A 133,932-nucleotide genomic window follows, 5' to 3' on the forward strand; every position below is an offset into this window, starting at 1 on the left:
GTGTCAAATAATACCCCATTGTATGGATATACCTCACTTTGTTTACCTGTTCATCAGTTGATGGAAATTTGGATTGTTTCTACTTTTTTTTAAGTTTATTTATTTTAAGAGAGAGAGAGAGAAAGCACAAGTGGGGAAGGGCAGAGACAGAGAGAAGGAGAGAGAGAGAATCCCCTCTGCCAGGATGCAGCCCGATGCAGGGCTTGAACTCACAAACTGTAAGATCATGACTGGAGCTGAAATCAAGAGTTGGACACTTGACCAACTGAGCCACCCAGGCCCCTGCCACTTTTTTTTTAAATTGAGTACATTTAACATACAGTGTTATATTAGTTTCAGGTGTATAATATAATGATTCAGCAATTCTATACATAATTCAGTGTCCACAGTAAGTGTACTCTTAATCCCCTTTATCTATTTCACCCACTTTTTGATTGTCATGCATAATGTTGCTATGAACATTCACGTACACATTTCTGAGTGGACATATGTTTTCAATTCTTATGGGTATATACCTAGAAGTGAAATTGCTGAGTCCTATTTGAGTAACTAACTGCCAGACTTTATCCAAAGCAGCTGCACCATATTACATTCCCACTAGGCGGGTAGGAGGGTTCCCATTTCTCTGCATCCTCACCAATACTTATTCTCTACCTTTTTTGTTTTTATTTTTTTAATTTTTTTGGTAACGTTTATTTATTTTTGAGACAGAGAGAGAAAGAGCATGAATGGGGGAGGGGCAGAGAGAGAGGGAGACACAGAATCAGAAGCAGGCTGCAGGCTCCAAGCCATCAGCCCAGAGCCCGATGGGGGGCTGGAACTCACGGACCGCGAGATCGTGACCTGAGTCAAAGTCGGACGTTTAACCAACTGAGCCACCCAGGCGCCCCAACCTTTTTTTAAATTATAGTTGTCCTACTGGGTGTGGAGGGGTATCTCATTAATTAGGGGTTTTTATTTGCATTTCTCTAATGACTAATGATGTTAAGCATCTTTTTATGTGCTTATTGGCCATTTGTATATCTTCTTTAGAGAAATGTCTATTCAGATCCTTTGCTCATTTTTAATTAGGTTATTTCTCTTATAATATTGAATTGTAATATTTCCTTATATATTCCAGATACAAACCATTTATCAGATACGTGACTTGGAAAAAATATTCTCCCATTCTGTACACTGTCTTTTGCCTTTTTTTTTTGAAGATTTTATTTTTTTAATTTTTATTATTATTAAAAAAATTTTTTTAATGTTTATTTATTTTTGAGACAGAGAGAGACAGAGCACAAGCAGGGGAAGGGCAGAGAGAGAGGGAGACACAGAATCTGAAACAGGCTCCAGGCTCTGAGCTGTCAGCACAAAGCCCCATGTGGGGCTCAAACCCACAAACTGTGAGATCATGACCTGAGCCGAAGTCGGATGCTCAACTGACTGAGCCACCTAGGTACCCCTTTTTAATTTTTAAAAAAGGTTTATTTATTTATTTTGAGAGAGAGTGAGAGACAGCATGAATGGGGGAGGAGCAGAGAGACAGAGGGAGATGGAGAATTCCAAGCAGGCTCTACACTGTCAGCACAGAGCCTGACGTGGGGCTCGAACTCAAGAACTGTGAAATCATGACCTGAGCCGAAATCAAGAGTCGGGTGCTCAACGACTGAGCCATCCAGGTGCCCCAAAGATTTTATTTTTAAGCAATCTCCACACTCAGCATGGGGATCAAGAGTCACATGCTCCACTGACTGAGACAACAAAGTACCCAGTTTTTTGCTTTTTGATGATGTCCTTTGAAACACAAAAGTTTTTAATTTTGATGAAGCCCAATTTATTTTTTCTTTGTTTGCTTATGCTTTTGGTGTCATACCTAAGAAAGCTTTCCCAAATGTAAGGTCACAAAGATATATGCCTATATTTTCTTCTAGGTGTTTTACAGTTTTAACTCTTACATTTAGATCTTTGGTCCATTTTGAATTAATTTTTGTGTATGGTGTGAGTTAGGAATCCAACTTCATTCTTTCACGTGTAGATATCTAGTTGTCCCATTAATGTTTGTTGAAAAGACTATTCTTTCCCTATTTGGTTTTCTTGGCATCCTTGTTAAAAATGAATATATCAAAAATATAAGGGTTTATTTCTGGACTTTCAATTCTATTCCATTGATCTGTATGTCTATCCTTATGCCAGTACCACACGATATTGCTTAGATTTGTCATAAATTTTGAAGTCAGAAAATGTGAGTCCTCCGACTTTGTTCCTCTATTCCAAGATTTTTCTGGATCTTCTGAGTCCCTTGAATTCCCGTATGAATTTTAGGATCAGGTTGTCAATATCTGCAAAGAATCCACCTGGGATTTCTATAGGAATTGCACTGAATCGGGAAGTATTGCCATCCTAATAATATTATTGCCATCGGGAAGAATTGGGAAGTATTGCCATCCTAATAATATTACTCTCCCAACCCATTAATAGAGGATGTCTTTCCACTTATTTCACTTTTCTTTCATTTTTTTCAACAATGTTCTTTGTAGTTTTCAGAGTATACATTTTACACTTCTTTTGTTAAATTTATTCCTAAGTATTTTATTATATTTGATACTATTGTGGGGGTTTTTTGTTGTGCTTTTTAAAGTTTATTTATTTATTTTGAGAGAGAGAGACAGAGAGAGAACCAGCGGGGGAGGGGCAGTGAGAGAGGGGGACAAAGGATCTGAGCAGGCTTTGCGCTGACAGCAGAGAGCCCAATGCAGGGCTTGAACTCACGAACCATGAGACCATGACCTGAGCTGAAGTCGGCCACTTAACGGACTGAGCCACCCAGGCACCCCTATTTTTGATACTATTGTAAGTTGAGTTCTCTTAATTTCACTTTCAGACTGTTCATTGCTAATGTATAAAAATAAAATCGATTTTTTGGTCTTGTATCCTACAGCCTTGCTGAACTCACATTCTTTTTTTTTTTAAGATTTTTAAGATTTTAAAGATTTTTTAAATATTTTAAGATTTTTTTAAAAAAGATTTTAAGTAATCTCTACACCCAACATTGGGCTCTAACTCACAACCCCAACACCAAGGGAACTCACGTTTTAATGATTTTTTTTTTTAGTGGATTCCTAAGGAGTGTCTATATATGAGATCATGTCATCTGTGAATAGAAATAGTTTTACTTCTTCCTTTCCAATCTAGATGCCTTTTATTTAATTTTCTTGCCTAATTGCACTGGCTAGACTTCCAGTACAATGTCTAATAGAAGTAGTGAGAGAGGACATCCTTGTCTTCTTCCTGATCTTAAGGAGAAAGCATTCCATCTTTCACTGTTAAGTGTGATCTTTACTGTAGGTTTTCTGTAGATTCCCTTTATTAGATTGCAGAAGTTCCCTTAGTCCTAGTTTGTTTAATGTTTTTATCATGAAGAGGTGTTGGATTCTATCAAATGCTTTTTCTGTATCTATTGAGATGATCATATGGTTTTTTGGTTTTATCCTAGTGATAAGGAGCATTACATTAATTGACTTTTGAATGTTAAGCTGATCAAGCATTCCAGAGATAAATCCCACTCAGCCATGGTATATAATCCTTTTTATATGTTTCTGGGTTCAGTTTGCTCATAATTTGTTGATGATTTTTGTGTCCATATTCATATTGGTCTATATGTTTTCTTTTCTTTGATGTCTTTGTCTGGTTTTGGTATCAGGGCAATACTAGCCTCATAGAATGAGTTGGGAAGCATTCTCTCCTACTCTATTTTTTGGAAGAGAGTCTGTAAAGAATTGGTATTAATTATTCTTTAATGTTGGTAGAATTCATCAGTGAAGACAAATGGGCTGGGCTTTTCTTTATGTATTGTTTGTTTTGTAATTCAATCTCCAATTATAGATCTATTCAGATTTTATATATTTTTTTCTTGAGTCAGTTTCCATGGTTTGTGTGTTTCTAGGAATCTATTTCATACAAGTTATCTAAGTTATTGGCATGTAATTGTTTATAGTATTCCCTTATAATCCCTCCCCCTCAACTATTTTTGGAAAGGCCAGTAGTAATACCTCTCTTTCATTCCTGATTTTAGTTAATTTGAGTCTTTTTTTTTTTAACTCAGTCTAGCTAAAGGTTTGTCAATTTTGTTGATCTTTTCAAATAAATAAATTTTGATTTAAGATTTTAGTTTTATTGATTTTCTCTACTTTTTTCCTATCCCCTATCTCATTAATTTTCACTCTAATCTTCATCATTCCCTTTCTTCTTCCTGCTTTAGGCTTAGTTTGCTCTTCTTTTACCAGTGTCTTAAGGTGGAAGATTGACTACTGATTTGAAGTCTTTCTCCTTTTGTAAAGTAGGCATTAACAACTATAAATTTCCCTTGCTGAGTACTGCTTTTGGTGCATCTCCTAAGTTCTGGTATGTTGTTCATTTTCATTCATCTCAAAATACATTTTAATTTCATTTATGATTTCTTTTTTGACCCAGGATTATTTATGACTGTGTGGTTTAATTTCTACATATTTGTGAATTTCCCCATTTTTTTCTATTGTTGATTCCTAATTTCATTTTATTAAAGTTGAAGAACATGCTTTGTATGATTTCAATCTTTTTAACTTAATTGAGATTTTTTTTTTATGGCCTAACATATCCTGCAGAATGTTCCAAGTGCACCTAAGAAGAATATACATTCTGCAGTTGGTGGGTGGAATATTCTATAGATGTTTGTTGGGTCTAGTTAGTTTATACCATTGTCCACATCTTGTATTTCTTTCTTTTTTTTTTAATGTTTATTTATTTTTGAGAGAGAGACTGAGCATGAACAAGGGAGGGGCAGAGAGAGGAGGAGACACAGAATCCAAAGCAGGGTCCAGGCTCTGAGCTGTCAGCACCGAGCCTGAGGTGGGGCTTGAACTCACGAACCATGAGATCATAACCTGAGCCAAAGTCGGACGCATAACCAACTGAGCCACCCAGGCACCCCAACACATCTTCTATTTCTTTGTTGATCTTTTGCCTAGTAGTTCTCCCCATTATTGAAAGAGAGGTACTGAAATCTCCTACTATTTTATTGAATTTTCTGTTTCTCCCTTTGATTCTGCCAGTTTTACTTCATGTATTTTGGGTCTCTATTGTTAGTTGCATATATGTTTATAATTGTTATATCTTTCTGATGGATTAATCCTTTTATCATTATAAAATGACCCTTTTATCTCTAATAACATTTTGTATTTTCTTCTTTTAAAGTGTATTTATTTTGAGAGAGAGAAAGCATAAGCAAGACAGAGCGACACAGAGAGAGGAACAGAGAATCCCAAGTAAGCTCCGTGCTATTAGCATGGAGCCTGACACAGGGCTCAATCTCTCGAACCATGAGATCATGACCTGAGCTGAAGCCAAGAGTTGGACGCTCAACTGCCTGAGCCACCCAGGTGCCCCAATTTTTTCTTTTAAAATCCCTTTTGTCTGATGTTAGTATGGTTACTTTATCTTTTACTATGGTTACTATCTCTTTTACTATTTTCATGCTATTTCCCTTTTACTTGAAGCCTTGGGCTTTGAGTGATCCTAAGTGGACTCTGTCCACAGATGATTGGACTAAGGACTGGCTAACAGAGAATCTGAGTCTAAAAATAGCCAAATTAATGAGATTCTCACTGCTTAGGGAGGTGAAAATGAGAGAGAAAAGGATGACACGAGAGAGGCTATGTGGGCCATGAGAGACAGAAGAGACAGTAACCAGCCCCCAGCCCAACCTCAGACTCTGATTTCCAATTCCAGCCCACATATATCCTTACAATATGCCCGCACCCTTTTTTCCCCTAAAATTTCAGAGTTAGCCCCATTTCTTACAAACAAAATACCAAACTACCCTAACAAGTACTGAATTTTATTCCAGGAGTAGAGCTGCAAACAACAGAATTTCAGAAGAGATATAGAACTTTCTGTAATAATTGAGTGGAGAAAAAGGAAGGGATGATCTCAACATCCCTGCAAGGGAAGTTAGAAGTCCATCGATTGATAAAACAGTTACTAAAGTCTTGGTATTCAGATGCTACACCCATTGAAAGTAAAGCTTTGGTGGACTTTATTGCCATTCCTTTAGAGCACATAAAATCACCTGAAGTACTTTTAAAAGCCTGGGTGTCTGGATTGCATCCCCAGAGATTCTGGTTTAATTTTTCTGGGGCAGGCCTAGGGCATCAGGATTTTTCAGATCTCCCTAGTTGATCCTAAAGTACATCAACATTTGAGAACCACTGCTTGCTAGACATTCTAAAGGAATAAGGAGTATAAAGGCTGTAGGATTAAATGGACATTTTTTTACAGCATTAGGTGATTTGCATCAAGAAAGGAACAAATAGGGGTGCCTGGGTGGCTCTCGTCGGTTGAGCTTCTGACTTTGGCTCAGGTCATGATCTCGCAGTTTGTGAGTTCGAGCCCCATGTCGGGCTCTGTGCTGACAGCTCAGAGCCTAGAGCCTGCTTTGGATTCTGTGTCTCCTTCCCTCTCTGCCCATCCCCCACTTGTGCTCTCTCTGTGTCTCTCAAAAATAAAAATAAATAAATGTATTAAAAAATTTAAAAAAAAAAGAAAGAAACAAATATTAGTCTCAGAACACCTGAGTACATAACAACATTCAAGGCCAGTTTGTGGCCCTGCAACAAGAAATATCTTTTACTATGAGCCAGTGGTTGGAAACCGCTGAAAATTAGATCCCTAAAGTGAATATTGATTATCTTCTATTTCTTGAGTGGTGGGTTTACCAGTGTTCATTTATTTTTACACACAATAGTTAATATGTGTAATATGTATTCTTTGTATGCCTTCAAATATGTTACCACAAAAATTTTCTGCCAAATATTTTACAATAAAAAGGGATACAGTAAATCGCCAAATTACTGCATTTGTTAAGTTCACAACTGTGCTGGGTTTCTATGGTTAAAATCAAGCTCTTGATTATCAAAGACCAAAATCTTGGCAGTTGGAATAGCAATATCTTGAGAGGATGGAGCTCCCCAGTCTCCTGGGCCCCTCCAGATAATTTCTACTGCATTCATGATTACCAAGCAAATGTGATGAGTCACCTCATAATGAGGAACATCTGGTCATAGGAGTTTGGAAATACCATGAAACCAAGGATGGTGTGCAAAATCTGAGCAGGGAAAAGAGGAATTATAGGCAAAAAGAATTGCAGGAATTTTCTAAGGAGCTGTTGCAAGAGTGACTGTGTGGACTTGAAGCCTGTGGGTTCATAATCAAGGAAGATGGAATAAATAAAGGAGGGTAGACTGTTACTTTATTTCCTTCTTCCTTTATTTCTCTCTGTCTCTGTCTCCGTTCCTTCCCTCACCCCCATTTTCCTTCTCTTCCTGCATACATTTTGGCTGATTATACTTTGTCAAGCTGACACTGAAGAGGCTAATGGTTCTTGGCACATCGTAGATGAATAAATACCAAAGACTGAAGGAGAAAGGAATGACAGTGTGTTACCACTGCTGTGGCTGCTTCCCCAACCTACACCTCATCTTCTTCAGAAAAATTCACTACTGATGAAAAACTAAGTAACAAAATCTCTTTTGGGGATGACAGATGGGGAATGTGAGCAAGGGGCAGGCCACGGTAATAGTTGCTCCAGCCAGGAACAGGAAGAAAGGCTTTTAACAAAAATGAAATTACTGATAACACTGGGAAAGGAAGAAACTAGGTGGTTAGACCCAAGGGGAGGCAGGTCTTAAAGTAAAGCGGGTGGACCATCCAGTCTCTGTTCTTTGCTAAAGCCAACCTGACATTCTGCCAATGGCCATACAGGTTGTTGAAATACTGAAATGCTTTCTTATCAGTTGGTAAATTGCTACCTAGAGTCCCCTGATGCCTCACCCCCATCTACCTGACTCCAGGCCACCAAACCTCCCTCTTATCCAGCAACTAAAGGGTTAACATCCAGCACAGCTGTTGGCCTCCAGGAATCTGACTTAGTGCTAAAGTCTTCTAATTGACTGGTGACCATGTGGTAACCAGCTGCTAAATATTTTGAATATCACCCCTAACCGTGGCCACAAAAAAGCAAAAGCCAAGGAGGTGTGGTAATTCGGTGCAAGAAATGGCCTAACACACTGAGTTGAGGTTTTGGCTTCTGCTTAAAGTGTTGGCAGGAACAGAACAGATAGGCAGGCCTGGGTTCTACTCGGTTTGTACAGCAAAATAATCCTTAGTTCAATGAACAAAGATGTAACTCAAGCCAGCATGCCACAGAGTCACAGGCCCTCTGGCCATAAAACCATCCCTGAGTCAGTTATTGCCCCAGATCTCCTTAAAGAGGAGGATGGAAGCCTTGCAGGAAGGCTGCTTTGAAATCATTCAGTTCTCCAGATTGGTTCCTAGCAAAGATTAACAGGCCTTGAAAAATAATGGAGGGTTACCTCAAGCTTCATTAGGTATATTGATATATGATAAAAGTATTCTTTCTGTTTCTGTTTACCCACACCATCCGGCAGCTGGCAGGTGTACCAGCATATCTTCACAGGGACCTAGTCCACTTGATCTAGGGTGACCAGCTCTCCAGTGGGCATGTGATGGTCTGAAAATCCCAGGAAACCACTGGTCAACAGGGATGGTTGATCACACTAATTTACTCCTCCATGAATGTCACCTTAAGTTACTACATTGATGATATCATCCTGATTGGCCTTGAACATTAGGAAGTAGCATGAATCTTTTGGTATCCTGCTGAGACATGAAGGCAATGGGGGTGTGAGGTAAAACCCAAAGAAATACGAGGACCTGCCATATTAGTGAAGTTCTTAGGAGACCACTGGAATAAAGTACAGTGGAATATCTCCTTTGAAGTGAAGGGAAGGGGGAGGAAATAAAGAGCAAGTTGCTACATTTTATACCCTTTCAACTAATAAGGAGTTTTGAAAGCAGCACATACCTCTATTCTAACACGACTTTTTCTACTGCAAGAAACATTCACTCAGTGGAGTTCAAGTAAGGGAAATAGTTGAGACAGACCAACTATCCTCGATCTGAGGCTATAGTGGGGTCAGGCTTAGAGCAGTTTCAAACTCAAGGAAGTTCTGGATCCAGAAAAACTCCAGGAATAGGAATTTATGGATTTACTTCTATCCCAGATGGTTTATGTGGCTTACCCACTATCTACCACCCCAGTTAGTGCTGGTCTCCTTCCATCTGATTCCATATTTCTCATCTGAAAACCCCAAGAAAGAGAATCTAATTTCCTTTTCTTTTTTTAAAAATGTTTTTATTTTTAATAAAGTTTGACATGTACATAATTTAAAAAGTTAAATACTTCCAAAGGCTTGTTAGAAAAAAATAGGGGCACTTGGGTGGCTGAGTCAGTTGAGCATCCCACTCTTGATTTCAGCTCAGGTCATGTTCCCAGTGTTGTGGAATCGAGCCCCTCATCGGGCTCTGTGCTGAACATGGAGCCTGCTGGAGGTTCTCTCTCTTTCTCTCTCTGCCCCTCTCCCCCACTCCTTCTCTCTCTCTCGCTCTCTCTCTCAAATTAAAAAAAAAAGGAAAAAAAAAAGAAGACCTCTTTTAATCCTTCTCTATTTCTAGCTCCTCAGAAGTAAGCACTTTTTTAGTTGTTACGGATGATTATTTTGGTATCTGGTATTTAGCTCCATATTTCCAAATAATTGGTTATATTTTGAATTACTGATATTTTTCAGTTTTCCCATGATCTATTAACTTAGCACTGGGCACAGTAAGATCTAGCTTTCATTTCCTAGTCACACACACACACACACTTCCCCTGTCACTATCCTCTGAATATACATTTGTTATGTAGTTAGATATTTAGAGTTATATTTTCATAGCTATGTAAATCTATTCACGATTGAGCCATATGTTATAATGTTATTATTTTTCCATTTGTTTTCCTTGGAGTTAATAATTGCCTTGTCTTTTTTGTTTGCATAGTTTTCTAGGTATTTATTCTTAACGGAACCCCTGATGTATAAATGTCTTTTCATTATTTTCAAACATATGGAGAAGACTGTCACAGAAATAAAGGTGTGTTGCTGTGCCTGACAGGTGAAGGGAAATTATTAAGTCTTCTATCAGTTTCATTGTCCTAAAGAAATCCTTCCTACAACCTTCTGACCTTCTTCACTCTGGTCTGGCTGCTGTGTAGGCCTCCGCACAGCTGTTGTCTTGCAATCTCCCTTCACCAGCACCCTTGGGATTCCCTTTACCTTTCTGGTGTTGGATATCTTCATTCATGGATCCCAAGTCTTCCTCCTTCTTGCTTAATCCCTTCACTTCAGTAGTATACTCTACCAGTAACTTCTGAGAAAGAGTGCTCAGTAAACATTCAAGACTGTGTAGCAGAAACTGCGACTCATTCCACCCATGTCTGTTTTCTATTTTTCCATAGTAATAGAGGTTTTAGCTGGGCACAAGATCATCCAAAATAGAGTCTATATTTTTACATTTTCTAGCTTCCCTTGCAGCTAGGAATAGCCATGTGACCAAATTCTGACCAAAGGGATGTAAGCAGAAGTGTTATTTGGCAGCTTCTGAGAAAGTTCCTGAAGAAATAGAGGACAAATGTTCCTTGTTCCTTCTTCATCTTCCCTTCCTCCATCTGGAGGATGCAACCATCCTGGACCATGAGGCTGAGAGCCATACCCTGGGCATGGCAGAGTGGGGACTGGAATGAAACTGGGTTGCATGGAACAAAGCCACTCTAGTGACCTGTATTTTTATGTGAAAGAGAAAAAAAATTGTAACTATTGTTTAGGTTTTCTGTCACTTGCATCTAAACTGACATTAATGAAAATATATTTATTCTAGAGTAATTCATAATTGTATGTTGGCTGTGTATGAAATTGCAGGTTGGAAATCATTTTCCTACAGAATTCTAATGCCTTCTAGCTTCCAGAGTTTCTATTATAAGTTCTAATTTGGATCATTTGACCATTAGAAACTTATATGGTTTTTTTTTTTTTATCTCTTCAATTCTAAAGTTCACAAGGATGTGCCTCGGTGAGGTTCTTAGTTGTTCTTAATTATGCTGGGACACTTGATAGGTCCTTTATGTCTAGAAACTCATGCCCTTACATTCTGGGAAATTTTCTAAAAAATTTTCAGTGATACTCTTCCTTCCATTTTTTTCTCTTCCCTCTTTCTGTAAGATCTATTATTCATATACTGGATCTCTTGGGACTGTTCCTTTCATTATTTCATATTTTCTTCCCATCTAATTTTGAACTACTTTTTAGGAGATTTCATGAACTTTACCTCTTCTGAGGTTTTCATATTTTGCTTTCCAAGGGTTTCTCACCACACCATGGGTCATATTTTCCCACTTCTTTGCATCTATGTTTTTTTTTATTGGAGGCCAGACTCTGTGAATTTTACATTTGGGTGCTGGATTTCTTTGTGGTCCTTTAAATATCTTGGACCTGCCTGTTGGGATGTAACTAAGCTGTTTGGAGATAGTTTGTGACTTTTGTTACCGAGGACAAAAGCAGCATTTAGTCTAGGGCTACTCTAGCTCTCCTGATAGGCAATACCCTTTGGAGTATTCTCAATGTCTTGTGTATTATGAGATTTCTCCATTCTGGCTGTTAGGAATGTGAACTATTGACAGACTTGTGCAATCTCCAGAAATCATTTTGCTTGTTCCTTTCAGGTAGTTCATTATTCAGTCTTGAGTAGTTTCTTCATATACATATGATGATAAGTAGTCAGCTCAAGAGTTGGGATTAGTGCTCTAAAGATCTTAGGGGCTCTTTCTCTGTCTCTGCAGCTCTCCCTGCAATATTTTGTCCTGTAAACTCGAGCTCTCTTGGTCTCAGTTCTATCTTCTCAATTCTAGGTGGTCTCTGCGTGGATTGTCCTCTTTGCACTGCAGACTGGGAATTCTCTCCAGGCAGCATGCTGGAGCAATGGTAGGACTCACCTCATTCTTTTCCCTCTTCTCAGAGATCACTGTCCTGTGCCTACCCATTTGCCCAATGTCTGAAAATGACTGTTTTGTATATTTCGCTCATTTTTAAATTGTTTAACATAGGAGGGTGAGTGCAGTCCCTGCTATTCCATCAGAGGCAGAAGTCTCCTTGCGTGTCTCTTCACATCAGACAGTTTTAAAGGCCACAGGCCATGGTATAATTTGCCTGTCTTAGGATCATGGGTCTTCTTACCCTCCAATCAGTTGTGACCAGGGACCATTCTACTGCTACAGTGGGTTACCCACTCAGTGTGGACTAGGGGAAGACTGGTTGATTTCCTTCAAAGAATCTGTGGGCATGGAAGGGTCCATGTCCAACATGCGTAGAACAACCCTACTGAGGAGTCCTTCTTTGGCTCACTTAATTGTTAGCCTGAAAAAACGTCCATTTGAGTGAGAAGAAGAAGAAAAAGGAAGTTTTGAAATTAGGCTGCAGAGCAGGATGCCCTTGTGGCCTTGCCAACCCAGTGGTGCTGGAGGTGTCTAGTTGACCAAACCACTGGCATGCCCTACAGAGAGTCACAGTGGGGGGCCCGTGGGGTTTTGAAGCAAGACCACATTTCAACATACAACTATGCTCTTGTCAGGAAACATCCCCTAGCTTGTTGCTTCTGAAATCTGGTATAAATATCTGGGATGAAAAGTTACTATGAAACCTGAACTCTACCTCACATCAAAAATGGGCAATCCAGAAGCTTTCCGCTATTCAGTAAATTTCAAATCCTGAATGCCTAAGTTACTTGAGTATGTTGTTTCTGTCTTTGTACCCTTCCCCCTTCCCCAGTCAAGCATTCTTTTACTTGCCCCATTGTTCCTCATCCTCAACATTAGCCCATGGGAGGGAGCCCACCTATGATTAATTAAGCAAGGGTAAATGATTCTGGCCAGATCTACAGATGGTTCTATGTGGTATATGGTACCACCCAGAAGGAGACGCAGAATTGTTATACAAAAAGCCCATGGAAAGTCCCATTTTGAAGATGGCAGCATAAAAGCAGCATTTCCCCTTTACCTTCTTGCAACAATCCAAGAGCAATGGGGAGAATTAGAAATGCAGGTGGAAACACCGCCAAAAGCAGTGGAGTTCTAGCAGAGGTGCATGTGGAAGGAAAGGTGGCAAGTCACTGCTATTCCAGATCTCAAAAAGAGCCAGCAATACATTTCTCGAAAGGTGAAGCGGCAAACCATGGAGCAAAAAAGCCACCTCAGAGTGTGTCTCAGGTGTCTGGGATGGTGAACTGAGCAAGCAGAGGGGCAGAAGCTTCCTGGACCTAGTTTAGCTCTGAGAAGCAGAAGTGAGGTGAATGACAATCAGGCAAGCCATTGCATGGGGAAGTCTCTGTCTGGGGTAGCAAAGTAAAGGAAGGACTTTGCACTATGAAAACCTCTACAAGAAAGTAAGGAGTTGGATGACTTCGATGACATAATTAATATGGTAGATCTCATTATGAAACACATCCAGTTTCAATACCCAATGAGAAAATTCACAGAAGTTAGCTATATATTAGGTTTCAAAGAAAGTTTCATTAAGTCACAAAAAATAGAACTAATATGTGCATCATTCTCTGATCACTATGTAATATAACTACACATTAATATTAAAACTAAGGGGGTTGCTTGAGTGGTCCAGTTGGTTGAGCGTCTGACTCTTGATTTCAGCTCAGGTCATGATCCTGGGGTTGTGAGATCAAGCCCCAAGTCAGGCCCTACGGAACCTGCTTAAGATTCTCTCTCTCTCCTTCTGCTCCTCTCCCTGCCTCATGCACACTCTCTCCCTCTCTCTAAAATTTAATTAATTAATTAATTAATTAAACTAAAGGGGGAAAATGTCCCTATCACCTGAATATTTTTTTTATTATTCCCTTTTAAAAGAAACTCATGAGCCAATAAAGAAATACAAGAGGCGCCTGGATGGCTCAGTTGGTTGAGTGTCCAACTTTGGCTCAAGTCACGATCTCAGTTTGTGAGTTCGAGTCTACATCAGGCTCTGTGTTGATAGCTCTGAGCCTGGAGCCTGCTTCAGATTCTGTGTCTCCCTCTCTCTCTGTCCCTCCCCTGCTCATGCTCTTTCTCAAAAATAAATAAACATTAAAAAAATTTTTTTTAAAGAAATACAAATAAGAATACAAAATACTTTAAAATAATAGGGGTACCTGGGTGGTTCGGTCGGTTAAGTGACCAACCTTGGCTCAGGTCGTATCACAGTTCATGGGTTCGAGCCCTGTGTCTGGCTCTGCACTGACAGCTCAGAGCCTGGAGCCTGCTTCAGATTTTATGTCTCCTCTCTCTCCGCTTGTGCTCTCTCTCTCTAAAATAAATAAACATTTTAAAAATTAAAAAAAAATAAGTACAACATATCAGCATTTGTGAGGTACAAGTAAAACAGTACTCATGAAATATTTTTGTCTCTAATAAAAAATTACAATAAGTAAGCATATAACTCAAGAAATTAGATAAAGAATAACAAAATAAACCAAAGGGGGTAGAAGAGATAAATTAATAGAAACAATCAGAAATTAAGTTAGAAAATGAAACACAGCCAAATTACTAGATTAAATGGGAAAAGACGGATGCTTTTTTTTTTTTTATTTTTTTTTAACGTTTATTTATTTTTGAGACAGAGAGAGAGCATGAATTGGGGAGGGTCAGAGAGAGGGAGACAGAGAATCTGAAACAGGCTCCAGGCTCTGAGCTGTCAGCACAGAGCCCGACGCGGGGCTCGAACTCACGGACTGCGAGATCATGACCTGAGCCGAAGTCGGCCGCTTAACCGACTGAGCCACCCAGGTGCCCCTCTTTTTTTTTTTTTTAAGATTTTTTTTAAGTAATCGCTACACCCAATGTGGGGCTCAGACCCACAACCCTGAGATCAAGAGTTGCACGCTGTACCAACTAACCCAGCCAGACGCCCCTGGATGCTTCTTCAATATGATAAAATACAATTTATGTTAGCCAAAAAGTCAACATCAAGACGTATGGAGAAATAAAGATATACTCCCATTAAAGTAAATAATTTTAAGATGTTAGCTGGTGTATATGTCTCCATGGGGCCTTGCCTCTCCTCTGCCTGCTGGACCGGATGTGTTCCCTCCTCACTCTGCAGGCATCAGTGAGCATCCTCATGAATTCTGCTTATGGGCCACCTGTTAGCCCCCAGCCTTTCCCATAGTACATCAAAAGACACAGGTGATATTTTGTTAAGACCCCTTTATAAGGTTCCTATGCCTTGTCCTAGTTCACGCCAATTAAAACTCTAATTAGTAAATGAGAAGTACCACCAGACCACAGGCAGACAGTCATAGCCAGAGAAACTACCACTTGGTTGTAGAGTTCCTTCTGATATTTCTCTCCTTATAGTAGAAGAAAAGATGTCTACTAGTATCTAACTAGTTCTAGATGTTCAAACAACTTAATTAGACAAAAGAAAGTAATTGGGGACAAAAAAAAAAAAAACAAACCAGGAGAAGCTAAAACTATCCTTATTTGAAGTTAACGTGATCTCTATCTGGAAAAATGAAGAAAATTAACTGGAAAAAAAGTATTATAAACAGTAAGTTAAGGGGCACCTGGGTGGCTCAGTCAGTTAAGCGTCCGACTTCGGCTCAGGTCATGATCTCGCAATCTGTGAGTTCAAGCCCCACGTCGGGCTCTGTGCTGACAGCTCAGAGCCTGGAGCCTGTTTCAGATTCTGTGTCTCCCTCTCTCTCTCTGACCCTCCCCTGCTCATGCTCTGTCCCTCTCTGTCTCAAAAATAAATAAATGTTTAAAAAAAATAAATAAACAGTAAGTTAATTCAGTAGGAAGCTGGACATAGTCCTGAAGCCCTAATGGACCACCAGACTTCTTGGGCACCTGTCAGGAATGTCGTGGCAGGTCAACTCTATCGGGTCCCTTCTTTCACAGAGGGTGTGGTGAATTATACACTCTGGAAGGAACATTTATTCTGTATTTGGGTTTTCTTTCCCCACAGGTCATGCCTCTGTTTTGCCACTCTTGGAATTGCTGACTTTACAGAACACAGACAAAACTGTTTCCAACCAAGGAGCTCACTTCCCAGGGACAGGAATGAGACAGTTGGCAAGCCATGGGCCGTTATCATATTTCCCATCCACCAGAAGCAGCTGGCCTTACGGAACAATGAAATGGTGTTCTGAAAACAGATCTGGCAGTATCCAAGAGACTGCACCTGTGAGGCTGGGACACTTTCTGGTAGAAAGTGACATGTGATCTCAAACAGTGACTGAAATGCAGTGTCAGTTCTCCCTCAGCCAATACAGAGGGCTGGGGTGGGGGGTGGAGGGTGACAGCTCTTAGTATTTTCTCTTTAAAAAGATAATGGTATGCTTCCCATACCCCAAACCACTCATGCTCTGTGGGTGTAACTGTCCAAGATGAGGTGCTGTCATCAGGGAACTCAGTAAGGGTTCCACCTGGCCTTTTGGAATTCCTCCTCCCGCTAGGGCAATTGCAGCAAAGGGTGTTCCTGTACTAGCTGTGCGACCCTGATTATAAAGGGGAAGTAGGGTTGTTAGTCCCTGATAGGGCCAGGGAGGGGCAGAGGTGGTTGCCTCCTTTCGCTGGGCATCGCCACACCCAGAGGCACAAATTAACAGAAAACCATCAAAATCCATATTAATGTACCAATTTTCCTCCCCCACTATTGTACATATCAGGGTTTGGTGGTAGCTAAGTCTATCAATTCGTCCCAGGTTTCAGAACAGTAAGAAATAACTTTTGGCTACCGAGAAATAGAGGAGGAATGGGCAGCACTTTGAGACAGTGAACTCTGAAACTTAGAAGGAACAGCTAAAGTGGCCTGAGATGTCACATCTGTCTTATCTGAAGGTGACTTGACGTTGCCTCCTTTTGGGGTCACTGAAGTACTTTGTGGCTGTGATAACAAACTACACATTGGGGTGCCCAGGGCATAGTTCCGGGCCCGCTTCTGTCTATATGCTGTACCTAAGCAAACGCATCCAATTCTGTGGCTTTAAACAACTCCTATATACTGATGACTCCTTCACCTACATTTCCAGCTCTGGCCTCACTTGCAAATCCAGACTATATATCTATCTGCCTATTTGATCAGCTCTTTGGAGGCCTCACAAGGATCTCAAACCAACATGTCCAAGGCAAAGCTACCAATTTCTGTCTATCAGCATCCCCTAACCTGCTCCTGCTACAGCCTCCCTTTTTTCAATAAATGACACCGTAAGCCAACCAGTTGCTCAAAACAAAAATCTAGAGCTGCTTTGCCCAATATGGTAGCCTCTAACTACATGTGGCTATTTAAATTTAAATTAATTAAAATTAAATTAAATTAAAATGTCATGTTTGCAGTTTTACTAGTCACATTTTAAGTGCTTGATAGCCAGTAGCTGCCATATTGGACAATCAGATACAGAGCATTTCCACCAGCACAGAGAGTTCTGTTGGACAATGCTTCTCTAGCGAGGTTGCCAGGGATTCCTCTTTCCCTTACCTCCACATGTAATCCACGAACAAATCCTATGGATTTTACCTCCAAAACATTCCCAGAACCAACCCATTTCTCTCCAACTCACTCCTGCCGCCCTGGTCTATGCCATCTATGCCACCATCACCTGGACTGCTGAACTCACTTCTTAATTGCCCTAATTCCAACCTTCCCCACCTATAACCATTTCCCCTATTGTAAACAGAATGATTTTTTTTCTCAGAACTGAAAATCAGATCCTGGCTTGCTCCTGCTACAATTCTTCCAATGATTTCTGTGGCAGAGACTGTAGTTTATGTAGTTTATCTTTATGTCCTTTCTTTCTTTCTGCCTCAATAATGGAACTTCTGAAATTTAGGTGAGCACATAGAAGCCCAAAATAAAGAACATATTTTCCAGAGTTCCTCCTTGCACTTAGGTGTGGTCATGTGACCAAGTTCTGACCAGTGAGAGCCAATGAAGTTGTGTGCAGTCTCCTGGCATGTCTTTATTTTTTTTTATTTTTTTTATTTTTTTTCAACGTTTATTTATTTTTGGGACAGAGAGAGAGAGACAGAGCATGAACGGGGGAGGGGCAGAGGGAGAGGGAGACACAGAATCGGAAACAGGCTCCAGGCTCTGAGCCATTAGCCCAGAGCCTGACGCGGGGCTTGAACTCACGGACGGCGAGATCGTGACCTGGCTGAAGTCGGACGCTTAACCGACTGCGCCACCCAGGCGCCCCTGGCATGTCTTTAAAAACACATGTAGCAGGTATGATGGCTGAAGCTGGAACAGATCCTAAGGTGAACTTGGGAGTGGAGGTAATGCCCTGTGAGCAACAAGATAGAAGAAGCCTGGGTCCCTGTCATGGTGGAGCAACCCACCAGCCCTGAAATGCCTACCTAGATTTCTACATGAGAAAGAAATAAACTTCACTTTGTTTAAGTCCCAGTTATTTGAGGTTTTCTGTCATAGGACCTAATTCTAACTAATACAGCTTCCCATCATACTTAGAAGAATATTCAAACTCCTTACCAAAGCCTGGAAGGTTCCACACGATCAGTTCTCACTCCGGTACAATCCCCTCCATTCTTCCCTCAGTCATCATGCTCCAGTCACTCTGGTTTTCTTTTTTGCTGCTTCAAAACACTGACTTTCTTCCTGCCTTAGGGGCTTTGCACCTGTTTCCCTCCGTTTGGGTTGCTCCTCCTCAGATCTTCTCACGGCTAACTCCTTTCAGTTATTCGGGTCTCAGCTTAAATATCACTGAGGGACATCATTAGAGATGGTTCCCGTAGCTAATCTAAAATACCCAGTGAGTCACTCTCCTTTGCAATACCTTATTTTAATTCTCTGCATAGAACTTATCACTAACTGATGAAGAATTTCAGTTTGTTGTCTGCCTCCCCCTCCTAGCAGGTAAGCTCCATGAGGATAGGAATTTTAATGGATTGGTTTACTGCTGGACTTCCCACTGTCTAGCACAATGACTGAAATCTATATTAGACACTCAATACGTGTTTGTCAAATACTATTCCACGGATAGTGTGCTGGTAAAAGCAGGGTTTCTAAAGCCAGACGACTCAGATCAGAATCCTGGCTGGGCCATGCAACAGTTGTGTGACCTACGGGAAGTTGTATAATGAAATCTCTGTAAAACGAGATTTCCTATGGCATAAGGTAGGAGTGAATGAAATGGCACTTATAAAGCAAGCACTCTCTCTCCTTCTCCCTCCCTCCCTCCGAGAGCTCCCTTCTTTTCCTCCTCCCCTCGGCCCCTCATACGCCATTCCTGGTCCCTTATATGCCACTTCATTCTGCTTTTCGTACCTCTCTGCACAGTCTAGCGGAGGCTATGCCTTTGAAATTTGGCGGGAATTAACGTCATCAGTCGGGAGGACCAGGGCTGCGCACGCGCGAGACACCTACTCTTTCTCGCGCGCTAACTTTGCCGCCGCGGCAGCCAATCAGAGTTAACGTCAGAGCCAGAGTTCCGAGGACTCACCAATCGAATCTGGGAGGCGGGCCGCCGTGGAGGCAGTGGCGAGAGGGGGCGGGGACGGGGAGAGGGCACGCACGGTTCTAGGGGCAGGGTTTCTGAGGGCCAATGGGAAAGGCCTGAGGGCGAAGGCGGTGGGGCGTGGCGTTGGCGGCTCCCGCAACCCAAGGCCGTCCAATGTCGGGCCAATCAGAGTGAGGAGGTGGGGGGAGAACAACCAATCAGCGTGCAGAACAGGCAAGGCAAGGGGTTGAGGAGTCTCGCGCGGACGTCGCCGGCTCCGTAGTTTCTGTCAGGGGAGCCAAGCGTGCGGAGGAGGCTGAGGAGGCGGGAAGGCGGCTGTGGTTGAAGGGACGATTGCTGACTTGCGGGGAGGAGGTCCGAGGGTGCAGGCAACCATGGTGATGGCGGCGAAGAAGGGTCCAGGCCCGGGTGGCGGGGTCAGCGGGGGAAAGGCGGAAGCGGAGGCGGCCTCGGAGGTGTGGTGTCGCCGGGTGCGGGAACTGGGCGGCTGCAGCCAGGCCGGGAACCGCCACTGCTTCGAGTGCGCCCAGCGCGGGGTCACCTACGTGGATATCACCGTGGGCAGCTTCGTCTGCACCACCTGCTCAGGCCTCCTGTGAGTGGACTGGCGCGGAGGGTGGGGAGGGGGCAGGACCGGGAAGGGACAGCGGAGAGTCGGCGTTGGGGACAGCGGGGATCTGGGGCGAAGGGACAGGGCCAGAGCTGAGGTAGTGGCGGCGGGGAGGCCTGGAGATGCGCCTGATGTGCTGAGAGGGTTCCCCGCTGCAGAGGTGTCATGGGGAAGGGAAATTGGCAGGGGAGACAAGACACGATTGGAGTCGCGTTGCAGGAGAAAGGAAGGACACCGAAGAAGAAGGGAGAAACTCCCTAAGGGAGGAGAGGCGAACCGAAAGTGGGAAGAGTTGAAGGGAAGGTGGTTAGATATTTAAAGGGCCAGAGAATGACACCCACCTTTCAAGGGAACTTTGGGGGGGGGGGGGCAAGTAGGAAAGAAGTAGAGTGAACTGGGCCCTAGATAAAGCATACTTTTCTATTAGCTTGTGCCCATCCTGGAGTGTGAGATGGAAAAACCAATTTAAAATAGATAAAGTTAGCCCAGTTGACAGCATAGACATAGTGACTAGGTAAGGAACCATGTTCCAGTGTTCAGGTGCAGGCCCTAATGTCGCAGGGTTTGGGGATGTTACCCAGAGGTAGATTTCTTACAAATTTTAAGAGATGGGAGCTGCTGGGTTGCCCTGTTAGAGAGCTTAATTTTTCCAGAGGTTTGGGTATCTGGATGAGCCATCCTTAAGTGTCATAGTTTACACCTTTAAGCTTCTGGTTGCCATGGCTTGATCCTGGTAGTAGCATCTGGCATCTTTGTAGATTGGGGGAGTTTTGTTGTATAATCTGCAGTGCTACACTTGGCACTGGCACTCGATTTGGTCATGCCTGAGCTAATTTAGAGCCACAGTTCTAGGCCAGAATTCTGCTTATAGAGTAGGGTTCTTTTTCCCCTTAGGGAATTATTTGGTTAGATGCCTGGTTAGCATTCGATACCAATGCTGTATCTCTCTTTTTCTGTGAGTTTATTAAGGGATTTATTTTGACTTGTTTAGTATTGTTTTAATTGCATTGGTTTGTTTGGTCGGTTGGTTTCAGATTTAACAAGGGGTGCTTTCCTTGTTTCTAATACCATTAGGAGCCAAGGAGCGGGCAGTATTGTTCTTACATGACAGATGGGAGAACAGAAGCAAAGAGAGGTTTAGTAATTTATCCAATGCCATATGGGGGTTGCTGTTCTCAGCATTTCTTGTTGTATATTAGTTATGATCATGGCAGACCAGAAATGAAGATCCAGGTCTCCTAAGATACAGTGTACGATTATTTCTGTTTCGTTTTTACCTCCTTTGCCAAACTTCTATGTTCTGATCAACCTCACTTGTGTGTTATAACTTTGGTCTTAGTGAACGTCATTATGGCCCTTGGGACAATGATTAGAACGCAAAGAGGAATGTGTCAAAAGATAGAGACTTAAGTGAAGCAAAAGGATAGACTTGAGTCTGGGACGAATAGTCTGAGGAGAGAAGGAGCAACGTTTAGGAATGTTTATAGCAGAAAGAGAAAGAACAGATTCTTCAAGATCCTGTTATGAAAAGGAAAATCTGATTATAGAGTCTGGAAGCAGGGGGATAAAATTGATGGTATATCAGAGTCTAGGTCCTGGGAAGAAAATGTTTGGAAATAGTGTTAATTCATTCCCAGAGCTAGCTGCGCAGCACAAAAGATAAATCACTGACTAAATGGGAGGGCTGACACCATTATCATTATTTTATAGATCTTGGTTTAAAGTCTCCCATAGATAACGTTTCACTTCTATAATGAGTATTCCCTCAATCAGGACAGAAGGAGGGTCAAGGGATCTGGCACACATTAAAAACCTGATTTTCTTTTGCTGGAACGGTTCTCTTTAAATATCAGTGCACAAATTGCAAAATTTTACTACTTTTCCCCTGTGCTCATTATTGTTGGTTTTTAGTGGAGGATCAAGAGGCTGGGCCAATAAATGAGGCTGAACTGAAGGTATGTCAAGATTGTAAGGAGAGAGATATCAGAAGAAACTTCTTCAAGAAAGCTGTAGTTTCCCTGGCTGTGACTGTCTGCCAGGGTTCTGATGGTGCTTCTCATTTGCTGATTGGAGTTCTAATTAGCATGAACTAAGTAGGGCAAGGCATAGAAACCTGATAAAAGGGTCTTCACAAAGTGTTACATGTGCCCTCTGATGGACCTTGGGAGGGGCTGGGTGCTGGCAGGTGAGCCGGAAATAGAATGAGTGAGGGACGCTTACTGCTGGCTGCAGAGTGAAGAGGGGACACACACAGTTCAGCAGGCAGCGGAGGGGCATGGCTCCCCAGTGACACATATACCAGTTGACATCTTAAATCCACATGGTTGCCCACAGATTAGGATTTTGTGGTACTGGGAAGTGAAAAATGTGGAGGTGGCACATTCATTCAGTCAGTCTGGCAACACATTTATTGAGTGCCTGTTAAGACCCGGACACAGTTTTAGGCACTGGAGATACGGCAGTGCACAAAATTGACAAAGTACAATCTTCATGTAGCTTACATCATAGTGGAGACTGTGGACTCGAAATCAATCATTAAATATATATTTGCAGGTAGTAATAAGTGCTGTGAAGTAGCATGGGCTGGAGAGTGATGGGAGCTCGTGTTGAGCTATGATGATGAAAAGAGTATATTCTTTGTTAAAAATGACAAGGGTATTGGGGGCAGGGAATTCAAATACCACACTTAGAACCACAGCCAGAGAAAGGAGACAGGGAGACTGGCTTTATTTTGAAAGCCAGCTTTCTGCTGAGTATGTTACAAATATTCCACCTCTTAGAGCAATGGAATATTCTGGGGGCAGTGTGCACAATCACCCGAATTCCCAGCTGGCTACACGTGCTGAGGTAGCAAAGTTGACTGTTCCAGCCAAAGTTGAATTTCCCAGGATCTGGAGAAATTTTCGATTTTAATACTGGTGGGTGGGTATGCCTATGGCTTCATTGCTACATGTGTGAGCTCTTTCTCGTTTTCTTTTTTAATGAGAACTATTTTCTCAGCTCTAGCAGAAAACTACAGCGTTGGTGTGAGGGACTGAGAGAGAAGCTGCTAGTTTTTGCTGTTTCTAAATTTATGTACATGCTGCCACAATTGTAGGTCCCAAATTTGACCTAGTTTTATTCATTTGGTTTTCATCCAATACCTAGTTTCCTTAACCTAGATATAGATTTCATGTCCCCAACATATACATACACTTGTTTGTTTAGTTGTGTCTAACTCTCCTACTAGAGAATGATGCTAGATTGCTGCTAAAAAGTGCTTTTTCCAAAGCAGTGCCTTAAATGTGTTTTCTTGTTCTGGTTTGACTGGATGCCTCAATGGATAAAGCACTTTTCTTTAGAAAGAAAATAGATCTTGAGTCCTGAAATGTCTTTGACATCAGGGATGGGCACTACCTTTGACACCCAATTTTTTCAACAGAATATGTGGCACACTTCCCTAACCGGGCTGTTTGGGTCCATTCTTTTTAATCCATTGACCTTCTGGTCTCAGTAATAGATACTTGTCTCCTCTACTTCTGCACAACTTTATTCCAGTAATGGGATTAACTCAGGATTCAGGTGGACAAAGCTCTAGGCTGGGTGCCAGGAGATGTGCTTGACAGCTCTTTACTTGTGACAGGTTCCTAACCTCCTTGTGCCTTAGTTTCCCCACCTGGCTTGCTAGTAGTGATTCCTAGTTGAAGCAGGTTTTTTTAATGTTTATTCATTTATTTTGAGAGAGAGAGAGAGCACGAGTGGGGAGGGGCAGAGAGAGAGAGAGGGAGAGAGAGAATCCCAAGCAGTCTCCATGCTGTCAGCACAGAGCCCAACGTGGGGCTCAAACTCACGAACTGTGAGACGATGGCCTAAGCCACAATCGAGAGCTGGACACTTAACCAACAGAACCACCCAGGTGCCCTCCTAGTTGAAGAACTTTTATCTCCATGGAAGAAAAGGCGTAGTGTGGTGTTAAATAATTCAGTACTTTTCCATCCATCTGGGTTAGAGAGGTAGATGTGTTCATTGCCCCTGTGTTAGTCCCATCCCTTCACCCCTCCCACCTCACCTTCCATCCAAAGACATAAGAAGAAGAGGGAACAATGTAAAAGGATTGAGAATAGGCCTGAAGAAGAAAGCAGAGGATTCTGTGTGCTCTACACGAGTGGACAGCTGTTTATCATTGTCACTAAGGAAGAACTACAGGAAATGGCTTGAGGCAGGGATTTTAGATTAGGAAGAAGTTTCCTAAAATTAGTGAAATTGAGCCTGGAGAAGGGAAATAGGGGAGCCTTCCTATTAGGGACTAGTAAGAATCTCTAATAGGGACTCTTTTGGGTGATGTTTGGGTCCAAGAACTGCAGTGGTTTCACTGAACCCTGCTCAGAGGCAGAGGACTGGAATCCCAGAAGCAAGAAACCCCCTCTGGGGTGTTTGAATTTGAACATGAAATATTCAGAAGTCAGGAGCTCCCAAGTCCAAATCTGGTACAAATGAAAGAACTTGGGTGCTGGGTGGAACTGTTTTTTTCCATTGTTGACCTGACAGAACCTTCTTATCTGAGCAGCTGAGCAGGTTCAAGACTTTCATGAAGCAAGACAGAAGTAAAATATGGGCCATTGTGAGGGTGATGCTCACAGAAAAACAAAAGGTGTGGTATTTGTAGAAACAGTAGTATGCTTGATAGAATCAAAGGGAAGGGAGAGAGAGGCAAGGAAAAAGAATTGGGCGGGCTTTCAGGTCCTTGCAAGTCACTTCACTGCCAGTAATTCAGAGCACTTCAAATGCTGGTCAGGTGCCCTGTGAAAGAGAAACTGAAGTTAAAGAAGGCGTCATGACAGGGCTGAGGCTTGAGTCCTAGTAATGTACTTGCTCTCAGTTGGAAAAACATGCCCTATTCTGGGCAAATAAGTTTATCTCTGTGTTTCCCCAGCACCTCCTGGTTAGAAATAACAGAACGGATTTGCTGCGATAACCGAAGGGCAGTGCCTCCTTCCAGCTCTCACTTCTTTTGGGGAGAACCTGAGAGTCATGCTGGGGAGACCGGGTGCAAGTTGGAGAGCTGGGTCTGTTTGATTCCAGGCCAGTGACTCAGATATGGCCCACTGCATGACCCTGCTATGACCCCAGGGAGACCCAGTACCCCTAGACCATTCGATTGCAACTACTGGGAGGAGAGGGGCTCTTGTTTCTAAATTGCTTCTGTCAGCCAGCGATGGCCTCTGTCTGATTCAGAAACAAATGCTCTGACTCATAGGCCATGTAACTAGGTCCTCTTTCTTCCTGGGCTGCAGAGTGTTGCGTTGTAGAGAATTTTCCCTGCCCCCAAACTGTGGCTCTAGTTATACATAATCCAGTCTACAGACATCAAGGTCAGAGCAGTGCTTTTTGTACTGTGCTATGGAAACATCCTGTTCCTTCAGATTCATTTGGCCCAAAGCACCTAAATCACTTATTTTCTCTGCTTTCCCTTCATCCTATCTTCTACCCCCCAGCGACACCCCCCCCCCAAAAAAAAACCCTCCAGTCCAAGCTCAGCCATAGGAAGTTCTGTTGTTCTAATCATCCCCTCTAGACTGATGAGTGAGTCAAGTCCCTCCCCTTCCCCCTACAAGGAAGCACACCTCCCTGTTTACACTTTGCTAACAGTTCCTGGTTGTCCTTTCAGGAAATGTCAATGACCTTTTTGTGATAGGCTTAGAATCTGTTTTTCTAGAGCAAACGTAATATATTTTACTTTTCCCGTGATCATTTCTCTTCCTTCCCCCACTGCTGCATCCTGGTGCCACATTCTCCCTGATCAGGCTGTGTGTGTGCCTGAATGGCACCCAACTGTGTTGAGACGTATCTTTGTCCAGGCTCCTTGGGGCCTTGTAAGCAAGGTCCTGGTGATCAAGGATTAGGTCCTATGTGATATATATGATATATAGTGATAAACAACTGTCTATTGTATCTCCCAAAGTGCTTACCATAATGCCTTGTATTTTGGCAAAGCAAATATTTGTTAGTGGGAGGTGGAGCTGGGATCATAAGGATGGAGAGATCCGCTCTAGCTAGACCTCAGAGCAGTCTGGCATTCTGAGAGGGAAGGCCTAGCTAGGGATTAAGGTTAGCAAGGGTAAGGGAAAGGATATAAAAGGCTGTCTGGACTCAAAACAAAACAAGGCCATTATAAGAGAGGCTTTGGGAGAGAAAACTGGAATATCTCTGAAATGTGATTAGAAGAGAATCTTCAGGGCAGATCAAGTTTAAGAGCTGTTGTTTGACGTGTAGTTACAAAGCCTTGCTTTTGGATTTCACTGCTCTAATCTTTCCTTGGGGCATCAGTCCTCTTTGATACTGTCTTTTAAAGGAGTATTTTGAGACCCTTTACTTAAAAGCCTAGCGGCAGAATTGCTGAAACTGCCTTCGATTGTAGCCTTCAGTGTCCTGTCCTTTGTTAGAATCCCATAATCAGTAATTTATCATACAAAGGGGCTGCACCCTTCACTGTTCACTCTGTACTGTGTCACCTCTCCCCTGTTCCCGCCCCACTGCCATCGCGTACACTAACACGTGTACTGCCATTCTTCTAGACTTGCAAGGACGTATTTAATCTGTGTGTGCATGCATAAGCATGAACGTGTGTTCTCCCCACTTTTCTCTAGGATTTCCATTTGGTAAATTGTGTTATCTCTTACTTCCCTCTTTGCTTTCCTGATGGCATCAACCAGGACCCTATGCTACAGTTACTTTTGTTTTCCCATCTTGATTTACCGATTTTTCCCAGGAGACCAAAAGTCTGAAGAGACCTCATCAGTTGAGACTGTCTTTCCTGCATGTGCCTGGGCTCTTTCACATCGTGGTCCTAGGGTCTGATTTATTTGTTTTGGCTTGGCTGGTTTTGTTTTCATCTGATGAGTGCCGTTGGTCTAGACCAGAGTAAAACTTAAGGGAAAGGGGAACCTGGCTTAGCGCCAAGTTTCTCTTGTTAGAACACTCCAGAGGGCAGCTGAGTGGGGGCAAGGAAGCCTTCTTGTCTACTGCAATCTCCACAGGGCTTCCGTGGGCAGAACTAGACTTTTCAGAGAGTTAACAGAACACACAGAGCTAAACACAAAAGCATCACTACAGGATATATGTTCCCGACTCATGCCAATCTCCTATCTCATGGTTGAACCTGACTTCCTCCTGCTTCATTGAAAGATCTAGGGGGCGCCTGGTGGCTCAACCAGTTAAGTGCCTGACTTCCGCTCAGGTCATGATCTCACAGTTCACAAGTTTGAGCCCGGAGCCCCATGCCCCGCATTGGGCTCTGCACTGGCAGCTCAGAGCCTGGAGCCTGCTTCAGATTCTGTGCCCCCCCCCCCTTTCATTCTCTGTCTCTCAAAAATAAATGAAGGCATTAAAAAATTTTTAAAAAGAAAGAAAGATCAATTGATCGATCTAGAACCCAGAGTCTGGACTGTTTCTTTTCCCAGAGATCTCTTCCTGAAAGAGAGGGACACTGTTCATCTCTACCAACACACTTTCTGTCTAGACAAAGAGGAGGGGCAGCCAGGTCTAAAACAGTGGTAAAACAGGAAATGGGAAGTGGGCACATCTCAGAGTTCCCAGAAGTACCCCCAGCCTGCAGGTTGAACACAGAACCTTGTCAAAGTAGAGAAGGCTTCTGGATGGACGGACTCTGCCTTACTCTCCAGAATGAGTAGGATCACAACACATTCTGGACTCTGTCGTCCCTGTCTCTGATTAAAAACCTCCCAAACGTTCTTGCTTCCCATCTTTCCTTGAATTAGGAACTAGCTTCAGTCGGGAAATTCTACCTGAGCTTAATTTATGTGTTGTTTTATCCTTTCTCCCTCCCCCTCCTCCCATAAACAGAACTGCAGGCTAACTGCATTGTACTTCTCTTTCTGTTTCTCTCCCACAGGAGAGGCCTGAACCCCCCTCACCGAGTCAAGTCCATCTCCATGACAACTTTCACTGAGCCTGAAGTAGTATTCCTGCAATCCCGTGGAAATGAGGTGAGCTACCACTGACGGAACAGTTACTGGTGTAGTTGCCCCATTGGCCGGGGTGAACTTTGCGTCCAGATTATAGAAAAACCCTACAGCTTTCTTTTTTGGCCGAGTTTCTTTTATTTTTTAGCCTAAAATGTGTCTTACCTTATGTATATTTATATATTCATGGAGTCTTAGTTATACAAATTGTGATTTGTCTAGGCCCTTGTTAGAGGAATCAGGGAAAGGAGCAAAATCTGTGTGGGGGTGACCCCTGGGTACTCAGAAGGAAAACTGTCCCTTGACATTTAGAGCTCCACACTGATGAGCATTCAGAGTTGCCTGGGCCAGCCCCTCTGAGTAAGATCTCCTAGAGCCAGCTGTCCTGACCTGAGCCTCAGCACCCTGGGTTTAAGTTCATGTCATGTACTTGAAAGTGAGTTAAACCCCTTCCCCAGCTAAATCTGCTGGTCAGAAGATGCTGTCTTTGGTGTTAACAGTACTCCTAGCTTGCGGGTGATTGGTTTACTTGGGGTGCAAACAAGGGAAGTCCTCTGGAGGGTGTTCTGGAAGCCACAGCTCTGAAAGTTATCCCTGACCCCACCCCCATCCAGATTTAGTGCTCCATAATTCTCAGGGCCCTCTATTTTCTTTTATAAGATGTGTCATACTATGTAATGATAAATCTATTTTTATTTATCTAAGGCAGGACCTCCCCATTAGATGGTCAACTCTGTGAGGACAGGGATCATGTCTGCTTTGTAGGTATACCCAGATCCTCACCCTGTGTCCGTGCTCAATAAATATGTATTGATGAATACATTGGAAGTGGTATCATTCCCATTTCATGCTTTCTGCCTCAACTCCTCTGTCACCTGACTCCGTTCCTTTAGGTATGCAGGAAGATTTGGCTGGGTCTTTTTGATGCTCGGACGTCATTAATACCAGACTCCAGGGATCCTCAGAAGGTGAAGGAGTTTCTCCAGGAAAAATATGAGAAGAAGAGATGGTAAGGAGGAGGAAAGAGATTGCTATATAGAGACACATGTCCAAGACATTCTTTGTTTGACAGGCTAGTTTCCAGACTTGAATTGGGGCTTCTCTCGAGAGGCCAGGCTTGGGTTGAGTGTGTTCCACCCAGATTCAGTTAGGGCCCAATTCTGACTTCAAAGAAATAAAGCTACCTAAAAAGACAACTTGTTACCGGTCACTAACTTTGAAGATTTGATGCCCCTCTTTTGGGGAGACATTAGACTGCTTGGAGGGGGTTCTGGACCTGAGGGGGTGTGGGTCAGATTTATAGCTCAGCTGGGGCCATAGATGCAGAGAGGCGGCTGGAAGCATGTCCGAGAGTTTTGTGCTTTTACCCCATCGTTTCATCCATGATTTATCTGTGTGTTCTGTTTTCCTGGTGACAAAAACAGCGTCTCTCTTCTCCCTTGCCTTTTCTCTCCCCAGGTGGCACTTCCTATTGTCTGATCTCAGTCCTGTGTGCATGTTGGGGGGTAACTATAGGGTGGAGAAGAGAACACAGACAGCAAGGGGATTGTTGTGGACATAACAGCATTTTGGAGTCCCTCCTGGGGTGTCCTCTGGCTATAGAACATACTTCCAGAGTAAAAGACCACATGCATTGGAGTGGAGGGGATTTTATCAGAAGTCGCAGGAGCTGGCAGGATAGATTGTGAGCACTTAGAAGATGAGGTGGCAGAAACTTTTCTGTGGGACTAAGGAGGAGAACCTGCAGAAACACCTAGGAAATAAAAAGGAAGTTGGAAAATAGGATTGCCTGTCCAGCAGCATTATTGAGGGGTTATCACTTGAAACCCAGATGGTTTGATGTCAGAAAGAGAAAGCAGAGAGGAGAGAAAAACAGGCACAAGTCAGAAAAGAATGAGCACCTGATGGTAAAGAGGACTCTCAAGATGGGCAAAATGTGCTGAGTTACAAAATTCAGTCAAAAAAGAGAATTAGTGGGAAAAGGAAAAGGGACTTGGACTTCTGTCACCTGTGCTTCCCGGGTGCCTAAGCTGAGCATGGCCCATGATGTCACCTGACTATTCTTTCTCAAAGGTATGTCCCCCCAGACCAAGTCAAGGGGCCCGCTTATACCAAAGGCAGTGCCTCCACCCCCATCCAGGGCTCCGTCCCAGAAGGGAAGCCCCTGCGGACTCTTCTAGGGGATCCCGTGCCATCTCTCTCTGCTGCTGCCTCCACCTCTAGCCAGGTAACTCTCAGATCTTCCCTCCGAGACTGGTTGGGGTTTTGGGAACCAGGGCTATTGGTTTCCTTAATCCAATCCCCTGGACTTAGCAGACAGCAGTATAGGAGATGTGAGTTGGCTCTCAGCCCTGCCGTTACCCATGTCTTAGACTCCCCTTGGACTCCTATGTTTTGGAAGAAAGAACCCAACAGGAAGTGATATTTAGGGAAGTCAGAGTAACGGCTTCAAACCTGACCATTGCTCCAGGGTAACACAGAAGGGGCCGGGACACTGCCTGAGCACCTGGGAAAGATGAGGCAGTAACAGGTCCAGGGGGACCATTGGCCACATCCCTGTATATCTCAGACTTGCCTTCACTGACAGGCTCTAAAATGTATGGCTCTGGGAACTGGTATACTGAGAAGACAGAGGAGTTAGGCATGTGAGGGGCTAAGGCAGCTTCTGCCCAGGAAAGTCTCTCAGTTGAGGGCAGTTTCTCCCTCTCTTCTCTCTCCACTTGCCTATCTGGGGGCAGCCTAGGGAGTCATGCGGGGGCCGGGTCATGTCTGGTCCAAGTGCTCTATGTCATGCCTTCTCCTCTCAAGTCTGTCAGTCAGTCTCAGCCTCGGACGTCCCAGCCCCGGAGCTCCCAGCCACCTGCCCACTCCTCAGTCAAGAAAGCCAGTACTGACCTGCTGGCTGACATAGGTGGAGACCCCTTTGCTGCTCCCCAGGTGGCACCAGCTTTTGCTGCATTCCCAGCCTTTGGGGGTAAGTGGGACTTGGGACAAGAACATTCTTGCAATATATGCACACAGGACACGAGGAATTCACACCCTTGCGGTGACCAGATTTCACCTGGCTCTAGCTCACTTCACACAAATGAATGTGATGGGAATTGTGGAGCCTCAAGGCCGGGAGGGTTGGGGCCAAATGAGTATGGCTGGGATTATGTTTGCAAGTTTGACCAGAAAACGTTACAGCTGGGGACTCTTAGCACTTCCTTTTAGAGCACTGGAAATAGCCTTTTTATTACTTTCTTTCTCTGTTAAAATGGGGGCTGAGGGATTATCTTGTTTTCCATTTCCCCTGCCCTCTTCCCAAAGATCAGCAGTAGCCAACAGAGTGTTGAATAAAGCGGTGTCTAGTTTCCATTTTTCCTTTCAAGCCCCTTCCCCCACCAGAACTAATTTTTTTTTCACATGATTAAGCCTGAATGAGGCCTTGACAAAAATGTTAATGCCTCATGGAGTAAGGATAAAAGATGGCGGGGAGTGAACCTGGAGACCTTTGAGATCCCCTCTGTTCAGCCCCTGCCATCTCTCCCTGAAGAGGACCCTGTAGAAAGGCAGATGGCCCATCAGTGGCCTTTGGCCTTTGGAATTAGTGTATATTATATCGATTATATGTACATTTTATATATGCAGCCTTTATATCCCCTCCACCTGTAGGCCAGACACCTTCCCACGGAGGCTTTGCCAACTTTGATGCCTTTGGCAGTAGCCCTGCCTCTTCTGCATTTGGAAGCATTCCTCCAGCTGGCCAAGGCCCGTTCCAGGCCCAGCCAACACCCACAGGTAAACTTTGCTTTGCTCTCTCCAGATCCCCTTCTCTCTTCCAACTGCATTCAGTTTTCCACATCCATGTATCGCCCTTCATTCACATCTGCACCAACCTAGAGAACTAGGCAAAGGAGACAGGATGAAGAGGAGAAGCCCCGGGAAAGGAAGAGAGGGGTCTAATGAGATTCTTGCCAGGAAGAAGGGCGCTTCTCCATTTTGTCATGTAAGGAAAGCAGCTGAATTGCAGCAGGAATCGTGCAGGGTGTGTATAGGAGTTGTGCAGGGTGTGCATAGGAGGTCAGAACCAGGAAGCTCGGGAGTCGCAGTCCTCAAAAAGTCAAGAGTGGATGTGACCTTTCCTGTAGCATGCTCTGAAGGCTCATGTTGTACACTGCCCAAAAGGTAAGGGCTGGGTCAAAGTGCAAGCTGGTCTCCAGAAATTCACCCATCCCTGTTAAAGCAGAAGCCTGTAAACTGTGTTGTGTTGTTTAGCAGTTGAAAGAGACCCTAAAGGCAGCTGCCCTAAAGCATCTGGTTCCTCCCTAAGTCCCCAGACATTAAGTCTTCATAGCCTTGGGGCTGGCCCATTACCTTTGCACATCCTGGACACAGGGGAGGGCAGCCAGAGTGCTGTAAAGACTCAATATCTAGGGAAAGCCAGTGACTGATGCTCTCTCTTTCTCCCTTCCCCCCACCTACCCGCCCTTCCCCCTTCTCTACCCTCACTGCCAGCCAGTCGGATGCTAACTGGAAGTTACAGCTTTGGTGAGTTATTCTTCCCAACTCACAGCCCACCCAAGGTAGAAGCCTATCTCAGGTCCTCTGGAGCCGAGAGCTTTGAGGTCTGGAAGGACCCCTTCCAATTTAGCCATTTTACAGATGAAGCAGTTCAGTAATTTCCCTGCTGTGCAGCCCACAGCGTGGCAGAGCTCGGCCCAGAGCCCAGATTTTTCGACTCTCACTCTGCCCACATCCTTCCCACTATGCCACCACGAATTGTCTGGTTGCTTTTGTTTATTTTATTTTATTTTATTTTATTTTATTTTATTTTATTTATTTTATTTTTTGAATGGGACAAGGAGAGACAGTTTATATTGATAAAAGTTAAAATTCACAAAGACATTCTCACATTACGAACTTAAAGTACCTGACCAGGGTAGCCTTGAAAGTAATAAAGCAAAAACCGTTAGACACAGTGAAAATATAACAAAGCAACAGAGAGGGGGCCTACAGCAGACTCACAAGATTTTAATAGATAAAGTAGATAGACAAATAAGGAAGAAAATAGGCCATTTGAGTAACACTTGAACAAGTTTGACCTAATAAATATAAGTAGAACTTTGTAATCAAAAGATAGAATTTCCAAACACAGAATCATTTTATACTTTGACCATGGACTAGGAGACACCACATAAATTTCTTTTTTTATTTTTATTTTTTTTTTTTGAGAGAGAGAGAAGGCACGAGGAGGGGAGGGGCAGAGAGAGGAGAGAGAGAGAATCCCAAGCAGGCTCTGTGCCATCAACACTAAGCCTGATGCGGGGCTCGAACTTATGAACTGTGAGATCATGACCTGAGCTGAAACCAAGGGTTGGGCGTTTAACCGACTGAGCCACCCAGGCACCCCAACACCACATAAATTTCTAACAAATAGAAATTGTATAGGTCACATTCTATACGATAAAAGGTGTCCTAAAACAACATATCCTGTAACAATGCTTCATGTCCTTTAAGGCATGAAACAAGGAAAAGACAATTACAATATGGAAAACAGACAAAAAGCTAACAACTATCATGTGTTTTTTAAAACTCCTATCAATAAGGAAGAATAGGATAACGAGCAAGGGAAACAAACAGAAAAAACCTGGGGGCATGAAAATGTTCCCAACCTGACTAATCAGAAAAAAATGCAAATCAGGGTAAGATAATAATTTTGCACATTATATCCACAAAAATTTTAAAGATTGATAACGGTGGGTACCATGTGGGAATATTGGCCCTTTAATCTGCTCTCAGTAAGAATGTAAGTTGGTACAAGAATATTCAGAGTAACAAGAGGGAAGTGTTCCTGGGAATGAGAGCTCAAAAGGAAACAGCCTGTACAAGGTGGTTATAAAATTGGTCCGTTCAGAAATGCATTCCTGTCACAGTCAGTTGCTTTAAAAAGAGAGCTTAAAGGGTCAGCCTTTAAAAAAGGAAAGAAAGAAGGTGCCAGCCTCTTAGTCCCCCCCGGCTGCACCTGAGATGAACTTTTGTCCAATGTCTGGTCATCTCAAAAAACAGACGGTCTGCAGCCAGCCAGAGCCAACCAGCCTCTCCGAGGCTCCTGCCCTTGCTAGGAGCATCCCCACATCATCTCCATGAGGAAGGCAAGATCTCCATTTTGCAACTGAGGAAACCGGCTCAAATTGGCCCGTGACTTGGCCAGAACCGAATGGCTGATGGGTGGCAGATCCCATTCACCGTGATCACACCATGATCACGAGGATGGTTCTGTGAATGTGATATAAAGAACTATGGGGTATGAAGTAGGGAGAATTGGGTGAGTGGTGGGTGTCTTTTCTGACAAGCCTGGTTGTATTTTTATATTTCTGAGGGGGAGTATGGAGAAGGGAGGTTTCTAAAACTGCAGTTGCCCCTGAAACTGCTGGAAGGCATGTATACCAATCCAGCTGCAAGGAGTGAGGCTCTGGAGGTGTAGAAGAAGCAAACCAGAGCTCAGGTATTCCTAAGTCGGCCTCCTTTCTGAGAATGGGCCGAAAGTGCAGCATCGTGGCCGCCTGAGCAAGGGCCGGCTCTGCCCTCTAGTGTCCGCAAGGAGGCACAGCTCGGCCTTGGGACAGAAAGACAGCGCCTCCTTCAGCCTGGGAGCTCCCTGGCAGGAAGGCCCCAGAGCAGGACTGAAGAGTCTGACCTAAGTGCTCACTCAGAAATTCCACGTACCCTGAGTCATAGCCTGGGAAAGGCCCAGGCGGCCCTGAGAATCAGAAGATTCAACCCTAGCCTGCTGGCCTCCCAGCCTTCCTGACGGTCGTGGAGTGCAGAGGACTGACACAAAGTGTTCTCAGTGGCGTGATAGCCTAGCACTTGTTCCTGTAGAAAGCCCAGGGGTTGAAGAAGAGAGTGGCCGAAGCGAGCACTGGCACTCAGGAAGCAGCCCATCCTTGGAACCTCGCAGCCGGCAGGCCCTGGGCACCTGCTTTCCCTGCTGGACTCAGCTTCTCTGATCAGAGCCGGAGATGCCCAGCGCAGGGAAGGTCCCCTTCACAAAGGGCTTTGGGAAGATACAGCCCTACCCTTTAGGGAAGGAGGAGCATGATAGCTCTGGGGGCCTCAGAAAAAAGCCCCAAACTTAGGAGAAACCAGGCTGAAGCTTGAGGGGGGCAGGGACAACACAGATTTGAGAATCAGCCTGGCTTTGCCGTTCCTCCCTTGCCTTATGACTTTATCTTTTCCTTTCCCTCTCATCTCTGGGGGGAAAAAGTTTCTCCCCTTGTTGAAGGTTACCCTTGCGTCCTTCCCTGTCTCTACTGAGTTTTTGCCATCAGCTTTCTTATCTGAATCTCATCTCTGCTCTTTCCACTCTGCCACCATATTTCCCTTTCCGCACAAACATGCACCAAGTTGCCAACCTACAAATGTTTCTGCAGCCTCATCCAGGCTCGGCTGCTGTCTCCCCTGCTCTCCACAGCCATATCTCTGCGAAGAGGAGCCTGTAGCCTTCACTTACCCATTTTTTTGTTGTCCTATTTTCTCTTTCTCTCTCTTTTTTTACACACCTTATGATATAATATGCATACGGTTCTGCACCTTGATTTATTTATTTTTTTTTTTTCATTTTTTTTCTATTTATTTTTGGGACAGAGAGAGACAGAGCATGAACGGGGGAGGGGCAGAGAGAGAGGGAGACACAGAATCGGAAACAGGCTCCAGGCTCTGAGCCATCAGCCCAGAGCCCGACGCGGGGCTCGAACTCACGGACCGCGAGATTGTGACCTGGCTGAAGTCGGACGCTTAACCGACTGCGCCACCCAGGCGCCCCTTGATTTATTTTTTTTAACTGAACAGTACTGCTAGATTCTTTTTTTATCAGTACACGTTTCTTTTTTTTTTTTTTTTTAAGTTTATTTATTTTTGAGACAGAGAGAGACAGAGCATGAACAGGGGAGGGGCAGAGAGAGAGGGAGACACAGAATCCGAAACAGGCTGCAGGCTCTGAGCGGTCAGCACAGAGCCCGACGCGGGGCTCGAACTCATGGGCCGTGAGATCATGACCTGAGCCGAAGTCGGACGCTTAACCGACCAAGCCACCCAGGCGCCCCAGTACACGTTTCTTTATGGCAGCACAATAGTCCTGCTTATGTATATACCATAATTTATTTTAATTAGTCCCATTTTGGTGAATATTTAGGATGAATGATGACTGTTTAGTCTTTTGCTATTAAACAGTGCTGCAGTTAATAACCCCGCATGTGTCATGTTTTGCACATTTGCAACTTCTCTATCTGTAAGAAAAGTCCTGGCAATGGAATTGGTCTAGTGGGGAACACAGCTGATACAGAAGTAAACAAAAATATGTCACTGCAGAGATATCAAGTGCTGTGAAGGCAAAGAATGAGGTGTTATGAGAGGAAAACCAGGCTGTAATTCAGACTGAGGTCAGGGAAGGCCTGTCTGGTTCCTTTAAGCCGGAAGAGTGAGTGGGACCACGGGTGGGGCCTTTGTTTAAGGCAGACGCAGAGTACGTGGGAAGGCTGGAGCTGAGAGTAGGGCGGAGGGAGGGGGGGCTCTTGTTCACTTGTATTTATAATCTGAACCAGCCATCACGTTTCCTTTGAGACCCTGTCTTGTTTCTGTTGACCCTGGAAATAGTTTCTTATATCAGAGGCTATGATAATACGTCACATCTGTATTATGCTTTGCAGACCTCAGAACACTTTCACTCACCACAGGGGGTCTTCACAGCCACCCTATGAGAAGGCAAGAAAAAATGGGCTCAGGAAAATAAGATGGTTTGCTAAGGTCACAGCAGTAGCAGGGGGTAGGGCCCCAACTAGACTCCGTTTCTCCTCACTCTGCCCATCACACAGTCATTCAGCAAACAATTCCTGAGCACTGTCACGTGGCAGACACCATGGAAGTTTGTTTCCTTTGGTACTAGTCTTCCAGCACTCAGAAAAAGCAAGCCTTTTCCATCTGCAGCCTCATGTTACCATCACAGCAGCCCAGAGTGGTTGACAGGATCCCACCATACAGCCGAGACAGGCACACAAATAAAGAGGCTTTCTCCAAATGACAGGGCCCCAGGCCTCTTCCCAAGAGATGAGATTGCTCAGGATTTCTTGGACTTGCTCCTCAGGCTGTTTTGTAAGCCTCCCATGTGATGCTTTTTCTTTTTAGATGTGATGACCAGAGAGGGCAGGGGAACTTCCAGTCAGCCCTGCTCAGTGAACCCCAGCCCTGATCGAAGCTCCTGGCCTAGGGTGGCCTCCCGAGAGGGGGCGGCTCTGGTGGGAGTGGGAGCCCTTGATAATAGCTGGAGATCTGTGTTCGGCACTGGTCTCCACATTCCAGGAGCCAGCAGCTCCGAGTGTCTGGGCCTTTCTGCCCTTCACAGCTCCTCCCCCATCCCCTCTACCTGCCCCTTCATTCCTGTGATTGATCCATAAATGGAAATGCTGGTTTGAGGAAAGGACAGACTTGTCCACATCTTGAGGGAAAAAATGGGAACCTTAAGTCAAACTGGAGCAGCAGGGACAATGACCTGACACACACAAGAGCCGTTTTCTCTCAGCAGTGGCAGCTTTGACCGCCAGGGAGATTGAGAAAGGCTGAGTAGCATGTGGCCTAGAATTCTCAGTGGGAGTCAGGGCCCTCTGAACCAGATGATCCAGGGGGAAATGGCTCAGAGAACCCAACCCCTCATGCCATCACTCTGCTGCTTACCCCCTGCTCCCCCACCTCCGTCTCGTCTGCCCCTTCCATCCTGCCTCACCGAGCACTCCCTGTTCTATTTCCTGTGATTGCCCAGGGAGCAGCCACGTGACTCCATTTGGTGCCTCTCCTCTGGCACCTGCCAGTCAGCCCAACAGCCTCGCAGATATGGGCAGCCTCCTGGGGCCCGGAGTGCCAGCTGGAGGTGTCCCTAGCAGGTAGGTCCAGACCTCACAGAGTCTTAGGGAGAGCCTTGCTTTTCCCAGCCTGCTTTGCTCCTCCCGTTGGGCAGGACAGGGCTTGCCATCTCCCGGTCCCTTGCCCAGCTTCTGTCCTTGGTCCTGGGTGCCCTGCATGCTGACTTGTCTCCCCATGTCACAGCATCTTCGGGGTGGCCGGCCAGGTCCCCACGCTCCAGTCGGCCACAGCTGGTGGAAGCAGCGGCACAGGGCTTGCCCTTGGAGGTGAGTCTTGCCTGAGGGGACCCAGAAAAGGGATCCAAGGCCGAGAGGAAACAGGGAGGAGGGTGGAGAGAGAGCACACCAGATTTAGATGAGTGCTGTCATCTCAGTAGTAACCAAATGAGAAGAGTGACCCTCTCTTTCTCCCATCTCTACCCCATGCCACCCTGAGCAGCCTCCACCAACCCTTTCACAGCGCCTGCTGCTCACCCCCAGCTGCCTCCCACCAACCCGTTCCAGCCCGATGGCCTGGCCGCAGGTAAGCCCCAGGACTGTGCTGGCCCTGGCTCTCCTGGGCTTGGATTCCTCTCTCCCTTCTCTCTCTCTCTCTCTGTCTCTGTCTCTCTGTCTCTGTCTGTCTCTCTCTCTCACACACACACACACACACGCGTGTGCGCGCACACACGCACCCCACTGTTGGGAGGAGTGGAGCAGCCTCATTAGGCAGCTATGGTAGTCCTGAAAGTCCCCCTCTTGCCCTTCACCAGGCCAGACCCCATGTAATTTCCAGGCCACCTAGTGGGCAAAGAGCAGAAGCACCCAAGTCCCAGAATATATTTCAGAAAACAGAATCCTCCTTACCTGAGCTAGTTCTGAAGGTTTAATGACGGATGTGGCAGCCACTCTCCTTTCCTGCCCCTGGGCAGTGTCCCGCCACCCCCCCCAGCCTCTCTCCCTCCTGTGTCCCACCTGCAGCCTTGCCCCTGGACCCGGCTCCTGTCAGCTAGTGCATCCCGCATTCCTCCCCAGCCTCAGCTTTTCTCTCTTCCAAGGCCTGCTCACCCCACCACCTGCCTTTTGTTGTTGTCATAGCTGTTCTCAAAATCCTTGAGGCCAGGAAGACAGACTGATAACGGCTAGCAAGCTGCCCACTGCTGAGTGCTTTACACCCGTTATTTGCTTTCCACAGCAGCCCTAGGAGAGAGGAGGACTCCAGTTTTATAGTTGAGAGAACTGAGGCACACAGAGGGTTAATCATTTGCTTTAGTTGATGCAGTTTGACAGGTAGCAGAAAGCTGCCCCTGGTTCTGTGCCCCACCTGTGCCCTCCATGCCACAAGCTGTGGGTACAGGAAGAAGGCAGGTTTTGCCAGGTTGCATGGAAGTGGAAGGTTTCAGTCAGAGTACTTCTGCGGGGTACCTCTGGTTAAGGAATAACTATATCCCATGGCCCCAATATGGAGAGATTTAGGAAGAAGTGTTCTCCAGCCTGCCTTCCAGAACTTCGCATGAACTTCATGTCCCTCGTTCCACAGGGCCCAGCTTTGGGATGAGCAGTGCTGGGCCTGGCTTCCCCCAGACAGTGCCACCCACCAGGGCCTTTGTCAGCACCTTCCCACCACCGCTGTTCCCCCCACAGACCTCGATGACTCAGCAACAGAATGGTAAGGGATTCAGACCATACCCTCCTCTCTTGCCCCCATTCCCCACCCCCAGGGGTGGGGTTGGGGGGGGTGGCAATGAATATTAGGGATATTTGGGAGCCAGACATCTGAGCTAGTTCCCTTTTGGACCATTAGGGGGACCAGAGAAGCACAGACCTTCCTGTGTCCTCTGACTGCTCTGTACCCTTATTCCCTGCCTTTAGAAAGGCCCAGTCTTTTTTTTTTTTTTTTTTTTTAATGTTTATTTTTGAGAGAGAGAGAGAGCACAGGCAGGGGAGAGGCAGAGAGAGAGGGAGAGAGAGAGAATCCTAAGCAGGATCCTGTCAGTGTAAAACCCAGTGCGGGGCTTGAACTCACGAACTATGAGACCACGACACAAGCCGAAGTTGCATGCTCAACCGACTGAGCCACCCAGGTGCCCCTAGAAAGCCCCAGTTCTGCTGCCACTGTGTGATGTAAAGGTGCCCACCCAGCAGGGAGGCCGGATGCGCCTGGTCAGCACCCACATGAGGGGCAGGGTTTATGGCAGCCTAGTTTTTACTCTTGCTTCCCAGGCTCTTCCTTCAGTGACTTAGGATCAGCCAAACTGGGGCAGAGGCAATTCAGCCAGCCATCTGGGACATCCACCAACCCCTTCATGGTGAGTGCCAGCACGGCCTCAGTGTAGAGTATGGCCTCTCTCTGAGGGCCGGGGACAGAACCCTTCTGGAACAGAGCAGTGTGGGATGGAAACCCTGCCTTGGCCAGGCAGGCGAGTGGGTTAGTCAGTGGGCTCACACCCCCTCACGTCCAACTCGCCTCCACTCACTGACTTGCCCACAACCCTCACCACAGTAATTCTGGGGAGAAAGGAATCCTGGGCTGCATCTTTTCTGTGGCCTCCGGCTTTTCTCCCCTAATCCTCTAATTTGTGGTTGTTGTTTCTTTCCAGACTGGATCCTCATCAAGCCCGTTTGCCTCCAAACCTCCAACCACCAACCCATTTTTGTAGCACTCTGTCCTGGGGGGGGGCCTCCTCCCTGCCCTCTGGGGCCCCTTTACTCCCAGGAGCTCTGGTGACCATTTGCCTGTGGCATTTTTGTGGGTCTGAGACCAGAATGGGCCTTGTTTTGTAGGGAAGGGGTCTTGGGGATGGTGGAAGTGCTAATGCTTTGCTTGGGGCTTGCAGATAAAAGGGCAGCTGCCCATCAGGTGCCCCCAGGGCTTCCTCCCATCCTCCCTCCAGCCCCAATCCAGGCAGGAGGCCCAAGAAAAGAGAAGTCAGGGCTTAGCCTAGAGGAGCGATGGCGTTTGATTTCTCAAATTATTAATTATGATGACAATAATCCTCCTGTCTTGCCCTCAGCATACATAGTGGTCCCTTCACTCCCAACCCCGTGGGCGAAGGAAGCTGTGGGCACAGACTGACCAACATACCCCTATGAGAGCAAGCCTTCCCCCGTGTCCACAACATCCGTGCTGGTCTCCTTGTGGACAGAAGCACAGTGGGAAAAGTAGGGTCAAGGTGGAGATGAGGCGTGGTGTTGACCTGGGATGGTGATCAGACAGGCTGAGAAAGCTGTGGGCGGGGGTGGAGGTGGGTGGGGGGGCAGCTCAGCCTCTTCTCCCCACCCCCACGGGGCAAGGAGGCCCTCCATGTTTTTGCTTTCCTGGCTCCCTCCCTCATCCTGGTATTCAGGATAAATAGTTTTACCTACATACTTAGACATGCCCAATTCCTGTCAAGCACTTTAGTTAGCTGTGGTGTCATGTTTGGATACCAGTGTTTTATATTTATACATAGAGAATTTTCTAATATAGTCTATTATACACACACAGACACACACACACACACACACACACACACACACACACACCGCCATTCTGCTCCCAGACAGCTCTTTTACATGGGGAATGGAATGAATCCCCATCTGTGCCTCGACCAGCAGAGCCGGAGCTCCAGAGGGTGGTGGGGAGGGTAGTCACAAGTCCTGACCACCCCAGAGCCTGGGCTTTTCCAGGGAAAGGCTTTGTGCAATTGGCTGGGTTTTTTCCTTTCTTTTTCCCATGTGCCTCCCCCACCCCACCACAAAATTCTCTGCACCAAAGCTGTTGCAGGCAATGTTGGAAAAGAACTGCATTTGAAAGAAAAAGGAAATGGCTCTAGCTGTCTTGCTTTGGGTCAGTTTGAGGGGCCCCAACGTGGCTGCTGGGTCAGTGAAGATGATGGCTGCTGTTGGCCAGGGACTAGAATTCCTTTCTGGACATGGCTGGAGTCCCCGTGTGCAGTGGGAGTTAGGTGGCTGCAGGGAGGGGGTGATGGGGGTGGGGGGGTGCCAGTGGACAGAGGAGGAAGTGCCAGCATGGAGACAGTCTCATCCGAGTAGACCCGGTAGACCAGTGGACTACTCCCAGGTCGGTGCATCCTCAGCCCCTCTCCAGACTGTTTTCACCTGAGGATGTTATGTCAACAGCCATGGTGTCTCTGCTGTTTGTGTGGTGACAAGGTAGCCAGCGTGGGTTAAACACCTCATGTGGCAGAGGAGAGGCCCAGCACTCAGCCTTGCTGTCAAGAGAGGTTCCTCCCTTTTCCACATTGCACAGGGACTCTGGCCCTGCAGCTGTTCATTCTTGGGATTCACTGGATCTTTCTACCCAATGTCCTTTAACAGCAGAACAGCAAGGAGAGATGGAGACTGTGTTATCACTTTATTTACTTTGAGGACTTTTCTGGAAATATTTCCAGCTGCTGCTATTCACCCAGCCAGGCATGGCCTCCCCACCTTTGCAAGGCTCAGAACCCATCCTGTCTTGGGTCTGTGTTCCCACTCTCCCAGCCCCTTCTCTCCTTCCATTGCCTGGTGGCTCTCCCAGCGTGGACCACCATCCCTTTTCCCTGGGTTTTTCATGTTCTGTCCCCTTCTCCCAGTGTTTTTCTCTGTCCCCCTTGATTACCCCTCTGTCCCTGTCCTTGTTTCCCATTTTCTCTGCTTAGAACCAGGAAGGGAGGAAGCTGGTCTGTTGCATGGTAGGAGGAGGAGCCTTTTCTTATTTTTCCCCAGCCACCCCCAACCCCCTTTCCTAACCGAAAGCACTGAGGTTTGGAGGTGACATTGAAAGGGCCTGTGCTGTTTCAGTCACACTCCTATAGTTTCTCAAGGGTCTCCTTACTGCCTGGTGCCTGGGCCCCAGGACCTCCCTGCAGTCCCCCTCCCCACATCCCGGGCACTCTGTCCAACATGGACTCCAGCCAGCTCACTGGCCACGGCAGGGTGACCAATCAGAGAAGTTACACTGGGTCAGCCTTCAACCCCAGGACAGAACACTTGAGTTCCCTGGGCACAGGCCAAGACTAGGACCGCAGCTGCCTCTCTTGGCGCAGAGCAGCCACAGTGCTGCCTCCGTGGGGCCTCCTGTGTCCAGGCGAGCAGCAAAGAATGGAAAAATCCCTGGCCTAACAGAAAATGTCTAAATGACTGGGCTGTGTTCCTCCTACCTCACCCCCCCCAGGACGCACTTACACGGCCCTGCCTGGGGGGTTACAAATCTGAACCCCATTGCAGGCACACCATGGAGCTCACCCAGGCTCCCACCGGGCTTCTGACCAAGTCCTCATGTCCCTCTGGCCAGTGCTGTGATCACACTCTGCAGACAACAGTCCTCTGGCTTGGCCCCAGCCTTCAGCAGGTCACACGCCCCTGTGGGTGAGGAAGCAGGAGCCAGTCCCCAGGATGGCTGTGAAAACTCCATTCCTTCCAGACTGGAGCGTGGGAGCCATGGTGAGGGAAGGCTGAAGGCAGGAGATGGCGATGTCCCTGCATCCCTCCTCCACAGAGGGGGAAGAACTCCAGATGGGGGAGAAAGGGGCTGATAGGAACAGCCCAGCCTTAGGACCCCATTCTCCTTGTAGGCTCCTCTCGCTGGTAACAAGATTCTTCCACAGGGATTTAGAATGTGGAGATCCCATCCTGCTGCTACCCTGCACCCAGCAGAGGGATGCACAGGTAGACCCCTCAGGTTGGGAGAGGTGTTCTCACCCAGCGGGGTTGAGGTTCTGCCACTTCCTGTCCCTGGGGAGCAAGTGGAGTTACCAGGGCAACAGGCTAACAAGATCTTGTCTGGGGAGGGCCAAGGGCAATGTTGTTGCTAAGGCAACTGATGAGGCCAGTTGTTTGGCTCCAGGCTTTTCCTGGTAGCCAGCAGGCTAAATCGCCTGGCACTCATTACCACCCCACACCATCACTGTTGCCCAGAACCCAGGTACTCAAATCCCTGCTGCTTTCTGCTCTATCTGTACCCAGCACTTAGGGGTTCAGTGACACAAGGTGGTCTGGAGCTGGTCTCTGTGACAGCAGCTGTGAGTTCACAAGGACTGGGGTGCTTCACGGTGGCCTGGTTGATGCGGAGTGGAAGGAGTAGGGATGAAGAGGCCCTCTGTGGATAGCTTGAAATCAAGCCTGGAGAGTAAGGCTCCAGGCCAGGAGCACAGCAAGTCCGTAGGCCCTATGGGTGCCCTGTTCCTCAAAGCAGCACTGGGAGGGGGAGGGACCTGCAGATCTCTTTTGTGTCCTTGCTACTTTGCACCTGGTACATGTGTCAAGGCCACACTGGAGACAATGGCTTTGAGCACAATTCTGTTTGGGGGGCCACTTATGGAGCCATCACATACCTGCCTCTCCCTGGCCAATACCCACCAAAAGTAGTGGCTGCCACTGGCCCCAGTGCTCACATGCTCTCTGCACCTCTCCTGCACTTGGTGGGGGGGAGGGGGGGCGTTATGGCTGAGCCAGAGGCTCAGGGGGGACCTGGGCACCACCTGCCTCTAGCCAGATGCCCATCCTCATGATGATGGTTGGCTCCCTGCATTTCACCCTCAACATGATGGTGAAAAGATATTTGAGGATCCTAGCTTCCACACAGTGCACCATTGGCTTCTCCAGCATTCCAGAAGAATCTGGGGAGTGGAGAAGCATGGGTGGGAAGACCTGCCCTCCCAGCTCAGGCTGTCATGGCCTATGGACTAGTCTGAGAAAATGAACAGGCTTCCCTTGCTTCAGTGTTCTTGCTATATCTTCTTCCCTACCTAATAGCCCTCCTCCCCATATGCCATCTACCCCCCCCCATATGTCATCTTTAATAGGGTTAAGACTCAGTTGCCCACATCCCCTCCTCGACCCTTGGCTCCCCCCACCCTACCCCCACCGTTAGCTATCTTACTTGCCATGAGAATGATAGCACAAAGTCCTCAAAGGCTCCCACCCACGGGTCATCTCCTGGTGGTGTGTCTTCTAGAGTGTGTGGTGACCAGCGCCATCACCCAGCAGGAGTCATGATCCTTGAAAGGGTCAGAAGTGGGATGTAAAATGTCTGAACCCCAACTCCATCTCAAATCTCTTAGGATGGGGTTCCCCCACCAGAGAGTCTGCACCTCTGATCAAAGCCTTCAGCTGGCGCATGGTAGCATTTTGGGACAGTGGTGGTGAGAAGGGGCTGAGGGCAGCGGGAGGGCAGTGCCCCAGAGAGAGGGTGTCTTCTTCCCCGGGTTCTCCTTCAGTGTCCCCTTGACTGGAATTCTGGTGGAATGGTTTGTGCACAGAGACCAATCCAAAAGTCTTCTCTGAAGACCCCTCCTATCACCCTAAACCCAGAGAGAAACTGAACTCCAGCTCTTCTGAAATCAGCACAGCCCAATGATTGGTGGCCCTGGCTCCTAGGCTGGCTTGGGAAGGAAGGGTACAGAACCATTCCTGGGTGGGAATGGAGGACACAGGTTTTGGACGCCTAGAGCCCCAGTAGCCAGTGGCAGGAGCAAAAGGCAGTGCTGCAGTAAGGGCGGTCCCCTAATCTCCAGGACTGCAGACTCCTGCGCCTTTGCCTCCGACACAGTTCCACTCACATTTGCCTCACTTCGGTCGTCGCTTCCTTGGCAGTCAGCTCGGATTTGTAGAGACGCCCACACACTCCCCGCCCCTGCAACCCCAGCCCAAGGGTGGTTGGGGTGGGGTGGAGGCCACCTCTCCCAGACTTCATTCCCACGGCCTGGTGTCCAGCGCTCCGGTCGCATGAGGGTTAACCTCGTGGGGGTGGGGACTCATGAGCGGTCGGCAAAGGGAGGGAGGGGACAGGAGGCGACCCAAGGCGCAGGGAGCCGGCCGGCTGGCCTGGGTCAGGCCTCAGGCCGCTGGAGCCCCGTGTGTCGCAGGCCACCGGGCAACCACTGGGGTACACGCTGCGCGCTGCGAGGGGTCCACCGCAGATCCCAAGCCCCAAACTTCAAGTCGGAAGGGGTGAGACGCTGGGCATAAAGACAGGTGGCAACCTGTCTGGACGCTGCCCTCCTCCCTGAGGACCGCCACCTCCACCCTACTGAATCTCAGCCCTTACTCCGGCCACTATATTGCCTTTGGCCCGTGATGAAGCGGGGAGGCGGTGGTCCCACGGCGGCCCCAGAGGCCGAGCTGGGCGACGTGCCCCTGGTACTGCCGCGGCCCAGGGCCTGTCCCGCTGACGTGCGGCTCTGCGGCCACCTTCGGAAGCAGAAGTCCCAGCGCCGCCGCTTCTTCGTGCTGCGCGCGGATCCGCCGAGCCTAGAGTGCTACGAGAGCGAGAAGAAGTTCCGCACCGGCCGAGCGCCGCCCAAACTCATCGTGAGCCTGGCGGGCGCGTGCACCATCAGCACGCGCGTGGACGCGCGCCAGCGCCACCTGATCCTCCTGTACACGCGTGACCGCAGCCTGGGCGTGGCGGCGGCCTGCGAGGCGGAGCAGCAGGCGTGGTACAGCGCCCTGCTTGAGGTGCGCGCGGCCGCGGGTGAGGCCCGACCCCTTGGCAGGTGGAGACGCGGCGGGGGGCTGGGAACCGGGGGTTGGGTGATCGCGGGTTTTGTTTATCCTAGGTTGTCCCAGCAAGTCTCGGATATGAAGTTCAAACATGAAGCGTTAACACCTCTTTAATTCTTGGGGCACAGTGACTCCAACCTCCGGACCCAGGAGCCCTTTGTGATCAGCCCACTATCTCTCCAGGTCCCAGCTTTCACGAGGACCCCAGGGCCTGGATCCTTGCTCCATTTCAGGACGTCTGGCCCGTGACGCTGCGGCCCAAGGGACTGGGGAGGACACGAAGCCCGGGCAGCGGCCGCTATCGCCTGTGCCTGGGTTCGGGGGTGCTGAGCTTGCTGCGGAAGCCCAAGGGCAGAGGCTCTCGGGACACCCAGGCTTCGCCTCCGCCGGCCCTGCGCCTGTCGCTGCTCAGCGTGCGCCGCTGCGGCCACGCAGACTCCCTCTTCTTCCTGGAACTCGGCCGCTCGGCGCCCACGGGCCCCGGGGAGCTGTGGCTACAGGCGCCGGATGCCGTGGTGGCCCAAAGCATTCACGAGACCGTACTGGCCGCCATGAAGCGACTCGGGGATGATGATGCCGGTGGCAGGACTGAGCCACTGCCAAGGGATCCCCCGACGACGAGCTCTTACAGACCCTCTGTCTCCCAACCTTATGCGACCCTGGCCTCGGCAGCCCAATCAAGCAGCCTGAGCCATCGCGGGAGCGTGGGTGAGAGGAAGGAGAAAGCAACCCCTGAGACACTGGCGGCGCTGGCGACTGCAGCTTCGCACCCTGGGGAATTGGAGCTGGGCGGGGGCTACGTAGCCATGGGAGCTGGGAGCAACTACGAGGCCATGGGGGGTGGCCAAGCAGGTGGTTACATGGTGATGGCACCCCCGGGCCTTGCGGTGTTTGCCCATGCCCCTCCCCACGAGCAGCTCCAGGGGTGCGGGGGCACTGAATACGTGCCCATGAGCCACTTTCTGCCAGGGTCCTTTTCCTTGAGCTCCCTGCCCGGTTCCTATACGCCCAGGCCCAGGAGGCCGGGACCTTCTTTCCAAGGCCCCCCTCCCGCCGTCGGGGAATGTTGGGGACCGACAGGGGCTCATCCCTGCTTGCAACCACCTTCGGAGCTAGCAGGAGAGTATGTGTACATCAGGTACGTGGCCCCACACCACTTAGGAATGAGCACTGCCATACAAGACCCGGCCAAAAACCGCCTCAACTATGTAGACCTGGACCTGGTCCCTCCATTGGAGGCTCAAGGCGACACCCCGGGGTCCAGCATTCACCACCCACACAGCTATGCCCGCATCGACTTCCAGAACCTCAGGGAGGTTCGGGTGAGGAGACATAGGCAGCCCCCTCCAGTCTAGCTGACGGATGGTTGGGGAGGAGGAGAGAGAAAACAGGACAAATGCCTTCCTGCCAGCTCCCCTCAATTCCTCCCCTCACCCTTCCAAACCTGGAGGGGCTCTTAGGCACCGCCTGCCCCCCCCACCACCCGCCCAGGACCTGTGACTTGCAGAGCTCTGAGCTGCCCTTAGGCCTACTGCCCACTCTGCTCCTTCCAGATGTGGTGCCTGGGGAATCTTCAGGAAAAGGTTCCCCAAGAAGCTGGATTCTTTTAACGGAGAAAATTCTAGAGCCACCCTCCCCTCTTCCTGCCCACAACCCCCCAGCAAAGCCCTGATCCTTTCTCTCCTGGCAGAGTTCCTGAAGCATGACTCCAGATTCCCAGGCTGGCTGACTTCTCTCACGTGGACCTGTTCCTCCCTACCTGCCTTGTGTCTCCTCCCAGCCAAAGAACTAATCCCCAGCCCCAGGGCTGAACTCCTAGGACCCCAAAGCAAGAGGGCTGAAAGCACCAGGTACCTTCCCTCTACTGCTTCCCAAAAGTGCTGTGCCACCCCCTTACTCCCTGATTTCCCTCTCTCAGCACCAGCCATGTGTTCACACAATCCTCCCTTCTATGGAGCCTGGCAGAGCTGATAGACTTCTTGCTTCCAAATACTGTCTGGGGGACTGTACTGTGGATCCACACACACCCTGCCCTATTAAAGGTGCCCTCCTTGGTCAGCCTGGAAAGGTCTTAGGTTCGTGGATTCCCCTGAGCTACTGTAGGGGTGACCAATGAGTAACAAGAATTTGAGGGGAGGGCAGCCTAAGTTGTGTAGAGGAAGAGACCCCATCCCTGTCTCCATGCCCCACTCTGCTACTCACTACAAAGAGCCTGTTTGCAAACCAACACTTTTATTGTCAACAGAAGCTGTCTAGGGGAGTAGGGGACCCATTCTGCACCCAGAACGGGTATGTTCAATGTGTGTCTGGGGTTTGAGGGGCAGATGGGTCAGTGCAGTGAGAACAGCTGGGGCCACCACTGGGGTCTGGGTGATCAGATACAGGGTCTGGGGGGCCAGCAGGGGGCATGGGAGCCTCCAAAGCCACAGGTCTAGGAGGCCCCTGGCTCATCTGCAGGAGGCCAGTCAGGGCGATGAGCTCAGGCCCACTGAGCCAGGCAGTAGGGCAGCCAGGGGATGGGGTGCGGAGGACCCAGGGAGACATGATAGGAGGTGGGAGCAGCAGCTTCAGAGAGCCCATCACCTAGGAGACAGGAGGGTGGAGTGTCTCCTCCCAAGCCCTGCATGAAAAATAGGCGAGGCCAGGGCAGGAAGTGCACTCACCTGTTGAGAGGCCTCAGACAGATGCAGGGGAATACGCTGCCCACATGGCAGCAGAGGGTCTGAAACAAAGACATCTTCACAGCACATCACTGGGAACCCTGGAGAGGAGAAGCTGGGAGGGCAGCAGGCTGGGGTTCCCACATTGGCAAGGGCTGCACTGGTTCCCTGAGGAGCTCGTGCAGGGCCACTCCAGAGTCCCTGGGCCCAAGCAAAGTACCTGCATCCCTGGGCTCATGCTCTCCATTCTGATGTCCTGTTGCAGGGGCCAGGGACCTGAGGTCCCGGCCTGAGGCTGCCTCATACAGTGGCCACAATGAGGGATGACACAAGGTCCGGCCTGAGAAGGAGGTGCCAGGTGCACAGCTGGGCCCCTGTGAAGGGAGCTTGACAGAACACTGGAGCTTGGGCTCCCTCCGAAGGCACCCCTGCCCCACCCCCAGGACAGAGCCACAGGCACTCCCAACTCACCCACACCAGCCGGGGTCCGGCTTTAGCCTTGTAGTTGGGATCCCATGGTGCTAACACGGTCATCCTTGAAGGGGCCACCTCCCAGGCCATCTGAGGGGAAAGGGCTACTGGGGCGGGGCGGGGGGGGGGGGGGGAGGGGGACAGAGATTAAAACAGGCTCGGGAGTCGGTGGACGGGTCCTGTGGGGTAAAGGCCGCAAGGCCTGAACCTACCTGGCGTTCCCGGGGAATGATCCGCAGCCAGGCCTGGGGGAGGCCGGGACAGCAGCAGCTCTCTCCGGGTCCAGGAGGGCCTTCGCGACCGGGGCTGCGGGCTGGGAGCGGGAGGTACTGAGGTGCACCGGTCACAGCCTCCCCCGGTACTTCCTGGGCAGGGCCGAAGGTGCCTGGCGCATGGAGTCTGGGCACAGCCATTCTTCAGGGTCGGCAACGGAGATCTCCGCACACTGTGGGCCCCCTGTCGGACTTCCCTCCCGCCCAGCCCCTCACCTGTCCTGCGGGGGAGTTCCTGGCTCCTCCAGGGCTTCCTCTCCAAAGGTCGAGGTCTCCCCGGGGTCACTGCCAGCCGAGGAGCCATGTTCCTCGAGCGCCTGCTCTTTGCCCGCGTCCCACCGCCGAGGCGGCCCAGGCAACATGACGCCTCTGGCGGGGGAGGGCAGCGCAGGACAGCCGCTCCGTGCCCCGTGTCCGCACCGTCCGTGCCTCCCACCTCGCCCCTCGCAGCCCCACGCGGCCCCCTCACGGCCCAAACCTCCCGCAGCACCCCGCCCAGCTCGCGGGGCCTCGCGGCCACGCCGACGCCCAGCGCGTTTCCGGACCACGTGGCGCGCGCTCCCGCCGGGATCCCACGGACGCCCCCTGGCGGCGGGGGTGGCTGGGCCCGCGCTTGGCAGCCGTTGGCTATGGAGGGGTGGCGCCCGGTGCGGGGAACTGCAGAACCCCAACATCAACGCGGAGACGACCCTTTCCCCGCGAAGCACTGCTTTCGTTCACAGACGGACGGACGCACACACACACACACACACGCACGCACGCACGCACGCACACAAAACCTGAGGGGCAGCCTAGAGGGCCCGACTTCTTTATTGCACTTGACACAAGATCCTTGGCCACACCCAGAGGCGGCCAGGCACCTTGCTGGACCGGGCCTGCTTCCAACCCCTCGGGAGGGCCGAGGGGCGCCCAAGGAACAGGGCCAGGCCCAAGGCCGCCCTCACCAGAGTCCTTGCTAGAAATCAGAAGCCGGGCACGGCTGTCTTCTCTGTTCCTGGGTTGCAGGCCAGGTCGGGGCTCTGCGCCCCTTCCTCAACCCTATGGCCTTTCCAGCAGTGCGTGGACGACAGCAGCGACGTAAGGGAGGCCCCTTCCTGGGGCCCCCTCCTCTTCCAGGATGTGATGGGGCTGGCACAGGGACTCCTGGGGGGAGGGGCCCGGGTTAAGTTCCCTATGTCACCCTGTTCTCTCGGCTTCCCTGCCCTTCCTGGGAGCAGGGTGGGTGAAACCCCAAAGAAGCCTGAGCAAACAGGGCTGACGGGATGGCCCAGGTGGAGGCAGCAAAGTTCAGGGAAACCCTGGACATGGCTTGGGACAAATGAGATGCAAGGAAGTTGCCAGCAGGTAACAGAAGGGAGATGACACAGGGGGCCAAGGCTCAGGGGAGGAGAGACCTGTCATTTCCAGAGGGAAATGCTGGAGTAGGCAGGCTGGCACACAGAGCCCAAGGGGCACAGCCAGGACTGGGCCTGGCCACAGCAAGAGCAGACGCAAACACACACACAGAGGTGGCCACGGTCTGTACAATTTATACACAGAGACAGGGACCCAGCCTGGGCCCCTGCAACTCCTACAAATATAGAGTTCTCTCTACAAAATATAGATAATTTAGCTCCCCATAACAGTGGGGGGACCGGGGTGGAGGGGGACGGCACAAGGAAGAAGGTTGAGATCTACCCTCTGAGGGAGCAGAGGGAAGGGCAGGGCCTGGAGGGAATGAAGGCACCATCAGCATGGAGAGGTGAGGGGCACGGGAAGGGGCTACAGGAGGGTGGCCAGAGGCTGGGGGCCCAGGGTCTGGGGGCACCAGAGTGGGGCCTCTGAGGTCAGTGTGTGTGAGGGGAGAGGGTTCACTAGTGTCTTTGGTAGGGGCTGAAGGCACCACTGGTAGGGATGGGGGTTGCACAGGAGTCTTATAAATAGAAATAGGTGGAGGGGGCAGGGGAAAGGGTGACTTCAGGTCCTAGGAACCCAGGAGCCGAGTGTAGACGACATAGAGCAGCAGCATGAGGACCACGTAGAAGAAGATGAAGCCACCCAGACCAGAGGGGGGCCAGAGGGGTGGGGGGGCCCTGCCCCCCACCCGCTTCACAGCCTCCAGGGTGGTCCACAGCCCCTGGGCGGTGCCCTGGAGGAGATCCGAGGGTGAGCAGAGGTCAGCCTGGGAAGGGAGAGTAGGACAGATGGACAAGGACAAAGAGCAGACGTCAGCAGCAGCAGCAAGACAATCCCTCCCCACCCCCTGCCCTCACGTGCCAAGGCCTGAGCCACACCAACATGCAGAGTGCAGGGCACGGAAGCATGCAGGGTAGGGAGGCGTGCAGGACCGGGACTTGTGGACGTGCTTTCTTCTGGGAGCAGACACCCCTTTGAATGGAACCCTGCCATCCACACGGAGTGCTCAGCTGAGCCCAGGACATCGCCACTCTATAGTAGGGACTGGCCCTGGGTTCCTGAGAACACCGCCCCCATACCTCAGGCACCCCCATTTTTCGGCAGGCTTCTAAGAAACTCTCCACATTTTTCCGAGACTTGAGAGCACTAAGTTTTGGCTGCAGGAGGGCGAGAGAGGAAAAAGAAGAGAGTAAGAGAGGCCCTGGCAGTCCTCTGCCCCATCCACTACTTCCCACCCTGGGACCCCACTGACCACAGCAGGCGAGGGCACATGGATGAAGGGCACGGAGCGGGGCCGCAGCTGGTTGGCCAGCTGACAGAGGATGACCCCATTGGCCAGAGCCTCCGCCAGGTCCTCAGGCAGGGGTCGCTGCAGCCGGGACTCCATTACCTAGGGGGCAGGAGGACGACAGGGGAGCAGTCAGGGTCAGTGGGGACTCCGGCCCACCCCTTCCATCCTCCTGAAGGCACCCACAGGGTGTGAAGTAGCCCCTCCCCGCCCCCACAGATCCCACCTCTCTCACCTGGCGCAGCTGTGCCATCAGCTCCTTCTCGTCCAGAAGCTGAGGGGGTCGCCGAGGCCTCACGGCAGAGTCTGGTGAGGAAGGGCCTGGAGAAAAAGGAGGAATGTGGGCTGTCTCTACCACCCACTGCCGACTTTCTGGCTGGGTCACCGTGTCTGGCACCCACATCTCCTGCCTTTGTACTTGTGGGGATTTTCAACACAAAGGGACAATAGACTGGAGAACTCCCAGGCCAGAAGGGGTGACCGCAGCCCAGGCGTTAGTGCTGGCTTAGCAATGGCGACAGGGGGAAACCCACCTGAGCCACTCTGAGAGGAAGAACGGAAGAGGAAGCTGTTTGGTCTCTGAATGGAGCCGAGCGGCCGGGGAGCAGGCACTGTCGCTGGGGGCCAGAGCCAGGGGGCAGGTGAGAAACACACCCCCTGGAGTCCCATGCTTCCCTCAGACCACCAGGCCCCAGCCACCCCCTCACCTATACAGTCCCCCATCCTCTTCCCATAGTCCCTGTCCAACCTGGTCCAGCTGCAGGAAGGGGCTCCTGGGAGGCAGGGGTGGGGGCAGGGGCCGGGGGGGCTCCCTGCCCCCCTGAAGCTCCCAGTTGGGTGGCACTGGACTTGGGCATGCCGCTGAGGACAGACACACAGCAAATTAGAGGGGGTCCAGGGAGGGTGTGCAGGGAGATGGCTCAGGGAGGTGGAGTCGGGGAGGACACATACTTGTAGGAGGCCTGAGTGGATGAGGCCGCAGGACCTCCGCCAGCAGCCCTGACCCCCAGCTTCACAAAACTGGAAAGCAAAGGAGATGTGGGGTCGGCAGTGCAGGCAGCGGACCTGCAAACCCCGAGGGACAGAGTAGCTCACGAGGGCTCATTTCCACAGCCCCCTAGCCCCACCCCGCCCCTGCCCTCTGCCCACACCTGTCCTTCCGGGGGGCTCCCCACGCTCCGCTGTGCTGCTGCTGCTGCTGCTGCTGCTGCTGCCGCCGCTCCCGCTCCTGCCATAACTGCAAAGTGTCCGGGCGTCGCCGCTCCTCACCAGCAGGCTCCTCCCGCCTGAGGGGTAGAGGCAGGACCAGTGAGGCAGAGCAGGGTCAGGAGAGGAGGGAAAGTGTAGGGTGACGGGGTAAAGGGAGGAGATGCCGGCTCAGGTGGCTCTGGGGTACCTGCTGTTTGGTGCCTTCTCTCTGTCCCCTGCCACAGGGCTTAATTCTGGTGGCCGGGGCTCCTGAAGAAAAAGCAGCAGAGGGGGTGAAGGAGGATCTGTTCCCCCAAGACTGCACCGGCTCCCTCCCTCCGCTCTCCTGTCCCACAGGGCACAGCACACTACCGAGCACAGGGACAGGGGCCAGACCCTCACCTCAGCAGCACCTCGCTCCTCGTCCTCCCCAGGCACGTGGCTGTCAATGAAGTCAATCTGCTCAGGGTCTCCGTCAGCTGGAAAGGCCAGGGCACGTCAGCAAGCAGGGGGGAGCCTTCGGGGACCTGTCCATTACCCCAGTCCCCTTATCCCGACCCCATCACTCACCAGAGCCATCCTCCCTCCGCTCCCTGGGCCCTCGAGGCTCCCGGGCCAGCTCTGAAATTCGGAAGGACAACTCCGAAAATTCATCCGTTGACTTTAAATGCAGAAATGCAAAAATGGGAGTCAGCTGCTCAGCAATGCTGGGGGTTCATGGGGTTCAGGCCCTTGGGGTCTGCTGCTAAGCCAGCCCTTCCTTGGAAACTTGGACAAGGGAAGAAGACCACTCCAGCCACCAACTGTCACTCTGATATTCAGAGGCACCAAGCAAAGGGTCCTGGCTCAGGAGGTTCTCCCCGGGGGCTCAGACCCCCAACATCCCTCAGAAAAGAGGCTCTTACCTCATTTCCAGACCACCTCTTGCTGCCGCTGTCAACACTGTGGAAGCCTGAGTCTAGCCCACCATCGTACCGACGTCCCGGAAATAAGTCCTCAGCAGGGCTAGTGCCAGCCAGGGAGAGCTAGTCAGTCCGATATCAGGCAGTGACCCCTCTCATCTTCCCACCAACACCCGTGGAGTCCATGCGGCCAGGAAGGGGCAGCAAGTATCCAGGAGCGTCCTTTCTTCCCACTTAGAACTTACCAGGGACTGAAACTCGGGGGGCGGGAAGGGGCCAGGTCCCCCAATGCCGACCCCCCACGCCGCCCAGCCTCTGTTGACAAGTACTTAAAGATGTGAAGCTTCCCCTTCAAGCAGATCTAGGTATAAAGGGGCACAAGGTAGGGGTTAGGGGAAGGGAAGGGGGCTCCCCCAGATCCCGATTGGCTGCTAAAGGGATCCACCTCCCAACGCCTACCCACTCTCAGCTCTGTCTCCATGGTCTACCCCAAACCCACCCCTCACCTGAGCAGGTGGGCTTTGCAGGGGGTTGCTGTCCAGCAGAATGACCTGCAGGTGCCTGAGGCGGCAGAAGGAGACCGGGATGCGGGAGACACGGTTACAGGAGAAATCCAGGCGGACAAGAGGAAGATCCCCCAGCTCTGGGCGTGGGTGAGGGAAGAGTCAGGAGCCTGCCCAAGGGTGGGGAGGGTCTTGTGCTCACCTCCTCTGCCCTCTGCTCTGGCCAGCTGGCCACCCTGGGGTCCACCACAGGATGCCCTGACTGGCTGAGAGCACTCCCCAGGAACAACCTACCTGGTTCCCTTCCTGCTCAAATATGGCCCCCTCCAGGCCCCCCTCCCTTAGCTCCTATCCATCTTATGTGCTTCTCTCCTTTTCCCCACCCTGCCCACTGCACACTTCAACCGTTGCTCCATCCCCAAGTGACCATCACAGACCCAAACCAAACTGACGTTGCACAGCTCAAAAATCTTCCATGACTTGCAGCCAAGGCTGCTAGGGGTGAGTGGCCTGTGCCCTGCACAAAGGACCCAGGCAGGAAGGGACTGCAATCCCACCTGAACTTCACTAGCTAAGCTCTTCCGGTCCCAGGCAAGGCTGTGCCCACCCACAGGAAAGGGTGCCTTTTTCTATTTCTCAAACACGCACAGTTGGATTAGTGGTAGCCAGAGACACAGAATAAAAATCACCACTCCCTGGCCCAGCACGGTCAAGGTGTTCATGATCTGGCTCAGCCCACATTTCCCATCTCACTGCCCACCCTTACACCACATCAAACAATCCTCCAGCCCCTCGGCTTCTGCACCTTTCCACCTGCTGTTTGCTCAGCTGGGACAATGTCATTTTTGTGTCCATCTTTCAAGGTTCAGCTCAAGTGTTGCCTGCTCCAAAAAATCTTTCCAGACACTTAGGTTAGAATTCCCTGCTCCTTCCTCTGTGTCCCCAGAGCATTTTGCTAGGGTCTTTTTTATGGCCCAGAGAGCATCCTGATCAAATGCTTGTTTACACTGCTACTGACTCAGAAGGAAAGAGAGCCAGTGTAGGAGTAAGGGGAGCTCAGAGAAAATGGGTGACCAGCTGACTCCCTCCCTTGTTCTTTAAGAACAAGATGAGCAAGGCTCGGGTCCTTCTCGCCTGGCCATGGCTTGCCTTTCTCACCACATCCTGCCAGACTGTGCTCCCTTCCACCCACATGCTTTGCCCCAGGATGCTTTGCCTGGGATGCAGAAGGAAGGAGAACTTTCCTTCACAGGTCGGCTCCTGCCATGCCTCTGGGGCAAAGTCTTCCTCAAACTCCCTGAGCAGAGCCACGTGCCTTCCCTCCAGCTCCTGCAGCTCTTTAAGAGTCCTGTTCTAGCACTTTCTTCCACTTCTCTCCCCATGAAGCCAATACAGTTTAACAGTTGGCCCCAGATCTGAGTGACATCACACACATCTACCTGACGCCCACCTAAAACACAGGAAACACACGACAATGCTGGCTGGCTAAGGGCAGGGGTGCTTGCTTTGGAACAAAGGCTATCAAATGTTGGGGTGGATCACAGCTAGCTCGTTAAAATGGGGCTGCTTGGGCTCTGGCACGTGGCTCCACTGACTCAATCTCCGGGGAGGAGGTACAGGGCATCATCTGACTTGAGAGCTCCCACTGGGTGAATGAGGACACCGGGTGATGCTGAAGGCCCCTTCCAATCCTGGGATTCTACAGGGTACCAACATACTCACTCACTCTCCCTTCTGTGCCTTGTTCCACATTTGTGAAATAGAGCTAATAACCCATGCCTGCCAGCCTCAGAGGGTTGCTGGTTAAAAACAAGTAAGTTAGGGGGTACTTGGAGGGCTCAGATGGTTAAGTGTCTGACTCCTGATTTCGGTTCAGGTCATGATCTCATGGTTCGTGAGTTCAAGCCCCACATCGGGCTCCACGCTGGCAGTGCGGAGCCTGCTTGGGATTCTCCTTCCCTCCCTCTCTCTGCCCCTCCCTGCTCACTCTCTCTTTCATTTGTTTTACATACTGCAAAACCCTAGGCAACTAAGGCATCGATGTTCTGTGAAGAGTCTTTGTCTGCGACTTCTCCAATGTAAACAACACACACACACTCTTTCTCTCCGCACGCAACCCCCCCCCCCCCCGCCCTCCAGCTCCTCATTCTCCTTACCATCAGGGAGGGTGCTGAGCTGGTTTCTCCGAACACTGAGGTCCCGCAGGGAAGGGAGGCTACACAGCTCTGTGGGAAGGGACTGCAACTCATTGCCGCTCACATCCTGCAATGAGGAAAGAAGCAGGGCAGGAGCCCTAAGACCAGGAGCATCAGGGGCACCTGCTGGTTCAGTCAGCTAAGTGGCTGACTCTTGATTTCGGCTCAGGTCATGATCGCACAGTTCATTAGATCGAGCCCCACGTCAGGCTCTGCGCTGACAGCGCTGACTGCTTGCAATTCTCTCCCGCTCTCCCTCTGCCCGACTCTCTCTCTCTCTCTCTCATAATAAATAAATAAACATTAAAAAGAAAAAAACAAACAAACAAACAAACAAGAGCATCAGAAACTGCCTCCTGTCTCTGGCCACCTCCAGGTGGTCCCCACCTCTCCCCAGCTTCCCCCAAAGGTGCCTGGCTCGACAGCCCCTCTCCTTGCCCTGCTCCCTATGCTCACAAGCTGCCGCAGGCTTCCCAAGGCGCTGATGTCGGGAGGCAGGGCTCCCAGTTTGTTGTTGCTGACAATGAGCACCCGGAGGGGCAGCTGGCAGATGTAGGGTGGCAGCGATGACAGCTGGTTTCGGCTGTGGAGGGGAGAAAGGCAGTGGGCTCACTCCCCAGGCATGGCATCCCAGGGTTGCCCTCTTTTCAGGGTCACCAGGAGGGGGACTCGGGGTACTGTGCACTGGGACTTGGGGCTGAGAAGAATAAGCTCCCCACCCTGCACCCCCTCCCCAGCCACGCCTTCCTACCTGAGGTTGAGGTAGGTAAGGGCCGTGAGATTCCCCAAGGCTGGGTTCAGGCATCTCAGGCAATTGTGATAGAGGCTCAGGCCCTCCAGGGACACCAGCTGGCATGCTGCCTCTGGCACCTCGGGGAACCGGTTCCGGGAGAGGTCTAGGGGAAGCAAGTATCAGAGGAGAGCTGTAGAAAGACCCAGTCCTGGACAAAAGGACCATGAACTCTCCCAGAGCCAGCTGCCCAGAAGTCTGCCTCCCCTTCGGACCTGAAGAATCAGACCTATAAACCCGGGCTCCCTGGAGACAACAAAGCTTTCTGCAAAACTTGAGCATGTTGCAAGCACATTACCAGAACAGCATAGGAAAGGCAAAGGCCACAGGGTCACTGGGCTGGAGAACCCCAGACTTGGGAGAGCAAAACATGAACACCGCCTTCAAGTACACAAACGAAGGGCTATCCTGGAAAGGGTAACTGGCTTCTAGAACTCTTGTGATTCCTGTTGTTCTATGGAGAAGGGCTGGTGCTCCAGAGAAAATAGCAAGGTAACAGAGTGGGAGGCTCGAGATAAGAATATTGTCAACCTCTGGAGGAGACCACTGAGAAATCTCATCCCTCCTCAGGGGCCTTTCCCCCAACCTCAACCTCTTTTCAACACAGGGGAGAAACCAAGGGCCATTAGAGTCTGGCTCTAGAGATTAAATAAGGCTCCTGACATACTGGAAAACGGCGCTTCATCAGCCCCTGGGATCAGCAAGCCAGGTCCAAGAGTCTGTGAAGTAACAGACTCCCAGGGACCAGGAAGGGAGGGCAAGCTGATCAACCTGGAGGTGGGAGCTAGAGTCCTCGGGTCCCTCCCATCAGGATACACTGTGCTCAGGACTGGCCTCCTTCCCACCTTCTTCCAGCCCCACCAGCCCCGCTCTACTTCCTCTCTTACTGACCCAGACTTCAGGCACTCGGCTCTTTTGCAGGATCTTGGTGTGGGTGAGGGGCAGAGAGGGAGGAAGAGAGGATAAAACCTCTTACCACCCCTTATTCTCAAGGGGTCGCTTGCTACTCCAATGAAAGGAGTCAGGCATGGGGTTTCCGCCAGTCTGGGGACGGTAATTGCTGAGAGCCCTGCAAGCAAGACTGGATTTCTGCTTCCTCTCCTTGCCTGTACTGGGAGGGGCCTAAGGCCTGCTGTGGGATGTCTCTGGCAACAGAACTTGGGTGAGCTTTTTAGACAGCCCTCCCCAGGAAGGGGTGAGCGAAAGCCATTGGGAGGGAAGCTGGGGTATATCCCCCAAGGAAACGAGCCTCATGACAGGAAATGGAGTAGAAACAAGCTGTCGGGTTCTCTCTCTGGTGGGCCCTATGTTTACCGGGGCGGTGACAGCCTGAGGCACCAGGGGTCCTTCTTTCTCCCTCTCTGCTCACAGTCCCGGAGCACAGAGAGAAGACCTGTCAAGGGAGAAGACCCAAGTTCTGGAGAGGGTGAGGGCCAGATGCAGGCCTCCTCCGCTCACCTTCCACCTGCCTGCTCTCCCTGCATCCCCAAATGCATGTGTATGCAAGCGCGGGTGCCATGGATGAAGGGGGTGGAGAGGACAAGCCGGCTGAGCGGTGACAGGGGAAAAAGGGGCAAAAGCTCGGGGTGGAAGGGAGCCCAGGCTGGAGGAGGCAGGGCACAGGAGGCACAGGATGTGGTCTGTGAGAGAATGAGCTGCACTTCTCCTTTGTGAGGGCGGCCCCTCCCCGCCATCTCAGGGTTCACCCTACTTTCAGGGGCCCCAAGGAACAGAGTCCGAGGGATATTGGAGACATGTGCCACAGGAAATATGCAGAGAAAACAGTGGGGCAGAAAGAGTTGGGAAAGCAGCAGAGGGCTCAGGATAATCTGGCGGAGTGTTGAAGTGTTTAGTCTGGGTTGGAGGGCAAGGAGGTATGGAGGGCAGGGTATGAGCAACCCCAACTATTACTTCCCCTTTCCACTCCAAACTATAAGCCTTCTGCTTGGGGAGCAGGGTCAGAGAACATTTTGGACAAGACAGATTCCACCTGGCCTACAACCTGGGCCCAGAAAGGACTTAGGATTTCTGCGTGGAGAGCAGGACAGGGAGAGGTCCTCAGTAAGCTGGGATTTTCCCACTTCGTCACACAAGCTCACTCAGGAGAACTAACTGCCTGCACCCTGAGCCGGAATGCTGGGGGAGGAGGCGGGGAGGGGGTAGGAGCTGGGAGGGGCCAGGGAGTTCTTGGTAGTTTTCCCCAGGAGTCCACTCACAGAGACAGAGCCCTAAGGAAGTAAAGAATAACATTTGGTCTTTGTCAAAAAACAAGCAAGGGGGAGGGGAAAGGGAACAGACGGCGAGTGTCACACAGCTGCTGAGGTCAATCTGGAGCTTGGGGGTTAGGCGGCTGGGGGAGATGGAGAGGGAGAGGAATGGCTCCTGGGGCTCACCCATTCCCTGAACTCACTTGCTGCATGGTGGGCAAGTAAGTTTCCCCAGCAACCCAAGAAAAGTGGAGAGGTTTAAACTGGTTCTCCCCAGAACAGTGGAGGAAAGAGAGTGTCTGTGTCCACTTGGGCGTTTGCAGGTGAACAGGCACCTGCTAGAGGAGAAATGCATTCAGTCCCTGAGCAGTGTTTTCAGGAGGACACTCAGCCAGCCCCAAGTCCCACCCCTGGGCTAGGCTGGGGTGGGGCTTCGGGAATGCGGTCCTCTGGCCCACTCCCAATCTCCACCCCCCAGCTGCCAGCCCAGGGTCATAGGTTGTTGCCTCCTGAGCAGCTGAAGTCTGACTCACCTGTCATGGTAGAGTCCCCCACACCCCACCATCAAGAGACACCAGTGAGGAGGGACATGATTAGGAGCGATCTGCGGGGTGGAGGAGTGGAAGGACAGTGGGACAGTCTCTAGCTTCCCAGAACTCCATGCCAGGAGATAAGATTTCCTTCCTTTCAGCAACTGCCTCAAGTCCCTCCCCTCCTAGGGAAAGCAGACACTGAAATGGGAATTCTAAGGTCCCTATGAGGTCACAGGCTCCATTGTGACCTCACACACGCAAGAAGGAGGGGGAGTCTCAGATAAGGGGGTCAGGGATAATAGGTGGAAGAGCTCGCGGAGAAAAGAGTTAGGGGAGGTGTAAGATTTGCTTCTTTCCCATAGGCTTGCTGGGTGAAGAGTGGAGAGGGCCAGAGGGCGGGACGGTAAGCACAGTAAACAGAAGCACCAGGTTGTTAGGGGCGAATCCTAAGGAAGAGGGGGGCCTACGGCTGCTCGGATCTAGGTGGAACCGGGAAAGAGTTGGAGACGAAGTGGAGAAAGAGAAAGGAGTCATTAGAGGGGCTCTTGGGGGCTGCTTTAAGGAACGATCAGAACTGAGGTTGAAGAGGTCATGCAAATGAGCCAACCAGGTGAGGGGCGGGACCATTCTACAGGTGCACAGAAAGGCAAATAAAGACGAGCAGAAGACGGGGAACTCTCACAACACTCGGTCAGGGCGCCGGACGTTCGGTGCAAAGGAGAAATGGGTTCATGGTCCAGGAGTTCTCAAAGTGGGGAGGGGGAGTTAGCAGGCTTATGCAAATAGTCAGGGTCAAGAACCTCGACGGTCAGGTGAAGGGGCGGGCCAGACTCCCGAGACCGGTGAGAAACAAGCTAGGGGCGGGGCTATGCAAATGAGGGTCCCAGCCCGGGACTAGGCCGAGTGCACTCACCAGCCTGGGTGATGTCTGACAGGTCGTAGCTGCGGGCCGCGCCCCGGGGGAAGTACTTCAAGCGTCGGTTGGACAGGTTCAGGGTCCCGGTGGCCACGGCCTCCTCTAGGGCCCGCTCTGCACTGCGGCTCCCGGGCAGACCCGGAGACCCCGGAACGGAGGTCGTGGCCGCCGCCTCCTCACCCCCGGCGGCGAGTGGGGCCGCTACCGCCGCCGCCATCCGCTCTCGGCGGCTCCCGCTGCCTGACTGACGGGACCGGCCGTCCCTCCTCCCCCCTCCCCCTCCTTGGAGCCGCCGTAGTCGCTTCAAGGGGGAGGAAACGCGCTCAGGGACACGGCGGACCAATCGCGATCCGAAGACGCGTTGGAAGTGGCTAATCAGAACCCGCCGGGGGGGTGGAGACTATAGCGCAGGAGTGAGGCGACAGAAGGGAGGGGGCTAGAATAGAGCGCTCGCCAACGGCCGACGCTCCAGGCCGGCCCGCCCCGCGCAGCCGCATCCAATCGCAATGCTTAGGGCTGGAGATGGAGCCAATCAGGTCTAACCAGGAGACGGGGACGCCGGTGCTCAACTAGAAGGGATAGAGGCCGAGACCTCAAGCCGGGTCTCGGGTTTTTTTTTTTCCAACGGAGACCAATCGCAAGCCGGATACAGGCGAGTGACTGTCAAGAAGGCCAATTAAATCTTCCGGAGGGAACCGGCCCGGCCTCTTCTCTGAGGGACGGCTGTACCTACCAATAGCATGGGCGAGAAGGCGGTCCCTTCGCCTAGCAGGAGGCGGGTGAGCTAGATCTTTGAGACGGAGGTTAAAGAACGTGAACGCTGCCGGTCGGGCGGGCTGGGAACAGTGCGGGGCCTGGAGAGGCGAGTGCGAGCTGCAAATGTTAGGGAGCGAGCCTGCTTTGAGGGCGTGAAGGAGGGGGGTGAGGTGCAAGGCGAAGCCTGAGACCAGCGGGGAGGGAGGGGGTCGTTGCAACTGAAGGGACCGTGGAGGCCTTTCCGGCTGCGGAGTCTGAGGCCCTGCGGCGGTCTCCGGAGCTCCGGCGGGCGGGGGGCTTCCCAGAGACTGGAGATGCCCAAGGCAGCTCCTGAAGGGAGGGTTACGGGAGACCCGGAGAGCTTCCAGAACTACCGCCCGGCTGGCCAGCCTACCTCGAGGAGCGCGCCCCGGCGGGAACTGTGATGACAGGACCTGAGGCGGGGGAGGGGAGTTAGTCCATAAGGGACCATCTCATTCGGAAGAAGCCCGCCGTTTTACAAATGAGGAAACTGAGGCGGAGGGAAGTTGAGGAGTTGGCTAGAGCAGAAGCCCGGTTTCCCAGCGACTTCTCCGTGGGCTTTTTCTGTTCGCACCGTCTCCTTTGCTTCCTGAGCTGAAATAGTGGGGACCCAGACCCAAGAGGAAGCTGAGGATCCTTTTTCTGTGTGCTGAGGGATCTTAACGTCCTTTTAGGTGGCAAAAGGACCTAACACATTAACATAGTCCATTTACCACGTTAATAGTTGCCTGATCACAAACAACTAAAGGTTCTTGTGAATCACATCTCAGAGGTTGAGATTTCCTAAACATGTATTGAATCCTTAAAGTTCCATCCGCGGTGTCTCAAACTAGTTGTTTACTAGTCACCATGAGTAAGGGAGTTTGGGTGGTTGACTGATAGCTGGCGCAGTAAAGGAAAGTCTGTAATACTAGGCAGCTGAGGGCTGGATGTCCAGGATTGGATTCCTTTGCGTTCCTGGAAGAGCCAGTTACTCCCTTTGGTTTATTGGTGTAGATCCTTTGCCCCTACCTGGACAGACCTACCCTGAACTCCAGCTGTTTCTCCTATATGGCGGCCCTCTCTCCCCATAAGACTAAGTTAAAAGCTTAGACCCTGGGAGATACCCTATGCTTTCAGGGTAATTCTATCCCTTTCTTCCACCTTAATAGGTTGTCCTTCATACATGCATTGACGTTACTGTCCCAAGAAATCTGCTTTTGGATGTGTTTTTGTAAGACTAAAGAGTCGGTGCTGAATTATTCCCACTTTCATCTAGTGCATGCTTCCCTCTAAGCGAGTGTAGCAGGGTCATCTTTCCTCCTCACCTGTCAAACAGTTCATATTTTTTATACTTTTTTTGGGGGGGGGGGGTTAGTTTATACTCTTAGGTAGTTTATACTGTTATCCTCTTACGTAGTTTATACAAATCCCCTGGAGGCCCTGGCCTGCTGAGATATGAAGAATTCACCAGTGTTTCTCTACAGAGCAGAGTGCTAAAGGGCCTCAAGGGCCTCACGACTGTGCTCCAAAAGTAAAGGCCTCATCTAGCAGTCATTCACACTTTCTTTCTCCTGGAGGAGGGGCTCATGCATATCCCATGAGCCACTGGGTGGCTAGAGCCAAGCTAGAACCCAGGAACTGTCTAAGAAAATCCTGGTGGGGTTGGGGAAAATAGGTCACAGTGGCTGGACAGTGAGGTCACAGAGAGGTTTGTCTTCTCAGACTCCATGGGGGAGGGGCCTAGAAGGCTGAGGGGCCCCAGAGGTCCCCCAAGCCCAGGCGGGGGACATGGTGTGGGAAAGGCAGCAGGAACGGGGGCCAGGGAGCTGACTACGGGGGGGTCGGGGGGCCCGGAGGATGAGGGCAGGAGCAGGGACGGGGCAGTCAAGATGGTGAGGAGAAGCCGGAGAAGAAGGCTGCAAAAATTCACCGGGCTGTGCAGACAGGAGGAGGGGCTCAGGGTGAGGGGGTGGGAGGGTGAGGCAAGGGAAGGACAAGAAGATGGCAGCAAGAGATCAGGGGAGGGGTTCTTTGGAGCTGGTGAACCCAGAAACATGGCAGACAGGGAGCGGTGTCCCATGGACCTAGAGAGAAAAATAGGAAGATTTGAGGGCACAGAGCCATGAGCCCCTAAGAAAGAAGCTAATGAAAGGCTGACAGAAGGGAGAAAAGGAGGCCTGACTCTCATGGAATCCCTGTGCTCTCCCTTCTCCTTGGGTAGGTGAAGCGGAGCTGCCCTTCATGTGGCCCAGAGCCTGGGGGTGAAGAGAAGAAGGGCAGAGGGAACCCTATTTCTGTTCAGCTGTTCCCCCCAGAGCTGGTGAGTCATTCATGGGGAGGGATTCCAGAATAAAGGGCAGGGGACCAGAGTGATGAGGAGCCCCCTTGATGATTCCTGCTTCCTCCCTCCTGCCCACCCCCCAGGTGGAGCATATCATCTCATTCCTCCCAGTCAGAGATGTAGTCGCTCTGGGCCAGACCTGCCACTACTTCCATGAAGTGTGCGACGCTGAGGGCGTGTGGAGACGCATCTGTCGCAGGCTTAGTCCTCGTCTACGAGAGCAGGGCTCTGGGGTCCGGCCCTGGAAGAGAGCTGCCATTCTTAACTGTACAGCTCCCCAGAACCTCAGTTCTCTTTGCCTCTATCCTGTGCCTTATTATTCTGGGATCCCTCCTGTTCCATAGAGTTGCCTCAGCATTCCTAGCCAACCTGCCAGGGCCCCTTTCTCTAGAAGAGCCTGTTAGATTCAAACATGCCATCCATCTAGGAGCTCTGCAAGCCTCCAGCTCCACCCTCTGATAGACGTCCCACCCGGAGCCCCCGTTACTAGCATCCCTGCCAAGTCAGCTTCCGTATTCGAACTCTCTTCCAAATCCTACCCCAGTCATCTCCTCCACTCCCCAAACCTGGAGTTTTCCCTCCTCTAAACCAGGATTTCTCAACCTGCCACTGTTGACATTTGGGGCCAAATAATTATTTGGAGTGAGGGGCTGTCCTGCACATTGCAGGACGTTTAGCAGCATCCCTGGCCTCCACCCACTAGATGCCAGTAACAAAGCTCCCCCCAGTTGTGACAACCAATGTTCCCTGAGGACAAAATCACCCCCACATTGAGAAACATGCTCTGAAGCCCTCCATTCCCAGGGAGCCCCTATCCAAGTACCTGACTGCACACACTGGAGATTCAGGGAGATCCAGATCTGATCCAGATAGCAGATCCAGAGCTAGGGGTGAGGGCCATTACTGGCCTTTCTCAGCCATTCCTCTTCGCTCCTCTGCTGCTTTTCTATGTACTAAATTTCCCTTGATGTCTCTGATGCAAGGTTGGACTAAAGAAGCCCTCACTTAGAAGCATGTGTAGTGCCCTGGGCTTGGGGTAGGGGGCAGAGAACTAAAGTTCAGGCATAAGGGATTGTTAAAGATAGCCTGTGTAGGGGATTATTAAAGATATCTTCTAAGCTTTCCATATGTCATTTAGAAAAGTCCCTGTTCCCCAGTCCTGCTGCTAAGGGAGCTGCTATGGGAGCTGCTAAGTACCCGGCTCTCTGAGAACTATAGTTTGCCCAAGCTCTGACAACTCTTCTTTGTGCCATCCTGACCCCTTGAGCCTTCCATCTCCTTCCCTTCTCCAGACACAAAGGGCCTGTATTTCCAGGCATTTGGAGGCCGCCGCCGCTGTCTCAGCAAGAGTGTAGCCCCCCTGCTAGCCCATGGCTACCGCCGCTTCTTGCCCACCAAGGACCATGTCTTCATTCTTGACTACACGGGGACCCTCTTCTTCCTCAAAAATGCCCTGGTCTCCTCTACCCTTGGCCAGATCCAGTGGAAGCGAGCCTGCCGCTATGTTGTATTGTGTCGCGGAGCCAAGGATGTGAGTAGCAGAGCCCTAGGAGCTGAGACCCCACCCCTCCTCCGGGGCTCCTCCGGGACCCACACCAGTCCGGAGGTACTCTCCTCAGGACGTCTGCCCTCCCATATCAGGAACTGAAAACTAAACCCTCTTTTCCCAGCCCTGAACCCAAGTATCTCATTTCTCACCCCAGGATCCTGTCACCCCCAAGCCTCATTCCACTCTGAGACCTAGATCCCAGACAGCTTCATCTTTTCCTATAGTTTGCCTCGGACCCAAGATGTGACACCGTTTACCGTAAATACCTCTATGTATTGGCCACCCGGGAGCAGCCAGCAGTGGTAGGCACAACGGGCAGCCGGGCCTGTGACTGTGTCGAGGTCTATCTGCAGTCCAGTGGGCAGCGGGTCTTCAAGATGACCTTCCACCACTCCATGAGCTTCAAACAGATTGTGCTGGTTGGTCAGGAGAACCAGCGGGCTCTACTGCTTCTCACAGGTGTGGCCTAGAGCAGTGGTTTGCAAATTGTTTTCTACACATGGTTCAGGACCTGCTGCAGGGGAGGGGAAGGCCTTTCTGCATGCCACCTCATCCTGGTCTCAAACCAAATAGCTTTGCTTTTTGTCTGTCTCATAGACTAAGATTCTGCTTTTTTTTTTTTTAAACAACTTAAAAAAAATTTTTTTTAAGTTTATTTATCACCTGTGCACAAGCAGGGGAGGGGCAGAGAGAGAAGGAGAGAGAGAATCCCAAGCAGGCTCAGCACCATCAGTGCAGAGCCTGATGCAGGACTTGAACTCAAAAACTGTGAGATCATGACCTGAGCTGAGATCAAGAGTGGGATGGTTAACCAACTGCATCACCCAGGTGCCCCAGATTCTGTATTTCATATGAATAAAGGGCCCTGCTGCAAAAAAATAGTTTGGAAACCACTGTTCTAGTGAAAGCCTGATTTTCGAAATTCTGATCTTCCTCACTTCCTGCTAGGCACTTCACTTAATACCCCAAACTTACCCCCACCTTGCTGATTGTCACGTACATGTACACATTTTTTTAATTTTAATTTTTATTTACTTAAGTAATCTTTCCATCCAGTGTGGTGCTCAAACTCACAACCCTGAGATCAAGAGTCATGCACTGTTCTGACTGAAGCAGACTGGTGTCCCTGTCCCCTATATTTGACCCTACTCCCAAACCTCAGACCCTCTGGACTTCTTAATTCCAGGCAGAGCCCCAAGTCCCCAGGCATCGTTCCTCCCAACACTCAAATTGGATTCTGGCAGATCTAACTGCTGGTTTTCTCTCCACTCATCATTCACACTGAAGGGTTTCCCTGATTCATTTTTGGTGGTACAGGGCTAGAGTCTGGGCAACTTGAGGTCACGTTTCCTGTATTTCACCTCTACCCTTTTTCTTCCAACCCCACTCTAGGCCAATAAGTGTTTAATCGCTATGGCTTAGAGAGTCTATTGGGAAGTTAATGTGGATATTGGGAGGTCCCCTCCCCCACATCATTGTCTGCCTCTCCCCATCTCCCAGAGGAAGGAAAGATCTACTCTTTGGTAGTGAATGAAACCCAGCTGGACCAGCCACGCTCCTACACAGTTCAGTTGGCCCTGAGGAAGGTGTCCCGTTGCCTGCCTCACCTTCGTGTGACCCGCATGGCTTCTAACCAGAGCAGTACTCTCTACATCACAGGTAAGAACCACCTTCCTTCTTCTCCACACCCTCGTCTTAAACAGACTTTCCAGATATGGACAGCCCCTTATACTTACTCTAGCAGTGGACCCCTTCAGGCATCCTAGTGAAAAGATGAGGTTAGGTTCCCAGATATCATAGTACGTTTCTAGTGGGTGTGAGACTCCCTGGATCTTGTAGCTTTCATCCTAGGTAGGGCCTTATCGCTAGGAAATGGGTGCCCAAAGCTGCTGAGCTGAGGGCTCCTGACCCCCCAGACCAGGGGGGAGTATATTTTGAGGTGCATACCCCAGGGGTGTATCGTGATCTCTTTGGGACCCTTCAAGCCTTTGACCCCCTGGACCAGCAGATGCCACTTGCTCTCTCGCTGCCTGCCAAGGTAGGATCCTGGAGGGATGGGATGGACCAAGGGGCGGACAGAGGGGGATTTAGGGATTAAAAGACACCAGAGGTCTGAAATATGAGCAGGAATCAAATGATTGATCAGGGAGGGACAGGGGCCCAGAGAGAGAGGGGCGAGGTAGCGGGCAAGGCCAAAAGAAATCAGCTGGGAATGGCAGGTTAGTGGCTGGGAGATTCTGGAGCTCCGAGTTCCTCTGGAGGAAACTGAATGCCTGCCTTCTCTTTTTGTCTTACTTCCTAGATACTATTTTGTGCTCTTGGCTACAATCACCTTGGCTTGGTGGATGAATTTGGCCGAATCTTTATGCAGGGAAATAACAGATATGGGCAGCTGGGAACAGGGGACAAAATGGACCGAGGGGAACCCACACAGGTGAGATTCATTTTCAGTTATTCTCATCGTGGCCCCCTTCCTCCAGTCCTCTACACCTTAGACCTCTCCTCTTCTCTACTTTCTTTAGAACCCACTTCTTACTCCCTAGGGAAGTTAAGCCAGCCAGTATACAATGCCCGTGATACTGTTGCGTGTCTTTCCCAGGGTTGGCACTGTGAGGTCCATTCTGTGTGGTGCTTGCTGCCAGTGCAATAGGAATTTAGTGAAGCAGGGAGACCTCGGTGGGCTGGTATAACTAGAAGAGGTGAGATGCGATCACGGTCTGGTGGGTTAGATCAGATTCGTGTGGGTACAGGGAAAGGCATTCCATGTAACAGGGATGAGAAGGAAGCTGCACATACCTGGGACCATGAAAGGACTGGTCTGAAGCAGAGAGGATGTTTTGGAAATCAGTAGATATGAGGTGATACAGGCAGGGGTGAGCCTGAAAAGGTATAGATTTTGGAAAGTCACTGCAGGTTCTGGAGCAAGAGAAGCCCCCCCCCACACACACACACACAGATGACTGAGAACAGGTCACCTGGCCAGAGTGCACAGGAGGCCACTGAATGAGAAGCCCACTGGGAGACCATTGAGTGACAGTGGCACTTGGGACAAGAGCCTGGGGCAGTGGGAATGGAAAGGAATGGATACTTGAGATGTTTTGAAAGAAAATGAATAGGTACTGGAAACTGATTAGATGTGAGGAGATGGCTGTGGGACACAAGTGGCTGTTGCAGTAGACCCCTTAAAGAGAGATGGCATCATTAACAAACGTGGAAAGGGATGCTGGCTTGAGGAAAGAGGAAGAGCGTGAATTTGGACATTTTCTAAAGTGGAAATGTCTCTCTGGCATTAGATTCCATGTTGGAACAAGGCTGAAACAGACAGAAGCAGGGACAGAGGCACAAACCTGGGCAGGAGCTGATGCTGTAGGCAAAGGGAATGAAGAAGCTATCTCTGAGGCAGGAGGCACACCTTCAGGTGCCAAGTCCCAGAAGCCAGGGACACAGGGAGTGTCAAACAGAGGAGGTGATTAATGGTAACAGATAACATAGGAATATACCTGCCAACATGGAAATATGGTCAGGTCATATCTTTAGATGAAAAAAAAATTATAAAATTATTTACATAGTACAATCCCATTTTTATTTAAAAGTCTGTAATTTGAAAACACACACACACACACACACACACACACACACACACACACAGGCAGCAGTGAAGAAAAATATCCAGGGATGCCTGATTGGCTCACATGGTTAAGCGGCTGACTCTCTTTTTTATTTTTAATGTTAATTTATGTTGAGGGGGGGAAGAGCAGAGAGAGAGGGAGAGAATCCCAAGCAGACTCCACAGGAGCCTACTTAAATAAAAAATAAAAAGAAGAAAGAAAAAAGAATATCTAGCAAGATTTTTTTTAAGTTTATTTTTTCAGAGAGAGAGAGAAGGTGCACAAGCAGGGGAGGGGCAGAGAGAAAGGGGGACAGAGGATCTGAAGGGGCTCCGTGCTGATGTGCTGACAGCAGGGTGCTCGATGTGGGGCTTGAACTCAGGATCATGACCTGAGTTAAAGTAGGACACCTAACTGACTGAGCCACTCGGGCACCCCCAGCAAGATGTTAATAGTGGGTGGTAGGATTTCCAGTGATTTTTAAATTAATCTTTGCTCTCCAAGATTTTATAACATTTCTTTAATGACCATAAATTACATACCTATGTCTTCAAAATTAAAGCCCTCATAATCTCAGGAGAAAGCATGCAGGAGAGGCCCTGGGGTTTGGGAGCTGGAAAGTCAAGTGCATTTGGGGAGAACACATCAGTAGCTTAGTAAGCAGGGAAGCCAGATCACAAGAAGTTCAGGAAAGATGGGCTGTGGTGAGAACAAAAGTGTGGTCAACCTCAGACTGGTCACATAACCAGTTCTGTTGCCTAAAAGATGGAGGTAGGAAGGGGCAGGAATCAGGTGGAAATGTTTTTGTTTTTGGTTTTGTTTTGTTTTGTTTTGTTTTTAAAACAGAGTGGCCATTTTGGGAGACAAGGATAGGACAAGTGGAAAATGCTAGAGAGAGAAGGGAGGAATAAGTGGAAGGAAGGTCCCTCCTGAAGGCTAACCTGGAATTGTACAGGGAGGGAGGGAGTCTTTAAACTTTGGGAAGAGGAAACTTAGTCTCCCTCCTGAGGCTGGAAGGCAGGATGAGCCTGGACTGGCACAGGTCTGGGGTAGTAGGAAGGAGCAGGTAGCAGGCCCTGGGCGCAGGCAAGTAGCCTGTTTTCTGAGGAGCAAAGATGAGGAACCAACAGAAGTGCTAGACCCCATGCAGTCCGACAGGGGCTGCAGGAGAACTAGGGAGGGAAAGATTGCTGCTGGTCTGCCTTCTGGCTGGGGGGGGGGGGGGGGGTTGAGGGGGTGCTGAGTCCCCTTGCTTCCCTCTCCTAGTTTCCTAGAGTCTTCCCTGAGCCTTTCTGTTGCCCTCCTCCTACCTGGGCCCTCAAATCCTCGGCATTCCCACCTTAGGGATCCTGGCCCTGTGTTCTCAGGTGCATTATCTGCAACGTCCCATTTCCCTGTGGTGTGGCCTCAACCACTCTCTGGTGCTGAGCCAGGGCTCGGACTTCAGCAAGGAGCTTCTGGGCTGCGGCTGTGGGGCTGGAGGCCGCCTCCCTGGCTGGCCTAAGGGGAGTGCCTCTTTCGTGAAGCTCCACGTCAAGGTCAGAGCCAGGACATGCCAGCAGGCAACGGGGCAAGGGCAATAGAGCCAGGTGGCACACAGGACTGTAGCTGGGGCTCCTGCAAGGACCCGCGCCGCCCCCCCCAGCACTACCCACCTCCCTTTTCCGGCCACACACCATGGCTCCTGGCTCTCTCCCTTAGCAGACCCCGCTCGCCCTCTCTGACCTTACACAACCTTGGGGCTTAGCCAGCCCTAGCTCACTTGCTGGCCCAGGGCTGGTCTGAGAGGGAGGAACACAACAGCTGGGGCTTCCTGGGAGCCCCTCAGTAAAGGCCCCTCTCAGCCACGCCCCTTCTCTCCTTTAAGGTCCCTCTGTGTGCCTGTTCCCTCTGCTCTACCAGAGAGTGCCTCTACATGCTGTCCAGCCATGACATCGAACACCATCCCACCTACCGGGACCTACCAGCCAGCAGGGTGGTGGGGACCCCCGAGCCTGGCCTGGGAGCTGGAGCACCCCAGGACCCTGGGGGGGCAGCCCGGGCCTGTGAGGAGTACCTCAGCCAGATCCACAGTTGCCCCACATTGCAGGATCGCATGGAAAAGATGAAGGAGATCGTGGGTTGGATGCCCTTGATGGCTGCACAGAAAGATTTCTTCTGGGAGGCCCTGGACATGCTGCAGAGGGCTGCTGGAGGGGTTGGCCCAGGCCCCTCAACCCCTGAGAGCTGAGCCCCTTTCCTAGTCTTACCCCTGGAGGGAGAGTCTGGCCCTGGGCCAGGAGCTAAGGAGAGTGGGATGGTAGCAATAAACATTGTATGTGCACGTGGGGAGGGGTGGGAATTGCTAGGCTTGCCAGGGTGGGCAGGGAACCGTTTTGTAAAATGTTCAGGGGGCTGCCCGGGAGGGACCCCCAACCTGACTATCATGGACAAGAGATTTGATGGGCAAATAGAATAAAAGGCTGAAGTGAGGCCCTCTTTGGAACCCTGGGGCCTGGGAGGAAAATAAGCAGGGGATGGGGGCCCTAATGCCCCCCAATCAGGAGGGCGATGGAAGGCAGGGGGATGGACGAGGAGGCAGAGAGAGCAGAAGTGGCTCAAGCATTCAGGTGCTGCTGAACTGACCACCTGAATCTTAGAGCTCTCTTTCCCCTCCCACTCCCAAGAGTGGTCCAGGCTTCTTGACTTGAAGTCCAAGCCCCACCTTCTGGAACAATGCAGTCAACATATGCTACTCGGTCCCCTTATGGATCCTCTGTCTGTCAGACTTACTCCCATCCTGAGGGGGCCACCTGCTTCTGACCTCGGTCCCTGTGAAGTCAGCCCCCTCCTCCCCTCTGTTTAACCTTCCTTCCCTCACTTTCTCCTCCATCCTCCTTCTCACTAAGAGGGATGCTCCTTTTATCCACATCTAACCCACTCCCGGATCTCCAAATATTTGGGAGGGAAAATGGGCGGGCAGAAAGAATTTTCTCCTTGGCCTAGTCTGGTCCAGGGATGCAAAGAAGACAGTAGAAATTTGAAGTGGAAAATCAGCTGGAGCAGAGGGTGGTCAGGAAGGGGGTGAGTGACTAGTTGTTGGGGGTCTAGGGAAGGACTTTCTACGGGTGCTGAGGAGGCAGGCATGGGGAGGATCATGAGGAAGGACCAGAGGCTGTATTCACGGGATGCTTGGGTACTGGACACAGCAGGCTTCCAGATGACATTACTTGATGCCTGCATTACAGCTGAGGGTTGATGCTCCCTCTGCCCTTCGTTGCTCCACCCCCTACTTAGGTCAATATTTATGTGTCCTAGACCTAGAGAGGCCCCTGGACTCACCACTGTCCCAACTGCACTCTCCCTGTCCCGCCTTCCCCACCGCCCGCCCCGCTGGCCAGTCCCCACGCCCACACACCCGAGGCTGCCTCATCTGGCACTGATTATCCCTGCTGCTGCTGCTGCCGCTGCTAAACTCAGCTGCTGCCTCGGTCTCGAGGACCCCAGCGCCTCTCCCCCCGGCCATGCTGTCTGCTGCCACTGCCTCCCTCTTGGGGCCCCTCCTCACTGCCTGGGCCCTGCTGCCTTTCGCCCAGGGCCAGACCCCCAACTACACCAGGTAGGTCTCTTGGCACCTTCCAGATAGCTTGAGTGAGCTTCAAAAGCCCTGATTCTTGGGGGTTTTGCCTGTGGATCCTGTGGATCCTTTCACTAACACACCCCCCCCCCCCAGATTTCCCGCAGCCCCCACCCTCCCCCAGGCCCCAAGTTCTCCCTCCCTGCTCCAAGACCACTGTCTCCAGCGGGGCACCACTAGCCACCATTCCTCCACCCTTTGTCCCCTGCCCTCTAAGTTTCCCCATCCTCCCAGACCCTTGCCCCCCACCATGGAACCTGAGAGCTCCAAGACCTTCAACTTGCCTGGTATCTGGACATCTGGATTCCAGGAGGGAATTAGAGATGGTGGGGGAAGCGAGTGGGAGACTTGGGAATCAGATACTCAAGTAGTTAGCAGGAACAGGAGCAGGGCAAAGGTTGGGAGCTGGGGGACCCTGGTCTCCAGGTTCAATATGAGGGCCATCACTGCTGCTTCTCATCTCCCCGCCCCCTCCCCCCCCATGGCCTCGTGGCTGTGTCCACATCTGGAAGTAGTTAGGCGGCTCCTGTCCCCGACTGCCAGGCAGGGCGCGAGGGGGGAGAGTGAGGAACAGCCCGAGGAGGATTCCGGGAATTCCTGTTGGGGTGGGGGTGGGGATTGGGGGGTGTTGCAGAGACAGCCACATGTTCCTGATCCTCTCAATCCCAGCCTGGCTGGCTGAAGCTGCCCCAGACCCCCTTTCTCCCTCATCCCCCTGGCTTCCTTCTCTGGCCCCTCACCCTCATTACCCTATCCTTCCCAAGCTCTCCTCCACTCATGGCTGCCCCCTCTTCTGTTCTCCAGACCTGTGTTCCTGTGCGGAGGGGATGTGACTGGGGAGTCTGGTTACGTGGCAAGTGAGGGTTTCCCCAACCTCTACCCCCCTAATAAGGAATGCATCTGGACAATAACGGTGAGAAAGACCCTCTCTTCGCTACCCCCTTGTTGAAGTCTCTGAGGCCTGACTGCTAAGAGAGCCCGGGTCCACCCAGCCCCTGCCGCCCTCCTCCCTGCACCACTGCGCCCAGGGAAGTCCAGGCCCCCTCCCGTCTTCACTGATGGCAGCAGCGCCCACAGTAACATGTGGCAAAGTGTCCTCACACCTTAACTCCAGGCCTGCTCTTCTACTCCCAGTTTTATTTCTGGTCCTCGAATCTCCACAGACCCCAGGGCTTGTCCCCTGGGCAATGAGCTCCTGCAGAGCCCAGGCCCTCTGCTCTGCTCCCTGATGGCTTCCCTTCCTGTTGAGGCCCAGTGTCCGTATGAAACGCTTGGGGAAAGGGAAGTATCCTTTGCCTGGGTTGTGTGTGGCCTGACTTTGCAGGTCCTCTCCCCTGTCCTCGTCGTCAGGTCCCTGAGGGCCAGACTGTGTCCCTTTCCTTCCGAGTCTTCGACTTCGAGCTGCACCCTGCCTGCCGTTACGATGCTCTGGAAGTCTTTGCCGGGTCTGGAACCTCCGGCCAGCGGCTTGGACGTTTCTGTGGGACCTTCCGGCCAGCGCCCTTAGTCGCCCCCGGCAACCAGGTGACCCTGAGGATGACTGCGGACGAGGGCACAGGAGGACGAGGCTTCCTGCTCTGGTACAGCGGGCGGGCCACCTCGGGCACTGGTGAGACTTCCCTCACCTTCGCCTTCCCCCTCTCCTGGCTCCGCCCCCGGCGCAGGCCCCACCCCCAGCCTTAACCTACCCCCCCACCCCCCAGACAAACCCTGCGCCCGAGAGCCTAGGGCCCCCATTACCTCCCTTACCCTTTTTCCTCACTAACTGCCCCTTCAGTCCCTCCTCCCCATCTTCTCTCGCCCCTCCCGCACCCACCCATCCCCTCTTCCAGGCCCCCCCCCAGGCGCGAGGCGGAAATGGGTCACCGACCCGCGGGTGGAATGGGCGGCCTGGGGTTACTGGGACGGTGAGTAACTGCCCGCCCCCGTCCGCAATCGGGCTCCCTCAGACGGGCGCGAGGGGGCACCCCCGGGCTGGGGGACTAGGTTCCCCCAACCCGGAGCCCCCTACACCCAGCCCAGGGCTCCCGATTGCGGTCCCATCACCCCCTCCTGGCGGCAGAAGCCTCCCCTAAAATGTTTAAGGCAGGGGCCTCGCCAAAGAGGCCTCTGGGGCTGTGCCCCAATTTGAGGGCACCCTCACAGAGAGAGGACTCCCCAGCCTGCAAAGGGGACTTTTCCGCCGGGCGGGGGAGATGGGATCTCCCAGGGGAAGAGGAGCGAGGTGGCCGCGGGTCAGGGGGAGGGGCGAGAAGGGAGCGTGTCCAGCCAAGTCCTCCTCCCCAGCGCTGGTCCTCCAAGCCCCCTCTCTGCTAACCAACCCCCTCTTTCCTACCCCTCTTCTCATCCCCTCCCGCTGAGACCCAGACGTCCGAGCTTCCAGCACGGGCTTCCAGCCTAGAGCTCTCCTCGAGCTGACCGAGGGTCTCCACCGCCTCCCACCCCCACTCCTTTCTCCCCTCCCCAGAGCACCAATTTTGCGGGGGGCGGCTGGAGAAGGCCCAGGGAACCCTGACCACGCCCAACTGGCCCGAGTCTGATTATCCCCCGGGCATCAGCTGTTCCTGGCACATCATCGCTCCCCCGGACCAGGTACCGATCCCCAGCCCTGGCTGCCCTCGGGGACCCAGGCGGCGTCCTCCAGCATGCAGCCAGCAGAGATTAATTGACCATCTGCTATGTCCCGACCAGTGAGCTCGCGCTGGTGGGGAGCAAAACCAGACCCAGAACTGCTTGCACTCAAAAAAAAATGTAAAATTACACCTGTGACGGTCTTACGAGAGTGAGGTACACGATGCTGATATATAAACGGTGGTGTGTGTGTGTGTGTGTGTGTGTGTGTGTGTGTGTGTGTGTGTGTGTGGAGGCGGTGGAGGTGGATGCTGGGTCTGTTCCTTGAGAATGAGCCAGGACTAGACCTTGCCGAGGACGGCAACAGACGCCACTGAAAGGTTCCCCTGAGTGTGTGATCCTCCGAGTGGTGGTGAATGCTTTAGCGGGGGGAGGGGAGATCTCCAGGGGACGCGGGAGTGGAAAGAGGAAGCTGTGGCGAGCTTCTGGGCTTCCGGAGGCGACGCGGAGTGGAGGAGGAGAGAGGTGCAGGGCTTCCACGCCCTCAAGCCGCCCTGGGTCCTGCCGCCAGGTGATCTCCCTGACCTTCGGGAAGTTTGACCTGGAGCCCGACACCTACTGCCGCTACGACTCGGTCAGTGTGTTCAACGGAGCCGTGAGCGACGACGCCAAGAGGCTGGGGAAGTTCTGCGGCGACACCGCCCCGGGGTGAGGGGGCGGGACCTGGGTGGACGGTGGGCCGGGGCGTCTCCAATTCCCCAGGGGAAACAGAGGTGGGAACCTCGCGGCGGTTGGGAGGGGCCAGGCTTAGCTGAAGAGGCGGGATCTGAACCCGGAGCCCCACACTGGTGGGCGGAGCTAGTAGGAAGCCTGGCAAAACGGGTCCGCGGATCCAGAGGCGAGTAGGTCCTGCGAAGCAAGGAAGCTGGTACAGTCAACCCCGGGCAGAGGTCACAAGGCCCGCCTGACGCATCCCCCGCTGCCCCGCCACCCGCAGTCCCATCTCCTCGGAAGGAAACGAGCTCCTCGTCCAGTTCGTCTCTGACCTCAGTGTCACGGCCGATGGCTTCTCCGCCTCCTACAAGACCCTGCCGCGGGGTGCCGCCAAAGAAGAGCAGGTCCAGAGCGCCGGGGAGGATGCCCGGTCCGGTACCCCGATCCTCAGCCCGGGCCCCAAGCCCGGACTCCCATCTGAGGAGAAACCAAAAGCCTCGTCTGAGGCCCAGGCAACTCCGGGGGGCCCCGGTGAGTCTGGGAAGGGGGAGGAAGGGGACGCAGACTGAAGGCAGCCGTTTCAAAGGTCTCCTTTCTGAACTCATTCATTCACTCATACATCACTCACTGGTGCCTCCTCTGAACTGGTACTGGGTGCTGGGGCCCAAAGCTGGAAAGAGCTCGGAATGGGTCCTAATCAATGAGGCCGTTATGGGGAAAGTGGCACTTCCTACCCGCTGCGTAGGTCACCCTCCACAAACCGCGTCCCCCTCCCTCCTAGATGTGCCCAGTGTCCCCTGCCCAAAGCAGTGCCGCCGGACAGGCACCTTGCAGAGCAACTTCTGTACCAGCAACCTGGGTAAGAAGCCCCATCTCCCAGCTTTGCTCCTCCAGCAGCTCTCACCTCCCTCCGGCCCTCAAATCCCTCCTCCTGGTTCTAGCCCTGAGCTGGCCTCCTCTCTCCTCACCGCTCACCCCCACTCTCCCACAGTGGTGACCGCAACAGTGAAGTCCATGGTTCGGGGCCCAGGGGAGGGCCTCACTGTCACTGTCAGTCTCATTGGTGCTTACAAAACCGGTGGCCTGGACCTGCCTTCTCCACTCACTGACACTCCCCTGAAGTTTTATGTGCCCTGCAAGCAGTGCCCCCCCATGAAGAAAGGTAACAGATGTGGGTGAATGGGGAGGACTTTGCCTCATGAAAATGATAGAATCTGAAGGACTCTGATGAGGAGGTATATCTACAAGGTCTCAATAACACACTCTCAATCCCTCCCTCCCCTCCCCCAGGAGTCAGTTATCTGATGATGGGCCAGGTGGAAGAGAACAGAGGTCCTACCCTTCCTCCAGAGAGCTTCGTAGTTCTCTACCGGTCCAACCAGGACCAGATCCTCACCAACCTCAGCAAGAGGAAGTGCCCCTCCCAACCTGTCCGGGCTGCTGGGTCCCAGGCCTGAAACCCAGGCCAGCTTCCCAGCCCCTAGCCCTAGGGACTCCTTTCTTATCCAAATAAATGTTTCTTGACTGAGGAAGGGGTCACATCTCCATTTCTATGGTTTGGGGGCCCATCTAGGAGAAATCATTTGTTAAACGCGACAGAGGTTTACTGTAACAGAACAATCTTTCAAGAATGTAAGACCTTGTCACCCCTTTGCTCAAAACTCTCCCATATATATTTTTTAAGTTATTTATTTTGAGAGGGAGAAAAGGGACCACAAGCAGGGAAGGGGCAGAGAGGAGAGCCAGAATCCCAAGCAAGCAGGCTCTGTGCTGTCAGCACACAGCCCGGCCCGATGCGGCGTTTCAGTTCACGACCATGAGATCATGACCAGAGCCACATCAAGAGTCGGCGCTTTAACCGACGGCCCCACCCAGGCGTCCCCAATCTCTCCCATATTGTAAACACACACACACACACACACACACACACACACACACACACACATACACGTAGTGGTAACTATGTAGAGAGGATGGACATGTTAATTAGCTTGATTGTGGTCTTTTCACATTGTGTATGTAAATCCAAATATCAAGTATATCTTAAATGTATACAATTTTTATATGTCTAAGATATTTCAGTAAAGCTATCAAAAGAGAGATAAAGAAAACCTCCCATAGTTCCCCATTAGTCTCAAAATAAAAGCCAAAATCCTACTGTAGACTCTGAGGCTCTAGGTGATCTGCATCCAGCACCCCCCCCCCCCCAATCTCATCTCTGTCTATTGTCTCCTTTGCAAGTGCTTTTCCAGTCTTGGTGACTCCGTGACCAGTTCTAGTACCCTTCTGGTTGGGGTTTTGCCTTTGCCATCCCCTCTATCCAGAATTCTCTCCACTGATTTCTCATGGCTCAGTTCCTAACTTCAATCAGATCTCAGCTCAAAGTTCATCCTAGTCACCTATTCATTTGTTCATTCCAAATGGCAGGCACTGTGGAATGAACCAGAAAACAAAACAAAGTCTCTGCTCTTGTGGGGAGGAGAGCACATTCTACTGGAGCGGAAATACACAATAAAATAAACATGGTGTTGGGGCACCTCGGTGGCTCAGTCAGCATCTGACTCTTGATTTTGGCTTAGGTCATGATCTCACAGTTTGTGGGTTCAGAGTCTGCTTGGGAGTCTATCTCTGCCCCCACCCCATTTGCTCTCTTTCTCAAAAATAAATAAACTTAAATAAGAATAAGCATGGTGTCAAGTGAAACTATGCTATGAGAAAAACAGCCTAAAAGTATAAAGGGGTTCTACATTTGATGGGGTGCTCAGGGATGGCTTTGGGATAAAATGAACTTTGTTTTTGCTCTACTGCTAACCAATTATGTGGCCTGGGGTGAGATTCTTCACCTTGCTGAGGCCATTTGGTTTGTGAAAGGAGTTCACAAGATTCAGTGGGATGATGCAAGTGGCAGGGTTGGCAAACCCTACTTCCTTGTGCATATGTGAGTGATTTCTGAGTCCCATGAAGGAAAGGGAAATTCAGGAGAGGAGCCGTGGGCTGACATCCTGATGCTGGCAGGCTGGGTCTGCAGACCCAGCGGGGGTCCTGCAGGACCAGCCAAAAGGGTCCTTGGCTTCCCGCAGGAAGGAAATCAAACAGGAGCCAGCAGTAGGTGAAAGCAGTTTATTGAAGACAGAGAGAGAGAGAGAGAGATAAGGACTGGGTGTCTGGAAGACTTGGAAAGGAAAAGACCACGAGTCTCATCTTTTCTTGGGGTCTGGGGTTTTCACTGGCGATTGTACTCTGTGCACATGCCTTCTCAGGCATCCAGGAACTGGTCAGAACAAGGATAGGGTCCTTCTTAAGCCACTCGTTCCCTGAGGCCTGGGGTCTTGGCGTGGAGATATCTAGTGCCAGTGGTCTGGAATAGGCACTTGATGGCCTGCCGGGTCATTCCTTAGATATCGCCTATTGTGCTGGAAGACTCCAAAGATATCATTATCTCTTTGTCCCTTACAAGGAGAACATGGGTTTTTGCATTACGAGGCATGTGTTGAGTGGGGTGGGAATGCGGGGTCCTAGCAAGAATAGAAGCCAGAAAAGAAGCAAAGGAAAAACACGGCTTTTTTCCCTGGGGTTCCTTCAGTTTCCCTGTCTCAGTCCGAGTCCAACTGGAAGCAACCTCCCAACCAGTACTATGGAAAACGGCTATGATTGCTGCAGAGGCTTGTAGGAGAGCCTAGGACTAAAGTAAAGAAAGAGGGCTTCCCTGTGGGATGCTGATTCTAGTGATTTGGAGGTCTAATTGAGGAGGGAGGAACAAAGCCCGAGCTCCAATCAGCCGGGGTCCCCGTCCGGTACCTCTGAGTTCCATCATTCGAGCCGGAGTCTCCCGTCAAGTTTTACGTCACTGGGATCAAACCAATCACGTCTTTAAGTGCACCAATCGGCGTATGCTTACGGCGGAAACGAGGTCGCCCTAGCCAATGACAGGGGCCGTACGGCGGAAGTGTAGAAATGGTCTCTTGGGAAGATGGCAGCCTCAGTCCGGCCACAAGTTGATTGGCAGGTGCGGTGACCAGAGGGTAAGCCTTACAACCCAAGAGGCTGTTTAGAGGCTGAGGCACGAAAGAGCTGCGGGCCGAGCTCAGGGAGGGTTCGGAGGCACTTATATAAAGGTCTCCGGAGAGCTAGAGAAAGGGCGGCTCCAGAGGGGGCGGTGCGGCAGGCGAGGTCTGGCCGGAGAGCACGGACGCCCGGAAGGGGCGGAGCCTGCGGCGGGGCGGGTGGAGCTTTTGGAGCTCGGGAGCCGGGCCAGGAGACGAGGCCCGGGTTGGGAGCAGCTAGGGGCAGGGTTTATGGGGTGGGCGTGACCATGAGGTGGGGCCTGGGGCGGGGCCTAAAGGGACCCGGGCCGAGCTGGAGAGGGGAAGGGTTTGGGGGGACTGGGCCTGGTCTGGAGGAGCCTCATCTAGCGGGTTTCCGACGCGGCGGCGGCAGCATCAGACCAGGCCCTGTCCCCCGATCTCATTCCGACCCCTTTCTCCTCTCTCGCTCAACAGCTCTAGACTCCAGGCCCTGTCCCCTGGGCTCTGCCTTCGGATGTCCCACCGTACACAGCCTGCATGCGCCGTGGGGCGCCCCAGGACCAGGAGCTGGTGGGCCCGGGGGCTCCTGCGCGGGGGTCCCGGGGCGCCCCTCCTCCCTCGGGACTTGTCCCGGTCCTCGTCTTTCCCCCGGACCTAGTATTCAGGGCGGACCAGCGGAGTGGACCCCGGCAGCTGCTGACCCTCTATAACCCCACGGGAGCTGCGCTTCGCTTCCGAGGTGAATGGATGGGCACCTCATGCTAGGGATCTGGGTCTGGGGGCAGGACACCAGGGGACTGTGTGGGGCTGGAGGAGTGTGATGAGCAGGGTCAGATATCCAACTTTGGCAGACTGGAAGAATCAGGTCCTGTGCTCTGGGGTAGAAGGCAAGAGGGACTCTTGCCTCTGGGCAAGCTTGTGTAGGGTCTCTGAAACAATGGTCGGTCTGTGTGTGCATTTATCCCTCAGTCCTGTGCACAGCACCTGCCAAATATACGGTGTTTGACGCAGAAGGATACGTGAAACCTCAATCCTGCATTGACATGTGAGTTGGGATGGTTGAGGGGACTCGTGGGAGCCAGGGGTTGCAGCTACCTTTGTCTGAATTACCGCGCCCATGCCCTAGGGCTCAGACCTGGGTCTCTTCAACCTTTTCCCCCACCTCTGTCAGCATCCCTAAGGGAAAAGCTCCTGGGAAGTGGGCCTGGATCCACTTGGATCACTGCCTGTCATTCACTTCCTCACAATGGGCCTCTCTCCTATTTTGGGACCAGTGTGATTCGCCATGTGGCCCCCATTCCCAGCCACTATGACGTCCAGGACCGCTTCCGCATTGAGCTGTCTGAGGAGGGAGCTGAGGGTCGAGTGGTGGGGCGCAAGGACATCACCTCGATTCTGAGGGCCCCAGCCTACCCTCTTGAGCTTCAGGGACAGCCTGACCCAACGCCCCACCCAGGGCCTCCTTCCTGGACAGCACCACCCATGGCCAGACACTTCCCTGAGAGTGAGTTGGGGGATGGGAATTCTTGAGTTCTTGAGCGTTACCCTGGAGATGCACCCAGTTGGAGTGGAAGGGGTCTTCTGGTTCAGTCTTTTGCTTTTTGGCAGAAGCATTCCTAGGAGTTGAGATTTCATATCAGGTTAGGCAAAACACAGACTTTTGTAGCTTTCCCTGGTTTCTGGCCTCTACTTAGAGGGAAAAGTTCTCCCTTGGCTCTAACTTCAGTACTTCCTATCATGTGCCAGCTTAGTTCAGTTCAATATGAAACCCATACTGAAGCACTATGCTGTACCAAGTTGTGGGCTGCATATGGGAGACAGAGTTCCTTGCCTGACAATCTTGTCCACAGGAGTCAGTAATGAAGGCAGGGTGAAGAGAAATATATGCTGAGGGGCCAGAGGATAGAATGTTTCTTGTAACTGTGGGGACAGAGGCTCCAGGGAGGAGACGACACTTGCAGTATGCCCCCTGGAAGGCAATAAGAAATAGACACACCTCCCATCTCCAACTTTCATCCTGGAGGACGGTGGGCTGGGCAGGAGGGAGGCTGGAGCTTCTGATGAGCCAGGCTTGTTTCCCAGACCCCCATCCACAACTGGCCACCAGCTCCTTCCTCCTCTTCTTGCTGACGGGCATAGTCTCCGTGGCCTTCCTGCTGCTCCCGCTCCAGGACGAACTTGGCAGCCAGCTGCCCCAAATCCTGCACGTCTCCCTGGGACAGAAGTTGGTGGCGGCCTACATCTTGGGTGAGCACAGTAGTGGCTAGGGGCGTGGGGGCCATGAGGAAGGCTAACAGAGCCCCAAGGCTGCTCATTTGGTCTTGCTCTTCTGTCCTCCTCCTCCAGGCCTCCTCACCATGGTGTTCCTTCGGACCTGAGCTCCCTGCTCAACTTTTACCCACCTCCTGGGGCAGAGATGTGGATATGTACATGAGACAGCCACTGTGATGCCCCTGCTTTGTTTCAACTCCTACTCCCTCTTCTTCCTGCCCAGCCTCTCTCCCCAACTACCCAGGGATTTGTATTCATTTTCCAAATTGAATAAAATAAATTTTTGAAATTAAACTAAGAAATGTAGGAAACAAGCCCCTTTCTTCCCACTTCATTCCTCCAGTTCCTCCTCCCATCCTCAGGGGACTTGGGGCAGTGAAGGGACCCAGTGAGGGTTCTAGTCCTGGTGCTGCATCAGAAGAAAAACCTGTGTGACCTTGAGCAAGTCATTGAACTTTTCTGAGCTTCTATTTCTACTTCTAAAATGAGGGAATTGGGGAAGTAGACTTTTTAAAGGTCCCCTTTAGCTCTAAAATAGGGTCCTTTCCCTAGGCTGATGTACTTAAACAACAAAGAAACAAACAAATGCTGCCTAATCCCACCTGCTGTAGACATCCAGTTTCGGTCCTTTTTTTTTTTTTTTTTTATTAAGTTTCATTTATTTATTCTGAGAGCAACAGAGGCAGCACGAATGGGAGAGGGGCAGAAAAAGACGAGGGAGAGAGAGAGAGAATGAGAGTCCCAAGCAGGTTCTGCACTGCCAGTGCAGAGCCCAACATGGGGCTTGATCTCATGAAACTGTGAGATCATGACCTGAGCTGGATGCTTAACCAACCAAACTACCCAGGTGCCCCATCCAGTCTCATGCTCTTGAGCCATCAGAGCCTCTTGCCAGGGTTTCCTAGATGCTTCCAATACCCAGAATCCTTTTCTGCCTTTTTGACCCTTTATCTGCTTTTGTCTCTTCCTTTATGACTTCAACTCCTGTGAGTCAGAAACACCAAGGTCCCTGCCAAGACTGGGGAAAATGGGATTGCCTGACATAACTTCCAACTCAACCAGGCAGGAGAAACTAAGGCACAGGAAAAGAATAGGATCCTCGAAAGGTAGGTGTCCAGCCCTCTCTCAGATGCAGGGCAAGGGAGAAGAAAGGAAGAGGGGCAGCCAGTGACACTGGCAGATCGTTGATTGGGGCAAAAATCAGCAAGACAATGTTAAGACAGACTCCGTCTGTTCTCTGCTTGTTGTCACATCTCTAATCCTCTTGCCTCCTTCTAGAAGGACCTTACTGATGACATACCCCCACTCCCCCAATCCAGGATAATCTCCCTATTAGTTTACTAGGGCTACACAGACGGGGGCAGGGGGGCACTTAAACACAAATTAATTTTCTGACAGTTCTAGAGGCTAGATGTTCAAGAGTAAGGTGGCAACAGATTTGATTTCTCTGGAAGCCTCTCTTTGGCTCACAGATTGCCCCCTTCTCACCATGTCTTTACATGGCCTTTCCTCTGTGTGTGTGCATGCCTGATGCCTCTCCGTGTCCAATTTTCCTACAAGGACACTGATTGGCTTAGATTAGGTCCACCCTAATGGCTTCATTTGAACTTAATCACATCTTTAAAGGCCGTGTCTCCAAATACAGACTGAGATATTGGGGGTTAGGGCTTCAACATATGAATTTGTGGGGGGGGGGGCACATTTCAGCTCAAAATACTCCCCATCTCAAGATCCTCAACCCAACCACATCCAAAAAGTCCTTTTTGTTGGGCAAGGTAACATTCACAGGTTTCAGGGATTAGCACATGAACATCTCTTTTCCAGATTGCTATTCTGGACAAGGTGAAGGGCTGAGAAACCACTTTGGGAAATCTGTTCCGGACATTATGTCAAAGAAGCAAATAGTCAAGGAGCATCTGACCCTGGTCCAGGCTCCTGAGAACCCACCAAGTCAGGCTCAGGGGGCGTAAGAGGGGGGAAGTTTCATCCTGGAACCCAGAGCCTGGGGCATCACAAGCTGTACACTAAGAGGCCTTCACTCCCCAGTGTCCTGAGGCGCAGGGTAGGACCTGTCCACATCAAGAGAGGACCGAGTAGCCCAGACACAGGCCCTAGTATTTATGCAGCTGCCCTTGAGTGAGGGCCAGGGCTGCCGCCACCTGAGATGTGATTAAGGGTAAAGTGGTGCAGGCAGCATTTACACTTCCCTGCCCTCCTGCAGCTTCTACCTTGTTGGACAAAGACTGACCAAAGGGGACCCACGTGGAGAGGTCCCAGGGTGGGTCAGTCTAACAGGTGTGTGTGTGACCCCTGCAGTCTCCCAGGGCCTATTCTCAGGAGGCCCCATGTTTGGGGGCTAATGCTCTGTGGTCACCACCTTGAAATTCTTAATTTGTTTTACCTTTGAATTTATGTTTTGGGTCTACGGCCATGCCACCTTGAACGCGCCCTATCTCGTCTGAATTTATGTTTTTGGAAGGACAGTCCGATGGGACAATGGAGAATGTGTGGGGGTCCTGCCGCCCCTGGTCATGTTCTTACCTGCCAGCTCCCTGCCCCCACCCAGAGACAACTGGTACCCTCCCTTCCCAGCAGGGGCCTGGCCCCAGGCACAGGAAAGTTCCAGGTCATGGTCAGGGTCTGGCACGTGCGCCATCCGTACCAAGGTGTGGAGCAGAGCCCCAGTGCCTATGGGGTTCTGCCCCAGGGTATTTCCGTCTGAAGATCCGGACATTAAATAGCAAATTAAAATCCACCATACAGGTTGAAAGACTGTAGGAAAGAAAAAGGTTTGTTCATACCTTTTGAACAAGAGGCCCTGAAAATAATGTATCCATCCCTGGTCTCTGGAGAAGCTACAGAGCCAGCTCTCCACCCACGATGGTCTTTGGAGAAGGGCCCTCCTTATTTCCTTAGGCAGCATCCTTATGTCCTCAGGTAACAGAACAAAGTTTTCCCCATGGAGACAGCATTCCTGTTTGCATCCTCTTTGGCCCCTCTGCCCAACCCTTCCCTGTCTCAAGGGAGGGAGGATTGGGTGGAGTGAGGGTGAGGAAGAAGCATAAAAGTGCTTATAAACAACAGATGCCACCAGGTGGTTTATTAAGGTCCAAACCCCAGCCCCTCCCACCACAGACCACCTGTTGGCTATAGGCTATGGTTCCAGTCATTCTCCCACTAAGAGGACTGGTCATGTCCCAGGACCTAGGAAACCTTCCCGAGTGGTCTCTAGGTGTGGGGGCCCCTTTCCCGAAGGGTAAAGGGCTGTGATGAGGGAGCGGATGCGGCTCTCTGATTAGCTGACAGTAATGCCGACCCATTGTGGAAGTCACTCCTCACCTACTCCTACATTTCAGGGCCAGGGGTGTGGGTGTCTGCGCAGGCATCTCGGCTGGGCCCTTTGCAAGGACGGGAAAGGCTAATGAGAAACCGGTCAGCAGTGAGACGTGGCACTAGGCACCTCTATCACCTAGAAGTCGCTCAAGCGGGAGAGCAGGAGCTCTCGGCAGGGGCATATGCTCGCCCTGCCCACCGCGGACCTCAGAAGTTGTTATCGATGTTCCAGACGTCCCCGCTAAGTGCGTTGGCTGCCCCCTGCAGCGTCCAGGTAAGCAGGGCCAGCTGGCGTCGGAAGCGGCTCTCCTGGAAGCCCAGGCCGGGAGCCACCCCGGAGGAGGCAGCCCTAGGGTCTCCGGAACCGTGGGAGCGCAACAGTCGCACGTGGTCGAGCAGCGCGTCCAGCGTGTGGTCTCCGTGGCCCAAGAAAATGTGGCGGAACGGGGAGTCGGCCGGCGACACGTACTGAGACAGGAAGTAGAACTCCACCTGCGCCGAGAAGGGGTCGTGTCGGGTGGGGGTTCCGCCTGAGCACGGGGGCCGGACACGCGTAGCGAACATTGCTGAGCAGCTTCTTTAAGTCCCACCTCCCTTTGTCTACCCAATCGGGGGTAGCCATTCTTTGACGTCACCAGCGGCCGGGTAGGCAGCGTCCTCCTACCGTGTTTTAGATTCTATCCCATTCTATCCCTCTGGCCTCCAAGCCCGCATCTACGCCCTCCCAGTCTTCCGTCTCCACTCATTCACTTACCCGGCTAAAGCCTCAAATAACAGTCTATGGTCCTGCTGTTCCTCACTCTCCTACACCCCAGTCATTCCCCCTCACCGCCGCCAACGTCCACATACCAGCGTCAAAGGTCAAGGGGACAGGCCAGTGCTAATGAAGTGCTTGACTCTGTCCTCCCTCTATGACTCAGATGCTGATCATCTTTCTTGAGATGGCCTCACTCCCTGCCCAGTTCTCCCACCTTTCTTCCAGCCTCTCTGGGTTCCTTCTGCTCCCACGTATGGGCAGGCCCAAGGCTGGACCCCCACCCTCTGCTCCTCTCCTTACCTACAATCCGGTGTTCTTCAAGCCTAGCTGCTTACTAGAATCACCATCGCGTGGGTGCCACCCCAACAAAATTGGAATCTCTATGGGTAGTCTCACACGCTCACATCTTTTCAAGCCCTCCATGCCCCTGACTGCAGTCACGACCTCATGGGGATAATTGCCAAGTCTACCTGACAAAAATCATCCACTGAAATCCTGGCCTCCACCCTTCTGGACCTCCCCACCAGGTAAGGGGCACCTGGACACAGCCTCACACACATGAGCACCAACTGCTTCTAAAACCTGACCCTTGCACCCACAATCCCTCATGAGTGCCAGGGTCTCCCCAGTGCCAGCCTCTCAGCCCGGAAGGTGTGTTCATGTGAATGGAGTGAGCTCAGACTGCCTGGTTTCTGATTTTGGCTCCACCACTTACTGCGATCTTGGATAAGTTATCATTGTACAGTACTAGCAACCTCACAAGATTTGGGGGGTCCTGTGAGGGAAAATGCAGTAAAGCCCTAGCACATGGCAGCCCTCGAGAAATGGCAGTTGCTATCATTTTCCCCCTCCTCTTCCCTTAACACCCCGTCTGTCCGTTTTCCTTCCAAATGTCTCCCATCATTCCAGTCCCCTCACCCACAGGTGGTATTTACTGCCACTCTCATCCAGAGCTCAGCCATCACTCCACTCCATTCATTCCCTCTTCACCATGGACGGTCTGGCCAAATCCTTCCTAAAACTCTGTTCTGCCCCCACCACCTCCCTGTTCAAACACCTCCCTAATTTCCTTGATGCCCAGACCCTAAAAATTCAAACTTCTTTTCCTGGCATTCAAGACTCCCTTGATAGGTGATCTCTCTCCCACAGTTTGGTGCTCCTCTCCCCTCTGCTTCTCCACAGACTTCTGTTCAGGTTCTGCTGGTCCATGCCCTGCTCCCAAGGACAACCAGGCCTATCTCACTGCCATACCCTTACTCTGGATGTCTCTACTCTGAATGTCTTTTGTCTGCACCAACCCACGTTCTATTTGTTCCTCTAGACGAACCTCACAGTCTAAAGCAGGGGTTAGCAAACTTTTTCTTAAAAAAAGCCAGGTAGCAAATATTTTCGGCTCTGCCAGCCATATTGTTTCTGTTGCAAACACTCAACTTTGCCACCATAGCTAGTACAAAAGCAGCCATAGAGAATATGAAAAATCAATGTGCATGGCTGTGCTTCCATAAAACTTTATTTGCAAAACAGGCAGCAGGCCAAGTTTGGCCCACTGGTTATAGTTTACCAACCCCTGGTCTAGAGCAACAGAGTTCCCTGGGTCTGGCCCAGCCATGTTGCTGGTTCTGAAGTTCTGAATCTTTTACTCTCCAGCCCTGAGTTTGAATCATGCCCCTAGCATACAGGTGCCCTTCATTCCCTTGCGGGGGGGGGGGGGGGGGGCATGTGGCAACTTGGGGGAGTGGGGTGGGTGAGGGGAGTAGCATCTTTTTGTGTTCTCGGAGTCTGGCACAGCAGGGATTAAAGCAAGATCTGTGAATGAGAATGAACCATGCGTGTCTCAGTGGAAGGGACAAAGGGAAGGGGAGATGGAGAGGTCAGGAAGTAGGGGAATAAGAGAGGAAACTGAAGAGAGAGAAGGATGAGAGGGATCAGGAGAAAAGAGCAAGGATGAAAGAGCCAAGAGGGATGGGTTTGCGAACAGAAACAAGGGGTAAGTGGTGCCAAGGGAAATAGGCAGGGTCACAGGAGGGAAAAACAAATGGAAGACATGTCCCAAAACCAAGGTCCTGCATACACTGCGGGTTCCCTGTCCACACCACACTCAAGGAGGATGGTCCTGCTTAGAATTTTGCCCTGTAGACTTTTTCCCATGCCCACGGTCCCTACTTACCCCATTTCCCGAAATCAAAGCGTTGAGTTCTTGGGAGTAAATAAATGGAAGAAAGTGGAGAGGTTGGAACAGGAGACAGAGCGTGAGTTGGGAAGTATTCAAAATGAAGTGGGAGGAATTGGCCAAGGAATCAGATCCTGTAGAACTTTACGTGACACTTCCCCCAGGCAGCTTCTCTGGGTTTCACCTATCTTATTACCAGAGGGAAGAGAGCTCTCCTTGCTCTGAATTTCTTAAGCCTTTGCCCCTCCTGGCCATAAGCTTGTGCCTCTTGTACTGTGGACGATCGTGGACATGCTTTTTCTCTCCAGAGGAGAGGAGAGGGAGGCAGTGAAGGGCTTGGCGCAAGGCAGAGGAGTCCCAGTTCTGCCACGCGGTCTACCACGCGTCTGGCCCTCCCTGTCCGTTTCATCACTGTGCGGGGCCTGTCTCAGTGGTCGCTCCAGCCTGGCCGGTCTGTGAGCGCTGTCAGTCCAGGACTGGGAGCACCCGGAAGACAGGGACGGAGCAAAGGCGGAAACAGGGGAGAGGAGCACAGAGCGAATGGGTCCTGGGAAGGGTGGCTCCAGGCCTTCAGAGAAAGGGAGAGGGCGCGGGGGCGGGGCCTCACCCGCATGATGCGCACGTTGTACATGCGCATCAGCCGCTCATCGCTCTCTTCTGAGCTGTAGATCTCCTTTCGCAGCTTCTCAGCTGCCCGGATGTAGTCCCCCCGCGCCGAGTACACCCACTGGAGGGTCAGCCCGCGGGCCTGAGGATGGAGACGCAGGCTGGGGCCGGACGCAGGGGCCAGGACCCCAGCCTAGGGTGGGGGTCCAGGTGCTGGGGAATGGGGCTGAGACCCTGGGGCTGGCAGGACTAGGGGGTATAGTGGAACAGAATCGTGGGAGAGGGAAGAAGATCTGGGCGGTTGGGAGGGTATGAGTTGGGTCCTAAGGGGTCTAGGGGTCTAGGGCAGGAGTAAAAGGACCAGGTTGTCAGAGGGGACTAGACCCTAAGGATTGTGGGGAAGAGGGGCCACACCTCTGGAATGGGCAGCACTTTGGGGGGATATAGCGCCCCCCCCACCCCCAGAAGCCAGGAGCAGGGTTGGTATCTTGGACCTTGAGGTCCCCAGAGAACTCGTTGAGGCTGCCGATGTGCTTGAGGACCACGTCCCCATAGCGGCCGAAGTCCAGAGGCAGCAGGTGATCGTGGCTGAGCCTGATGAGGAGTTGCCCAGCGAGCTGGGCCACAGCCTGGGCCACCGCGGGCAGGCGGCCCCGCAGGACCCTGTGTAGGTTCTCGTATGTGTCATCCTTCGTGTGCAGGAACGGGTACGCCTGGCCATCCTGCAGGGACAGGGTGCACGCTGGCACAGGGTCATTGTACAGGCAGGCTGAGGGGATGCTGCTCTGGGACAGGGCCAGGAAGTCTCACCTCCATGAAAGAGAACTCAACGGCAGGGACCCCCGCAAAGGCCGTGAAGGAATAGGCACTGCTGTCCATGGGCAGTGGCTGGATCCTGAGAGTGGGCAGGTTGGAGTGCTCTGTGGGTTTGGCTCCCCCCACAAGATGCCTTCCCTTCCTCCTCACCCCAACTTACACCTCAGCATCCCAGCTGTGATTGTTGAACATCACCTGCTCATAGAGGGTCTGCCCACTGTGGTTAGGAGAGTCCACCTGGAGGCAGGGTAGGGGGCACCGGTCAGGTCAGGCCCTGGCCACCACCAGCTTCCCTTCATCCCCTGCTCCTGGCCAGCTCTTGCCTGCTTCAGGATGTTCTCTATGAGGCTGATCAGAAGGGGGCTGGTCTTGGCCTGGAACTTGTCATCTCCTGCAGAGAGGGAGGAGAAGGGATGCCAGGCTCAAGACTTGGCCCTGAGGGCAGGGTGGACCAGAGGGGGCCCAGCTGGTCACACTACCCCTACTCACCCAGCACTGCATTGTCCAGGCTCACATAGACTACGGCTTTGAGGTGCAGCACGCTGAGGTAGCCCTGTGGGTGAGGGATATGAGGTTTAACCACCCCCCCCCCACCTCTTCCCACTGCCTGACTCCCTGTCCTGGACCCCACATTACCTCTAGCCACTCTGTGGAGCCCACGCTCCCAAAGTCCCCTCCGTCCCAGCTGATGAAGAGAAGGCTCCTGCGAGGCCGGAAGCCTGGAAGCAGAGTGGGTTGGGAGCATGGGCTCAGCTGAAGACCAAGCAGAGACGCCATCATTGTCTTCCTCTGTCCTATTTCCCTGGGGTCTCTCCTTTCCTCCCATCCAGCCCCCAGCCCAGCCCACCTCCCCTGGTCTGCCCTGACTCAACTATAACAGTGATGGAGATGGCTTTCGTATGGAGTTTCCTGCTTAATGCTTCACTCAGACCAAGGACTATTATTACAGTTGACTCTTAAACATGGGTTTGAACTGCTTGGGTCCACTTACATGCAGATTTTCAACGGAGCGGAGGGGCCTGCACCCCTAGCCCTGGCATTGCTAAAGGGTCAACTCTACTTTCACGTTTAGATGAGGAAATGGAGGTAAAGTGACTTGCCCAGGGCCATGCAGCTGGGACATGGAGAAGCCAGGTTTGGCCCAGGTCTGAGTGGCCACTCTCTAGCCTGTGCTCCTGACTGCCTCTCTGCCCTGTCCTGGCTCAGGCCACAGCCCCAGCTACCCGGCCCAGGCCTTGACCTTACCATTGCTCACCATGGAGGAAAAGGTTCGCACCAGCTCCAGCAATATGGCTGTCCCCACAGCAGACTTGGCCGCTCCTGGGCCCCACGCATCCCTCTGCGCCCCAATGACAACATAGTGATCTGCAGGAGGGGAGGTTTGGGGTCTATGTCCTTATACTGGCAGTACCCAGAAAGCACCTGGGAGGGTGTGTCACAGGGCCTCATCACCATTTCTTAGGCCTCTCAGTCTCCACTTCCCAGCCCTGCCATCCCTGCTGTCCCTAAAGTGACAGCACCTCTTCTGCTTGGCCCTGCCTGGATGGCCTGCTCCTTCCGCAGGGTGCTTGGAGTCATTCTGGATTCCATCACCTCCCTGGTCAGCCATGTCCTGCTGTTTGACAAGTCCTGACAGGTCTTCCTCCTCTACCCCTCTACCCCACCCCCCCCAACCCCAGTTTCTCATCTGAGCTGCCACCACAGGCTTCCCTGTATCTCTCCTCAGTGTTTGCAGTGTTTGTAGATATCACACTCTTCAGCTCAAGAACCCACTTTGATTCAGGGGTGCCTGGCTGACTCAGTCAGTTGAGCATCTGACTTCAGCTCAGATTGTGATCTCATGGTTCATAGGTTCGAGCCTTGCATCAAGCTCTCTGTTATCAAGGTGGAGCCCGCTTCTTCTGTCCCCCTCTCTCTCTGCACCTTCCCCGTTCATGCTCACTCTTTTTCTCTCTCTCTCTCTCAAAACTAAACATTAAAAATAAAAAAAGAACCCACTTAGATTCCTACTGCTATCTGCATCTAGTTAGGCTCAAAATGTTCGTCTGCCTAACCTGAACTCCTTTTTATGCTATGACATCACCCAAAGCACACTTGCTCACCTCCTGTGCTAGGGAACTCACTACTGTGCAGAACTGTCCATCCTGTCTCTGGACAGATTTGACCATGGGGTCTACTCATTGCCACCCTCTTTGGTCCCAGATCAGCTTCAATTTGCCAGCCTCCCACCCTGCTAACTCCTGCTGCCCCCTCCCCTGGGCACCACCCCTGCCCACTCCCCCAGGGCCTGCTGCTCCAGCCCCATTTCTAGTCCAGGTTCATGAGCAATGGCTCCCCTCCTGCAGGCTGTGGGTGATGCTGGGCAAGCTAGCACACCTGGCTCTGAGCGGCCCTCGATGCAGCCAAAGATGTTGCTGATGGGGGTAGAGACCCTGTGGTTGTTGACCCCTAGATGCAAGCCTGGCCCAGGGCCCAGGCGATAAGGGGAGACTGGGAGGTGCCCCTGCCATTCCTGGGGGGCCACAGGGCCTTGGAGTTTCCTGGAGAGGGGTGGGGCAGAAAGGGTTGGAAGTGGCAGAGAGACCCAGGCTATAGAAGAGCCCAGAGCTCCCCCTGCGCTCTTTCCCTCCCACCCTCTGGTTCCAGCTCGACTTCTGCAATGTGCCTCCTGCCTTGGACAGTTGTGCAGGTTAGGTCCTCAAAGGTGCCCAGAGGAAGTGGGTGTGATATCCAGCTGGAGTTCCACTCACTGGATGGCAGGTACTGGCATGAGGCTCTGCCCACCCAGAAGATTCATCTTTTTCTAGTTCACCCCAAAAGACTTTACAAACTAGCTCCCTCTCCCTTCCTCCTCCCCTCTTGGTCCCCACACGCCCCTCACCTCAGCAGGAGGGAGGCAATGTCCGCACTGATGGGCTGGGCTGGGATGTTAGGGAGGCCTGAGGACTGGACTGGAGGGAACTGGGTTTGATTAAAGGAAGGGAAGCCAGGCGTGTAGGGATCCCCAGTTCCCAGGTGCACCTGTGAGGAAGGGGGTGTCCACGCTGAAACTGTGAGCTGGGCTCCCAGGAGTAGCTTACCAGCATCATCCTAGACAAAGAGGTACAGTCTTGGGACCCCAGGAATCCACCGCTGGCTGCCCCCAGACTCACATGTCCATACACAGCCCTGTGGCTGGACAGGCCGAGCTTGTGTGGGTCCTGGGAGAAGTCTGCAGAATCAGGGTATATGAGCACTCCTCGGGCCCCAAAGTCCTGGGCACTGGCCACCTGGGGATGGGACATGGGTAAAAGGCTCCTTCTCCCAGAGAAAACCGATTTATAAGGGCAGGAGAAGGAAGTAAAAGTAAAGTGGCACTGCCTCTGCTCTGCTATTATGAACCCAGAGAGGCTGTGGGCACCCCCCACCACCCTCATCTTCCCACCTTCGCACAGCAAACCTCACCTTGCTCCACATTCTTCCCTGCTTGTTCCCCATCCCAACCTCCTGATCTTGTTCCCCGCCAACACTTTCTTACCCGCTTGGTTCTTTTCCTCTTCTGACAGCCTCCTAGAGGCTTCCCATCTGCTGCTATCCTATCTTCGCTTTTCCCAGCCCTGCGCCCTCCGCGCTCCACTCCATCCCCCATCCAGGGACCCTCACCTTCTGGGCAAAACTGATCTCCCCCAGGCGCACCAGCAGGAGGCGCCCCGCCGGCTCCACGCCCCGGGCCCGCAGGTCCTGCAGGTCCTCTGGGCGCCCGTAGTGGGCGTACACCAGCTCTCCCTGGGAATGAGAAGGGCTGTGAGGCGCTGTCTCCCCGTCCCTCCTCCGCCACCCGGGAGAGGACGCTCGCTGCCCCCGTCCTGGGGGCGGGACAGGAGGCGCTCACCGTGGCGTTGCCCGTGGCGCTGTAGGGACAGTAGACATCGTGGTCCTCCAGCTGCAGGGGCTCCCCGAGCTTCCCAGCCGCCTCCACCCAATGCAGGGTATTGGGATGAGCCCTGAGGAGCGGAGGTGGTAAGCGCCCCCCGCGCGCCCCCCGCGCGCCCCCCGCGCGCCCCCCGCGCGCCCCCCGCGCGCCCCCCGCGCGCCCCCCGCGCGCCCCCCGCGCACTCACGGGTCCGGGAACTGCAGCCCCACGTAGTGCGTATCCATCCAGACGTGGTCCAGCTTTTGGCCCAAGAGCGCCACGCGGATGTCCTGAGCCAGGGCCGCCATGCCGGCCGAGCCAGCCACCCTTTTCCGAAGGCTGGTTTGCCTGAGCGGGAAGAGGTGGGATTGGGGCGTGGAAGGGGAAGAAGGGGACTTCTGGACGCCTGGAGGAGAGGGAGGGAGGGGGGCTGATGCCAGAGACGTGGGGTCGCCCTGGGGCCTGGGCAGTGACGGACTCTCAAGTCTCTCCCTGACTCGACCATTACCATCCATCCCATTACCACCCGGGCTGCCAGCCAGCGTCTCTAAGGCCTTCTTCCTCCTTAGCTTTCTTGGTATCTTGTCCACCATCTCTTAGGTTATTACTGGCTCAATCCAAACTTCCCGATTTACTGCCTTTCCACACATATGCATACTGTCCTGTGCTTTGCCCCACATATGAAAAACACTTTTCTTCCAAAGGGCTAACTGGGCGGATGTGGCCCTCCATCTCCCCCACCCTCCACCTGAGTCTCACAGAGCTATCTTAGCATCGTGGTTCCAGGTGTCATAGTGGGGCCCCTTGTCTTGGAGACCTCACCCTGTCGTCTTCCATAGTCACCGCCTAACTAGTGAGCCTGTTGTCGCCTGAGCTTCAGGCATGGCCTCCCTGACAACAGGCTTCACCTGCACCCTCTCCAAGGTGGACAGACTCCTCCCTCCTCAACATCATCATTGACTACCCCTCTACCTTTTGCCTTGGCAGAAACCCAGCTGTCCCCTGAGACGCCGGGTTCCTATGGGGCTCTGGTTCTTCTAGCACCTGCACTTGCAGTGGAGGCAGGCCCCCGGCTCCGCGGTTGGAATTTCTGGCCATTACTGCTCTGGGAGAACTCTCTTCCTTTGAAGCCTGGACCATCTAGCTCTCCCACGCTCTGCCCCTCTTTCAGACAATCGGTCACTTGTCCGCTTTCATCAAGGACTTTGGTATCTGGCATATCATTTTCATCTCCACTAAGGAACTCCACCAAGTTTCTGCACTACTTCAAAATCCACATGCAGGGTCACCTGAGTCTCAGCCTCCACCCTCTGAGCTCTCGCGAGGACCACTGCACTCCATGGTCTAAGTGGTTTTCTCAAGACCATTCCTGCCTCCCACTCCGCCCCCATCCAGGAGCTCAAGTATTTGTTTGAAACTGCATCCATCAGTGCGTAAATAGATGATGCATAACAGTAAATTAGATGTACACCCTGCAATATATAGACCTTGAAAACATGGCGTTAAATTAAAAGAAAAATTTATCAAATTAAAAACACACTAGAGAGACACTAGAGAGAGCTGTATCTGAGTAGTGGGTCTTGGAGTGACTTTTTTTTTTTTTTACATTCCTCTTTATATTTTTCCACATGGCTTAACTTTAAAAATAATGAACATAGAGGATGTTATGCAAACATTAAATGTTTTGAAAATTCTACCTATCCATGTAGAACATTCCATATATGACAAAGCTATGTGTGTATTTAAAGGCGCACATCAAACACGTCAGATGAGGTGCTTCTGGGTGAGGAGACGAGGGAGGAGGGCTCAGAATTAGGGAGGGAAATTAAGTAAGAAAATCCTTTGCTGAGGACACTGAACTACTGCCCCAGGAGTATCATGAACTCTGTTCTTTGCACCAACCTTAAAAAACAAAACAAACAAACAAACAAACAAAAAACACTAAAAGCTCCCCCTACATCTGATCATGATACTCTGTTGTTTCAAATTCTTCATTTCTCTCTCTTTTCTCTTAAAATCCAAAGCAGTTGGGTAGCCATTAAGGCCTTATATGACCTGAGCCATATCCACCTTGACACCACAGCTCCCCATGACCACAGGTCAAAATTCAAGCCCTGTGATGTGCCATTAAAGATTTTTCTGGGTCTGTCCTGTCTGGACCCCTCTGTACTCATTCAGACAGTCACATGGACCTTCGTTCACTTCCTCCAATAGGCCACCATTCTCACCCCAGGCCCTCTGCACCTGCTGTTCTCTGGTCTAAAATGCTTTTCCACCTTCTCTTGGCCTGGTGAACAACTCACCCCTTGGGGTCAGCTCCTCACTTCCTTAAGGAAGCCTTCCCTGACCCCCACTCTAAGTCAGATCTCCCTGGTTATAGTCATTGCAATGATGCTAGTAACAAATACATAGTCAGGAATGTGATTATTAGTTCACTATTGATTTCCCCCAATAGACTGAAAGCTCCATAAGGACAAGGTCCAGACTTTTGTTCTCTGCTCTATCGCCCCCACCTACTACTTAGCCTAGCACTTGCCACACGGTAGGTGCTCAAAAATATTTGGTGGACAAATGAATGAATGACCTCATCAATGTCACTGCCAGTTCAGCCATTTACTTCCCTGGTCACACCCACACTGCTCTTGTCATCACCCGGAATTCCGTCTCCAGAATATTTATCCACTGAGGATTTACTGAACACTAACTAAATGCCAGGCACTGTGCTAAGTGTTGGAGATGTCAGAATAAATAGGACACAATTTATCAGATAAATGTTAAAAGTTCCAATATCCCACTCTCTGACTAGAGCTTTCCAGGTTCCAGCTTGCTCCCTGACCCTCACTATACCTGCTCTTCAACCACACTGAGTACTCCAGACTGTCCGATTTCTCCAAGCCTCTCTGCAGCTTTCCCTTCCTTCTCCATTCACCCTGGAGTCATGCATCACTTCATCGCTCGCTCCCCCTCCCTGCCACTCTCTTGCCCTCCCCACCCTCTGATGACATCCACAGTGCCACACCTCACCCTGCAACCTGGCAAACCACCTGTTCAGTCTGTACCCAGCCGACCGAGTGTTGCCCAAGAAAATAAGAAGCCCTGGGGCGCCTGGGTGGCTCAGTTGGTTAGGCATCTGACTCTCGATTTCAGCTCAGGTCATGATCTCACTGTTTGTGGGATCGAGCCCCTAGTCCAGCTCTGTGGTGACAGCCCAGAGCCTGCTTGGGATTCTCTCCCTCTCTCTCTGCCCCTCCTCTGCACTCTCTCTCTCTCTCTCTCTCTCAAAATAAATAAAAATTAAAAAAAAATAAAAAGCTATCTGGAGTCTACAGCAAAGTTCATACTCCATAACAAAGTAATATAAAAACATTCCTGTGAAAGTCAGGAAATAGGCATATCTCCAGTCATCATTACCTAAATTCACATCCTCTAATGCGATAAGCAATGAAAAAAGACAGAAAAGGTATAGACATTGAGAAAGAGGCTATACATCTCTCACTAGCTATAGCTTATATGACCTTCTACTTAGAAAACCCAGGAGAATCCACTGAAACCACTATTCCTGACCAAAGAGAGGGCTATTGGAGGCCTGACCTCTGAACCTACCTGGGCAGCTCCTTCCCAATAGGGAAAGTGACCTCAGGAAAACAAGAGAAACACTGGTCTGCTTGGGCTGAGCTTCAGGCCTGCATGGTCTGTATCTGGATGGCATCTCTCACAAATTAGAGGGAAGGTCTATGCTCACAAATGCATTTGCTTGCTCATTTTTTTCAGATTCCTTAAAATGTCCCTTCTCAGAAACCCCCAGAGCTTCCCACAGCCACAGGTCAAAATCCAAGCCCTGTGATGTGGCACTCAGGACTTTTCTGGGTCTGTCCCACCTCCTGTCTGGATACTGGACCCTTCCACTCTCACTCAGACAGTCAGCTCCCACATCTCCTAAGGGTGCCATCCTCAGAGCCAGAGCCCCTCTGCAACCTTATCTCTGGGATGCCCCCCCCCCCTCCCCTCAGCTCCAAGTGACTGACATCCTTCCCAGGACCACTCCCGGGGAGGCCAGGGAGGCAAGTGGAAGGCCTCAGAAGGGGCCCCACACCAGAGTCCTGGGCAGAGGGAAGGAGGCTGAGTTCCGGCAAGGCTGACCCTTACCTGATTGTGTCCTCCAGGCGCCCCTCCCCCAGGAACCTCAGGAACATGGCCTGGAGGTCGCTCCAGTACAAGGTGCCCTGGTGGGAGTCTGGGCCCGGCTCATAGTTTATATCCTCGCTGACCACCAACACGTCATCCCCGCATGCCTGGCAGGACCCTCGGAAGGCCACATAGCCCAGAAGGAAAGCTGGGGGATGGCAAGATGGAGATGCCCTTGTACCCCCCTCTGGATTCCAGAAATCCACCCCCAACCCAGGCCCTTCACTGACGGGGGAATGGGGTAGGGGATGACTCTCACCCCCAGTGAAGATCAGCAGGGTTGTCAGGACCAGGTAGGGGGCAGCCCTTCGTGCTGTTGCTGCCCAGAGTCCGAGGTTCTGCTTCCCTGCTCTGGAGCCCAGGTCAGGGCCCCTCAGCTCCATAGGGCAGAAGTGGATGGGTGGCTCAGCCCCCTCCTCCCCGTCTTCCTCTTCCTCCTCCAGGCGCCACTGCTGGGTGCCCTCCACGCGCTTGTAGATGGTCTGAGAGGGTCGTGGGGACAGCCTTTGCTGCGCAGGGCATGGTGGGCATGAGATTGGGAGAAGAGGCGTGGGGGATAGGCTAGGATCTGGCAATAACAGTCAGTGACTATGGGGTGTCAGAGGAGCACAAGGCAGGGGAAAGGGTCCTGAGAGGCAAGCTGCAGGGGAAAGATGGAGGTGGGGAGGGGAGGGGCCAGCTTTGGGGTTTGGGAGGGGGCTGAAGGACCTAGAGAGAAGGCCTAACGTGTCCCCCAACCCCACTCGGTCTTACCGTTCTGTGAAGTAGACCCCAAAGCCGCTCCATGCTCGTGCCCCCTCCTGAGCCTCGCCGGCTGTTCCCCCAACAGTGATAAACCGTTTGTGGGAGCCCCAAGAGGGCCCCTTATCAGCCCTGGCAGGCAGCCTGAGCCTAGGCTGTTCTTGTCCCCCCCCCCCCAAAGGGTGGGGGCACAGTCCTGGCCTCAGTCCAGCCTTCCAGATATGAACCCCCAGCCCAGGCCAGAGGACAAGGGGCTGTGCCCTCCCCTGCCAATCCCTCCACAGCCCCACTTCCGCCCCCTTCCTGCAAAACAATCAATTTTTTTACCTTGGGGCAGACTTTGGCCTCCTAGTTCCCATCAGGGGTGGGGGAAGGGGACTGATGGCTGGGGAGGGCAAAGATAAGGATGCCCTCTCCTGCTTCCACCCCTCCCAGTGTCCTTGGGGACCCCTTCCTAAGCTCCCCACTATGAAAACCTCACCCCCTCTCAAGTCATCTGGCTTGCAGGCCCACCAGTGAGTGCCCAGCCGGTCCCTGCAACGCTTTAGGCTTGGCTGGGGTGATCCTAAGCTGAAGTTGCCTAAGTGGTGTGACCTGGGGGTTGGTCTGGCCATGTGAATGCCTATCTCATTGGAATCAGGCTGAAAAGTGGGTCTGGGGCTCCTGCTAACTTCTGGGGAGAGAGGGGCATGGGTGGGAGCATATGGTCAAGCAGGACCAGTGAGTGCTCCATGTTGGGGTTCTCCTGGATCTGTGAGTCAAGGCCCACCAGGCATTGGTGGGAAGTGTTCTGGTCAAGGCCTGGGCAGAACTGGGTGATCTTCAACAAGTCATGGTCTTCTCTGGGGCACCTGCGTCTCTTTGGTGACCGGAAGACATGACTTCTACCTCTTTGGGGTCTGGGCACCCCTGGAACACATCACGGGCACAAACTGCTAAGTTTTACCCACAATTTCACGCATGGGATGCAGGTCCTCAAGCCCTACCAAGGATCCCAAATAGCTCTGGAATAGAAGTGCTCAGGGGCCTCGTGTCGGGTCTCCCTTGGGAAACCTCAGCTCTTACCCAAATTGGGAGAGAGGCTCAGAGCTGCTGGGGCGCACCAGTGCCCCAGTCTCCGCCCCATTCTTGCCACCGCCAAGAGCCCGGAGAAGGAAGACGAGGCGCAGCCGGCTCACCTGAGCTGCAGGTCCGGGGGGCTTAGGCACCGCGTCCCACCTGAGGCCCGAAACCCCGCCCACCTAGGGCCCGCCCCAGCCCCGCCCCCCTGGCGAGCCCTCCGCTCCGCCCCTCCCCTGCCGCGGGGTCTAGTCTCCAGCATCCGTTTCCTGCCCCAACTTGGCTCCTCGCTAGGGGCCCACTTGAGCGACTCTGCTGTGTCCTCGCTACGGGATCCTCCCTGGGTCCCCCTTGAAACCCGAGGCTTCTGCGGCTCCTGGATCTCTGTCCCCATCCGCAGACTTTGCCCCGGCGTCCACTGTGGGATCATCAAAGGACGTAGGTGTGGGCCTTCCTCCCCTCGCTTCCCCCCAGGCCCTTGACCCCACGCCCTCCACCCCCACCAAGCAGGCCAAACTTTTTTTTTTTTTTCTTAAAACATTTTTACTCCTTTCAACCCAGAAACATCACATCTAAGCGGAAGAGAAGGGAGGGGAAGAGACGAGGGCATGGGGGTGGGGGCTTCGATATGCGCTTGCGGAGGCCGAGCCGGGAAACCCTCTCCCCGCCTTTTGGCGTCCCCTATCCCACCGCGGCGGGCGGGCGAGTGGGTGTTGAGGGGACGCCCTCAGGGGCACTTCCGCTCCACGCACTGCTTCCCTCCCTCCTCATATTCCTGCTTGGAGATCCACATCTGCTGGAAAGTGCCCTGGGGGCGGGGGACGACAGAGGCCTTCAGGGCGGTCCTGGAGAGAGGAGGGGACGCCCCTCCCCACATTCCACCAGCAGGCCCAGCCCTTGGGAAACCCTCCCCCTGCCCTGCGAGCCCCGCCTCTCCCGCCCATATCCCTTCCTCCTCCACCTCCCCAAGCCTCCCCGCCCTCCTTCATATTCAGAGGGTGACTACCCCTCCTCCTGTCGTTCAGTCAGAACATTGGTTCATTCATTCAACAAGTATTTATTGCGCACCTGTCTGCCCTGGGCCACGTGCTGTCTTCGAGGGGGGAGTGGAGCTTAGAGCCTCAGGCCAGCCAACCTGTCCCCCCAAAGCCCCCACCCCCCAACACCTCCTGCACCTTTCGCTCCATCAGGCCTTACAAACTTGTCAAGTCTCCTGCATTCCCAAGAACAATCTTTCCTCCACCCTCACCCTTCCTGCACCACCTAACTTCTGGTTGGAGTGGTCTTCACCACCCACGCTGAACCTTGCCCCTTGAGGGTCTCCTGCACTGGGCATCCCAGACTGTCCCTTCTCTTTGATGGTTGCTTCACCTCTGCCTGAAAGCTAGTGCCTGTGTCCCTGGTACTGACCCTGTTTTCTGGGCTCACAGAACAAGCCTTCCAGAACCAGCTCCTCCACTCCTGGGACTTCTGCTCAAGCACTAAAACCCCACCCCCCACCCCCCACCCCCAGTCTCCAGTCTGCAATGCTCAGCGCTGAGTACTGGACCCAAATACTCAGCTGTCTTTCGGACACCTCTTTCTGAGTCTCTTGGGACCTCAAACTCAGCATGTCCAAGACTGAGTTCCCCTAGGCCTGGCCCAAACCTGCTGCTGTGGTCTCTCTCACCTTCTTCTTCTTCTTCTTTTTTTTTTTTTTTAATTTTTTTTTTTGATGTTTATTTATTTTTGAGAGAGAGACAGACAGAGCATGAGTGGGGAAGGGGCAGAGAGAGAGAGAGGGAGACAGAATCTGAAGCAGGCTCCAGGCTCTGAGCTGTCAGCACAGAGCCCCACGTGCGGCTTGAACTCATGAGCTGTGAGATCATGACACTTAACCCACAGAGTCACCCAGGTGCCCCTGGTCTTCTCACCTTCTATACTAATGCTGTCTGATACAGTGGCTATTGAGCACTTGTGGATGTCGAAATGTGGCTAGTCTGAACTGACATGTGCTCTACAGTTGTAAAATACACAACAGATATTGAAGACTAAGTCCAGGAAAGAGAATGTAAAATATCTCACTTTGATATTGATCACCCATTAGAGACTCCTGGGTGGCTCAGTTGGTTAAGTGTCCAATTCTTGATTTTGGCTCAGGTCATGATCTCACAGTTTATGAGTTAGAGTCCCGTGTCGGGCTCCAAGCTAACAGTGTGGAGTCTTCTTGGGATTCTCTCCTCTCTCTCCCTCTTTCTCTGCCCTTCCTGCAGGTGCATGGCTCTCTCTCAAAATAAATAAATAAAATTTAAAAAATTATTGGTCACACCTTGAAATTATAATATTTTGGATATACTGGATTAAATAAAGTATATATATATATATATATATATATATATATATACTTTTTTTTTTCTTTTAACTAGAGGTGCCTGGCTGACTCAGTTTTTAAGTAACCTCTGCACCCAACGTGGGACTCAAAATCACAACCCCAAGATCAAGAGTCGTATGTTTCTATGAATGAGCCAGCCAGGTGCCCCAAAGAAAGTATACTTTTTCATTCTTTTTTTTTTTTTTTAATTTGAGAGAAAGAAAATGTGCAAGCGGGGGAGAGGGGCAGAGGGAGAGAGAAAGAGACAGAGAGAGGGAGAATCTTAAGCAAGCTCAGTGCTCAGCACAGAGCCCAACTTGGGGCTCGATCCCATGACCCCAGGATCATGACCTGAGCCTAAATCAAGAATCAGAAGCTCAACCAACTGAGCCACCCAGGCACCCCAAAGTATATTCTTTAAACTTAATCTCACCTGATTCTTCAGGCTCTTTTAAAATATGGCTATTTAGAAAATTTAAAGTTGTATATGTGGCTCGCATTACATTCCTGTTGACCACGGCTAACAGGAGCTAACATCCTGAGCCTCATCCTGGACTCCTCCCCTCTTCCCTCTTGTATCCAAATGCTGTCCACATCTGTCAGTTGGACCTGTGATGAGCTGCCACTTCCACAGCCTGATACCCACTCCTCTGTCAAACCCCACTCCCAGCGGAGACCACAGCAGCCCTACTCAAGCCACTCGCCACTCTGCTGTCCTAGTGAGTGAGCTTCCTAAACTCGGATATGACCGCGTCTGCCTATAGCCTTTGGTCTCACCTGCCTCTCCCTATAGCCCTAGCACCCTCTCTCTCTTTGCCTCAGAAGTTCTTACTCAGTCTTCCATCTCAACTTCAATGCTCCTCTGAGTCCCTTCATGACCCTTGAACTAGGTCTGTTCCTCCCTTGAGGGACATCCCTGCACTTTGTGGTCTCTTCCTGTTTAATGGCCTCAGCCTCTGGACTCTGCCTTCTCATGGGGGCCGGGACTAAGCCAGGCACACAGGTAGGCATGGCTGACATGTTCCCAGCCCTCAGCTGACTTCACACTATCAGCCTCCTCTATTTCTGACCCTTGCTTCTGTCTCCTTGAGGGCTGCCCCTCTGAGGGATGTCCTTCTTGCTCTGTTGTGGCCCCACTGTCCCCTCTATGTGGCTGACGCCCGTGAGACGAAGTTTGCATCTCCGGCTCCCTGCTCACCGTCTTGCCTGTGCCCAACGACAGGTCCAGACAGGACCCTTTGCAGGGTCCCCTTGTGTCCAGCTCACACCCTGATCTCCTCATGCCTGACACAGTCTTCCCAAACATGCCTGTGACTGTCACGTTGCTTCCTCTCCCCAACCTCTGTGTCTCCCCTTTGCTAAGAACAGTGGGTGCCCCATCCACAGTCTCAACCCCAACCAGTCTCTCCAGCTCCTTTCCTTCTGCTCCCTGATTTGCCCCGATGGAGCATTCACTGGCTGCTCTTTCTCAAAAATATGTTTGTTGAATGAATGAATGAATGAATGAGGAGGCAGGCAAGGGGATGGGGCTGTTCGGGCCTGCCCCTTTCCCACAGTCAGTGCTAGGCCAAGCCCTGTCCCTCTCACCAGCGAGGCCAAGATGGAACCCCCGATCCAGGGGCTGAACTTGCGCTCCATGGTGCTGTTGCTGGCGATGAGCTTCAGTCGCATGCTCTGGGGAGAAAGAGAGGGGCAGGCGGGGGCGGGGAGGGGAGGAAACACCTGGGTTCTGGGAAGGGACAGGGCTGGAAGTGGGGAAGACTGGGAAGTCACAGGGGGAGTGTCTGCTCTGGTGGCCAGAATGCCTGATGTTGGGGAAGGAGGAAGGACTAAGTCCTAAAGAGCTAAGCCACGACTGGAGTCCAGGGCCCTGGCCACGGTGGGCTCTTACCGGTGGGGTCTTCTGGGAGAGCTCTCGATTGAGCCTGTCAGTGAAGCCCTGGAGCAGTGTGTTCCCGCCAGTGACAATGACACTGCCATACAAGCCCTGAGAGCAGAGAGGAGTGAACCTTCAGGGAAGAGCCCCTCCCCATCTCCCCACTGCTCCTGGGCCCCTTTGCCCAGACACAGGCTTGGGCCTCACCGGGCGAATGTCGATGTCACACATGCCAATGCTGGTGGTCACCACGTGGCCCACACCTAGCATGGTGTTCCCCGACAGGCCCTGCCGAGAAAGGTGATCTAGGTTTCCAGCCTCTGCCCCCTCTCCCCAGACCCCGGCGATCCTTCCCAGCCTCCCCGACACGCCGGCATCCAGGGAATCCAATCAGCCCCCCACCTCAACACCCTCCGCCCAGCCCAACCTTGACATTGGAGGGATCAAACAGGCCCTCAGGGATGCGGAGCCGCTCAGCACCGTAGTCTGTGTTGTAGCCATTGGGCATTTCATAGTGCACTGTGGGCATTTGCGCAGCCACCCTGCCCAGGAAAGAGTGAGACTCTGCCTGGGGGTGCTCACAAAGGACCAGAGGTCCCCTGAGAGTCCCAGGCCTGTCCTCTTTCCCGCCCTCCAGCAGGGAATGCCACTCACTGCTCATCGTAGGGAGAGTCTGAGACCTGCAGCACAGAGGCCTGGAAGTCCTGGATCACCTCCTGAGGACCCAGGGAGGTAGTGAGGGCCTGGTCTCCCTCCTCAGCACCCCCAAGTACCCCCACCTGCAGGGCCTCTCTGTCCCTTCCCCTCTTCTCATGGTAGGGGACGAGGAGCTGGGGAGGGGCAGGGGCTATTTCGGGGGACGCTGTCCTCACATTGCACATGTAGTTATGCCAGGACTTGGAAACCTGGGGTAGCTTCTCCTTCTTCTTCCAGTTTGGGGGGGCGCCTTCCCGTACGGGTTCCTGTGGGGCACAAAGCCTGTGAGCGCCCTTCCCCACCCCACACCTGCCCAGCCCACCTGGACCACACCTGTGCTCCTACACTGAACAAGCACTGGGTTCTTTGCTCTGTTCGCCACAAAAGGCAGCAGAAGAGAGAGAATAGGGAGAGCCTGTTCCCATGTCTGTCGCTCATGCAGCAGTGCAGCTATCTGAAAGGCCCAGTCAGAGGAAGCTAAGGGCATGGGGAATATAGTAAGAGATCAGACAGAACCTTAAGGGGCTTTTTCCTGAGCCATGTTCCATGTGGGAGTCCAAGATGGACCCTTGCATGCAGTGTCTCACTTAACACGGCAGCCTTGCATGGTGTTATTCCACTTTGCAGGGGAAGAAACTGAGGTTCAGGAAGCTTCAATCTCATGCTGTGGGGTCACACAGCTTTTACATGGCAAAGGCACACCTTGAACCTGGGTCTACCACACTGACCCTCCTACATCCTGCTCCCAGCTGGCTGTATGGCCTCGGACATGTCCTTCAGCATGCCTGGACCTCTGATGCTTCGATTGTAAGTTGGGTCCTCTGGGGGCCCTGCTACACCCTTTTCTGGTATCTAGTGGGTCAGTGGGTCAACAGTCATAGGGTGAGTGCCCAGGACTCCCCAGAGACCCCACCTTGGCTGCAATCATGTAGGGTGGGATGATGTCAATGGCCATTTCCTGGAAGAGCTCCCGGCACTGCATGGAGATGAAGTCTCCTGCCAGAGGTGACTTGACAATGCCTGGAAAGGGAAGGGACGTTAGGGCCTTGTCCTCCAAGACACCCCCGAGCCCTACCGAGGCCTCACCTTGCTGTAGGACATAGCCGTCATGCACTGGGATGGCCGTGGTGTGGGTGGCCCCACTGTCCAGCACCAGGCCTGTGGAACGTCCATTTGCAAAGCTGGCATGGGATGGGTAAGTCAAAGACATGGTGGTAGTGAGGGGGCTGGGACTCAGGTCTGGCCTGGTCACCCTCTGCTCTCCTGGTCCAGCCCATTCACAATCTGCAAATCTCTCATTCTGGTTTATGACCCATGACTGGAGGAAAGCTCCTGAGACCCCTGTCATTTCTTCCCTGTCTGAATTACAACTTCTTCCTCTTTTTCTTCCTTCTGAGCTCCCAGTCTCTCTGGAGTCTTGGTTCAGTGTTCTATTGGCTCCTTGAAATGGGGGGCCATATTGCCCCAATGCCTAGCTCAGGAGTTAATGCAAGGTAGATCCTTAAAAAAAAAAAAATGCTTGATTGGCTATTTGGGGAGGAAACTCCTCAGTGTTATATCCTTCCCTGTTCTCTCCAGTCCCAGCCCCTGCTGTCTACTTGGCCCAACTCTGTCTGTCTGTCTCTGTTCAGCTTGATCCAAGGAATAGGAAAGAGCCACTGATCTGGCTGCCCCGGGGTCAGAAGGCCCACAGAAGGCCCTCTGCACTAATGGGGCACAGAGTGGGTATCTGCCATCCAGGACACTAATCTGCACAGAATCAGGTCCAGCCTCCAGTTTAGCACACCATGAACCCCACCCTGGCCCTCCACCCAGGCAGAGCAGCTCAGCCCAGAGGATACGCGGTGAGCACAGCCGTCTTGCATAAGAAGAAGGCAGGAATGTTGTACTGCTCGAACATCAGCTCTGTCAGCTTCTCCCGCTTGGCCCGTGTATTCCACTGGGGAGAAAGTACAGGAGGGGAGGATTCAAAAAGGGGGAGGCACAGACCCATGTACGACACACACATGCACACGCACACACGCACACACACACACACACACACACAAAACTTGGACTGGGGAGAGTTCAGGCCTCTTGATCCACATAGACCTTTAGAATGTGAGAACTATGGAGAATTTTAAAGATCACATTCCAAATTCAGCTGAAGAAAATAAAACTCAGAGAGGGAGAATAACTTGCCCAAGATCACACAGAAAGCTCTGGGTAGAGCTTGGTAGAGTCATAGTCTCTTGACTTCTGGCCCAGTGTTCTTTATTTTATTTTTTATTTTTAATTAGTTAATTTAATTTACTTATTATTTTATTTATTATTTTTTTAATGTTTATTTATTTTTGAGACAGAGACAGAGCATGAACGGGGGAGGATCCGAAGCAGGCTCCGGGCTCTGAGCACAGGCTCTGAGCCTCAGCACAGAGCCCGATGCAGGGCTTGAACCCACAGACTGTGAGATCATGACCTGAGCCGAAGTCGGACGCTCAACCGACTGAGCCACCCAGGCGCCCCTAATTATTTTTTTTTAAATAGGCTTCACACTCATGACCCTGAGATCAAGACCTGAGCTGAGATCAAGAGTTGGACGCTTAACCAACTGAGCCATCCAGGCACCCCTCAGTGTTCTTTATTGTACAATATATACTTCAGGCTCCTTTCAGCCTCCAATTTATCCCTCTTTCCCATTTTAATCATCTCAGAGGGAAGAAAGCTGGGAAGAGGATTTCTGGGTAAAAATTGTGGATTGAATACAAACATCTAATTTTATTCTCTTCCAAGATCCCAGCAAAAGTATAATAAAGGGGCAATTTAAAAAGACATAAACCCATGTCACCTGGCTGGCTCAGTCACTAGAGCATGAAACTCTTTTTTTTTTTTTTTTTTTTTTAAATTTTTAAAAATTTTTTTTTCAACGTTTATTTATTTTTGGGACAGAGAGAGACAGAACATGAACGGGGGAGGGGCAGAGAGAGAGGGAGACACAGAATCGGAAACAGGCTCCAGGCTCTGAGCCGTCAGCCCAGAGCCTGACGCGGGGCTCGAACCCATGTACCGCGAGATCATGACCTGGCTGAAGTCGGACGCTTAACCGACTGCGCCACCCAGGCGCCCCGAGCATGAAACTCTTAATCTTGGAGTCACGAGTTCAAGCCCCACATTGGGCTTGAGAATTTGGGCTTGAGATTTCTTGAGGAAAAAAAAAAAGACATAAACCCACAAAAGCCAACCAGCACGTGAGAAGATGCTCAACATTGTTGGCCATTAGCGAAATGCAGATCAAAAGCACAATGAGATGCCATTTCATACCCACTAGTGTGTTGATAATAATCAAGGGGGAAATAAAGGTATAGAGAAACTGAAACCCTTGTACATTGCTGTGGGGGAAGTAGAACGGTTCAGCCACTGTGGGGAACAATGAGTAGTTTCTCAAAAAGTTAAACATAGGATTACCATATGACCCAGCAATTCCACTCTTAGTTATATATCCAAAGACTTGAAAACAGGTACCAAATAAATCCATACATACAACTGTTCATAGCAGTACTACCCACAATAGCCACAGATGGAAAGTCCCCAAAAGTCCATGAAGGGAGAAATTGGAAAAACAAATTGTGGTATATCCATACAATGGAAAACTACTCGGCCATAATACAGAATAAAGTACTGACATATGCCATGACATGGATGAATTTTGAAAATATTATGCTAAGTGAAAGAATACAGACCCAAGAAGTCACATGTTGTATGATTCCACTTATGAGAAAGATCCAGAATAGATCTATTCATAGAGACAGAAAGCAGATTGATGGTTACCAAGGGCAGGGAGAGTAGGAAGAAACTAATGAAAATGGATTTTCTTGTGGGGTGATGAAAATGGGAACTAGATAAAGATGATGACTGCACAACATTGTGAATGTATTAAATGCCACCAAATTGATAACATTAAAAAGTTAATTTTATGTTATGTGAGTTTTAGTTCAAAAAAGAGAGACAGGAAGAATCTTGGACAGACACCCTCAAGAGTTGGGAGTAACAAAGAAGGAGAAAACAACAACAAATTTTTGAAGAGCGGAAGCCAGATAGTTGAGTGGTAACTGACCTAACAGATTCAAGAACACTGACTCCTAAGCAGGTAATGGAAAAAGCCAAGAACAGCCTGTGTCAAATTGCGGACTTCTCACAGGGTTCAAGAATTTGTAGTTTCAGGCATCTCTGGCAGTTAAGGTTAAGGGAAAGCTTAAAAAAAAAAAAAAAAAAAGAGTGTTTAAAGCCATTCAAGTAATAGCTCCCTAAACTCTCTCCCCAGTTCCATCCATGTCACTGAGCTATTTATTACCCATCCTAGCCTCAGCAGAAGACTGAAGTTTATTCTCTAGACAGAATAACACTGAGGGGCTCTGGACAGGTGGGACACTTGACACAGTTGGGAGTGGAGACACTAAAAACAGGAGAATTAAGTGATTCCATGCATATTAAATGCTGAGAACCTCAGCCCTATTCCCTCACTCCCAGAAAGGGGGTGACCAGGCCTGTCTGTAGGGTACAAGCTTTCTCCATGGGTTACATCAGAAATCTATAGATGCCAATTATCAGAGGCTGCCTAACAAACACCCCAGGCAAATCATCCTATAGCAACATCCTCTATCACCACAGCCAGTGAGTCCCCCCACTTCACATGGCTTTCAATCAGTGTTTTAGTCCACCACTTGTAAACATAAGCAGACAACCAAGGATTAGCAGAAATCTGAGGAAAGCCTCTAAAATGAGACAGAGACCCCCAGAAAGGGTAGAGAGGGAGTGGCTGGGTGGCTCAGTCAGCTGAGTGTTTGACTCTTGGTTTCGGCTTAGGTCATGATCTCACGGTTTGTGGGTTGAAGCCCCTCATTGGGCTCTGTGCTGACCGTGCAGAGCCTGCTTGGGTGTCTCTGTCTCCCTCTCTCTTTTCCCCTCCCTTGCTCTTTCCCACATGCTCATGCACTATCTTTCTCTCATAAATAAATCAATCAATAAATAAATAAATAGCAGAGGAAAAAAAAGCAATTTGGAAGAACAGAGATTATGCAGGGAAATGAAAATTTCCAAAAACAGAAACAAAACTAATGATATCCTGAGTGAGCTAACATCATATTTCACCCATGAAGAAAGAATTGCATGTTCTAAAAAGTAACATTTGTAGAACCAAAAAACTCTTGAAAAGTAAAACTACAGAAGCAGAAATGAAAAACTCAATAGAAGAATTGAAAAATAAAGTTGAGGGAATATCTTGGAAATTATAGGAAGAGGGATGCCTGGGTGGCTTAGTTGGTTAAACAACTGGCTGGCTCAGGTCATGATCTTGTGGTTTGTGGGTTCGAGTCTCGAATCGCGCTCTGTGCTGACAGCTCAGAGCCTGGAGCCTGCTTCAGATTATGTGTCTCCCTCTCTCTCTGCCCCTCCTCCACTTGCACTCTGTCTCTCTGTGTCTCAAAGATAAATTTTTAAAAAGTTAAAAGAAATTAGAGGAAAATATAAAAGGAAGGAAAATATAAGAAAAAAGATAAGAAAATTACAGGATGAATTCAGGAAGTGCAAAATCCAAATAATACTTTCCTAAAGAAAGAACAGAGAATATTAAGAGAAATTAATCATCAAATAAGGAACTAAAATTACTTAATCAAATAATTACTGAATTTTTTTTTCACTGAATCAAAAGACATAGATTTTCAGATTGAAGGGACATAATGAGTATCTAGAGCAATGGGTGAAAATAAACCAATATAATATTGAGAAATTATAGAACACTAAGGACAAAGTGAAAATTCTATAGGCTTTCACAAAGGAAAGCATTACATCAAAAGATCAGGAATTAGACATCTCTGCCTTCTTTATTGTTATTTTTCCTTTTATTTATGTTTTTTGTTGTTGTTGTTGTTTTTTGAGAGAGAGACAGAGTGCAAGTGAGGGAGGAGCAGAGAGAGTGGGAGACACAGAATTCGAGGTAGGCTCCAGGTTCGGAGCTGTCAGTACAGAGCCTGATGAGGGGCTTAAACCCATTAACCATGAGATCATGACCTGAGCCAAAGTCGGACAGTTAACCTACTGAATCACGCAGACACCTCACCTCTGCCTTCTTGATGGCAACAATAGATGCTGGAAGACAATGCAGAAGGACCTTCAAGATTCTGAAGAAAAATGATTTCTAATTTGGAATGTTATACCTAGCTAAGCTATCAATCCAAGGTCAGACATGCAAGGTCTTAACATTTTTACTTCTCATGACCTTTCTTTTTTTTTTTTTTTCAACGTTTATTTATTTTTTTGGGACAGAGAGAGACAGAGCATGAACGGGGGAGGGGCAGAGAGAGAGGGAGACACAGAATCGGAAACAGGCTCCAGGCTCTGAGCCATCAGCCCAGAGCCTGACGCGGGGCTCGAACTCACGGACCTTGAGATCGTGACCTGGCTGAAGTCGGACGCTCAACCGACTGCACCACCCAGGCGCCCCTCTCATGACCTTTCTAAGGCAGGTACTGGAGGATATGCTCCATGAAAATAAGGGAATAAATCAAGAAAAGGAGTGATGAGATACAAGAAACAGGACTGCTAACACAGGAGAGAGGTGTAGGGATGCCCTAAGATGATGGTGAAGGGAGATGTCAGGATGATATCTATGTTCTCTGTGTAGAAGGCAACAAGTCCAAAGTGGAGCAAATCACTGGGTTTTTGGAGAGATTTCTTCAAGAAGATGAAATTGATAGAATATCTAAAGGAATTAATGTTTTGAGAAAGGATATAGGTAACATAAGCTCATGAGCAATAAGCAGATGAATAATTTAGGGTCATATTATTAAGCAAATAGAAAACTAAGTCAAGTAAAAACCAGCACAATTTTTAGCTTTAGGGAAAACAGAAAGCTGTGCAAGGAAAAGAAAAGTGACCACAGTTTATTGCCCAGCTCAGACCTTATTAGCATACATAAACATAAGAGTGTAAATACTGAATAATGATTTTTAAAAATCTAAAATACAATTGTATTTGTATTAAAGTGTGTGGTGTGGGCTGGAAGAGGAAAGTGAGCTCAATGTTTATTTTCTATGTTGGAAAATAATGCCTAAAACTAAAAAAAATCCACAGGCAGCCTTTTGAGTGTGATATTTGGAGATATGGAAGAACCTGACCCCCCCCCCAAAAAAAAATAGCTAAAAGAAAAGCCTCTGGAAAAGGGGAATGGAAGGAAGATGATACGAAGGCAGTTTTTTTCCTTATGTTTTACAAAGGAAATTGACAATGTGCATATATAACACTGACAAAAAAATTTTAAGTTAAAAAGTCAAACAAGGACTTTGGTGGAGAAAACAGCAGGGATGGACTGAATGGGCAAAAGATAGGAGTGGATAGAATAGGAAGGTGGGGAGAAGACTAAACCAGGGAGGAAAGAAAGTGTTTTTGAAGATGGTGATGGTGGAGTTGGCAGCAAAGTCTGAAAAGTTAAGTGGAGTGATTGATGGCAGAGGCTTTGGGAGGGGTGGGAGAGACAAATGGCAGAAAGAATGCAGGGAGTCCCTAGGGCTGGACTAGGGGCTGGATGAGGCACTTACCGGGGCCTCGGACATGAGCACTGGGTGCAGGTTTGGCTCAGACTTGACGTGTTTACTGTAGGTGTGATCCAGGATGGCACGGAAGCACTCCCAGTCCTCAACTGGGGCCAGGAGACCAGCGGGGAGAGATGAGAGTGGGCCGGTAGGGGTCCAGGGACAGGAAGCGAAGGAAGGAGGGAGGCCAAGTCCAGAGGAGGAGATGGGAGATCAGTTTCAGCAGAAATCCCCCCTTCCTAGGAATCTGTCGGGCCCCTGGGCTGGGAACCAGGCAGCTGTGGGCAACTGCAAGGTAGACTCTGTGGGTGTGGGGTGATGTGCCCCCGGTTGTGGTGTGTGGGCTTCGGGTCTGTGTCGGGAGATGGTGGGTAGGGGCTCCTTACTCATGCCATTCTTGAGGGGCGACATGACCTCAGCTCCATCCCGAGGCACATGCAGGGCGTTGGTGTCGATGTGGAAGATCTTCCCTTTCTTCTCTTTCTCCCCCTCCAACTCCAGCCCGCCCCCCTCCTCCGCGGCCAGCAGCCCCACCGTGGTGGGGAAGTCAGCCTGGAGGGGGGCATGGGCAGGAAGAGGGATCAACCTCTTGCCCCTGTCCAGGCCCATGGCAAGGCCCTCAGCCCACCCCTGGGTTTACTCCCACATTCCCGCTCTGCAGAGCTTCTCTCTGTGTTGTGAGAACCCTGGGTCACTGGGAAGCCTGGAGGGGAGTCCAGAGTCTCTCGGACTTGGGGATGGGGCTGGAAGGCTCACCTTGGGGCAGTCCTCCCCAGCGTACCCAGCGCGGACTGAGAAGGAGCCAATGTCAAAGACCAGCGCCCCCACCTCATCTGTGCGGGGAGACAGGTGTGTGAGGGGACCTCTCCCAAACTCTCTCCCCCTGGATAGCTCCGAGAGGAGGTCAGGGCAGAGCCACAGTCTCGCCACCTTCAACGCCGGCCGGGGTAGGTGGGAGCTCGGCCTGGAGTCCGGATCCTGGGAGTGGGGATCAAGCCTCCAGAATCCCTTCTTGCCCGGTGGCCTTATTCAGGCCACTCTCCTCGCCGGGAAAGAAGGGGCCAGGGGGGCCGGGAGGAGGTGAGTTGAATGATGGAGAGAGTGAGCCCAGTGCGCGCGAGCGACCGACCTGGGAGGACCAAAGGTAGGAGTGGCGCAGGACCCAAACCCAGGGCTGGACCCATTCGAGCGCCGAGGTGACAGGCCCTGGGGTGCCCAGAGCTCAGGTCGCGCGCGTGAGGGGTGCAGGGCTGCCGGCGAGGCCGCGACAGGCTAGGGAGCCTGAAGCCCGAGGCTAGCTCACCTCCGCCGTAGACGCCCCCGCTCATAATGCCCTCTCAGCGCTGCTCACGGCCCGTGGGCGGCGGCGGGATCAGCACCGAGGCGGCCGGACAGCTCCCGGGATCCCGGGCGGGGCGGGGCGCGCAGTGGCCAATCAGGAGGTCGGATCCCCCGCCCCCAATGGCGCCGCAGATTGGCTGCGAGGCAAGACAATAACCCGACCGGGGGCCGCTGCTTTAAAGGGGCAGACACCAAAACTTCAAGATTGTGGGGAGGATAGCAAAGACTTTGAGACTGACCCTAAGGGATAACCAGGTAGAGAGCTGGCTGGCGTACAAAAGAGATGGAAATCTTGTCCACCTGGAGATCAGGACGCCGCAGGATGACTGATGGGGCCCCTGCTTCCTTACTGTTTTAAATGGGGTCGAGGAGAGGACTCCGTAGTCCTGGAGTCTTCCATTCTCAGGCTCCTGAGCAAGGTTCCGTCATACCCAAGTCTGAATGAAATCGCCCGGTGAAGGAGGGAAAGGAAGAAGGGAAGAAGAAAAGAGAGAGGTACAGGAGGGAGTGTGTCTCCATCTTCTCCCTGTTTCTTTCTACCCTCGTCTTTCTAATGGCCCCTCTTTTCCTCTCCCGTCCCTGGCGCCTGGGCCCTATACATACACACGTGTACCGTATTCACACATTGGTGCTGAGCTAACCCATCTTTAGCTTCCTTTCCCCATCTATCTCTCCCCAGCTGTTCTCCTGGCCTGACACCACCTCCACAGCAGTTTTAATAGCAAAGGTCAGGGAGCTGCGTCTACAGACTCGCTTAGCTGAGAGACTCTTATGTGATGTCTGCCTGGTATGTATGTGCTTACACGTGTGGGGATATGTGTGCATGTGCATATGCGTGTGTGTGTGTGTGTGTGTGTGTGTACATATGTGCATGTGAATATGTGTGTGCTGAGGGCATTTCCACCTACTTTCTGGGGTGGGGGGAGAGCATGGAGACCATGGATGGCACAGGAAGAGGGTACTGTGTGACAGCCAAAGCCCCTGAAGTTTCTCTGCTCACCAGATGCCCACTCTGGAAGAGATTCCACGTGTCTCCAGCCAAAGGACAGATAGTTTAAGATGGCTCATTGATTACCTACTGACAACAGCGGCCCTTCACATGCCCAAGGTTGGTTGGGAGTCCAGGCCTAGCTCTTCAGTCTGGAGGCATTCAGGCTTAAGTGCAAGAGGTGAGCTGTAGGGGAGAGAGCTGACTCAGTGCTGGGAAATTGAAATATTCCTGAGTGAGTTAGTCATTGGCCTCCATAAATTGAGACCTGGATGAATTGGATGAGCGCCCTCGACCTCTTGGCACCTGCATTCTTCATCTTACAAAATTATTATTATTATTGTTATTGTTATTATTGCTGAGGTGAGGATTACAGGGACACTGGAGTGGAAAGTGATTCTATTCGTGACCTGCACCTCTCCTTTTGTTGACATTTGATGATGTTGCCTCACTTCCCCTGTAAATTCACCTTGTCAGTTCCCATCACCCCTCCCCTACCTCCATTAGGATCTTAGATTCAGAGACTGCCCCAAGTCAGGAGAAACCTCACTGATCCTGGATCCAGCCCCTGGATTTTACAAGGGTTTCTGCAGATTGAGGCAAAGCCCTGTCTTGGGTCACAGAGCCCACTGGGGCAGAGCCAGGACTAGAACTTACACCTCTTATCAGCCAGTTGAGAGATGACCTTATTTCATAACACTTTTGTGTCCTGGTCCAAGCTTCACTGTCCCCATCTATAGTACTGCTGGTGGTAAGGACTCAATCTGATGCCAGAACCAAGTGCTTGGCTAAGAGCTAGGCACACAGGACTAGTCAGTAAACGCTGGTCCTAAGGATGCTCTTGGGGAGTTTTTGAAGCTTAGGAAAGCTTATTATTCATAAGTTGGAAATCTGTAGTATTGTAATAAGAAGTGAATGTTCCTCTCATAGTTGGTGGAAAAACTATAGCTGGCCGACTACACAACTGGACTTGATTTACCTCCTAGTCAACGGTGGCCAATTTTCATTTGTCATTCCATTGTATTATGATTGTATCATATGATGTCAGTGGTTAAGGTAAAATATTATTACTCTATTTCACTGTCCATTCATTGATTCAACAAACATCTTTGTGCGAAGCATGGGAATAGTGAAATGCATAAGATATATCCCTGCTCTAGAGAAGTTTTGGTGTAGTGGGGAGCTCGGACATGCATGTAAGTGGGGTGAAATGGGGGCCCAGAGGAGGGAGGAGCTGCCTGTCTCTGAGAGTCCAGAGAGGCTCCTAGAAGTGAAGTTTGAGCTGAATTGTGAAGAACTAATAGGGTTCACTGGTGAACAAGGTGGGAAAGGTCTTCCACACAAAGACTGGCATGTGCAAAGTTCTAGACACATGAACATTTGTGGCCTATATGGAGTTAGGAGCTCAGTCTTGAAGGAGGGTTGCATATGAGCTGGTGGCAGAAACCAGAGTTAGGGGGAAATAAGACTGGAAAAGTAGTCAAAGACCAGTTTGTTCATGCCTAAACTCTATTTTTATTTAGCAAACACAAAACATCTGTTTTTAAGTTTTTTAAAACAGCTGTTATAAGCACTTTATAAATGTTAAGTAGTTTAGTTCTCATCATGATCTGATTATTATCCCCATTTTGTAGGGGAAACAGGCATGGAGAGATTATGTGACTTGCCCAAGGTCACTCAGCTGGTAAATGAAAGAGCTGAGATTGGAACTGCGACATGTGAAAAGTATTGATCCTGGGGAAAATGTTGCTATGCTTCTATTAATTTCAAGGATGTTCTCAAGGTGCCTTGCAGACACCAGGAATAAAATGGCTCATATAACTTGATGTGACTCTCCTAAGGTTTCATATCTATCCTGGAAGATGGAGGGTTAAATAATTAATTCAATAAAGTCATCTGGAGGTTCGCACACTCCAGGCCCACAGTCAGGTTGGCCAAACCTGAACACCCGGTAATGATGTCAAAAGTAGTAGGTCCAGGACCCTCAGACCCCACACCTTGGACATGATTTGGCATCTTGTGAGGGTCTGTTCCTTGCTTTGGTGGGCTTCCCCCCGCCCCCCGTCCCAGTCCTCTGCCAGATAAATCAAGTGTCTTGGCTTCACAGGGAGCCCCTGCCTAGTGCAGGTGGCAAGGGCCCAGAAATAAACAGTCCAGTAAAGGCTGCAATAGGGACAGAGCCAGCACTGCAGTGGGGCACAGACAACAGTGTGGTCAGGGAGGCAATATTCAAAAGAAGCTTGAGAAAATAAACGGGATTTCCCCAGCTGAAAAGGAAATAGAACTGGAGTTGGGGTGGAAGGCATTCTGAGAGGGGACAAGACCCAGCCCTGTGTGTTATGCAAAGAAGTTTGGGTCTTCTCCTGGAACCAATAGGGAACTAATGCATGGTTTTGAACAGCAAAGTTATATGATCTAATTTGCATTTTAGAAAGATATGTCTGGCAGCTATTTGGTAGACGAATAGAGAGGAACTGTCCTAGAGGACAGGATATAGGCAAAAACCAGGGTAATAGCATTTGGCACACAGTAGAAGGGATGGATTTCAGCAACATACAAAAGGTAGCATTGACAAGATTTAGCCACCAGTGACATGGATTGCTAGCCTTATATCACCAGCCATCTCCCTTTTTTCTTTATTAATACCGTTTTAGCTGTGTGTATGACGAAAGACCACCTTCCTTGCAACTGGCCAACCTCTGAGCAGAAGTTAGTGCTTCTGCTTAGCAGGAAAGAACTTGTGCTTTCCACCCTACCCCCCTTCCCAATGGACGAAATTCAGGTATGATTGTGGAAGCTGCTTGGGGCCCAATAGACATGGAGACGGAAACTAGGGTTCAGCATGGCAGAGATGTCCCCACAGTCCTGGAGGGTCTATTTTAAAGTGGTCTCTTCAGCCACTGAATTTTTGGGATTCTTTGTTATAGCAGCTTGGCCTATACAGTGACTTGACCACCTTTGGATATGGGGAATGAGGGAATGAGATGCTCCTGAGGGGATAGTGACGCTGTTAACTAGGCCAGGAGATTCAGAGAAAGGGCAGGGTTGGGCGGGGGGGGGGGGGGGGGGTAGAAGAGGATTAATTTAGTTTTGAATGTGTTGAATGTGACATGTTTGTGATCAGAGGTGTGTAGTAAATGTTTTAACAATCAGCCCTTCAGGCAAAGGCAGCTCTGATCTGAAGCAACTCCCAATTTCCATGGTGTAACTACTCCCACCATGACAATTAAAAGTTACTGCTATCAACCTGACTTCACTAAACAAGGAGTTGGGAAGAGAGGTGCACTCTGGGCTCTTGTGAGCTGGTCTGAACTGGCACAAGCTGACTCCAGCCCACCACTGTCTGGGGACATCCAGATGATGATATTCAGGCTGCAGTTGGACATGCACCAAGTCTACATCTGGGGAGAGATATCTGGGCTGGAGATGGAGCTTTGTGAGGTATGAGCAATTAGGGGATAGTTAAAGTCACAGTAATAGAGGAAGTCACCAGTGAGAAAAGGAGGCTGACGTTGGGATCCTGTAGAAACTATGTTTACAGATGCCCTGCGGAGGAGGACGAGAGGACCAAGGAGAAGCCTGAGAAAGAAGAGTTAGAGGAAGGAGGAAGTGTCCCATGACTCGTGAGAGTCAGGGTCTCCACATGTCCTCTAGGGCTTCTGCTTTCTCAGACAAGTTGGTCGTCCACTGGCTACCTGTATATCCTTCTCCTCCCCCAAACCCCATCCTTCCCATTATCATCTAAAGAAGCTCCTACCAAAACCCAAATACCTTTATTTCAAATTCTCCTCTCACCACTGCCCCACCTTTCTACACCCCCTCCAAGACAAGATTCTCAGAGCTTTGGCCACTTTGTCTCCACTGCCTCATTTCTCACCCTCAACCTATTGCAAGAAAAGCATTCATTGCAAGGGCTCCTGACAAAGTCACCCACGGCCTGCCTGTTTCTCAATGTCACGCACACTTCCCAGTGCAGGCTTGCCTCATCTCTCTGCAGCATTCAAAACAGTTTTACCATTCCCTTTTTGGAACATTCTTTTGTTTTGGGTTCCAGAACTCCACATTCTCCTGATTTTCCTGTTAGCTCTCTGGCTTCTTCTTTGGCAGCTTCCTCTCCTCTGCCTGACCTCTAATGTTGGAGTTCCTCAGGGCTTGGTCTTAGGCCATCTTGTCTTTTCCCTGAACCTCTTTATGACTTCATCTGCTCTAAAACGCCACTCATTCTTAAGGCTCTATTCCAACTCATAGTCTTCTGCGGAGCCCCAGACCTGCGTTGACAACCACCCTCTGAGTATTCTTCTGAGCACCTCTCCTAGGCACTGCAAACCTAACATGTCTCAACTTAAAATTTTTTATCTCCACCCTCCCCCCGCCAGTGTTCTGCTCTTAGTCAATGCACTTCCAAGCCACTAGCACTGATCGTCATTCCAACGATCATCTACCACTGCCTCCTCTGTAGATTATAACCTCCCTGCAGGCAGAGGAGGGTTCACAGTTCATGGTCATATCCTCAGTGCCCAGGACGGTGCCTGATGCATCACTGGGACTTAGGTGAATATTTGCTGAATGAGTTCAAAGAAGCGTATTAGCATGGAAAGCAAAGCAAGAGGAAGCACTGTCAGATGTACTACAGAGATTAATAAAATTGGGTTCTAGTCCTAGGCGGCCAGTTTTTTCTTCCTTCCTTCCTTCCTTCCTTCCTTTTCTTTCTTAATGTTTTATTTATTTTTGAGAGAGCACAAGTGGGGGAGGGGCAGAGAAAGAGAGAGAGAGGATCTGAAGTGGGCTCTGTGCTGACAGCAGTGAGTCTGATGTGGCGCTTGAACTCATGAACCATGAGATCATGACCTGAGCCGAACTAACCGACTTAGCCACCAAGGTGCCTCTGGGCTACCAGTTTTTTAAGTGACTTTGGGGAAGTCACTTTGTCCATCTGTAGACTGAGAGGAAACTGAAGGAAATTATCTGTAAGGTCCCCTCCAAATGCTAATGCCTAATTGACATCTATCATCTACTGCTAATATATCCTTGAACTGGTGAGGGCACATACATGGGATTTGTGCATAAGACTGACTTTGTTTTCTTATTTTCTTAAAAATAGTGTGCTGTGAAAACTTTTTGTAATGCCTATAAGAAGTGTCTGTTTTGATACTTTCACTTTTCAATTGGATGAGGACTCAATGAAGGCTATTCGGTGACTTGTACCTTCCAAAGCATGTCCACAATCCGTCAGACTCTCATAACAGTCCATCGTGACTTGCAGGGCAGACAGGAAGGCAACACGTTCATTCTCATTCCTTTACAGGGAGGGTCCACTGGAGGGTTACTCAAGAGGTTAGTATTGGTATCCCTGCACGTTAAGTCGCTAAAGCCACCCTGGTTCATATCTCAACTCTGCAGCCCTAGGAATCTGTTTCCACTACTATAAAATGGGGACAATGCCAGTACTTAAATTCGCAGCACTGTCGTGAGGACTAAATAAGTATGGACCTCAAAAAATAGGAGTTGTTATTACAGTGTCATGCAGCCCGGTAGAGTTCTACAAAAGCCCAGGGGGCAACGCTGGGGAACTTCCTGGGCATGGATGGCTCCTCTCATCATTCTCAGGTTCAGGGTCCCGCACCATTCCTCGGGGACTTTCAGAAGCGTCCCTCTGCAGCCTCAAGGCCGACTGCTCCGTCCCGCGCGGGGAGGGATCTCTCGAGCTCTGTCCTGGACCTTGGAGGGGCGTGGTCTCACTGGAGCAGGGGCGTGCCGAACTCAGAACTGGGGCGTCAAGCTCCCCTACCCATTCTGGAGCCGCCCAATCCGGGAGGGTGGGTCACGTGACCAGAAAGCGGTTTCTTCCCCCCCCCCCCCCCGTGCCGATACCATCTCTTCCAGTCCCAGGGGGGATGTTCTGCTCCTTTTCAGAAAACGAAGCATTCTTTTTGGTCCGTTTTGCGTCGAAATAGTGTGGTGTGATATCTTTGTTGTGACGGGGTTAGTTCTTGCCCCTTAAGTGGTCTTTTGCCTTCTGGCCTCCCCCCACTAAGGAATTGGTCTCGCCCAGCCGGGCCCTGGGCGCGGCGGCGACGGCCGCGTCACTGGCGGGCGGGATCCCTCCGCTCTGGGGAGAGCAGCGCTGGACGGTTGAGTTGGGGTGACTGAGGGAATCCATCCGCGTCGCCGCCGCTGCCGCCTCCGCCGCGGAGGAAGACAGGACCTCCCGCGCTGCTCTAGCGACCCTTCGCAGAGTCCCACCGCCACAGGTACCTCCGCTGGCAAAAGGAGTCCTTCTCTCCCCCAGCCTCAAATTTCCGTGGGGGAACCTCTCTTCCTTCTGTCTCCTGGTCTGGCCTCTCGGGAGCGGACGTAGCACCCTAGACCTCCCCTCCCTTCCTCTGGCTCCGTCGCTCCCAAACCCGGAAGGGGAACTGGGGTGGGGGGGACCCTTGTTCCCAGTAATGCACGCGCTCCTTGCACCGTCCGAGGCGTTTTGCCTGACCCCAGACCCTGTCGCAGCCCCTCCTGCCTCTTGCTCCCTGAGAAGTTTGGGGGCCAAATTCCGGGCTTTCTGTAGGCCCCGTCCCGCCCCCTTTCCCCCCCATCACCGCCCTCTCGTTTGCCCCTGGGTAGCACCCCTCGTGTCCTCTTTGCACCTCTGGCGGTATTCGCCTTGCAAAACTCCAGAATCTTCAGAGAGGCAGGCAAGGCCGCGAGGCCACCCTTCCCTTCGCCTCCACCCTACCCTCAGAACCCTTGGGTTCTGTCGGTGTTTTCTGGCCATGTTACCCTAGACCGGAGACCTCGGCACCGTGCCCCCTCTACTAGCCCTAACCTCAAGCCCAGCTCCTGGGCGCCCTCACCCCACGCCTAGCTTTCTTTTGGGCAAAATGGAGGTCGTGGGGGCCGAAGGGCCAGGCCCACTGAGCTTTGCAGCGCGGCACCGGCCCGCGCCTTCCAGCTGCCAGATCCGGGACCCTCCCATGTCCCCTCCCCTTCGCCCCGCCAGACCCGCGGAGGCGGTGGCACCCCTATTTCTCCTTGGGGCCCCGGCTACTGTATGCCCAGAATCCGGGGAGAGCCGAGGGGGCTCCGGCGAGTGATGGGGACTGAGGGCTGGGAGCGTCGCCCCCGCCCCCAGCGGCTTCTTCCTGGCCTGCTTCCTTCTGCCCCCAGCTTCTGGCGTTGCCGCCCGGCCTGGGCTGCTGGCGGCTAGAAGGAAGAGGCTTTGTCCTGAGCTGGGGCGGTGGAGTGGGAGACTCTGCCCCCCCCCCCCCCACTCCCTGCTTTTTTGGAGGGGCATCCCCCGGCGCGAGCGTAAAAAGCTGAACTGACAGAGGGGAAATGTCAGGGGGAAAGAGGAACGCCCAGGGCCTGGGGGAAGTGGGAGCTGGGTGGGGGACGCCTGGGTCGGCAGAGTGCAGTGTGCATGGCCTGATCACACAGGTGTCCAAGGAGTGGGGCAGGACTCCGGGCCCTGGAGCGGAGCCAGCCTAGCCCCTGGGGGCCCCGGCGCGGAGCCCAGGGACTGGGCTTCTGGGGTGCCGAGGGCGCGAGGCCGGGCCGCTTGGGGCCGCCCGCTCTCCCGCCCGCCCGCGCCTGGGAGAGAGCAGCTCCGCGCCTCGGGGCCGGGGACCTCTCCTCGGAGCACTAATTACTCGAGAACGGCTCCCACGGGCTTACTGCGGGCGCGCCGGGGCGGGCGGCCTCGGCGCTGGAGGGAGCAGCGACTAGGGGCTGCCTTCCCCTCCACCTTCGCCTCCGCCCGCCGGGGGCGGCTAATGGGGCGCAGCCGGCCCGGGGATTATCCGGGGTGAGCCGTCCCGAACCTATTAGCGCCAATCGGCTTTCCCAAATCCTGTAAACAGCCACCCTGGCCGGTTCTGGGTCGGGGCGGGAGGCTGGGTCGGGCGGGGGCGATGGGGCCGGGGGTGGGGTCACCCACCCTACAGGTCTCTGCCGTGGATGAGGTTGCCTTGGCAACAGGGCTAGGGTGGGGGCACTTCACCAATGAGGTGCTCTCAGTCCGGGTGACGGTTGCCTAGGCAACCCCACGAACAGCCCAGCTTCCCCCTCTGGTCTCCCCCATCCCAGTCGAAGCTGGGGTGTGTGTGGAGGGTGTGCGGCGTGTGGGGGTGAATTTAAAGAGGCACCGCCCCTTTTAAAATTAGGTGCTAGGAGGGCGGTGTCTGTGCGGCCCGGGAGGACGCCAGGTTTGTTTTCTAAGGGACTCTCCCCGCCCCCCCTCCTCCGTCCCCCCCCCTTCAGTTCCTGCCGCGGGTGTCCCGCCCGAGCTGCTGTCCGAGGGAGGGGTTTCCCCTGCGCTTCCTCTTGCACTTCCCGCTCCGTTTCCGGGGGGCGGAAGATTGGGGAAGTCAGCTTTTCCTGGGCAACATCCCTTCTGTGCCAGAGACCCCAATTCAGCCTGGGGGACCGCGGCCGCCGCTGCTGTCCCCTCCCCCCTCCGACCGGCGCTTACCCCTTCCGGGCCGGGCTTCAACCCCGCCTTTTCCCCCCCTTCTTCTCCGGCGGCCTTGGGCCTGACGTCAGCCCTGCATCCCCCAGGCCTCGGGCCAGCGGCGAGGAGCTGTCTCCCCCAGCCCCCGTCCCGCGGCCCCCAGCCGCCCCCAACCCCGCCCCACGGGCCCGGCGCCATGAGTGAGCTGGAGCAACTGAGACAGGAGGCTGAGCAGCTCCGGAACCAGATCCGGGTGAGGGCCTGGCCGCTGGGCTGGGGAGGCTGAGCAGGCAGGGCCAGGTGGCCTGCACGTACTGGGTGGGGGGAGGGATTTGTGTGTGTGTGGCTATCCTAGTAGCTCGCTGTCTCCTCCCCACTCCCCTGTCACCTCTTTCCCTGTCTCCTCCTCGCCTCTCCTGTCTCTCTGATGGTTCTGCCATCCATCTCTTACAGGATGCCCGAAAAGCATGTGGGGATTCAACACTGACCCAGGTGAGATGAATCCAGGGCTGGACTTGGGGTTTAGGGAAGGAGCAAGTGTTAGAGGCATACTGCTTGGTGGGCCACACCACCTTGAACCTCCCTGAGCCCATTCTGCTTCTACCTCCAGATCACAGCTGGGCTGGACCCAGTGGGGAGAATTCAGATGAGGACGCGGAGGACCCTCCGCGGGCACCTGGCAAAAATCTATGCCATGCACTGGGGGACAGATTCAAGGTGTGGTGTGCGAGTGGTTGGGGCTGTGTGCCGAGCTTTTGTGTTGCCCTGGGCTGAATATAGCAGGCAGAGTGGGGTGAGGGTTGCAACCTTGCTGATCTGGTGGGATGAACAGGATCCCCATGTTGTGGACATATTTGGGGAGGCCATGGCTCCCAGACAGTCCCGGGGGATTGGAAATAGGACCGAATGAACAGGGACTCCTGGGCTGCTGCTGGGAGTAGTCTCAGAGGGCCTCCCACCAGATGGGTGAAGGGGGAGACGTGTCCTGCCTCCGAAAGGAGCTTCCTACCCTGACTCCTCTGCCTCTTCCCTGCCACTTTTTAAAAGGCTGCTGGTCAGCGCCTCCCAGGACGGGAAGCTCATCATCTGGGACAGCTATACCACCAACAAGGTAGAGGTGGTGCCCGAGGCTGGATGGGGCTGGGCTGCAGGCCCTGGCTGGCTCTGACCTTGGGCACTGCTCCTCCTGTCTAGGTCCATGCCATCCCTCTGCGCTCCTCCTGGGTCATGACCTGTGCCTACGCGCCCTCAGGGAACTTTGTGGCCTGTGGGGGGTTGGACAACATCTGCTCCATCTACAGCCTCAAGACCCGTGAGGGCAATGTCAGGGTCAGCCGGGAGCTGCCTGGCCACACTGGTGAGAGGGACCTGGCAGGGCTTGGGTGCTGTTGCGGGGGGAGGGGCTGTGCTGCCCTCCCTTAGAGACCCGGCTGACCAGCCCCTTTCCCCAGGGTACCTGTCGTGCTGCCGCTTCCTGGATGACAACCAAATCATCACCAGCTCTGGGGACACGACCTGGTGAGGCCCTGCCAGGGCTAGGTAGTCAGGGCTCACCAGTACTTCCTCCCTGGGGGGCCCCTGCCTTGGTGCTTAGCATGTAATACATGCCCTGAGAGGGTGAGGGGCTTCTGAACACTCTGCCTCCCTTTCCTGTGACCCAGTGGCTCCCCCCCAACCCCAGCCCCCCCCCCCCCCCCCATGCCCCTTCCTTGGTGGAGGCTCTGTCAGGGCTGGGCTCACTTGAAGGGGAAGGGGGGCAGGGACCTCTCTCTGACCCCTTCCTTCTTCCTATCATCTCTCCAGTGCCCTTTGGGACATCGAGACAGGACAGCAGACGGTGGGTTTTGCTGGACACAGTGGAGATGTGATGTCCCTGTCGCTGGCCCCTGATGGCCGCACCTTTGTGTCAGGTGCCTGTGACGCCTCCATCAAGCTGTGGGACGTTCGGGATTCTATGTGCCGACAGACCTTCATTGGCCACGAATCAGACATCAATGCCGTGGCTGTAAGTTCTGGACAGAGCTGGGCCGGCCTGTCTCTGCCAGGCTCCTGGCCTTGCTGTGCCCTCATCCCACTCTGGTCCCATGTCCTGCAGTTCTTCCCCAATGGCTATGCCTTCACCACGGGCTCTGATGATGCCACGTGCCGCCTCTTTGACCTGCGGGCCGACCAGGAGCTCCTCATGTACTCCCACGACAACATCATCTGCGGCATCACCTCTGTTGCCTTCTCCCGCAGCGGCCGGCTGCTGCTCGCTGGCTACGACGACTTCAACTGCAACATCTGGGACGCCATGAAGGGTGATCGTGCAGGTGCGCTAGGGACGGGCGGGGGCCGGGGCCACCAGCCGGTGGGGGTTCTGATGTTCTTTCCACACAGGTGTCCTTGCTGGCCACGACAACCGCGTGAGCTGCCTTGGGGTCACTGATGATGGCATGGCTGTGGCCACAGGCTCCTGGGACTCCTTCCTCAAGATCTGGAACTAACAGCTGCCACCCCACTGAGCCCAGGCCAGGAGGGGCCCTGCCCATGCCCACACTACAGACCGGGAGCTTTGGGGCTGGGTGCACACCAAGCCCCCCTCCCCGGGCCACCGGGCCTTGGGTCCCTGCTCCCCTACCCAGGTTTGGTTCCTCCCGGGGGCCCCCACTGTGGAGATGAAGATGGGATAGAATGGGGGGAGAGGAGGGGCAGAAAGCCCTCATCCTTTTGCTGCCCTGGGGTTGGGGCCTCATCCCTCTGGAGGGCCAGAGGCAGGAGGTAGAAACTCCAGGGGCTGGCTTTTTTAAAACTGGTTTTATTTTAATTTTTATTATATTTTCAGTTTTTCCATAAAGGAACCAATTCCAACTCTGTACCTGGTCTCTACCCTTGTGTCTTTCTCAGTGCAGATCTCTGTCCCCAGGGCAAACAAGGGGGGGTGGGTGGGCAGGGGTTTGGGCCTTTGTAAGTAAGGACCAGAGAGAAACTCCCACTCCTTCTCCAGCCCAAGAGGAAGTCAAGCAGGAGGACCTGCCCAGCAGGGCCACGGGTGCTCCCACACACACACACACACACACACACACACACACACACGGCCCTCAGACTCTGGCTGGCTGACCACAGCTGCCCCGGCTCACAGCTCAGTTCCTAGCTCAGAGCTGTCTTTCCGATCACAATGCCCCTTTCCCCAAGACAAGACACAGAATCAAGAGGGGAGAACACACACCAAGTTTTATTGGGGGAGGGGAATATTTACAGGGGCAGGTAGAAGAGAGGGGAGTCACACAGGGTGAGGGTGGGGGAGATTGTGGGTCCAAGGCAGACAAGGGGATACAGAACAGCCCCTGCACCCACCCCAACCCAGGAGGGTGGGAGAGCAGCTGGGGCCCAGGAAGACGGGTGGGAAAGGACAGCAATGGGGGTGGAGTCCCTGGGCTGGGGGGCTCAGGGGCTTGTAAACATTGACCACTCTCAGAAGGGGATGGGGGTGGGAGAGGGCCCCCCCTACACTTCCTCACAGGGTTAAGGCCTCTCCAGGCTCAAGGGCCCCCTAAGTTCAAAGTCTCTTTAGCTGGGGGGAAGGGGAAGGAAGAAACAGGGAAGAGTGTCACCCCCCTCCCCTGCATTGGCTGCGGCAGGGGTGGGGGCGGTTACATTCAGTCACAACAGTACTCCCCCGACACCTCTAATGCCGCCAAATACTGGCGTGAGGAAGGGGGGAGCTGGGGGGCCAGCAGCAGCAAGACATTTCCCCCTGGCCCATCACCCCCTTATTGCTTTAGAGAGAATATTGTCTTTTCACGGACGCTAACACTGTTGAAACCAGGGAGAAGCAGGTGGAGGGTGCCCCTCCACCCCCGAGGCCAGCTTTATCCCCCAACACTGACCCAGTTGCCACTTTGGTGCAAAACAAAACAAAACAAAAAAAGAACAAAAAAAATGTGGTCTAAGAATGGATGGGGAAAGAAAATGGGCCACTCCCCATTTCCCCAGGGCAGGAAGGACAAATACATTCATGGAGGGGAGGCAGTGGCAGATTCCTGCCCTAATACTGCACTCTGAGCAATGAGGTCAATGGGAGAAGTTAGATGAGAAACCCAAAAGATACAACAAACTGTTAAAAAGAAAAGAAAAGAAAAGAAAAAAACACACACAAATGGAGACAAACCCAGGCAGGTGATTGGGAATGAGAAGTTGGTGAGCAACAGAAGGGTGGCCTTCCCCTGACCCAGGAGAGACAACACTTCTATTCTTGACCCCCACACCTTACCCAACATTAAAAACGCATCAGGGGAGCAGGGAGGGGGAGAGGCCACCGGCTCCTCTCCCATTTGGTCAATGGGGGGGGGGGGGGGGTTCAGAGCAGGGCTGGGTGGTCCACTTCCCACACAGCTGGCTGCAGGCGGGGGGAGCTCCATTCTGACAGCCCCCACACTGCAACCCGAAGCCCCATGCTGCCCACTCCCTTGGCCTCCTAGGCCCTCCTCTTGCCCCTTTCACAGGAGAAAACAGTCAGTAAGTGGTGCCTCTCTCTCCAGCTCCCGGAGGAACTGCTCTACTCCCACCTCGCACGGGGTTGAGGCAGAAGGCGCAGCAGGGGCTTGTGGCCCAAAGAATACATTCATGTGGCAAGGCAGGGAGCTGAGGCTTTCAGCTTCACACCCAGGCCGTCCCCCCAAATGGCAGCAGTGGGGGAAGCCCCTCACCAGGGCCAGAGTGGAAGTTCCGTCACCCTGACGGCCAGAAGAGATTGGCACCGGCTGGCCCTCTCCCCCTCCCCACCGTCAGCCAGCACAGGATGGCAGCCTAGAGAGCTGAGGCGGCCCGGCCCATTTGTGCAACTTTCCCCTAAAGCAGCAAAGCCAAGGGGCTACTTTGGCCCCCACCACGGACACCTCTGCCACGGTCACAGCAACAAAGGGAGCCGTTCACAGCGGGTCCGGCCGGCGGGGCTGAGGGGGCCTCGCTGTGCAAACTGCTGGCACCCCAGCTTCCAGTTACCCCAATGGCCCACTCTGCGGGGCAGGGAGGGTAAGTGCAGCCTTGGGGGCCAGGCAGGACAGGTCCATGGGGCCTTGTGTCCCCACTGCCCCAAAATAACAGTGTGTTTTTTTCCTTAAATCTCCTAACCTTTTTTTTTTTCCATTTTCTTTTTTCTTAAAAAACAAAAACAAAAACAAAAAACAAAACACACACACACACACACACACACACACACACACACACATACACAAAAAAAAACCCCAAAAGACCTCTGTGGACCTTCCATTGTCACCCTCACTGTCCCTACAGGGGGAAGGGGTGCTTAGAGTCTAGTTTTTAACAATTTTTTTTGTCTCTCCTAACAGTTTTCTTCAATGCGGTTTAAAATGCTTTTTAAAAAAAGAAAAAACAAAACAAAAAAAAAACCCAAAAAACAAAAAAACCAAAAACCCTTCCCCCCCAATCTGTAAAGTGCCTCGTGGTGGGTGAGTTAAGGTGCATCGTGTGGTTTGTAACAAGTGCTGGGGACCCTGCCCCTGCTTCCTCCTATGCTCCCGTGGGGAGCCTGCAGGCTGGGGACCCAAGGGTCCAAGCCGCTGCTGCTGCCCCTGGCCTACAGCCCAGGGGCTGGTGGGACGGGCTGGTCAGTAGTCATCCACGCTCTCGATCTCACCAGAAGGTCCGTGCAGGGAGTACCCTGAAGCCGGGGAGAAGCTGGGTTTGAGCTCTCCCCAGGCCCCCGCCCCATACGAGTAAGAAGCCTTCTTCATGGCCGCACCCCCAAACTTACCCAAGATGCTGGGATCCGAGTGCAGCATCAGAGCCCGCCTCTTGGCCTTGCTGCCCTCCCCAGGGCCAAGTTTGGTGCTGTGGTTGGTCTGAAAGGCTGTCTGCAGGGAGCCGCCGCTCAGCCAAGCCTCCTGCAGGGCGCAGAAGGAAGCTGGGTCAGCGCAGTGTGGGGCGATCTCATCCCACCTCATCCCACCTGCCAGAGGAGCCAACGGAGCCTCACCTGCTGCCGCTGCTGGCTGGCTTTCTGTTTGGCCCTCCGCTCCAGGAACTGTTTGGCAAATTCTTTGGCTTCCAGCGTGTCCCCCAAGCAGGACCGGATATAATCGTGGACATCGTAGGGGGATTCTACCTCCTTGAGGATCGCTACAGCCATGGGCACTAAGGGGCAGGAGAGGCGGGTTGTCAGGGCCCACCTGATGCAGGTCGGGAAGCCCCGGGCCAGCCCAGCACCCTCAGGGGCTGCTGCCCATACCGTCCAGGCTGCCTGTGGTGCTCAATGTGTGCAGCATCTGCTCACACCACTGGGTGAAGCCGTCCTGGGGCCTGGGGATGCCCTGGAGCAGCTTCAGCAGCTTCTCTTCCTCCTCTGTCTTTTTGCGCACAGGCCGGCCTGACAGGTGGCTGTACGAGTCACTGAGCAGGACGGGGACGAACCGGAGGCATGAAATCTGCTGACGCAGGTCAGGGTCTCCCCCTCCCCCGCCCCGCCGCACAGACAGACCCCGGCACCCACCTGAGAGAGGGGCTGCTCCGGCTGTTCTTCAGGCCCAGGCTGCGGGCCAGGCTCCCGCTGCTCTTGAGGGTGTCCTCCCAGAGCCCCAGGCCACCGCTGCTGCCCCCACTCTTGTCGGGCCCGCCCCACAGTGGCCCAGCCTCAGACACCCACTGGTTCAGAGGAGCAGCACCCAGGCCCCCGAGCTGCTACAGATGGCAGAAGTCAGGGTGACCCAAACACAGACACACACACTCCAAACAGCTAGGTGGGGAGGGGGGCTCGTTTAGGTGGCAGAGCGCGGCAAGGTGAGGGCCGCCCAGAAGCGAGAGCCTTCAGAGTCAGGTCTGTACCTTGGGCTCAACCATCCCTCCCCCCGCTCCCCCCACCCCCGGTCACCCTGGGAACTATAACTGGAAGGGGGGGTTCCTGAGGGCTCAAGACCGGCTGATCGATCGGTGGGGGAAGGGCCGGCCCGCCTGCTCACCACACGGTGGTTGGGGGCCTGGGCCCGCGACGGCTCCCGAGGTGGGGGCTGCTTATGCAGCTGCCGCTCGCCCTCCAGCTGCAGCTCCAGCAGCGTCTTCATGGACAGCCCCTGCTTGGCCAGGCCGGCCCACAACGGTGGCGGGGAGCTGGGTGCGGGGGACGCCGGGACGGCGGCCGCTGCCTGCTGCTGCTGCAGCAGCTTCAACAGGAGCTCCTGCTGCCACACCTGGAGCGGGGAGACGCGACGAGGAGACGCGAGGAGACGTGGTGAGACACGGGAAGACGCGGGGAGAGCGCGTGGCCGGCCCCGGGCCCCAGCGCAGCGGGGGAGGCCCAGCTGGGCACCCACCTGCTTGCGCCGAAACAGCTCCTCTTCTTCCTGCCGCCGCTTCTGCTCCTCCTGCTGCTGCTGCTGCCGGCGCTTCTCCTCCCGCCGCTTGCGCTCCTCCTCCTCCCGCTTTGCCCTGAGCTCCACTTCTCTGCGCTCTTGGAACTGGCACAGGAAGCCAGCTCAGACGGCGGAGTGGGGGCACCCAGCCTTCCCCTGCGTCGGTCTGGCCCCTGCCACCCCAGGACCCCAGCCCCCTGAAGCCCACTCACTTTGTGTTGCAGCTGGAGTTGTTCTAGAATTGGACCCTGAGTCGAAGAGTTAATTGGTATGTCCCAAAGACTGGCCTCACCGCCTGCAGGAAGCAAAGCAGCTGCAGGAAGAAGCTCAGAGTGCCGCCGGGCTAGAGCACAAGAGGGTGGGAGCAGACACAGAGCCCCTGGCCCGCTCCCCCGGGATTGGGGCACTGGGGTTCAGAAAGTGGGGGCAGGGGACAGGCTGGCCACACACCTGACTGTGATGAGGCTGAGGTATGTATGTCCCAGAGGGGGCCCGAATCCGGCACCGACAAGGACCGGTTCATGGTCGGGAGCAGGTTCTGGTCCCCGCCTCTGAGGAACAGAGCGAGGATTCTCAGGACCGGAGTCCCTCTCGGCTCTGCCCACCTCCCCCCGCTGCACAGACTGGCCCCGGACCTGGGCGGTTTGAGAGCTTGGAGCTGCTGTAGGAACGCAGTGAGCTGCTGCTGGGGCGGCGTCAGGTCCCCCAGAGCGGCCTTTTCCCGGAGCGCACACTGCGGGAGCTGCCGGCTGCAGACACGGAGACTGGTGTCGAGCGGGGAGAGGCCACACAGCCGGCGCCCGGCCTGACCCACAAGGCCTTCAAGGCCCCCGTACCTGCCGACCAGCTGTAGAAACTGCTGGTGCTGCAGCTGCTGGTACAAGGCCGCGGCCGCCAGCTCCTGCTGCTTCTTCAGCCGCTCCTGGTCCATGTTGCCCTGAGTGGGGGCCAGAGCGCTTCTGTGCCTCTGACCTGGTCTCGCTCCGCACCACCCGCCGCCATCCGTCTGGCTCCCGCTTCCCCGCCCTGCTCCTCTCCAGGTGGACGTGCTCACCAGCAGTGGGGGTGGTGAGGGTCCCGGGGCAAAGGGCACGCGACCCCACATCTTGATCACCTCACCCAGTGGCTGGAAGCCCTCATCACAGCCCCGCTTCACAAGCAGTGCCATGGAAAAATAGCCCGCCTGGAACCACTCCGCCATCTCCTGTGTTGTAAAGGGGCCTGGACCAAGGGAAAGGGGACTTCGGTCAGAAAGCTACGCCCGAGAAGCCCTGAACGAGAATGAGGTCGTCCTCCTGCCCACCCACCCCCGCCCCCCGAGCTCCCACTGCATGGCTCCCACTCCCCACGAGCACCTTGGATCTCCCCCTGTGGGTCCTTGTAGAACCACTTCCGGGCCGCACCGTGGCTGAGAGGGAGGGCAGTGGCAGCTGCTGAGTGGCGCAGACCCTGGGCCTGCATGGCAGCCGTAAACTGCTCTTCCTCCAGGGAGCTGTCCTGCAGGGAGGCCACCAGCTTCTCTGCCTCCTGGGAGACCAGGGAGAAAGGGAAGGCTCAACGGCCCAAGAAGGCAACACCAAGACGAGGCCGAGGCTGAGGTCAGGGTGGAGCCGGGAGGTCAGATCACAAGGCAGACAGACGGGGAAAGTAGGAACTGGGTGGCGACAGATGGAACAACGGCCCCCTGTCCTCTGTAGTGGAGGATCCCTAGAACCTTCTTAGGCTTCTCCCACACCTGCTGCAGGTGCTTCAGGCCTTCATCATCCTCCAGATCTCCGGGTGGACCAGGGGGTGAGCCCACCCCGGGACTCAGCTGCATCCCCCTCATATCGTCTAGGAGCGAAGAAAGGAAGTGCAACAGAAGATCCCGAGACAGGAAGGAAACACCCCCCCACCCCAATCCACCCTCATTCCAGAGGAGAGGGCTGTGATTCTAGCTCTCTTCCCGCCCCCTCCAAGGAAGGGGAGCGTCCCCCACCCCGGTCAACCCCAGGCTACCTTCAGTCGCCGGCAGGTCTTTCTCTGTAGCATCGTCGCCTTCCCCGTTAGTTCCCCAGAGCGGGCCCAAGGTGGGCAGTGGGGGTGGGGAGCTGGAGTTTTCCTCCTGGGGAGGCAGCGGGGTCAGCTCCTTCCCTCCTGAAAGAGAAGGGCAATTACCAGAATTCAAAACCAACCAGCTGGAAGGCCTTAAAGATGACTTGGCATAAATCCTCCATCTGTGGCCAGAATCTAGGCCTCTGGACACTGAATCCTCCCACCTAGCTTTGGTCGACCCCGCTAACATCCAACCAATCAGCACCGCAAACCCCACTTTGCGACACCAGACACGTCGGGAGCGTGTCCGGGTCACCGCCTAGGGCTGTACACGCAACACCACTCTTGGCACCACATTCCTTAAGTCCTCCAAGGAATTTTCACAGGTCATCTTGATTACGTCGGGGTTTCGCCTGGCACCCTGCCTTTCAGACAGCCCCACTGCGTTCCTCCCGCCTGACGACACCCGCTCTTCTCACAGGCCACCTTCTCCTGAAGGCGGGTGGACAGCTGGTGCCTAGCCTGGTGAGGGCCTTCTGCCTGCCCGTCTCCTCTCCTCCCCACCCCACCCTGCTCCTCGGGCTCACCCGCCTCAG

The 133,932-nt window shown here is 52.3% G+C and overlaps 11 protein-coding genes across 49 annotated transcripts in view; 6 read left to right on the forward strand and 5 right to left on the reverse strand.

Moving 5' to 3' along the window:
* The first annotated feature begins 19,662 nt into the window (after positions 1-19,662).
* On the forward strand, positions 19,663-41,678 carry AGFG2 (ArfGAP with FG repeats 2). Of its 4 annotated transcripts, none has more exons than XM_047838602.1 (13): positions 19,663-20,026; positions 27,933-28,026; positions 28,896-29,011; positions 30,076-30,229; positions 30,811-30,976; positions 31,657-31,782; positions 32,500-32,532; positions 37,799-37,919; positions 38,083-38,165; positions 38,338-38,421; positions 39,418-39,546; positions 40,101-40,186; positions 40,478-41,493. In XM_047838602.1, the coding sequence occupies exons 1-13, from the start codon at positions 19,806-19,808 to the stop codon at positions 40,535-40,537; spliced, it is 1,473 nt and encodes a 490-aa protein (XP_047694558.1). In that variant the 5' UTR covers positions 19,663-19,805; the 3' UTR covers positions 40,538-41,493. The 4 variants fall into 4 exon arrangements, with proteins under 4 accessions (XP_047694558.1, XP_047694560.1, XP_047694561.1 ...); XM_047838604.1 differs by having other exon boundaries at positions 38,359-38,421; XM_047838605.1 differs by lacking the exon at positions 32,500-32,532.
* Positions 41,679-45,628: 3,950 nt separating this feature from the next.
* On the forward strand, positions 45,629-48,197 carry LOC125154378 (insulin receptor substrate 2-like). The gene is made up of 2 exons (XM_047838601.1): positions 45,629-46,335; positions 46,548-48,197. The coding sequence occupies exons 1-2, from the start codon at positions 45,939-45,941 to the stop codon at positions 47,717-47,719; spliced, it is 1,569 nt and encodes a 522-aa protein (XP_047694557.1). The 5' UTR covers positions 45,629-45,938; the 3' UTR covers positions 47,720-48,197.
* A 382-nt stretch (positions 48,198-48,579) lies between these two features.
* On the reverse strand, positions 48,580-50,441 carry SAP25 (Sin3A associated protein 25). 9 transcript variants are annotated; one of them, XM_047838612.1, is made up of 6 exons: positions 49,984-50,441; positions 49,708-49,808; positions 49,496-49,599; positions 49,245-49,398; positions 49,028-49,125; positions 48,580-48,947 (listed from the first exon to the last, which is right to left on the reverse strand). In XM_047838612.1, exons 1-6 carry the CDS (start codon positions 50,439-50,441, stop codon positions 48,660-48,662), a joined length of 1,203 nt encoding a protein of 400 aa, XP_047694568.1. In that variant the 3' UTR covers positions 48,580-48,659. The 9 variants fall into 9 exon arrangements, with proteins under 9 accessions (XP_047694568.1, XP_047694566.1, XP_047694564.1 ...); XM_047838610.1 differs by having other exon boundaries at positions 49,245-49,410; XM_047838608.1 differs by having other exon boundaries at positions 49,245-49,422.
* A 106-nt stretch (positions 50,442-50,547) lies between these two features.
* LRCH4 (leucine rich repeats and calponin homology domain containing 4) lies at positions 50,548-61,973 on the reverse strand. 5 transcript variants are annotated; one of them, XM_047838582.1, is made up of 18 exons: positions 61,682-61,973; positions 57,990-58,134; positions 57,695-57,821; positions 57,200-57,305; positions 55,047-55,183; positions 54,786-54,901; positions 54,544-54,643; positions 54,209-54,299; positions 54,041-54,117; positions 53,847-53,908; positions 53,602-53,736; positions 53,402-53,515; positions 53,199-53,311; positions 52,984-53,067; positions 52,686-52,771; positions 52,415-52,552; positions 52,242-52,319; positions 50,548-51,928 (listed from the first exon to the last, which is right to left on the reverse strand). In XM_047838582.1, the coding sequence occupies exons 1-18, from the start codon at positions 61,899-61,901 to the stop codon at positions 51,731-51,733; spliced, it is 2,127 nt and encodes a 708-aa protein (XP_047694538.1). In that variant the 5' UTR covers positions 61,902-61,973; the 3' UTR covers positions 50,548-51,730. The 5 variants fall into 5 exon arrangements, with proteins under 5 accessions (XP_047694538.1, XP_047694540.1, XP_047694541.1 ...); XM_047838584.1 differs by having other exon boundaries at positions 53,402-53,470; positions 61,682-61,970; XM_047838585.1 differs by having other exon boundaries at positions 50,548-50,910; positions 61,682-61,969.
* Positions 61,224-73,225, forward strand: FBXO24 (F-box protein 24). 10 transcript variants are annotated; one of them, XM_047838597.1, is made up of 10 exons: positions 61,224-61,378; positions 64,665-64,763; positions 64,868-65,051; positions 66,100-66,315; positions 66,558-66,792; positions 67,834-67,992; positions 68,250-68,371; positions 68,636-68,767; positions 71,309-71,479; positions 71,809-73,224. In XM_047838597.1, exons 3-10 carry the CDS (start codon positions 64,938-64,940, stop codon positions 72,169-72,171), a joined length of 1,512 nt encoding a protein of 503 aa, XP_047694553.1. In that variant the 5' UTR covers positions 61,224-61,378; positions 64,665-64,763; positions 64,868-64,937; the 3' UTR covers positions 72,172-73,224. The 10 variants fall into 10 exon arrangements, with proteins under 10 accessions (XP_047694553.1, XP_047694548.1, XP_047694551.1 ...); XM_047838592.1 differs by lacking the exon at positions 61,224-61,378 and adding an exon at positions 62,109-62,463 and having other exon boundaries at positions 66,077-66,315; XM_047838596.1 differs by lacking the exon at positions 61,224-61,378 and adding an exon at positions 62,587-62,605.
* On the forward strand, positions 73,226-78,370 carry PCOLCE (procollagen C-endopeptidase enhancer). Of its 2 annotated transcripts, XM_047838599.1 has the most exons (10): positions 73,226-73,539; positions 74,362-74,470; positions 74,908-75,166; positions 75,390-75,464; positions 76,025-76,149; positions 76,700-76,836; positions 77,126-77,373; positions 77,624-77,701; positions 77,834-78,004; positions 78,133-78,370. In XM_047838599.1, the coding sequence occupies exons 1-10, from the start codon at positions 73,445-73,447 to the stop codon at positions 78,297-78,299; spliced, it is 1,464 nt and encodes a 487-aa protein (XP_047694555.1). In that variant the 5' UTR covers positions 73,226-73,444; the 3' UTR covers positions 78,300-78,370. The 2 variants fall into 2 exon arrangements, with proteins under 2 accessions (XP_047694555.1, XP_047694556.1); XM_047838600.1 differs by lacking the exon at positions 75,390-75,464 and having other exon boundaries at positions 73,282-73,539.
* Positions 78,371-80,774: 2,404 nt separating this feature from the next.
* MOSPD3 (motile sperm domain containing 3) lies at positions 80,775-83,432 on the forward strand. Of its 3 annotated transcripts, none has more exons than XM_047838618.1 (6): positions 80,775-80,864; positions 81,342-81,606; positions 81,837-81,912; positions 82,142-82,371; positions 82,950-83,114; positions 83,214-83,432. In XM_047838618.1, exons 2-6 carry the CDS (start codon positions 81,405-81,407, stop codon positions 83,243-83,245), a joined length of 705 nt encoding a protein of 234 aa, XP_047694574.1. In that variant the 5' UTR covers positions 80,775-80,864; positions 81,342-81,404; the 3' UTR covers positions 83,246-83,432. The 3 variants fall into 3 exon arrangements, with proteins under 3 accessions (XP_047694574.1, XP_047694575.1, XP_047694573.1); XM_047838619.1 differs by lacking the exon at positions 80,775-80,864 and adding an exon at positions 81,048-81,111; XM_047838617.1 differs by lacking the exon at positions 80,775-80,864 and having other exon boundaries at positions 81,174-81,606.
* Positions 83,433-86,678: 3,246 nt separating this feature from the next.
* TFR2 (transferrin receptor 2) lies at positions 86,679-100,870 on the reverse strand. Of its 4 annotated transcripts, none has more exons than XM_047838579.1 (19): positions 100,817-100,870; positions 99,651-99,711; positions 99,157-99,406; positions 98,859-99,045; positions 94,920-95,060; positions 94,692-94,803; positions 94,463-94,585; positions 93,973-94,089; positions 93,702-93,841; positions 93,197-93,360; positions 92,066-92,185; positions 91,457-91,539; positions 91,310-91,373; positions 91,144-91,211; positions 90,981-91,057; positions 90,815-90,899; positions 90,499-90,726; positions 90,006-90,146; positions 86,679-86,963 (listed from the first exon to the last, which is right to left on the reverse strand). In XM_047838579.1, the coding sequence occupies exons 2-19, from the start codon at positions 99,681-99,683 to the stop codon at positions 86,679-86,681; spliced, it is 2,418 nt and encodes an 805-aa protein (XP_047694535.1). In that variant the 5' UTR covers positions 99,684-99,711; positions 100,817-100,870. The 4 variants fall into 4 exon arrangements, with proteins under 4 accessions (XP_047694535.1, XP_047694534.1, XP_047694536.1 ...); XM_047838578.1 differs by lacking the exon at positions 100,817-100,870 and adding an exon at positions 99,966-99,993; XM_047838580.1 differs by lacking the exon at positions 100,817-100,870 and having other exon boundaries at positions 99,157-99,401; positions 99,651-99,712.
* A 403-nt stretch (positions 100,871-101,273) lies between these two features.
* ACTL6B (actin like 6B) lies at positions 101,274-114,512 on the reverse strand. Its single transcript, XM_047839199.1, has 15 exons — positions 114,488-114,512; positions 114,314-114,390; positions 113,941-114,162; positions 113,571-113,736; positions 113,191-113,291; positions 107,461-107,558; positions 106,706-106,800; positions 106,533-106,639; positions 105,796-105,885; positions 105,578-105,639; positions 105,351-105,465; positions 105,131-105,211; positions 104,939-105,034; positions 104,635-104,721; positions 101,274-101,505 (listed from the first exon to the last, which is right to left on the reverse strand). Exons 1-15 carry the CDS (start codon positions 114,510-114,512, stop codon positions 101,425-101,427), a joined length of 1,503 nt encoding a protein of 500 aa, XP_047695155.1. The 3' UTR covers positions 101,274-101,424.
* Positions 114,513-121,605: 7,093 nt separating this feature from the next.
* Positions 121,606-126,813, forward strand: GNB2 (G protein subunit beta 2). Its single transcript, XM_047837523.1, has 10 exons — positions 121,606-121,764; positions 124,064-124,209; positions 124,410-124,448; positions 124,567-124,673; positions 125,004-125,067; positions 125,151-125,313; positions 125,408-125,474; positions 125,760-125,961; positions 126,052-126,268; positions 126,336-126,813. The coding sequence occupies exons 2-10, from the start codon at positions 124,153-124,155 to the stop codon at positions 126,440-126,442; spliced, it is 1,023 nt and encodes a 340-aa protein (XP_047693479.1). The 5' UTR covers positions 121,606-121,764; positions 124,064-124,152; the 3' UTR covers positions 126,443-126,813.
* Positions 126,814-127,152: 339 nt separating this feature from the next.
* Positions 127,153-133,932, reverse strand: part of GIGYF1 (GRB10 interacting GYF protein 1) — a 15,017-nt gene continuing 8,237 nt past the window's right edge. For 4 of the 9 annotated variants that reach the window (XM_047837515.1, XM_047837514.1, XM_047837517.1 and 1 more), the window contains 14 exons: positions 133,924-133,932; positions 133,301-133,438; positions 133,038-133,135; positions 132,658-132,829; positions 131,938-132,523; positions 131,753-131,853; positions 131,515-131,597; positions 131,264-131,407; positions 130,913-131,140; positions 130,447-130,634; positions 130,186-130,346; positions 129,934-130,091; positions 129,712-129,841; positions 127,153-129,618 (listed from right to left, as the gene is read on the reverse strand). The exon at positions 133,924-133,932 is cut by the window's right edge. In XM_047837515.1, the coding sequence (XP_047693471.1) occupies positions 129,566-129,618; positions 129,712-129,841; positions 129,934-130,091; positions 130,186-130,346; positions 130,447-130,634; positions 130,913-131,140; positions 131,264-131,407; positions 131,515-131,597; positions 131,753-131,853; positions 131,938-132,523; positions 132,658-132,829; positions 133,038-133,135; positions 133,301-133,438; positions 133,924-133,932 (2,249 nt within the window). In that variant the 3' untranslated portion in view covers positions 127,153-129,565. The remainder of the gene's footprint in view (positions 129,619-129,711; positions 129,842-129,933; positions 130,092-130,185; positions 130,347-130,446; positions 130,635-130,912; positions 131,141-131,263; positions 131,408-131,514; positions 131,598-131,752; positions 131,854-131,937; positions 132,524-132,657; positions 132,830-133,037; positions 133,136-133,300; positions 133,439-133,923) is intronic. The other 5 variants (XM_047837521.1, XM_047837520.1, XM_047837519.1 and 2 more) reach the window with 5 other exon arrangements.

The sequence above is a fragment of the Prionailurus viverrinus genome, chromosome E3, assembly GCF_022837055.1.
Source record: "Prionailurus viverrinus isolate Anna chromosome E3, UM_Priviv_1.0, whole genome shotgun sequence".
NCBI lineage: Eukaryota > Metazoa > Chordata > Mammalia > Carnivora > Felidae > Prionailurus > Prionailurus viverrinus.

Excerpts from the sequence above, each read along its gene's own strand:
- AGFG2 (XM_047838602.1), top strand. The coding sequence starts at position 19,806 with ATGGTGATGGCGGCGAAGAAGGGTCCAGGCCCGGGTGGCGGGGTCAGC. Across the intron at positions 29,012-30,075 it reads AAATATGAGAAGAAGAGATG|GTATGTCCCCCCAGACCAAG; the intron begins GTAAGGAGGAGG and ends TCTTTCTCAAAG. Across the intron at positions 31,783-32,499 it reads GGCCCAGCCAACACCCACAG|CCAGTCGGATGCTAACTGGA; the intron begins GTAAACTTTGCT and ends CCTCACTGCCAG.
- LOC125154378 (XM_047838601.1), top strand. The coding sequence starts at position 45,939 with ATGAAGCGGGGAGGCGGTGGTCCCACGGCGGCCCCAGAGGCCGAGCTG. Across the intron at positions 46,336-46,547 it reads TGAGGTGCGCGCGGCCGCGG|GTCCCAGCTTTCACGAGGAC; the intron begins GTGAGGCCCGAC and ends CTATCTCTCCAG.
- SAP25 (XM_047838607.1), bottom strand. The coding sequence starts at position 50,441 with ATGTTGGGGTTCTGCAGTTCCCCGCACCGGGCGCCACCCCTCCATAGC. Across the intron at positions 49,809-49,983 it reads GGAACTCCCCCGCAGGACAG|CCCGCAGCCCCGGTCGCGAA; the intron begins GTGAGGGGCTGG and ends TCCCGCTCCCAG. Across the intron at positions 49,423-49,495 it reads CCGGACCCCGGCTGGTGTGG|TGTTCTGTCAAGCTCCCTTC; the intron begins GTGAGTTGGGAG and ends CCCAAGCTCCAG.
- LRCH4 (XM_047838582.1), bottom strand. The coding sequence starts at position 61,901 with ATGGCGGCGGCGGTAGCGGCCCCACTCGCCGCCGGGGGTGAGGAGGCG. Across the intron at positions 54,644-54,785 it reads CCCCCGAGTTTCAGTCCCTG|CCCTGCTGAGGACTTATTTC; the intron begins GTAAGTTCTAAG and ends GGCTGGCACTAG. Across the intron at positions 53,909-54,040 it reads AGGAGCGAGGTGCTGCTGAG|GAGCCCCGGCCACCAGAATT; the intron begins GTGAGGGTCTGG and ends CTTTTTCTTCAG.
- FBXO24 (XM_047838588.1), top strand. The coding sequence starts at position 64,171 with ATGGGGGAGGGGCCTAGAAGGCTGAGGGGCCCCAGAGGTCCCCCAAGC. Across the intron at positions 64,405-64,664 it reads GACAGGAGGAGGGGCTCAGG|GTGAAGCGGAGCTGCCCTTC; the intron begins GTGAGGGGGTGG and ends CTCCTTGGGTAG. Across the intron at positions 65,052-66,076 it reads GAGAGCTGCCATTCTTAACT|ACACAAAGGGCCTGTATTTC; the intron begins GTACAGCTCCCC and ends TCCCTTCTCCAG.
- PCOLCE (XM_047838599.1), top strand. The coding sequence starts at position 73,445 with ATGCTGTCTGCTGCCACTGCCTCCCTCTTGGGGCCCCTCCTCACTGCC. Across the intron at positions 77,374-77,623 it reads GGCAACTCCGGGGGGCCCCG|ATGTGCCCAGTGTCCCCTGC; the intron begins GTGAGTCTGGGA and ends CCTCCCTCCTAG. Across the intron at positions 77,702-77,833 it reads CTTCTGTACCAGCAACCTGG|TGGTGACCGCAACAGTGAAG; the intron begins GTAAGAAGCCCC and ends ACTCTCCCACAG.
- MOSPD3 (XM_047838618.1), top strand. The coding sequence starts at position 81,405 with ATGCGCCGTGGGGCGCCCCAGGACCAGGAGCTGGTGGGCCCGGGGGCT. Across the intron at positions 81,607-81,836 it reads AGCTGCGCTTCGCTTCCGAG|TCCTGTGCACAGCACCTGCC; the intron begins GTGAATGGATGG and ends TTTATCCCTCAG. Across the intron at positions 83,115-83,213 it reads GGTGGCGGCCTACATCTTGG|GCCTCCTCACCATGGTGTTC; the intron begins GTGAGCACAGTA and ends CTCCTCCTCCAG.
- TFR2 (XM_047838579.1), bottom strand. The coding sequence starts at position 99,683 with ATGGAGCGGCTTTGGGGTCTACTTCACAGAACG. Across the intron at positions 99,046-99,156 it reads CCTGCTGATCTTCACTGGGG|CTTTCCTTCTGGGCTATGTG; the intron begins GTGAGAGTCATC and ends GCCATCCCCCAG. Across the intron at positions 91,540-92,065 it reads TTCCTCCATGGTGAGCAATG|GCTTCCGGCCTCGCAGGAGC; the intron begins GTAAGGTCAAGG and ends CTCTGCTTCCAG.
- ACTL6B (XM_047839199.1), bottom strand. The coding sequence starts at position 114,512 with ATGAGCGGGGGCGTCTACGGCGGAG. Across the intron at positions 107,559-113,190 it reads TGCTCATGTCCGAGGCCCCG|TGGAATACACGGGCCAAGCG; the intron begins GTAAGTGCCTCA and ends CTTTCTCCCCAG. Across the intron at positions 101,506-104,634 it reads GTTCCATCTTGGCCTCGCTG|GGCACTTTCCAGCAGATGTG; the intron begins GTGAGAGGGACA and ends CCCCGCCCCCAG.
- GNB2 (XM_047837523.1), top strand. The coding sequence starts at position 124,153 with ATGAGTGAGCTGGAGCAACTGAGACAGGAGGCTGAGCAGCTCCGGAAC. Across the intron at positions 124,449-124,566 it reads GGGATTCAACACTGACCCAG|ATCACAGCTGGGCTGGACCC; the intron begins GTGAGATGAATC and ends TTCTACCTCCAG. Across the intron at positions 125,314-125,407 it reads GGAGCTGCCTGGCCACACTG|GGTACCTGTCGTGCTGCCGC; the intron begins GTGAGAGGGACC and ends CCCTTTCCCCAG.